The 144,179-nt window shown below is 41.0% G+C and overlaps 2 long non-coding RNA genes and 1 pseudogene across 5 annotated transcripts; all 3 read left to right on the top strand.

Moving 5' to 3' along the window:
• The first annotated feature begins 9,326 nt into the window (after positions 1-9,326).
• On the top strand, positions 9,327-23,847 carry LOC137860491 (ubiquitin carboxyl-terminal hydrolase 42-like; annotated as a pseudogene).
• Positions 23,848-78,738: 54,891 nt separating this feature from the next.
• Positions 78,739-93,818, top strand: LOC137860764 (uncharacterized). Its single transcript, XR_011099160.1, has 4 exons — positions 78,739-78,868; positions 80,858-80,938; positions 84,469-84,625; positions 93,277-93,818. It is a non-coding gene; the product is annotated as an uncharacterized lncRNA (long non-coding RNA).
• A 12,754-nt stretch (positions 93,819-106,572) lies between these two features.
• LOC137860394 (uncharacterized) lies at positions 106,573-132,959 on the top strand. Of its 4 annotated transcripts, none has more exons than XR_011098880.1 (7): positions 106,573-106,710; positions 106,798-106,957; positions 116,283-116,378; positions 119,943-120,077; positions 120,647-120,696; positions 129,025-129,183; positions 132,823-132,959. It is a non-coding gene; the product is annotated as an uncharacterized lncRNA (long non-coding RNA). The 4 variants fall into 4 exon arrangements; XR_011098879.1 differs by lacking the exon at positions 132,823-132,959 and adding an exon at positions 131,159-132,252; XR_011098882.1 differs by lacking the exon at positions 132,823-132,959 and adding an exon at positions 130,293-130,982.
• The last annotated feature ends 11,220 nt before the right edge of the window (positions 132,960-144,179 follow it).

Below are 144,179 nucleotides of genomic sequence, written 5' to 3'. Positions count from 1 at the left end.
TGGAGCCCGTGGTACGGACCCATATCTGGAGCAGCTCTGGAAGAGCTGCTGCCTGTGGGAAGCCCACACCGGATCAGTTCATCAAGGACTGCATCCCGTGGGTGGGACCCCACAGCACAGGGGACGAGAGTGACCGAGAAGGAGCGGCAGAGAAGAAGTGCTGTAGACTGACCATAACCCCCATTTCCCCGTTCCCCATTTTCTCCCCATTCCTCTTTGAGGAGGAGGAGTGACAGAGCGGCTGTGGTGGAGCTCAGCTGCCCACCTGAGCAAAACCACCACAGTCCTTTTGTGCTTTCTTAAATTCTTCACAACTAATACATTCCTAACAATCATCCTGCACATATTTTGCCCATTACTTCTATCAACTATCATCATTTCTTTTTTTATCATTTGTTTTTTTTTTTTTTTTTGGATCTGGGTTGATTTTGGGGTGGTTTTGAGGTGGGTTTTGTTGGGTTTCCGTTGGGTTTTATGGTGGTTGGTAGTGGACTGTACATTTAGGAGAACATCAGGTAGGTTTAAGGTTTTTTGGGGGGTTAAATCACGTTTTTTCTTCTGATCCGGTTCGCTTTTGGGGTGTTTTTGACGTGTTATGGGGTTTCCGTTGGGTTTTAGTTGGGTTCTTGTTGGTCATCATTGTGGAAAAGGGTAAATTGTGGGTTTTGGAGAACATCAGGTAGGTTTAGGGGGACTTTTGGGGTGGATCTATGGTTTTGGGGGTTTTCTTTCATTTTTGGGGGTGATCCTGTTCTTGTTTGGGGTGTTTTTTACGTGTTTTGGGGTCTCTGTTGGGTTTCGTTGGGTTCTTGTTGGTCATTATGGTGAATGGGAGTGAAATGTGGGATTTGGAGAAGATCAGGTGAGTTTAGGGTGGTTTATGGTGGAAATTCATAGTTTTGTTTTTTTTTTTTCTTCTGATCCAATTATTTCTTGGGGTGTTTTTGATGTGTTTTGGGGTCTCCGTTGGGTTTCGTTGGGTTTCCATTGGGTTTTATGGTGGTTGGACGTGGATTGTACATCTAGGAGAACATCAGGTAGGTTTAAGGTTTTTTGGGGGGTTAAATCACGTTTTTTCTTCTGATTCAGTTCACTTTTGGGGTGTTTTTGACGTGTTTTGGGGTTTCCGTTGGGTTTTAGTTGGGTTCTTGTTGGTCATCATGGTGAAAAAGTATATATTGTGGGTTTTGGAGAACATCAGGTAGGTTTCGGGGGTCTTTTGGGGTGGATCTATAGTTTTGGGGTTTTTCTTTCGTTTTTGGGGGTGATCCTGTCCTTTTTTGGGGTGTTTTTGACGTGTTTTGGGGTCTCTGTTGGGTTTCGTTGGGTTCTTGTTGGTCTTTAAGGTAAATGGGAGTGGATTGTGGGTACTGGAGAAGAGCAGGTGAGTTTCGGGTTGTTTTGGGGGGAAATTCATCGTTTTTGGTGTTTTTTCTTCTGATCCTGTTATTTTTTGGTGTTATTGACGTGTTTTGGGGTCTCCGTTGGGATTTAGTTGGGTTCTCGTTGTTCATCATGGTGAAAAGGGGTAAATTGTGGGTTTTGGAGAACATCAGGTAGGTGTAAGGGTTTTTTGGGGTGAAATCATGGCATTTTGTTTTTTTTTTTTTTTAGGATCTGGGTTGATTTGGGGATGTTTTTGAGGTGTTTTGGGGTCTTCATAGGGTATCGTTGGGTTCTCGTTTTTCATCATGGTGGAAAATGTTAAAATGTGGGTTTTGGAGAACATCAGGTGTGTTTAAGGTTTCTTGGGGGGTGAATCTATTGTTTTGGGGAATTTCTTCTGTTTTTGAGGGTTTTCTTCTGTTTTTGGGGTGGTCCCGTTCTTTTTTTGGGGTGTTTTTGAGGTGTTTTGGGGTCTCCGTTGGGTTTTGTTGGGTTCTTGTTGGTCATTAAGTTAAATAGGAGTCGATTTTCGGTTTTGGAGAACATCAGGTAGGTTTAAGGGTTTTGGGGGATGAAATCATGGTATTTGTTTTTTTTTTTTTAAGGATCTGGGTTGATTCTGGGGTGGTTTTGACGATTTTTGGGGTCTTCATTGGGTTCTTGTTGGTCACTATGGTGAATGGGAGTGAAATGTGGGATTTGGAGAAGATCAGGTGAGTTTAGGGTGGTTTTGGGGGGAAATTCATAGGTTTTTTTTGTTTTTTTTTTTCTTCACGTCTAGTTCTTTTTTGTTTTTTTTTGACGTGTTTTGGGGTCTCCGTTGGGTTTTGTTAAGTTTCCATTGGGTTTTATGGTGGTTGGGAGTAGACTTTGGGATTTGGAGAACATCAGGTAGGTTTAGGGTGGTTTTGGGGTGGATCTATGCTTTTGGGGTTTTTTCTTCCAGTTTTGGGGGTGATCCCGTTCTTCTTTGGGGTGTTTTTGGCATGTTTTGGGGTCTCCGCTGGGTTTTGTTGGGTTTTCCGTGGTCATTATGGTGGAAAAGGGTAAATTGTGGGTTTTGGAGAACTTCATGTAGGTTTAGGGGGACTTTTGGGGTGGATTCATGGTATTTGGTGTTTCCTTCTGTTTTTTGGGGTGATCCTGTTCTTGTTTGGGGTGTTTTTGACGTGTTTTGGGGTCTCTGTTGGGTTTCGTTGGGTTCTTGTTGGTCATTATAGTGAATGGGAGTGAAATGTGGGATTTGGAGAAGATCAGGTGAGTTTAGGGTGGTTTGGGGGGGAAATTCATAGATTTATTTTTTTTTTTCGTCTGATCCAGTTATTTCTTGGGGTGTTTTTGATGTGTTTTGGGGTCTCCGTTGGGTTTTGTTGGGTTTCCATTGGGTTTTATGGTGGTTGGGAGTGGATTGTACATTTAGGAGAACATCAGGTAGGTTTAAGGTTTTTTGGTGGGTTGAATCACTTTTCTTCTGATCCGGTTCGCTTTTGGGGTGTTTTTGAAGAGTTTTGTGGTTTCCGTTGCGTTTCGTTGAGTTCCTAATGTGTTTTATGGTGGTTGGGAGTGGACTTTGGGATTTGGAGAACATCAGGTAGGTTTAGGGTGGTTTTGGGGTCGATCTATGGTTTCAGGGGATTTTCTTCCAGTTTTGGGGGTGATCCCGTTCTTTTTTGGGGTGTTTTTGGCATGTTTTGGGGTCTCCGCTGGGTTTCGTTGGGTTTTCCATGGTCATTATGGTGGAAAAGGGTAAATTGTGGGTTTTGGAGAATTTCAGGTAGGTTTAGGAGGACTTTTGGGGCAGATTCATGGTTTTGGGGGTTTTATTTTTTTTATTTTTTTATTTTTTTTCTTCCAAGAACCATATATTTTACATGCAAAACATTGTACATAGAGATTAATATCAAAATGCCATAAAGATCAGGTGCAATTTAAGCTGGACTCTAGGATTTGGCAAACACACGAGGGTACATATTGCTTTGAAACCACCATTTTTTTTTTAATGTCATGCATACCACATAATATTCAGTCTTATGTTTTGTATTTTTCTGTTTTTATACAAAAATACCAGTGCTTATTATACTAGTTACTGGAAAAAAAAAATCAGATCTGGGTGCCCTCTTCAAATCAAACTTTTGTTGTGAGAGCACTGGATAAATATATATACACACACCAACAAGTGTCATAAACTTTGCCTTTGCTGAAGGAAGATAAATAGTACCAAGAAAATCTGTCTAGTTTGTTTTACAGGCTTGTCTTTCTCAGTATGGAACAAACTGACCTCCCTGGTCTAACTTTGCAGTTGGCTATTCTGCCTCTGTCCTGGAGAGAAGAGCAAGAAAGGAACAAATCTATTTTTGCACTCCAAAAACGCGTTAGAGGAGGATTATCACACCCGCCTAAGGGTACTTCCTTGTTTGTTTATAAAGCACCACGTATTTCTCTTGGACAGTCTCTGTTGCTGGCTTGTTTTGTGCCTTCCATTTATAATAAAGATGTTAAGATGCTCACCCCTTGTTTTTTTTTTGTTATTTTTTTTGTTTGTTTCTTTTTTTTTAAAGAACAGTGGAAGTGGAGAGTCAGATGACAAGCAAGAACAAACACCAGAAACTCCTTGTTTTGCCCCTGCTTTTTAATCACCCAGCATCACCCCGGCTGCAAAACAGCCTCTGCTGATTTACCTGCTTGTTAAAGCACCCCACAGGCTGCAAGTGCGGTGTGCTAGGTGTCAAGTTCTATTTCACGGTGCACAGGTAACCATTCGTCTTCCCACAGTCGAAGCACAGAACAGCCTCTTGCTAACAGAACTCATCCCTGCTGCTGCAAGAAACCTCATGGCCTGCAGGAAAACCTCAAGCTAGGAGTTCCAAAGCAAAAGCAGAAAACGCATGATTTGTACTCTTTATATTTGAGTGAATTCTAGCTGCTAAACGCTGCCTACATCTGAGGGCACGTTCTGAGGCTGGGGGGAAGGACACTCAACACCCACTGACAGCAGGAGTGCAAAGATGCCAGCCAAGAAGGCAAAGGTTAGAGCTGAACGCTGCCTCAGCTTCCTCCAGCAGCCCGCTGGGGGTCACCTTTCACCACGCTCTCTGAGACTCTGAGCCCTGAATTGGCAACATGACTATTTTTTTCCACTATTAAGCTTTTCATTAGTGCTTTTGGTTTGTTTGTGGGTATTTTTGTTTGCTTTTTTTGTCTTAGTTTCTAATTTTTATGGAGCAGTGACTTTAGCTGGAAAGAAGGGAGAAGCCAAGTATTTCTCGGTGAAGACGATAACAATTCTGTCTCTGTATTTGTAGAAAGAGACTGTTTGGCAGGTACAGGATACTTCACTGAGACTGTATTCTAGATAAACAGAAAACCTGACTGAAGAAATCTGTGTCCTTCCAGATTCCTGGGCATTTCAAGCGGTGACTCCTGAACGTTCTTGGGAAGAAGACCAGCAACAGATAAGTGATGAGAACACTGTACAAGTCCCTACGGAGACAGACTACATAGTTATTGTGGATCGCTATGAGCTCAAAGTATGTCTAATTTCACCTTTTTTTTAATGCTCAATCAGGACATATTCCTGCGTCATGTAAAATTGCAAATTAAGCCCATTGTTAACCAATGCCAATTAAAACAATTAATTGGAAGGACATATAGATAGTGAAATAATTCAGCTGAGAGAGATCCATATAGTTGATATCCTCCTCTCTATTTTGGATGTATAAGGATGCCTCTGAAGCTAGAAGGGGTAATAGGCCGTTGTGATGGTGGTAGCACACTGTTTGCTAAATATTACTAACCATGTATTACAAATTATTTATTTTTATAGTAATAGAAAGTGTTCTTAAGCTTTCATTTGTGCGTACTGCTATTTTAGTAATAGGTAGTAATCGTAATAGAAGGATGGTTGGACTAGATGATCCTGTGGGTCCTTTCCAACCTTGTGTTTCTATGATTCTTTCATGAGGAAGCTGTAGACCGCGATGAGGTCTCCCCTCAGCCTGCTCCTTTCCAGGCCGAACAGGCCCAGTGCCCTCAGCCGCTCCTCATATGTCTTCCCCTCAAGGCCCTTCACCATCTTCGTAGCTCTTCTCTGGACACTCTCCAACAGTTTAATGTTCTTTTTGTACTGTGGTGCCCAGAACTGCACACAGTGCTCGAGGTGAGGCCGCACAGCACGGAGCAGTGCAGGACAATCACCTCCCTCAACTGATTAGCAGTGCTGTGCTTGATGCACCCCAGGGTATGGTTGGCCCTCCTGGCTGCCAGGGCACACTGCTGGCTCATACTCAACTTGCTGTCAACCATGACCCCCCTAGATCCGTCTCTGCAGAGCTGCTCTCCAGCATCTCATCGCCCAGTCTGTACATATAACCAGGGTTGCCCCGTCCCCGGTGCAGGACCCGGCACTTGCTCTTGTAAAACTTCATGCGGTTGGTGATCGCCCAGCTCTCCAATCTGTCCAGATCTCTCTGCAAGGCCTTTCCACCCTCAACAGTCAACAACTTCAAGTTTAGTGTCATCAGCAAATTTGCTCAAAACACCTTCTAGTCCTACATCCAAATTGTTTATAAAAGCATTGAAAAGAACTGGCCCTAAAACGGAGCCCTGGGGGACCCCACTGGTGACCAGCCACCAGCCTGATGTAGCCCAATTTACCATAACCCTCTGAGCCCTACCCGTCAGACATTGTTCACCCATCGTATGATGTTTTTTATCTATGCTTGACATTTTTAATGGGATTGTGTATATGGTTTGCTTTTCTTGTTCTCTAAAATGACTTTTTGAGAAATCCTTTATATAATGAACATGAAGTTGAGGAATCACAGACGAGACAGGTGGCAAGAACTTCTGAGGTGCTCAAAAGAGTACACACCATAAAAATATCCATTTCTGCTTCCTAGCTTTTTTCCTAATCTGTTTTAAGTGCATTGTCATCTTTCTCCCGTGACTGCATTCTACAGGGCTGAGTTTTTGGGATGCTAGCTAGCACTCCTGAGCACATTACTTCAGGTTTCTAGGCCAGTCTAATAAGCGTCTTCCACCACTGAGGCACCAGTATGAATATGAACCAGTCCTTTTTGTTAGAATTGTAGGGGTTGGAAGGGACCTCCGGAGATCATCGGGTCCAACTCCCCTGCCAAAGCAGGTTCCTTAGAGCAGGTTGCCCAGGTAGGCATCCAGATGGGCCTTGAATATCTCCAGAGAAGGAGACTCCACAACCTCCCTGGGCTGCCTGTCCCAGTGCTCCGTCACCCTCACCGTGAAGAAGTTCTTTCACATGTTGGTGCGGAGCTTCCTGGGCTCCATTTTGTGGCCATTGCCCCTTGTCCTGTCCCCACAAACCACTGAAAAGAGGTTGGCCAAATCCCTCTGTCCACCACATCTCAGATAATTATACACATTGAGGAGATCCCCTCTCAGTCTTTTCTCCAGGCTGAACAGCCCCGGGTCTCTCAGCCTTTCCTCACAGGGAAGATGCTCCAGGCCCCATTATCGTCTTTGTTGCCCTCCGCTGGACTCTTTCCAGGAGACCCCTGTCTTTTTTGTACTGGGGAGCCCAGAACTGCTGGACACAGTACTCCAAGTCTAACTTTTCTCAATTGTTTCAGGATCTATCTATGCTATATAAACCATGGAGCTTTCTAGGCAAACACTGGCAAATCGTGAGCCAGGTGCAACTCAATGCCGACGTTTCCGTCAGTGTGTTAGGGGTGGCAGCTTTTTCCAAGACTGACCTACGCCTGGCACCTAATCTGCGTTTCAGTAGATGTACAGAAGGGAACAAAGAGCTGTGTTGTTAGCACTGTATTTAAAAAGCTACCGTGAAGAAGGTGCCTGTGTTGAGCGGACAACAGGAAGCTTTCATTGCATCTCCAGGCAAAGGAGAGGAAAAAAACATATCACTGAGGCAAAAATGTGTTTCTTCTTATCCACTTCAAGACGATGTTGAAAACCTGGTATCCTAAATGCATCTTTACCTATGGAACCACAGTCAGCTCATTGCATTGCAACTGGAAAATTTCATACTTAAAAGGGAATGACAGGCAACGAGGAAGCAGGAGCGTTCCTGGCATCAAAACTTTTGCTCTTCAAAGTTTTGGACAAACTTCTCCCCGTTATTAGTCCGGAGAGAAGAAGACCTTCACAGTTAAATATATATAAAGGTGTAAATCTCGGTTGGACATGAACAGCTGTCACAGCTAAGGGTTCCCAGAAGCCCCATTCTGTTTTTTCTGACTTGGGGAAAAGATCAACTTTTAGCGTCTGAGGTAAAAACATTGCTAAAAGCAGCGGTATTGAAGAGAAGTACGTAGTGGGAGTTAAAGCGAAGCGTAGACTAAGATATCTGGACACGTACTGAAGGAAGAGCTCCTCTTTATTCAACTTGGAGGTGGAAAAAAAGGGGTTTGGGGGTGGGTTTTTTGTTTGTTCGCTGTTTGTTTGTTTTTTCTCCAAAGGTTTTGGGGGTGTCCCAGCCAGCCCCGGAGGGCATTCCTCCCTCAGCACCGGGCACCTGAGGGGAACTCGGGGCTGGAGAAGAAGCCGAGGTCGGGGAGCCGGGCGCCCTCAGCGCCTTTATGCCCTGAGCCGAGGCGAGCCGAGCCGGGCCGGGCCGGCCGCCGCCTGCCGGGCGGAGCGGCTCCGCCCCGCTCCCTGCCGGGGGAGGCTGAGGCACCGCGGCCCGCCACTGCCCGGCCCTGCCCGGCTCTCAAACCCTCCCGGGGACGGGGGGGGAAGCTGCGAGGCGCCGGGAGGATGCGAGTGGGTGCCGCAGGCTGCGAGGCGAGGGCCCGGGCGGCCAGCGGAGCTGGGACTCGGCGACGGCTCAGCGCCCGCCCCGCCGGCAGCGGACGACTCCCGGAGACACAAAACGGCGGCGGCGGAGGAGGAGGCAGGCGGCGGGGCTGAGAGGAGAGGGGGGCGAGGCGGCTGCGGGAGGCGACCCCAAGCGGCCACGGGAGACCCCCGGGGAGAAGGCGAGGCGCTCCCCCGGCCGGCCCTGAGGAGAGGGGCGGCTGCGAGCACCCCTTCCCCGGCTCTGTGAGGGGGGAACGGGGCGCGGTTGGGCTGTGACAGAGCCGGGGGTATGGGGGGCACACGGGCAGGGCGAGCAACTTCGCTTTCCGTGCCTTGAAACGGGACGGAGCCAGCCGAGACCGGGCTCCCCCCCGTCTATATATACACACACGCGCTCGGTGTGGCGGTGGGAGGGGAGCGGGGCCATGTCCCCAGCCCTGCCGGGGGGTTTTGCGGTGCCGGGGGCCGCCCTGACGCCCGGCTGTCCCCCAGGTGCTGCGCGGCGCTGGAGATCGGCAGCCGGCGGGGCGAGGCGCCTAATGGAGGCGGCGGCGGGGCGCTGAGGGAGCGGAGAGGCTGCGGCTGTCAGCGCTGCCCGGTAGGTGCTGGGGCTCCCCGTCAGGCTTGACGGAGGAGTTTGGCTTCGTTGAAGGGTGAGTCAAGGCTGAGGTGGCGGTCCCAGCCGGGACAGGCGCCCCAGAGAGCGCCTTGGGGCTGTCAAAGTGCACGGCGATCCGTGCAAAGGGGGCTTTGTTGTGGAAGTCCTGAGGTGAACACGAGCAGCCCGCTGGAGGGGGAAAGGAGAGGGGAGTTTGGAAAGCTGCGCTGCTGGTGTTAAGCAGCAGCCTGTGCTGTGTTGGTGTTTGCTCAGAGGGGTTTCACGCACGAGTGAAAACCCTCGTGGGTGCTCTGAGGAACCTGGTCCAGCTGTGGAGAACAACCTGTATGAGGCAAACCCCAGGACCTAAATGCCATAGGCTGTAAGTCCAAACCTCCCCGAACAAGCAGACATTATGTAGAAAACCCATTTGTTACCATCTTGAAACATTGCCAGCAAGGCAGCCTCTTCCAGTTACGCTGTTAATTGGGTTCCCCGGAGCTCGTTAGAAGGAGGTGCCATTTTTTCTAAACGAGGTGACTGCTAGCTTCAGGCTGGCAGTCCTACTAGCTTTCCTCAGCCAAAAAGCCCTTTGCATTTCCGTAAAGCACCTGTGCACTGTGCTTGTTTAACAAAGACAAGTTTGAGACATAACACTTGGAGGTAGGGCACGCATTCTCTTTGTGAGGCTTTCCTACTCCTTGAATGCTTCTTGTGGCTCTCCTGGGCTCTCTCTTCTCTTGCCAAGCCCTCGATGACCTGTGCCTGCTTCAGCTGCATCCAGCGCTCCGTTTGCTAGCCGTAATTGTCGTCATTTATCTCTGCTGGTTATTACTAGGAAAACCGATGTTTATCGCTGCGTGTCCATGCGTCCCTGGAGCCTGTTAGAGCTGGCTTTTGAACGGTTCTGCCTTTTGTAAATTTCTCTACGCTGAAGAATTTCTGTTGAGTGATGGACTTTGTGCTGTTGTTAGGATTCCTTTTGTTCCTAATGTACCAAAAAGGCTGTTTCCTTGGGTCTTTTGCTTCCCTTAGCAGTTTGTGGTGTTTCACTTAGGCTTATTACTATCCTTGCGCTGTTTTTCCCCCAGTCACTTACAAAGCCTGAGGGACAGGATTAAATTTTTTTTAATCTAGTTACCATTAATATAAATGATCTTTGTGTTTGGATGTGACTTCTGAATTCATAACAGTCTTACTTCAAAGATCTACGACTGGTTTTGAAGTCTGATGCTTTCTTCAAGTTTGAGTTGAGAATTTCTTCCATCTTTATGGAACTAACTTCTAAAGCAGCAAGTCAGTGTAAACTGTTTTTCTAGTTCTGTTTGCACATAATAAATATAACGGAGGCATACTCTCTTGTGGCTGAGCTCTGGCCAATCTCTATTTCTATGGTCAGTTTCGCTTTGTCTCAAGGCTGAAGTCTAGCTGAGAATTCCCCTGTGCCAGATGCAGTATTTTTGTATATTATGAAATTAGCCTCTCTAATTTTGAGAAATGCTGAGCCTGTTGCAAAATTGACAGAACGAGCTCTTTGGGGTCTGTTTAATAGAAGTCCTACGTGATAAGTTTTGGGGTGATGAGGGGAGGGGACATTCTGACCACATTTGGCGGAGTGCAGGAGGGCCTGGACGCGCTGTTCCCTTCTGTGAACTCACGGTCGGTATTCCCTCTCCGTCCTGTGCCAGAGACGTGAGGTCACTGATCCATAAATGCCCAAGATGGTTTGCCTCGGAGTTGCCGGTGACTTGTAAACAAGTAATGCAATTTTCAGGATAGCACGGTTTCCCCTCCTCCCTTTGTTTCCTCGCTGTTTCCCAGTCAGGTACCAGTATCAGTGTTCAAGTCCGGCTGTCGGTTGTATCACCTTTGCCGAGTGTGTGCTCACAGGAATCCAGTTTTGTGGTGTTATTAATTAACTTTCTGACACTGTCACATCAGGCACTAAAGGTGCTTCCTCCTGCAGTCTACACAAGGGATGTGATGACTCAAGTTTTCAACATCTTTATTGTCATTGGTAGTATTAATTCTGATTTTCATCTTTTATTGCAGTCCATCATGTTAGTTTGGTTTGGTTTCGGTTTGGTTTGTGGTTTCGTTGTTGGTTTTTGGGGTAGCTCAGGGCCTCCTGAAATACTCCAACCATTCTGCTGCATGAATAGTTGTTTCTTTTTCTGTGGAGATGGGAGCCACCAAAAATGCCTCCTTTCCTTATCCTGTAGCAGCCAGATGGCATTTCGTAACGCTGCGCCGTGCCTCCCTTTGGCTGATGGTTCATTTCCAGTTCTCTTGCCTTTCTGAGAGCTGGAAGGAACCACACCAGGACCACTCACCTCTTTTCGTGTACCCTTCAGAGTGCAGTGAGCTGCAAGGTGTTGCATAAAGCAGCATCTCTGCTTCCAGGGGATCCTTTCTACCCAGCTCTGGAAGTCAGCCCAAAGGTAGCACAGGGCTGCTGACGTGGAAGAACGTGAAGGGAAAAACAGGCAAGAACTCTGACCACGTTGCTACTAGCTCTTAGAAGACCTTGGAGATAGATCATGGAGAGCTTAATGATGCAAACATGCTTTGAGAGTTTGACTTCTGCTTGCATCTAACAGGTCCAGAAGAGCTCACTTCCAAAAAAACCAACAGGCTTCCAGTTGTGTTTGGAGCCGTTCCAGAAAGCCACTTGGTGTTGCAGGTTCTTGTTGGATGTCTTGGCCTTCTTGACCCACAGCTTGAAGCCGCTGCTGGAGCCAGCCTTGGAGCCAGCAGGGAGCTCCTGAACTTTGTCATGGTTATGGCAAAGGCTGCAGGTGTTCAGCGCCCTGAATCTGGGGAGCATCTCTCAAGCCACATATAGTTTGTGAGACCAGAAAGAGCTGCCGGCTTATAATGAGTGCTGTGACTTAGGCGCACGGTTTGTAGAGGTTTTAAGGCGTAGTGCATGAGTGCCAGGCTCCTGTTTGGTCACTGGGACAAAACGAGATCTGGGAATGTTGGATGTCCTAAAAAGAGTACAGGGGAGACAACCGGGGAGGAGATGTGGCTCTTCTTGGCCTTGTTTAGCCCCCAGCCCCTCTACACCCCACAAACCTTAGTTACAGCTGTGGGCTTCTGCAGAACGTCACAATGCCTAGTAAATCTTTGGGATATACTTAAAAGCAGGAAAATACTGTGTTGGTTTCTTCTTTTTTTGTATACATAGGGCAGCTGCCAGCAGCAGCACCTGCTGGAGTCGAGGGTGCTGAGCAAGGCAGGGTCGTGTCCCAAGCAGCAGTCACAAGGGGAGCTGAGCGGAGCCCGCCTGAAAACTTGGGGGGTTTCTGCTTCTTAGCAAGCTGAAACACAGCTCCCCGTCCCCAGTACTCCTCGCTGTGAGGATGAGGACTGAGGAAGGCTCACCCTGCCTGCAGCTTCTTCAGTTCTTCGTGCGGGGAACTCGTGTAGGAGCCGGTGCCTCTGGAAAGAAAGCACCTGTTGGTACTGTGGGCATCTGAGCGTGATGCTAACCCACGCAACGCTGCCCCTTGCATCTGACAAATGTTTTACAACTTTGACTTCTTTGCAGGTTTTACTTAAATTTGGTGGAGGAGGCTGTGGCTGAGCAGAGAACTAATTTGTTATTTCACTAACTGGAATAATTTGCAATGGAAAGAAGCTTTTTTTAGTTAAAAGTTGTGTTTCTGATTACAGCTTCCGGTATTTTACCTCGCAGTCCACAAACACTCTTTTTAAACTTGATTCCTGACAAGTCGCTTTTCTCAATTCTCGCGTTCTTGGACTCCACCAGGGGAAAAGGAAGGCCCTGCTAATATTGCTTGGCTGTTTCCTTCCGGAGGAAGGAGGGGAGAGTTGAGAAAAAGAGGAATGAAGTAAAATGAATTTACTCTTTGCACACGTGCTGAAAGAATAGGCGGGTGTTCTTGGGAATATCTCATTTAAATCTCTGTGTATGTGTTTCGAGAGGATGCGTCCTCACTTAGAGGAGCCAACATCCCATTGCTGGACCTAATCCTGATGGGGCTGGCATCTGAGGGTTACGCGGGCTGCTCCCGGCAGAGCTCTTCCCACGTGGGGAGGCCGAGGGAGCCGGTCGAGCACTGCTCCGCTGCCTGGAAAGATTCAGTCATTTCCACCCAAAGCGAGGAAATAAAAAGCTCGGTCAGCCATTTCATCTGGAAATACCCCGCCCTCCTCCAACAAATACGAAAAAGGGAAAATGTAGGCTTGGGCCCTCACATATCCCAGCAGTTTGCACCCATTCGGGCGATGCGATTGGGGTCGGGGCAGGCAAAATAGAAGTTACCTTTATTTTTTTTTTTAATTTCGGCAGAGGAAGTTATAAGGTTGATGTTGCCCCTTTGATATTTGTTTTAACCCACTGACTGCCCGGGAAGGAAGGAGTCTGTTTAGTTTACCTTTGTCCTAGATTCAGTTTTAATATCTCATGTTTAAATGGGGGAGGGAGAGGAGGAATCTTTATTCTTAATGATTCATGCCGCCTCAAAGCACAGTGGTTTCTACTTGTGTGCTGCCTTTCCCACTGGGGGATGCAAACAAAAGAACAATCATTTCAGACTCCTCCTTCAGTTTCCAAGAGAACCTTATCTGCTCAGGGATAGCTCTGAATTTTAAAAGCATTTTTTTCTTCCAAATTATGTATTGATTGCACATAAAATAGAAGCACCGTAATATGCAATTTCAAACAAATGCATGGGGGTGCTTGGTTGCTTTTAATGCTCCTCCTTTATTTTTATTTTATTTTTTTTCCTCCAGCAGAAAACAAAAAGTAGATTCTGTTCCCATAAGCCGCTCTTGCAAAATCCGCACAAACATTTATTAGTCTAGACACAAAATATTCTCAGCCGGCCTCAGCCTGACGATGGCAAAAAGAAATAAAAATAATAATAATAATAAAAAAAAAGAAAAGGCAAGCTAATATTGTACTTGGCTGTGAAAAGGGAAGGGGGGAATCATGCCCCAGGCTAGTGAAGCTGTAACATTTTGCTGGGGCTGCCTACAACAACAGATGCATCTCGTTCCCCTGGGCTTCCAGTCCTGCCTATTCTCTTCTGCTGAACTTGGCCGCTCGCAAACATTCCCTGTGAGTACCACACCCTGGGCTTCTCCTGGACGCTTTTGATTTGATTGAATGATGGCACCAGGCATGCTCCTCTTCACCAGGCCTGCTCTTGTGCCCCAGAAATCATGTAGCGAATTCATTGATTGGAAAACGTGCAGAATAGGTGGGATCTGGGGTGACTGGTAGAAATCAAAAGGGTTTGAAATAGGCGATGTGACCGCAGCTTAAACCTGCAGGAAGGGAGCATCGACCCGAATGGTTTATCTGAATCTTCAGCTGCAACTTCTGTAAATACCAGCTCCTTCTCCTCATTTGCTACCATGGCAGTTTGCAGACTTTTGCTGAGTTAAAAGGACAAATCATAGTTGTGCGCATTTGTTTGATCAGGCCTTTACCTCAGCGCTCACGTTCTCAGACTGCTGGGGTTTTATATTTTTGTCATTTTCTTAGAAAATGGCGAATGATGCATATCCCGGCTTCCAGATGATTAGTTCCTGTTGCTCCCAATTTGTGTCAGGCTGCGTTTGGTTGGAAATGAAAATGTAATTGCAAATTCCCCTCAACAGCACAACATGTCTGTGGTATTAATTAAAGCACTGTAAATACGTAGAATATCTGAGAATGCATTCCTTCAAGCATGGCCGTGTTTTTTTAAACCTACAGAGGAGGCAAAATACGGTATTTAGGCTTAGTAGATGAAATGTATTGCTTCTGTGGTGGCAGATCCGTGTCTTGAGATTTTAAACCTGGTGTATCTCGTGCTCGAGCCTTCAAAGGAGATGTTACATAGACAATAAAACGTCCTGCTTTTCGGGGAGGGCTCTCCTTAGGTCACTCAGAAAACGCCTTCAGTCTTCACTCACTGCAGCATTCACAAAGTGAATGCCTTCCTGTAAGGTTAGTCACCGATGGCCACTCATTCCATGCTTTCACTAAGAAAAACCTTCGCAGCTTTGAATCTGAATTTCCTGCCCCGCGTTTAGGTGAGCCCGGAGCGGCGTCAGGCATTGCTGGGCTCCTCGTCCGGCGGCGATGGTGAAGTGAAAGATGCCAAATGTGAAGTTTGACAGTGAGCTCGGGGGCTTGTGCTGGCCCGGTGGCTCTCTAAGCCCCCGTGTCTGAGCAGCGGGAGCATCCGAGCAGCACAGGACGGAGCTCAGCAAGAGGCTGGGGTCAGGGCACTGCTGCAAATAGCAATGCTTTGCTGGCTGCAGAGGTTAACCAGGTACACAGCGCTGTTTTACTACATGGTGGAGACCTACGGAGAGTGTTTCTGCCCTCCTTTTTAGCTGAAACATCCCCAGATTCTAAGGGGAAAAGGAATAGAAGGGACTTGCGGAGTAATGTTCTAGTGAAACCCAGCCTTCCTAAAGAAGCCTGCCTGAATAATTCCTGTGAATAACAGACTCTGTTCAGCTCTTTCCTAACATAGAAACGGTGCTGACTGCTTCTTCAGAGTAACATAAGTTAGTGATGCTACTGAAATAGTTGTGGTTCAGACGTAGATCTGATATCTCCTAAGCACGCTGAATTCACAGCTGTTGATCCTCCAGCGGAGGCTTTGCAATTGAACACCTGGAGAATAGGTAAATTTCCCGCTGTTGTTCTCCTCTCCTCTTGTTTTGTTTTGTTTTGTTTTGTTTTGTTTTTCTTAGTAGCATAGGCTTAAGACTCTGAAGAAACAGGCTGCTTTTTTTCATTTCCAACACTGGCTGTTCCTTTTGAGCCCCGCCTTCTATTCTTGCAGTCACAGGATATGTGAATGTAAATTTGTGGGAGAGAGGTAGAAAACTCTGTTTCAACTGGTGTTTTTTTCGGCTATGTGGGGAGACCAAATAAGGTGGTTTTGAATCTTCTGGCTCTTATTCAGAGCAGCAGCATGTGGAGGGAGACAGATGCGTGTGCTTTTTTAGTGCAATGGCTTCAGAAGCAAGAGGGGAAAAAACACTTTCTCTGGGAGCTGGAGAAGGTGTCCTAATCGCAGGAGAGGTTTCTAAATGGCATATCTTTGCGAGTGTTCCTGTAGTCCGGAGGTTTTTATTTGTTTGTTTGCCTTTGGAAGGTTTTACTCTTAATCTTCACATCCTTCAGCAGAAGTGAGAAATGTGATTTTATTTTGTGCAGTGTCGCGGACCCTCCGAAATCTACTGGGAAGGATGAATACCTCGCACAGTACCAATGTGATGACGGTGGAGACAAGGAGAAACCAAGAAGATCAAAAGAACGTGACCTCATTTCTAATGAAAATGTTTTGTACGGCAAAGAGACTTCTGAGCCTGGTGAGAAATTGCGGCAAACTTCCTCTCTCAAGTGTGACACTGAATGTAACTCTAAAAAGCTTTCCTCCTCAGCTATTGCAGAGAGATGCCAAGGTAGAAAGGACAAGACTAAAAACACTGAGAAAGAGCATTACCAAAGCAAGAGGGAACATGCTCCTAGTGAAGAGAAGGAGAGTCAAAAAGCAGGTCCTTCCAGCAAGAGGAGGTGTTCTCAGAGCGTGGAAGTTGTTGAGCAAAAGCGTCACAAGCAGGAGCACTGGGAGGGAAGCAGGTGCAGATCTTTCCCTGGTGAAAGAAACAGCCCTGAGAATGGCAGAAGAGCAGTCAAATATTCAAGGTACAGATCTGGCAGCGGAGGAAGATCAGAACAAGGTAGCAATAGATATTACCGATCCAAAGGGGAAAGAAGTTGGAGCAGAGAAAGATACTATCGAGATGAAGCACGGAGATGGGAAAGATGTAGCTATTACAATGATTACTATTCACCTCATGCGACAGGAGACAGTAGAGAGAGAAAGTTCTCTCACGGCGCTGCAGCCTTTGACAAATGGACTGCAACTTACTACGGCAGGTCACATAAGCATTATCATTACAAAAGTGGATGGCCTCACGGTTCCCTCTTGAGAGATGAAGATGGACGTCGCTTTAGCACACCCCGAGCAGACTTGCATCGTTGCTCGGTATTTCAGCAACATTCTGGAAGACATTCTCCTGAAAGACACGCGCTTCCACCTGTGTCAGCTCATTTGGAGAACTGTCGCCAGAAAAATGAAACAGAAGGAAACAGAAAAAGAAAATACACCCGTGCAGAAGGTAGTGAAAGTGAAATAGAAAGGAAAGACAGAAAGATAGAAAAGGAGCTTTTAGGTGGTGAAAAAAATGCAAAAATATCACAAGTTCTAGAAGAAAAAGAAGTCTAAGGATAAACATGGAGAGAAGGATTCCAAGTAAGCAAGGATTCCAGCATACTCCGCATTTTTTATCCTAATTCTTTTCTGGGTGCTTCTCATGTATTCCTTCTTTTTTTTTTTTTTCTCCTTTTTTTTTCTTCTCTTTTTTTCTTCTTCTTTTTTTTTTTTTTTTTTTTTTTCTGGTAGTTTCTAAGTTACTTAGATAGCATCAGCTGGCTGGCGATCATGTTGTTAGGTTGATCAGTGAAGATAGGAAAGCTATTGCTGAATTGTGTCAGAGCACTAGCTTTGGACCACATAGTTGGAAACACATCCGTACACCATTCTGGATTAGGTTAAAAGTTTTTTTCTGCTTGCACGTATTCCAGAGCTAGCCATTGTTAATGATCTGTGTACAAACCAGGACCTATGGTCCTCCAATCTGAGGGCTTAAGTTTGCTACATCTAAAGTAAGTTGCGTGTGCACAAAGCACCACAAAATAGCTGACATGCTGCAAATCATCACCTGTGGTAAAATAAATAAAGTTTCATATAGGCAACAAGTGCCACATCTTTTTTTCTCTTTTAAACTTGCATGTTTCTTTCAGACTTCACGATTTGTGTTTCTGTGTGCTCCACTTTGACAATGCCAATCGCAAGCGTAAAACAAGAAGAAAAAGGAGAAGAAAAAGAAGAAAAAAGAGAAACAGCAGGAAAGTGAAAGGCTCCTTGGAACACTTAGATCCTCGTTTCCAGAAGGTAACGCGGGAGAAGAAGGAAGAATCCCATCCTCCAGATGGCTCTTCATGTGAGCAATGCAGAAGTGAGAGCAGTAAACAACCTTACAAGGAAGGGAAGCCTTCCAGTGCAGGCGAAAGCAAGAAATACAGCTCCGTCTCATCCAACGAGTGTATTAAAGGTAAGCGGCCGCAGTGTGTTTGAGGAATTCCTTTTCTATTAATGTAGAGATTATTTCCAACAGTCTTGGAAGTGCTTGGTGACTTAACAGTCTGCTGGATATTAAAAAAAAAAAGCTGATGGACTTTTTCTTTCCGTTTTTAAATGACCACTAGGAAAGAATGCCTGAAATAAAGAGGTGAAAGGCAAATAGTTTTCATTTGGTGTGATGATTAAGTGGCAAACAAGAGGAAGAGTTGCAAGATCCCTTCTTAAATTCAGTCCAGCCAAGTAGGAAAAGTAAACGTGGACAGCTGTATCTTGGCAAAGAAGATAGTAGGGAGCAAGGAGGTTTAGCAGTCAAGATGGAAGGTGATGCCATGAGGCTTACAGGCTAGTAGTGTTCTAGTGAAACCCAGCTTTCCTAAAGAAGCCTGCCTGAATAATTCCTGTGAATAACAGACTCTGTTCAGCTCTTTCCAAACATAGAAACGGTGCTGACTGCTTCTTCAGAGTAACATAAGTTAGTGATAAGTTAGGCTCAGGATGGCTGGCAACTGTGCCACCTGAGACCAGCCCCCCGGGCCCTGGGACAGCCAGTCCCCGCACCGCCCGAGGCCGGTCCCTTGGGGCTCGGGGCGGTTGGCCCCCACAACTCTGAATGCAGGTCCCCCCCGGACTTTGGGCACATTTTAGTGTGGCACTGCCCAGGTGCATTTCTCACGTAGAGCTAATGAGCAGCTGAGGTAAAGGAGCTGGGACCAAAGAGGTATTGCACAACAGTATGTTTCATCAGTAGTAGTCAGCGTTTCAGAGGGGGTGGGCATCAGAGCCGGCATGGTAGTGAATGTTGGTACTCTGTTTTTGCAGATGATGATGAGTCTGGCAATTGACTAAGATGTCTCTCAGTGCCTGTACATGTCTTGAGGCAGAGGGAATTTACCATCCAGAAATCTGAGATCTAAGTTGAGGGGCACCTGGTATTTGCATATCTGGGGTGGCTTATGGGAGCTGGGAGTCAGAGCACCGTGGAGCCACCGGGCTGAATATACTCAGTGCTACTGTGAGGGCGGTTCAGGCTGGGTCATGTTCAGGCTGCTTGTGGCTGGGTCACCAGGCTAATAGAAGAAGCAGGGGGTACCTTGTAGCGTGAGTGCGTGTGCCAGGCAGGACAGTTCCCTTCTGTTCATCTGTCTTGTAGTGTTGCTTCTGCAGCGTGTGTTCTGAGTTATGCTCTCCTTGGGTCTTGATATCCTTCTTGCTTTTTGCACTGGACTGACTAGACTAGGGACTTGGTAGCTGTGCCAAAGGTCCTAAATGCCTGTTTCATCATCATGGCTCTGATCTGAGCACTTCCTGTCTTGCAGACGCTGCAGAAGTGCAGATCTGTTTCAGGTCTTGTGCATCACATTTGGTTTTAGATCGCATCTGTTTCCATCCTCACTCTTGCAGAAATCACCTGGGTCACATCAGGAGCTCTTGCTTGAGAATTCATTTCCTAAGTGTCTTCTTACAGGGTTTTCACTGCACGTTCTGGTCTCTAGTCTTAAAGGCAGGCTTTTTATGCCTCCATCGTCCCAGTTCTGGCAGTTGCTTCCAGTCGCATGTCATGACACTTGAGTCTCTCCTTGGGTCTGCTGCAGAGCACCTGTTCAGACTTGCTGTTGCAGTAGGGCTTCCCTCTGGGGGTCATTTTTTCTTGCACCTTGTGTTCTGTGTTTTGTTTGTAATGTTTGTAGAGTGCCTGTATGTGTGTTTGGTCTGGAGCTGTCCTGCCTGGCAGTTAGTGATGATAGCTATGTGGCAGTGCATGGGTGTACTAATACACTGTCCGCACTGTTTTTTGCAAAGACATCCGGTCTACTTCTGGGCACATACTGAAGGGCAGCTGGCACGGTCATCTCAGTGGTGTTTGGCAGATGTGGAGGTGGGAGAGTTGAGCTGTTTGCGAGCAGCTGTTCGCATAGTGCTTGAATAGTGCTAGAGGAGAGATGTGTTGTTGAATTGTCAAAGCTTGCGGATGTGGATGACTTTTTTTTTCCTTTTTTTTTTAATTTTATTTTTTATTTTTTTTATTTTTTTGCCAGCCTTAGATAAACCTTAGGAGGAACCAGTCAAAGGAAAGAATACCTTCCGGAACTGTCAAGCTCTCGTTCAGCAGCTCAGTGACTGGCTTGGTCTACTTCTGAGGTGCTGATGCAAGGGGGCTGCTGTTTTGAAATGATGATACTGTAAATGGGGTCCTTTGTGTTGTTGAGGGATGGGTGCTAATGCTGGCAGCTGAATGATTATCTTGTGACTATTTTCATTTATTAAAGCTGAAACACAGTGTACAACACGGGACTTGATGACCAGAGCTGCTTTTGGCAAGGTAAGCAGTGAACAGATGTAGCACTTACTTTAAGGGTGTGGTTGTCACTACAGTTACCTAACTACTAACTACAGAAAATACAGTAAAAATCCTGTTTATATTTCAGAGGTGTTGTAGCTGGCCTAAGACAGCAGATGGAAGCATCTGCCTTCAGGGCAGGTGAGGGGGCAGAGGTAAGGAAGCAGATGAGAGTAACTGTCCTAGCTGTGCTGTGGCTTTGGTTGATGCCTCTGCCTATGCTTTTCTTTTTCTTTCACAGGCTTTTCTTTCTCTCGCACAGGCTCAGAGGGGCCAAGCTGTGCTCTGAAGAGCAGCACGAGAAGGGCGGGCTGGTTGCAAGCTGGATTGGAGCAGAATGGCCAAGTAGCACAAGGTGACTGCGAAGGGTATCCATCTTGCTTTGCAGGTGCCATGGCAGGCTCTCCACAGAACTGGCTGAGGATTTGAGAAGAGGTTACAGAGCATCAAGGAGCGGCCTGTGCAGGGATGGCTTCCAAATGGTATGGTCGCTTTCTCTTCTGTTTATCAGGTGCCATAGGCGAGGTGGGCTGTGACATTAGAATTTAGAATTGGAATAAAGCACAGGTCAACTTGAATGCCGCAGGGCATCTGAGAAGGGTGTTCTAGCAGAAAAAGCTTGTCTGGCATGGTGGTGCCTGATGACAGTGTGTTTCCTCAGGTGAAGAGGTGCCTGAAGCCCCATCCTATCTAGCCTGCACACCTATCTGAGAATTAAAGCTGCTTTCCAGTAATTCAGTAAAGTCAAGTTATGTCTTAGCCTTGAGCATCTGGGGCCTGTGCCTGGGCATTTGGACCTGTCTGTAACACTTGGCACTAACAGTAATACTTTTTTTTTTGGCATATGTTTAGGGTTTGGGGCCTGTGTCCGAGATTAGGGACCTGGTTCGGGGGGGGTGGGGTTGTAGGAGCTGCTTGAACACCTTTGGGTCCCGGGTCTTGGGGAGGATTGGGGCTTTTTGTACACCTTTGGGGCCTGTGGGGGTGGGTTCGGGGCCTGCATCTGGGGGCTGTTGGGAACTGCTTGTACACTTTTGTGACCTGCCTCTGGGGGAAGGTTGGGAAGCTGCTTGTACACTTTTGGGGCCTGGGTCTGGGAGGGGCCGGGGTGAGAGAGGGAGTTGGGAGAATCTTATCAAGTAGTGATAGAGCGCTGACAGCATTAAATTGGGATGCTACTTAGTGTCTTTGCTAATTATGGTTCATTGAGCAAATTAACTAAAGCAAGAAGCCTTGGGTCCCTTACCAAGGTCAGTCTCTTAATAAGAGTGTGAGCCTATCTTAAGAAACTGGTAGAAACTGGTCCTGTGGATGGACAAGAGCCAAGGAACAGCTGAGTCTGCGCAAAGACAAGAGGTCAACTAGTGGTAACGAGGAAGAGTCATCAATCTTGTCGTGGTTTAACTCGGCCGGCAGCTAAACACCACGCAGCCGTTCGCTCACCCTCCCCCCTCCCTCTCTGGGACGGGGGAGAGAAATGGAAAGTGAAGCCCGTGAGTTGAGATAAAGACAGTTTAATAAGACAGGAAAATAATAATAACAGTAATAATAATAATAATAATAATACAATGATGACAATAGTACTACCACTAATAATATGTACAAACAAGTGATGCACAATGCAATTGCTCACCACCCGCTGACCGATGCTCAGCCTAACCCCCGAGCAGTCCGGCCCCCTCCCCCGGCTAGCCACCCCTATATATTGTTTAGCATGACGTCAGATGGTATGGAATACCCCTTTGGCTAGTTTGGGTCACCTGTCCCGGGTCTGTCCCCTCCCAGCTTTTACTGCACCCCCAGCCTGCTCGTTGGCAGGACGGAGCAAGAAACTGAGATGTCCTTGGCTTAGTATAAGCGCTGCTCTGCAACAATTAAAACATTGGGGTGTTATCAGCACTCTTCTCATCCTAAGCCAAAACACAGCATTCCACCAGCTACTAGGAAGAAAATTAATTCTGTTCTAACTGAAACCAGGACAAATCTTCATCCCCACGACCCCCGATTTATGTAGGAATGTTAATAGTTCTGCCTCAACCAGAGGCTGAGATCTCAAAATCATGGGTGTGACACCTCTGGGGCAAAGGGACCATGATGGATCTGAGAGAGTTGTCATGGAAACAGAAAAGAAGTTAACAACCTGAGTTCATGTGTGAGCTCAGATTGCCAGTGGGACTGCTCAGGGAACTGTCAATGACTGCATTCCCCTGACCATCCCCCCACTGAGACCCTAATCACCTCAGAAATAATGAACCATTTGTTATGTAAGTACCAAAATCTGGTTAAATTGGGAATTGAGAACCTGTTCCAACAAGGTCCAAAAGAAACCCCTATGGAATTTTTGGACCAACTTTGAAATGCAATGGAAAAAAAAAATAATAAGAAGAACTTGGACCTGGCTTCAGAATGCAAATAGAGGCAATTGGCTAGCCTCTTTCTAGGGCAATTGGCCCCTAATATCAGAAAGAAATTGTCTTAGGCTGCAGGATAAATTTACAACAGTCAGGAATGACGGGTCCTGGGGCATCTACTCTAGCAGGTCCACTAATTGAAGAAAAACTAGGAAACGAAGAGAGAGGCTTGAATTTGTTGTTGGTTACGGGAGCTTCTTCCTCTGTGTCAATTAGTCTGTAAATGTAAGAGGAACAACTGGCCAACAGGAAAAGGCATTTTTTTTGCAATGCTTGAAATTTAAATTGGGAAAAATGATTGGAATTACAAACTGAGAAAAACAGTCAAGTTTGGTTCATGGCACTAGATTTACAGGATGCCTTTTTCTGCCTGCCCATGGTAACTGAAAGCCAGAAACTCTTTGCCTTTGAATGGGAAAATCCTAACAGAGGATGGAAAACTCAGCCTACTTGGACAGTGTTACCACAGGGGTTCAAGAATAGCCCCACCATATTCGGGAACTGTGATCTTGAAGCTTGAAAGACCCCTTCTGGAAAAGGGGACATTGTTGTAACACACAAGAGATATCTACTGAAGAAGAAAAGGAATGTGTATATTGGACTATTAGTTTCCTTTTTTTTTTTTTTTTTTTTTTTTTTTTTTTTTTTTTTTTTTCACTAATACCCTGAACACAGCCTTTTTCCTTAGTAACAGAGTTTACAGATTACCCATTCATGACTGCATCAAGACCACAGACACGGTATACTCCATTTGACCAGACTTAAAGGATACATCCCTAGAAGATGCAGAGGATTGGTATATAGATGGCAGCAGCTTCATCTGCCAGGGACTTTGCCTCACAGGATATCATCAATCTTCATCCTCACGACCCCCAACAACCACCACCAGAATACACTGCGCAAGTGCAGATGGGAGGAGTTTATGGAAATGACTCATTGGAACTAATTTTAATATGAAGCGGGGACAGGTTATGAATATGTATAGGCGTATTGTGAAACTTCATGCATATGTAACTCTTTACTGCATAAAACCAAGGCATGTTGCTGCATCAGGTGCGTATGACTTTGGCAGGGCTACCCCCCATGCTGCCCAGCGCTGAATAAACATACCTACTTTACAATCTTACTGATTGTGGAGTCTGTTTTCCACAAGTCACAGTCATGGTGAAAGTTTAATATAGCAAAGAAACAGTGTGTATTAGGTAAGGTGAAAAATAGTGTTACACCTCCCAGAAGTCCCAGTCTGTGGTCTTTAAGCTTTTTTTCTTGTTGGGGGAAGGGGGAGAGGGCCGAATATTATCCAGAAAGGTGACCAAATCCGTGCCTAAAAAGCTCAGCTGATAAAGCTATAAAAGGTTTAAAAAATGATCTTTGCACAGCAAGTTTCAGTTTTCATGAAGCCAAACTGAGATAAATCCAAAAATTTCTACGGGTTTAAAAGAATGGCTTGACATCAGGAGGGGGTTCTTCACAGAGAGGGTGGTTGCACACTGGAACAGGCTCCCCAGGGAAGTGGTCACTGCACCGAGCCTGTCTGAATTTAAGAAGAGATTGGACTGTGCACTTAGTCACATGGTCTGAACTTTTGGGTAGACCTGTGTGGTGTCAAGAGTTGGACTTGATGATCCTTAAGGGTCCCTTCCAACTCAGGATATTCTATGATTCTATGATTCTATGATAATGCTTACTAAAATATTCTTGTCATTCACGGTAGTAATGGAGTGAGTGAACTTGTTCCACACAGTGACCTTACTTTATTTAATTATTTTTTTGTATTCCAGCAAACTGTGTACTATTATGGATTGTAAGCATGGTCTTGTGTAGCATTGTCATTCTGCCCCACCGCTCTGATATCTAACAAAGTAATGCTTTCTGAATGTTGTATACGAATTCTTTCCTTGCTTATGTAAGAGGTCGATGCATGTGTTGCCTAGTTTGTCACAGAGTGTCTCTGAAGTACTGTTTTATTTGTATTTGTGAAGACAGAATCAAAGATAGCAGCTCGACGACTCCCACCGAGATGGTCATTAAGACAAAACAGTGACGTTTCCAGCATATATTAAAAAGCCTGGAGGAATTAGCATAGCTTGCAGGAAAGTGTGCTGGAAAGAGATGTTATTTGACAGCAAGCTTGAAAATGTCGTCTTTTTACCAAGAATGCTGAGAACTGATGCATCGGCCCTGTGTTTGGATAGGTAAGTGAGTTAAGAGGAGATGAGTGTAGAGTTTGTAGGGGAATTGGGATGAGAGATGAATGAGAATTTAACCTCTTTTCCGTGCAAGCGTGTTTTTATTTTGTTTTAAATCCCATACTTTTATTATCCAGAATTTTTGACATAACTCTCTATTTTAACTGGTTCGGGTTTTGGCTAGCAGCAAACTACAGAAAGAAATAAGATTCTGAAGTGTCCCTGGAGCTGCTAAGTCCACCTCTTTATATGTTCCCTAAGAAGATGCCCTGGATTTAAAGACGGTGTGTATTAAATGAAGTATGAGAAGAAACAGCTTCTTTGGACACCTGCACTCCTCTTCTTTAGCTCGTGCAGAAGGCTGACAGCCTGTCTCACTCTCGTCAGTGCTATTCCACGAGCTCCTTTAGGAGCTCAACACCACGTTTGGCCTATTGCGATCTTCCTGATCCCCTCATTTCTGTGCTGCAATGCCACCATCCATGAGAAGTCAGGTAGGATCTGAAGACCTTTGAGTGGTTGGCTGGGGGGGGTCCACAGCAGCGTGCGGGACCTGCCGGGGGCTTGCCAGTAGGGGGGAATTCTGCTGCCGCTCCTGGATATCCCTGCATGGCTCTTTGGTGCAGGTCTGCCGCTACACCTGGGGGACTGCAGCAATTTGCTGATGGGATTCCACCATGGCACCTGGTGGCGTGCCCAGGTGGTGGCTGGCCAGGGGGGGGTCCATCGTGGTGCTCGGGGTCTCACCGCAGATCGCAGTTGGGGGTACACTGCCGCGTCCCTGATCCTGCTGCTGCTCTCTGGTGGGGGTCCACCACTGCTTCCTGGGCCTTCCAGGGTGGCCGGCAGGGGTCATCCACTGTGCCCAGGGGATTGCAGCAGCTCTCTGGTGAGGGTGCGCTGCAGAGATTGGAGGCCCGCCAGGGCTTGCGGGGGGGAGGGGTCACAGGTGTGCAGGGGGGGTCTACTGGTGAGCCTGGTGCCCTGCCCGGACTCACAGGGCAGATTCATTGCTGCACCTGTGGGCCCTCTGGGGCTCGCAGGAGGCTTCACCAGTGTGCCTGGGGGTCACAGTGGGGGGTCTGCTGCTGCACTGGGGGTCCAACGAGGCTCACACAGGGGGGTCCAGCGGTGCGCACAGAAGACCCGCCTGGGCTTGCGGGGCATGGGTCCACCAGCAAGCCCGGTGCCCTGGTGGGCCTTGAAGTTGGGGGTTCACCGGTGCAAATGGGGCCCAACTGGGGCTCGCATGGGGGGGTCCACCAGCACACCTGGGTGCCCACAGGGGCTTGAAGGGGGATGTCCACCAGACCACCCGGAGCCCTGTAGGGGCTCGCAGGGGAGGTTCACCACCTTGCCTAGGTGCTTGCAGGAGGGGGGTCCACCACTGTTCCTGGTGGCCCACTGGGGCTTGCAGGTCAGGGTCCACTGCAGCAACAGGGGGCCCATTGGGGCTCGAAGGAGGGGGATCCACTGCCACGCCCAGGAGCTCACAGGGGGGGCTCACCACTGTGCCCCGGGGCCCAGTGCGACTCAAAGGGAAGTGTCCACAGCTGTGCCCTGGGTCCCGCTGGGGCTCACCGGTGGGGATCCATCACTGTGCCAGGGGCCTGCTGGGGTTTGAAGAGGGGGGACCGCTGCTGTGCCCTGGGGCCCGCAGAGGTTCACATGGAGGTTCAGCCGCTGCACCCCAGGCACCTGCCAGGGCTCACCGGTGGGGACCTGCGGCCATGCCCAGGGGCCTGCCTGGGCTCAAAAGGGGGGGGATCTACTGGTGTGCCCAGTGCCCTGCTGGGACTTACGTGGGGGGGGTCCACTGCAGCTACTGGGCACAAGCTGGGGCTTGTAGGGGGGTTAACCGGTGTGCACGGTGCCCTGCCGGGGCTTGCAGTGGGGATCCACCGGCGCGCCCAGTGACCGACTGGGGCTCACGGGGGGGGGGGTCCACTGCCGAGCCCTGGGGCCCGCGGCAGGTCTCCAACATGTGTCCACCACCACCCTGGAGCACGCCAGGGATTGAAGGGGGGGCCGTCCACTGGCGCACCCGGGGGCCCGCTGGGCTTGCATGGGAGGGGTGCACTGCAGCTACTGGGGGCCCAACAGGTCTCAAAGGGATGGAGTCCACCAGTGCGCCCAGTGCCCCACCGGGGCTTACGGGGGGGGGGGGGGGGGTGAACCAGTGCACAAGTGGCCCAGCCGGGGCTCACAGGGGGGTTCCATTGGCCGTGCCTGGGGACCCCGCCAGGGCTTGCAGTGGAGGTCCACTGGTGCGCCCAGTTACCCAGCAGAGCTCACAGGGGGGATTCATCAGCACACATGGGACCCTGCCAGTGCTCACAGAAGGGTGTACACCAGCACGACTGCGGTGGTTCACCAGCATGTTTCTGCTGCCACACCGTGAGCATGGTGGGGCTTGAAGGAGGGGTCCACTGCTGAGCACGGGGGCCTGCAACAGTTTGCTGGCATGGGTTCACCAGCCACATTGGGGGCCTGCCAGGGCTCACAGGGGGGAGTCCATCAGTGTGCCTGAGTGCCCTGCTGGGGCTGTCAGGGGGGTCCAACGCTGTGACTGGGGGCCCATCGGAGTGGGGGGGGCGGGTTGGTGGTTTTACTTCTTTAGGCGGCTGGCCTCCACCACAACCACTCTCTCACTTCCCCTCCTCAAAGAGGAATGGGGAGAAAACACAATGAAAAGGGCTCAAAGCTTGAGATAAGGATAAGGAGATCACCCAGTAATTATCGTGGCAGGCAAAACAGACTCAGTATAGGGAAAAAGTAGGATTTATTGCCTACAAGTTGGAGAAGTGAGAAACAAATGAAAGAAACCAGAATCACCTTCCCCCCACCCACCATCTTCCACCTCCTCACCCTGAGAGGCATGGGGGAATGGGGGTTATGGTCAGTCTATAGCACTTATCTGCTGCTCCTTCTTGGTCACTCTCATCCACTGTGCTATGGAGTCCCTCCCATGGGATGCAGTCCTTGCTGAACTGATCCAGCGTGGGCTTCCCATAGGCAGCAGTTCTTCAAGAACTGTTCCAGATATGGGTCTGTACCATGGGGTCCATCCCTCAAGAGCAAACTGCTCCAACCTGGGTCCCCCACAGGCAGCAGCTCCTGCTCCTGTGTGGTCTCCTCAGCAACCGGCTGGGGTGGTCAGCAGTGGCGTGTGGGACCTGCCATGGGGTTGCCGGTAGGGGGGGTTCCGCCACCACTGCCAGAGAGCCTGGTACAGCTCTTTGGTGCAGCTCTGCCACCATGCCTGAGAAACCGCTGCAGATCATCAGTAGGGGTCTGCTGCCACTCCCAGAGGCCCACTGTGGTCACCAGCGGGGTGGCTGCTGCGGCGCCCAGCAGCCTAGCAGGGATTGGTCTGCACTGGGGGCTCCGCCGGGGTGCATGGTGGCCCACTGGGGGTCACAGTTGGGGTCCGCTGCCTCATCCAGGAGCCTGCTGATTCTCGCTGGCGGGGGTCCGCCGCCACACCTGGGAACCCGCCGTGGCTCGCTGGCATGGGTCCTCCATGGCACCTGGGAACTTGCTGTGGCTCGCTGGCATGGGTCCTCCATGGCACCTGGCTGCCCTCTGGGGACTGGCTGGCTTGGGGGGTCCGCAGCAGTGCGTGGGACTTGCTGCGGGGTTGCCGGTATGGTGGGTTCTGCCGCTGCTCCTGGAGAGCCTGGCATGGCTCTTTGGTGCGGGTCTGCCACCAGGCCCGGGAAACCGCAGCTATTCACCGGTGAGGTGAACACCCAGAGGCCTGCCGTGGCTCCTCCACTACACCCGGAGGCCTGCCACAGATTGCTGACGAGGTTCCGCCGCCACACCCCAGAGCCCCCTGATTCTCACTGGCGGGGGTCTGCTGCTGCACCCAGAGGCCTGCCACGTCTTTCCTATGGGGGTCCACAGCAGCCCCACCCAGGAGATTGCAACAGCTCACTGGCAAGGGTGCTCTGCAGCGCCCTGAGGCCCACAGCGGCTTTCCAGCGGGGGTCTGCTGCCTCTCCTGGGAACTCGCAGCACTGGGAACTCCAGGGAGCAGCAGGCTTGGGGGGTCCGCAGTGGAGCATGGGACCCACGGCGGGGTTGCTGGTATGGTGAGTTCTGCCACTGGTCCTGGAGAGCCTGGTGTGGCTCTTTGGTGTGGGTCTGCTGCCAGGCCCAAGAAACCACTGCTGTTCGCCAGCAGGGGTTCGCCGTGGGGATCCGCCGCCACGCCCAGGGACCCGCAGTAGCTCGTCGGCGAGGGTCCACTGCAGTGCCTGGAGGCCCACCGTGGCTTTCTGACGGGGGTCCACAGTAGCTACACCAGGGGGTCCACTGCAGCTGTCTAGTGGGGGTCCGACACCGCACATGGGAGATCACAACAACTCACTGGTGAGGGTGCTCTGCAGCGCCCGGAGGCCCACCACGGCTTTCTGACGAGGGTCTGCAGCAGCCATACCAGGGGGTCCACCAGGGCTTGAAGAGGGGGGTCGGCGGCCGTGCCCTGGCTCCCGCCAGGGCTCATAGGGGGGGTGTCCACTGCCACACCGGGGGGCCCGTGGCAGGTTGCCATTGTAGGTCCACTGACGCACACGGGCCCACCAGGGCTCACAGGAGGGGGTCCACCATCATGCCCGGGATCCTTCTGAGGCTCACAGGGGTGGGTCCACCGCCACACCCAGGGGCCTGCGGTGGTTTGCCAGTGTGGGTCCGATGCCGCAGCGGGGGCCTGCTGGGGCTTGTGGGGGGGTCCACAGGCACGCCCGATGCCTGCCCGGGCTCGCAGGGGGGGGTCCAACATCACGCCTGGTGCCCTGCCGGGGTTTGCAGGGGCATCCACCATTGCTCCCCGTGCCCCGCCAGAGCTTGCATGGGGCTCCACTGGTGTGCCTGGGGCCCCATGGAAGCTCTCAGGGGAGGGTCCACCGGTGCACCTGGGGGCCTGCTGTGGCTCGCATGGTGTGGTCTACCAGCATGCCCATGGACACGCCAGGGCTTGCGGGGGGGGTCCACTGGGACACCTGGGGCCCCACTGGTTCTCTCAGGGGGAGTGTCCACCAGTGCGCCCAGGGCCCTGTGGAAGCTTGTGGGGGGGGTTCGCTGTGCCTGGAGGCCCGCTGCCGCTGACAGGGTTCTGCTGCTGAGCCACAGGGCCTGCTGATTCTTGCTGGCTGGGTGTCCTCCAAGGCACCCGGCGGCCCGCTGGGTGATGGCCGGCCAGGGGGTTCCACCACCACCCCCAAGACACCGCCGTGGATTGTCAGTGGGGGTGCACTGCTGTGCCTGGTGGCCCACGGAGAACTTTCAGGGTCGCCAGTGGAGTCTGACGCTGCTCTCGGGGGTCCACTATGGCTGGTCGTTGTGGGTCTGCTGTTGCATCCGGGAGACCGCAGCTGCTCGCCTGCAAGGGTCCACTGCAGCACCCAGAGGCCCACCATGGCTTTCCAACAGCTGAAAGCAGTGATCGGGGGCCATCTGGGGCTCATGGGGGGGTTCCGCCACTGTGCCCGGGGACCTGCCTTAGGTCGCCAGTGGCAGTCCGACTTTGCACCTGGGGGCCCACCTCACATCGCCAGCAGGGATCTGCCGCCGCACCCATGGGCCCAATGTGGGTCGACGGTGGGGGCCCACCTTCGTGCCTGAGGGCCTGCCAGGGGTCAACGGTGGGGGTCCGCTGCAGTGCCCAGGAGCTAACTGGGGGTTAGTGGCGGGGGTCCGCCCTAGAACCCGGGTTCCTGCTGGGGGTCGCTGGCGGGCTTCCACTGCCTTGCCTGCAGTCTCACCAGCGGTCGCCGGCTGGTCCACCGCCATGCCCAGGGCCCACTGTGGGTTGCCAGCAGGGGTCCACTGCATCTTACAGGGGCCCATCATGGATCTTCAGTGGGGGTCCGCCGCCATGCCTAGGGTCCCACCGGGGTCACCGGCAGGTATCTGCCACGGTGCCTAAGAGCTTACCGGGGGTCGCCAGCATGGGTCTGCCTTTGCACATGGGGGCCTGCTGGGGGTTGCCACCCGGGGTCCATTGCGGTGCCCCAGGGCCCGCAAGAAGTTGGGATCCAGGTCCGTCGACAGGCCTAGGGGCACGTTGGGAGTTGCTGTCATGGGTCTGCTGCAGGGCCCGGGGGCCTGACAGGAGTCGCTGCCCAAGCTCCGCTATGAGGCACGGGGGCCCAGAGGAGGTCTCCACCCATGGCTCATTAGTGGGCCTGGGGAGCCTGGCAAGAGTTGCTGTGTGGGGTTCACCATGGGGCCTAGAGGCCTGGTGGGAGTCTCCACCCCGGGTCCATGGCAGGGCACTGGAGCCTGGTGTGAGTCAGTGCCCAGAGTCCGCTGAGAGCTGGGGGCCTGGCAGGAGTCTTCACCTGGGGTCCACCACAGGGCATGGGGGCCCAGCGTGAGTCGGCGCCTGGGGTCTGCCATGGGGCCCAGGATCCCTGTGAGAGACGGCACCCGCCATCCACTGCATGGACCTGGGGCCCATCGGGAGTGGCCGCCTGGGGTACTCTGCGATGTCCAGGGGCATGGCGGGAGTGACCACCCAGGGTCCTCCATGGGGCCTGGGGGCCCGGCGGGAGTCACCGTCCGGGATCTGCTGTAAGGCCCAGCAGGAGTGGCTGCCCAGGGTCCGCCACAGGGCCTGAGGGCTCGGCAAGAGTCAGCGCCTGGGGTCCACCACGGGGTTTGGGGGCCCAGCGGGAGTCTCCGCCTGGGGTCTTCTGCATGGCAACAGGTCCCAGCAGGACTTGGCAACTGGGGTTCGCTGTGGGGCCCAGGGTCCCGGTGGGAGTCGGCACCTGGGGTCCGCCGCAGTGTCCGGGGCCTCACCATGATGCATTGTCTGGGGCCCACCATGGGGTCCGGCGGCTCAGCGGGAGTCAGCGCCCGGGTTCCTCCACAGAGTCCATAGTCTCACCAGGAGATGGTGCCTGGGGTCAGCTAGGGGGTCTGGCAGCTTGGCAGGAATCAGCGCCCAGAGTCCTCCACGGGGTCTGGGGACTCAGTGGGAGTTGGCACCTGGGGTTGGCCACAGGGTCCGGCGGCTCATTGGGAAATGGTGCCTGAGGTCCGCTGGGGTGTCCGGGGGCTCACCAGGAGACAGCATCTGGGGTCTGCCGCGGGTCCGGGGCCTGGGTGGGGGTCAGTGTCCAGGGTCCGCCGCAGTGTCCAGGGGCTTGGCGGGAGTCGGCAACACATTTGCCATGGGGTCTGGGGGCTTACTGGGAGATGGAGCTCAGGGTCCACCGGGGGATCTGGGGGTTCAGCAGGGGTCAGCCCAGGGTCCGCTGCAGGTCCGGGGCCTGGGCAGGATTCAGCACCTGGGTTCCACTGTGGGGTCTGGGGCTTCATTGGGAGTCGGCGTCCCGGGGTCCATCACAGAGTAGGAGGCTCACCAGGATTCAGCACCTGACTTACCCACTTACTTACTCCAAACTAAGTTGAGATTGCATTTGTTTGTTTCAGAATCTCAGAAATAAAGTCCACAGTTTTAGGCAGTTCTGGACGAAGGTGCCTGCTGGAATATACAGCTATATTTATTTACACATTCCTTTGAAGAGACTTTTCTAGTTACCTTTGCATTCACATGTTACTACCTCTACATTTTCAACTTGCTGATGGTTCACCAGTGTTAGTTTCAACAGCATCTGGCTTTCCTAGATATGTATCTGAAGATTCCTTTTTTCAATGGGAAAACTGCACTTGAAATGTAATGGTCGATGATTTAAACTCCAAATGATAACTGGTTATTAATAGTGTTTCTCTGGAGGTAAAGCTGACTTGGGGAAAGCAGTTGGATGAAGCTGGTGGACGTAGGCCGAATAATGGAGCCAATGTTAAGAGGCTTGATAGAGAATTTTGTGGTTGGTGAAGAGTGGCATCAGGTGATGTTAAGTGTTTGAGACGTATAAAAATATTTTTTGGGAATAAAAATGTGGTCCTAGATTACAGGCAAGATCTTTCTCTAATCCTGTTCTAAAGCATGAACTGTAGAGCTCTTTTTAGTGTCTTAAATGGACTTAGCAGATATGATATGGTACATCTGACTTGATGTACCAAAACTACTTGGAACATTTCAAGTGAGGATTTGCTTTGCATAAGATTTGCAAGGATTTGACCTGCACAACAATACTACCACTTTGATTTCTGTTGTAAACACCTTGCTGTGTTTTTAGTATTCTAAAGGACATGGGCTAATGGTGTGGTGTTTCATAGTCACCATGATGAAGAAATGCATACAACTCTTTCTGGAGCTAGAAATTGCATCTCTTTACTCTCTGGAATGTTGAAAAAAATTGTTTAGGGCTGAACTTTCAAGATAGTGAGTAGATGATGGTAGAAAAAAATATGGGTACCAATCCTTGCAATTTACATATGTTGGATAGACTGCCATGTGTCTTCCAGCCCAAACATACTAGACATCTTATATACATTTACATACATAGCAAACGTGACGCCCATCTACAAGAAGGGCCGGAGGGCAGACCTGGGAAACTACAGGCCTGTCAGTTTGACCTCAGTACCAGGGAAGCTCATAGAGCAGATCCTCTTGAGAGTCATCATGCAGCACTTGAAGGGCAAGCAGGCGATCAGGCCCAGTCAGCATGGGTTTATGAAAGGCAGATCCTGCTTGACAAACCTGATCTCCTTCTATGACAAAGTGATGCGCTGGGTGGATGAGGGAAAGGCTGTGGATGTGGTCTACCTTGACTTCAGCAAGGCTTTTGACACTGTCTCCCACAGCATTCTCCTCAAGAAACTGGTTGCTCTTGGCTTGGACTGGCGCACGCTTCGTTGGGTTAGAAACTGGCTGGATGGCCGGGCCCAAAGAGTCGTGGTAAATGGAGTCAAGTCCAGTTGGAGGCTGGTCACTAGTGGCGTCCCCCAGGGCTCAGTGCTGGGGCCGGTCCTCTTTAATATCTTCATCAATGATCTGGATGAGGGCATTGAGTGCACCCTCAGTAAGTTTGCAGATGACACCAAGCTAGGTGCGTGTGTCGATCTGCTCGAGGGTAGGAAGGCTCTGCAGGAGGATCTGGATAGGCTGCACCGATGGGCTGAGGTCAACTGCATGAAGTTCAACAAGGCCAAGTGCCGGGTCCTGCACCTGGGGCGCAATAACCCCAAGCAGAGCTACAGGCTGGGAGATGAGTGGTTGGAGAGCTGCCAGGCAAAGAAGGACCTGGGAGTGATGGTTGATAGTCAGCTGAATATGAGCCAGCAGTGTGCTCAGGTGGCCAAGAAGGCCAACGGCATCCTGGCTTGTATAAGAAACAGTGTGACCAGCAGGGTTAGGGAGGTGATTCTCTCCCTGTACTCAGCTCTGGTGAGGCCGCACCTCGAGTACTGTGTTCAGTTTTGGGCCCCTCGCTACAAGAAGGACATCGAGGTGCTTGAGCGGGTCCAGAGAAGGGCGATGAAGCTGGTGAGGGGCCTGGAGAACAAGTCCTACGAGAAGAGGCTGAGGGAGCTGGGCTTGTTCAGCCTGGAGAAAAGGAGGCTCAGGGGCGACCTTATTGCTCTTTACAGATACCTTAAAGGAGGCTGTAGAGAGGTGGGGGTTGGTCTTTTCTCCCATGTGCCTGGTGACAGGACGAGGGGGAATGGGCTTAAGTTGCACCAGGGGAGTTTTAGGTTGGATGTTAGGAAGAACTTCTTTACCGAAAGGGTTGTTAGACACTGGAACAGGCTGCCCAGGGAAGTGGTGGAGTCACCATCCCTGGAAGTCTTTAAAAGACGTTTAGATGTATAGCTTAGGGATATGGTTTAGTGGGGACTGTTAGCGTTAGGTCAGAGGTTGGACTCGATGATCTTGAGGTCTCTTCCAACCTAGAAATTCTGTGATTCTGTGATTTTTTTACAACACTGTACAGCTGTGGAACCATTGTCATCACACCCATGCACTTTGCTTCCATGCTACAGAAAAGACTAAAATCTTGAAATGTGTCTGTACATTCTCTTGCCTTTTTTTTTTTTTTTTTTTTTTTTCAAGTTTGGCAGAAAATTAAGGATAAATTAATCTTCAGCTTCCTGAGATACTAGCTATACATTTCCTTGCTATTTTCTGCCAACAGTCTTCTATTAAACAAACAAACAAACAAACAACTCTATCTTTTCTTTAAATGCCGAGGTAATCTTCCAATATTTTTCAGATGCTGGATTACCTTCTTTTTAAGCAGCACTAATTGGAAAGAGAACTTTTCTTCACCTGGTTTTCTTTCTGCTAAATGAAGGCCCCACCTATCCTACTCAGCTCTTAGGATTATAGGGAGAAACCTTAATGTATGTAATACCCTTAACTATCAGAGATCTCTTCTAGGTGCTTCCTCCCAACTTAAAGTAAAGAAAGGCTTGGTAAGTCCCACGTATTCTTAGGTCTAAAGCCTGTAGTGAAGTCCTTCAATTCTTAAGAGGAATTTGCTAGTGAACCTGATTGAAAATTTTCATTGACTATTTGTTATGAACTAAATACAAAAAATTAATAACATCTGTTTTATTTTTGTTAATTTTAGAAATTAACCTCACATATTTTACTTGCATTTAAAAGTAACTTTAACTATACTTAGCCCTGCAGCTCAAACTGGCTGTCTCTAAACAGATTTGACTGGTTTTAAATACACTTGGCCAATATATAAGCATTTCTATATAAATAAAAGTGTGTATAAACAGAAGTTCGGAATCTGAAACAAAAGAACTTCTGATCTTTTTCTACAAATCTAAGCTTTCCTCATCACGTGATTTGGTACTTCTAAGCTGATGCCCACAGGAAAAGGAATAAATATTGAACTGGAGCATCAGAATCTGCTGAAGCAAAAACATAAAAGTGAAGGCTTCTTAACAAGATCCTGAGACCGCATGCTATCCTGTGTTTCCTTATGATTTAAAACAAAGTACTGCCTGTATGCAGAAATGTGGCTTTTTATTATATTCACAGTTGGAGAATGCCAATGAGAATACAAGAAAGAAATAACCTGCTTGCATTTGTGGTCCATTGCAGGTTAAGCATTTGAGTCTTTGCACCAAATGTGCCTTTTCTGTTATGGAGATTTCCCATCTTCATTTTTTACCCTATACTGCTTGGACTCTGGAACGTGTTTATTCCAAAGTGTTGCTGTGTTTGTAGTGTTCTCTGTTTACCCAGAGCTATGAAGTTAAGTCAAGACTGGTGGGAACTTCTGTGCAGTTTCAGAGTGGATAATGTGGTAGCAAGAGGAGTGGTAAACACAACCTGCATATTTAAGTGAATATTTGTCAAAAGATTGGTACAGCTGTGCTGACTTAGGAAAAGAGACACAAGTGTTGATTTAAGCTCATTTAAGTGAGCTTAATATACTATACATGTACTTAAATAGCATATGTATAAATACTATTTATATGTATAAATACTATATTACACCTTAGAACTTTGACAGTCTCCAAGAGTATCACAGGGACTATCTGAGTCATTGGGATAGAGTAATCTTTGTGGCCTATCCTTCCCCTGAAAACATCTGTTGAGTGTCTAGAACATACAGGCATATCTACTTTTTTTTTTTTTCCTCCCCCCTCCTTGGGTTTTCTAAGAACTATGTATAGAAGGTCATGTCAGGCTGTAAGCCAATGTTGTTAGCAGTTACTAGTGAAATAACTGTGAAGGATCTCCAGAGTGTCCCAGTTTTAAATGTGACCGAATATGTTCTTGGTAAAACATGATTGCCTTGTGAATGCCTTGGTTATGCGTAAAGGATGCTAACCTCTATACTTGTGAACTGGGTCCTTAAATACTGTTACAAATATTTTTCAGTTTTCTGCCACTGAAATTCTTTACAACTTTTGACAACTTTTCCCTAATATTTAATGATATTAAATATTTTCATGATTTATTTTTTTTATGTACACCAATCATGATTTTAGAAATATACCCCATTCTGCCTACTGCATCTCTGGAAATAAATACTCTGTTCTGTTACAGTGTGCAGTAGTCCTAGTGCTGGAGTTCTCAACCCAACACATACCAAGGGGTTAATTTGTTTCCATCACTGGGGATTTGAATTGTTCATCAGTGCTGAGGTCATTGTCACTGTTAAATGACAGATGTCTTTCTGAAAATCCTTTGCATCTTTCCTTGTGATGTAAAGTTCAGTGACTGCAATAACAGGGTGTTGTTCTTTAATAACTGTTAAATTTATTCTTTAGAGAATTTACGAAGATGTCCTATTGCTCTGGGAGAGCTCCCTTGATGCCGAACTCAGCATTTTTTTTTTGCATAATGCCTACAGATTCAGAGCCACTGTACTCCCAGTTGTATAGCTTCTGTATCCCTGGTTCACTGCTGCTGAAATACTCGTAAATCTCCTTTCTTCTAGTGGCTTTGTGCGGCAGCTGGGGCATGACAATAAGGTCCCTGATCTATAATTCCAGACAGCCCCTGAGGGTGAGCAGATCGACCAATCCTCATCCCCAACGTAAGCCTGGGGTACTTGATGTCCCTGGGAGGTAGTTGTCTAATGCTTTCCATTTGTAATCTGTATGAAACTCTTCTTGATGCTGGACTGTTGCTCACTTAGAGAATTATCCAGTGCACAGTATATAAACACCCACTAGAAATTGAATGCATGTAAATAAAGCTTGCCTTAAGTCTAGCATAATGTAACTTTAAGTGAGAAGAAATAGACTAAATCTCAGCGCCCTGTAAGGCTGCATTCACTGCTCAGATCTGCATAGTGCAGTCACAATCTGCATTTCTATGTCAAATGGATAGAGGTGAAGAGGACAGCTGTATAGGCTTTCTAATTTCAGGGATTTCCTGGCTTTTATTCAATTTGATTAAAATGTAACACTGACTTTTAAAAATAACAGCTGTTTTCCAAACACTCTCAAGAAACAGTAACACTGATGTTAGAACAGAGAGAGACATAGTTAGAAAAATGTGATTGATTGACATTTATGCTACAGATGCCACATGAGAATGTGACTTTATACTCAGTGTTTTCACACCACCCAAAAGCCTGGCAGGCATTTCAGACTACAGACAGAAGATGATCCCTGACCTACAGACTTTGCAGTCTCTTTGTAATCTCTAGCTATATTTATTTCAGCTATATTATTTTTGTAACTTTGATATCTATGTAGGAGCATTGACATGTATTTTAACTGTAAATTATATAGAAAGGGTCTGCTTGAAAGCTAGTACTCGTGTTCTTATAAACCTCCGTCATCTGTTTTAAACTTTGAGATTAATGAAGTATAAAGGGCTATCTTTAAACGTGAGGTGTTATGCATATACTATCAGCCTTTGATTACACTTCGCTTATCCAAGCAGATTTAATGCTGACACAATTGTCAGACTAATTTTTTTCTGCAGCAGTTTTAAAGCAGATTAAACTGTTTATTCAGTGGTTTGCTCTTTGCTGGGGGAAAAACAAAACAAAACAAAAACAGTATTTTTACTGAAAAACTGCAGTCGTGTTTCATGGAAATGGAAAGCCCTGTGTGAAGTCCTCAATGCACTGAAGCCAATGGCAAAGCTCCCATTTATTGCAACACAGTCAGGGCAGTGCCCAGCATGTTTTATGTAAGATTGTATATTGGACACTTCATCAGCATTACTCTTACAAAGCAGATTGTTCTTCTCATATTATAGAAATATAATACTGTATGTGCTCTATGAAAAAATAATCCACAAAGAAATGAAGTTAAAATATTTTTTTCATTAAAATATTTCTTCTCACATACAATTTCCACATTAGATTCTTGCACATTTTTAAGAAGAGATTACCTTTCTGGAGGAGGAGGACAGAAGAGTAGGGGACACTGATCTGTCAGAACAAACGAGTAGCTTACTCCAGAAAACAAACCAATGGAAATACAAAGTCATATCTCATTGGTATTTCAGTCTTCTCTGTAAAGATAGCCCTGCTTATGGCCTTTATTCTGTCCTTCCTCGGATGAGGATTCAGGAAGGCAAAGAGTAAGACCTGTTTAAAACTTCAGTGACTGTGTTCATAGAGGCTCTACTTTTACTTTAAACAAAGGATTCAGTTGCCCAAATTGAATGTGGAAGAATATAGATCAATCTCTAATAAAGATCAATCTCTAATAAATTTGGATCTGGTCTAAAAAACTTGATCTGTACTTAAAGAGTTAAAGATCATTAAAATGCAGTAGACTGTTTGAATTAAGGGAGGTACCTGTAGGGGTTTTAGTGTTGTTTTGTTATGATATAAATGCAACACATTGCCTTTCAGAGTATGAAATATACCTTATCTCTCTAGTCTTGTTTAATTGCAGCAAAACTCGGTAGGCACAAAGTAAGAAAGTATACCTAAAATAATCTTCAGAGCACACAGTTTTGTGCCAAACCACGGTGGTTTGCTAATTACTTTTATGTAAGAGCCAAGCACAGTGCTTGGTGAGAAGATGGTCTGCCTGTAAGGGGTTTAAAATGCTAATGTAAATGTATGGTGTAGTTAATGTAGTCTTAACTAAAATGAATTTTTCCTCAACATTAATTTGTCTTTGTTTTATCCTCACTGTTCTCAAGAGGTTTCTTTTAGCTGGAGATTCATGACCACATGATTTTAGGATGCTAGAGATGTTCAAAATAAGGAAAGAGTTTCTGTAAATAGAACCAGGTTGCTTCTATTTCAGAGATTTTTTTTTTCAGAATCTTTTTTTTTTTTTTTTTCAACAATGCTCACAATGTTCACAAATGCTCATCAAACTAAAACAATTTTTCTTTGTACAGAATGCTTTTCAGTAAATAGTGGCAAGAATTTTGAAATGAGAAGATCTTTAAGATATAAAAGATAACAATTAACCCAACAAATTTTAAATGTAGCAGGATTTTATTTTATTTTATTTTGTAAAAGCTTTTTTTTTTCTTGCAAAGAGGCATTATTTCAACCAGAAATCAAAAGTTTCCTGCTTTACAGAAGTTTCATTTCATTTTGAAAGCCGCTACTGATAATTGTCTGTATGCTGTAGTCTTCAATTTTCATTCTCTTCCATATCATAAATATTTGATTGCTTTCCCTGGTAATAAGTGGAGGCAACATGGTGAAATCAGAGACAGCTGAATTCTACATCTTTGGGATATTTTCTTGTCTTTTGCTCTATTCAGAATCTCTTGTGCTATAATGGTACCCCTAATCTTTTCATCTTGTTCCCTCATAGGTTTCATTTACCTTATTCTGCACAGCTTTAGCACTTCACACCAATTTTAGAATTCAAGTCAAGCCCAGTTATATAAGTATAGCAGGGTCCAGATTTTATCTTGGGAATACCATCAAGAATGTGCAGAGTTGTGAACATTTTGGGGATTTGACTTTCTGGTAATCGTTCTTTCCACCTCTCAGCCATGTTAACCAAATGTTAATTTGTAGGTTGATGGCAGTTTTGTTAATTAAGGTCAACTTAGTTTCTCTTCTGTCCACCTCTTCCCATATCATATTTGTCTCGCCGCTCACAATCTTGGATTTCTCATCTAAGTGGTAAAGTTATGCTGAAGGCAGTGCTGATGGGCTCTTCCTTCTCCCCCCTCCTCCCCCAAGTTGTTAATTCACTATTTTGTCCAGCTTTCCAACCTTTGAATCAATAGTGTTACTGGAAACCTAAGTACAGACAGAGGCAAACATTAATCTTTGAAAGAATTCAAATAAATAGAATAAAGTATGTTAAAATAGAATAAAGTATGTTATCCTTCCATTCTTCAGCTCATGAACTCTTAAACTTTTTCCCTAATATATATATTTTTTTAACATAGAATCTATATTTAAATCAGATACAATATTGAACACTCGAGTCCAGATGGCTCCAATTTCAGTGTACCTTTCATATTGCAGAAATAAGTACCCGAGATTTTAAGTGACTAAAATAAGACACTTAAAATGGAAAACAAAAATGTGGGATTGCACAAGCACTTTGAGTTTATTTCAGACCTCCAATCACTTCCTATGAGACTAAATGCTGAGTTCCTGGGACCCATGTTATCTTTCCAAATGGAACTTGGCCATAATGCCACCCCCTACCCAGCTGCTTATTGTGGGGTTCTTTTTCCTAAAAAATATTCCTCATTAAAGAATAATCCTAATTACTGGGGGGTTGATTTTTACTTTTTCTGAAATTTCAGTCAATTCCCGTATTTTGTAAAAATTCTTTGGGGTTTTATTGGCAGACTAGTAGGTCAAGGGAGGTGATTGTCCCGCTCTACTCTGCGCTGGTGCGGCCTCACCTCGAGTACTGTGTGCAGTTCTGGGCACCACAGTATAAAAAGGACATGAAACTGTTGGAGAGTGTCCAGAGGAGGGCTACGAAGATGGTGAAAGGCCTGGAGGGGAAGACGTACGAGGAACGGCTGAGGGCACTGGGCCTGTTCAGCCTGGAGAAGAGGAGGCTGAGGGGAGACCTCATCACAGTCTACAACTTCCTCGTAAGGGGGTGTCAAGAGGCAGGAGACCTTTTCTCCATTAACACCAGTGACAGGACCCGCGGGAACAGGGTTATGCTGAGGCAGGGGAAATTTAGGCTTGACATCAGGAGGGGGTTCTTCACAGAGAGGGTGGTTGCACACTGGAACAGGCTCCCCAGGGAAGTGGTCACTGCACCGAGCCTGTCTGAATTTAAGAAGAGATTGGACTGTGCACTTAGTCACATGGTCTGAACTTTTGGGTAGACCTGTGCAGTGTCAAGAGTTGGACTTGATGATCCTTAAGGGTCCCTTCCAACTCAGGATATTCTATGATTCTATGATTCTATGACTATTATGAAAATGAGCCAATTGGCCTTTTTTAATGTTATTGTAAAAGTACACAAATGTGGAATGTTTGCAAAATGTTTCTGATAGCAATATGCCCTAGCAATACTACAGTTCTACTTCCAGTAATCTGCTCGGAACATATGGTGATAAGAAAGGGACGTGTTACTTTAAAAAGACAACTGAGTAGAGGTCAAGGGTTCTCTGTTCCTCTTTAGCTCTTCCAAAGGCTATGTTCTGCAGAAATTAGTAATGGCTAAGCTTCTCACTTGGGTAAGGGAATTGTAACAGTTTATGCAGCAGCTGAAAGTAGTCTGAGATTTAAGTCCCACTGCAGGATCACCTATTTCCTTGTTATTGTAACTGAATAACCCCAGAACTTCTGTTTAAATGGAATCCCTACTTTGTACCTGTGTTCCTTTGAAGAAGATACTTACATTTAACTTCTTTGGCTCCTGTCTTTGTGCAAAAGGGTGCTCATTTGGGTTTTAGTCTATGTGTTTCCGAAGTGGTGTTCCATAGTTTCCATTTAGAATTTTTGTGGCACATGAATTTCATCTGGTTTTCAGTTTGTCTTGAAAACCTTTTCTTTAAAAACAAGCTAGAGATGGAAAACCACCCACTGAAACAACAAACCAAAACACAAAGTTCAATTTGCTGAATTCATGTGGTTACCTGCCTTAAGGTTTTATAATGGAGCCTGCTGGTGTGTTTTCTGCGCAGCAGTGTGGGTAACAAAATGAGTTCCCAAGTGAACTTCCTGGAGTCTTTTTGTCCTCTGTGGTGGTAGCCAGTACAGCTTACTGTAATCCTGAGATGGTCAGTGTTGATTTGTTAGCTTCACCAGAGAGCAAGGCCTAGACCACAACCTAGAAAAGGTCCATCTCTCTCTCATGCTTTTCTTACATTTTTTTATAAGCTGTCCAGAGCAGGAACGCTCTCTCTTTCTGCCAAAACTTCTCAAAAGTTTTGCTATTAAACCCTAACAAAAGGTAAATTTTTCTATGTGCAAATTCCTTGCTTTTGGTAAAAATCTGATCTGAGGGGTTGTTGATGTTAGTGGCAGAACATAGCTTGTTAAAATAGCCATCATGGGGTCTCCTGTGCAGCTGGGCTTTTCACAGAGCATAAAAGCACGGACAGGTACACTACCTGTGATAATACTTCCTGTGTTCATTCACACTGGCTTTCAAAATCAGGGTGGAATTAACAAAGTTGATCTTGCTTATGTTTGTAATTTCTACACGTAAACATTTTGCTATGCAATAGCAATATAAATGTCGTGCTTTGATATTTCACCTGGTGTGCTGTAGTGTGCAGTACATGTAGCTTGAGGAATCCATCTTATTTTAGGACTTGACTAAAATGCAGCAAACCTCTCCTGTGTTCCATGAATGACTACTTTTGCCTGATAGCTTCAGTTACCAAAAGGTGAAGTGTGAGAGAATGGATGTTGTCTCCTTCACTTTTTTATTTTATGGGGGGGAGGGGGGAGAAGTGTCTATCCCACTTGTTTTTAACCACCATGATATTAAGGACACTCTCAGTTTCCCTATTTTGTACAACTGAGTGGGGACATGGGAAGTATTAATTGGGAGCTTTCACCACTCTTCAGTGAGATGGTAGGATGGATAGGCTACCAAGGACTCAAAAAGTTTTCTTTCCTCTCAAGTTTTAATTGAGATTTAAGAAAAAACAATGAACAAAAAAAGTTTAAAAAGGAAGGGTAGAACTCCATTGCCATTTAAATAAAAATTTCTGACTTCTGATTGTTTGTGCTACAATGATTGTGCTGCTCCTCCAGTCACGTTAGCCCAAATGAGTTGAATTCCTAATTGAAGAAAGAACGAAGAATGAGAGGTTTTCCTTATCTTGTTTCAGTGTTTGCAATTGCAGTATTCAGCACTTCTTAGTAGGTAAGAAAGAAAAACAGTTGAAGAAGGGGCACAGGCTGATTCCATCTTCTTTCCTTTGCAGGTCTTGCTTTTCATAATAGACTGAAACAAACCCAGGAAGCATGAAGAATACTGCCTGTAAAAGGAAAAGGACTATGTACTGCTATAAGAGAAAGCAGAGGAAGAAACATGCCAGTTGTCTTATCCAGCATAGACTAAACACAATACTTAACAGGAAAGAAACAAAGTGGCTTTGGCCTGAGGGAAGTTCATGCTCTTAGCCCCAGTTATGGATGATTAAATGAACGAGTGATTTTTGGGGCAGTTAGTCCCAGCTGAATATAATTGGAAGCCTTTCAAAATATTTCTTCCCATGATGGTTGTGCACTCTGTGTTTAATAACTAACAAAAGATCTGGTTTGCTATTTTTTTTTTTTCTCCAAAGAGTTTTGTAGCATTCCCTCAAAGTAAATAAATGGAGACAATAAATATGACTTTGATTTTCTGCTTGAGATCAAGACAAATTATGTAATTGTGCTCTTAGTATTCTGAGACAGTCTAAGGCTTTGGGCATACTTCTGATTTTTCTGTCCTCTCACACAGTTGACAAGTAGAGGGCAGCAAAGGCCTACTTTTAAGATCAAAATATTTTTATACGTGTTTTTTCTTAAACTAGATATTTTTTATGTCAGCTTGATTCATTGGCTGGTGCTCTTTCCTGTTGATGTGAAATAAATATAAAAACTTCAATTAAGAAAAAAAACTTTATTAAAATACAAATTAATTAAAAAACTTTTCCTGCAATATGTCTAACCTGGTTATGAAATAGCTGCAACACAGGAAATAAAAATTTACAATACCAATTAAAGGACAGCATTTCAATATCACTAGTGAGAAGCTTGTGCTGTTTTGTGCCAAAATCTATCTTTATGAACTGTGTGCTGACTTGTGGAAATTAAAACTAAATAAAATCATGCTCAGATATCTCCCACTTTATTTAAAGAAGAAAAAAGGAATGAGAAGCTTATCTGCAGCTCTAGATTGATTCTGGGGTAAATGTCCCATCTTTGCCTCATTCATATCACAATGTGACATTATTCAAATTGTCCAGTGGTGACACTCTGATTTCTTAAGTGCAGTTATGAAATAGTGATGCTGCAGCAGTAACTGATTTCAAACTGTAAATGTTTCACAAGAGGAACAGGAAAAGTGTTAAAGAAAAAATGCAAGTGGAAGTGAAAGTCGATGCTTATGCATTCATCCAAAAGGGAATACCGCATATTCTTAGCCACTAATAATGAATGTTGATCATTAGTGTAGAAAGTAGAGTTTACTTCATCGAATATATTGGAACATATATTTTTTTCTTTTAGTGATTACAATGCAGTGGTTAACTGCTGCTGATGCCTGTTACAAGCATTGCATTTTACTGCGCAGTGAGTATACCGTGAATTTAGGGGGTACTTTGGGCTCAAAGCCCTGTGTTGATAGTGAAGATCAGGGTCTGAAGTTGGCAACAGGTAGCTTTACCATGGGCTTCAGTTCTGAAAGAGGTCTGCTTAAAAAAAAAAAAAATCCTCTGGTCAAATGATCTGACCTATTTTGAGAGTAAGTTTTTGTACCATGTAGGTTCACAAGACAAGGAATTACATAGCTGTGTAAGAACTTGCATTGTATCATCAGATCAGATAATAAAATGTTCAGATTTTATACAGTCTGTCAGATTAGAGGTGGCTTCTCAGTCTTGTTGTGTTTGTCTTCTACATGTATATGTGTACTTGAAACCCCACTCTCAGTTGTGTGCAAGTTTAGGTTCCTCAGTTCCTCAGGTACTTATTAATTTGGTTTCTTTTGTTCATAGTGGTATAATAAAAAGTGGGACAAGAAGTTCACAAAATAAAAGTCAGGCACAAGTTTGAAGGTGGTAAACAAAAAGATGCATGCCATCTGTCCTCTGATTGCTTATTTCAGAGCTGTAAAATATTTTGTAGAGTTACGTTGAGACAATTCTAACACTCCTCTTTATTTACTTTTAATGGTATTTTTTTTGTATGTTTCTGTCAAAATGTTAATATAGTTTAAAGCATACTGCACTAATTATATATGTGCTGGGGCTTTCATTGCTGTCAACAGGTGCCTCCTTTGAATGCCATACCAAAGGGTAGTTTGGCTTCCATGTACTTAGTCTTATTTTGCTTTGGAGTTTGGATTGTGTTTTGTCTTCCCTCCATTTATTTTTTCATCATTGGTTTCCAAGGAACTGTATTCCATGCTTAGTTTTAAAATGCCTTTTTGAAGGATTAGACTTTCCTTATTCTTTTTTTTTTTTTTTGCATATCATCTATCCTTCATTGACAAAATCTTGAAATATTTGTTCTGTTTGCAACTGTGCCCCAAACTGCAGGCATTTTGAAATATCTCCTGCTTTATCAAAACCAAGTTTTCAGACATGTTACTTTGAACTCCATCTTATCTCAATAAATGAAACTGAAGTTTTGTATAGATAATTCTCTTAGGATTTAAAGTCCAATTGTTTATGAAAATTTCATGTTTTTAGCTCTATAAAAATGAACACACACACTTTTTAGATGATTTAAGTGTCAGAATAGTAAATATTTACATATAAGAATAGGAATAGCTAGTATTTAAGTATTAGAATATTTACTGCATGTTAATTCCTTGTTTAAGTGACAAATATTTGTATCTGCAAAAGAAATCATAAGATATGTAGTAATTTTATATGTAATGCTGTCATTAAAAAAACAACTACTCAGAAATCAGAAAAATAGCAGTACCTAGTGGGTAGTATTATAGTGTGAAGTTGTGGATATCCAGAACTTTATGTTGTAACAGCGTAAGGGAGCTCTAAGCCAAATTGGCTGTTTTAATTTCTGTATGACTAACATTTTGGAAATATGACTAATGAATTTTTAATTAATTTTTTAACAGGAGTGCGAGGAGGCTAAGGCATGACTGCTTTAGCAAAACATTGCAAAACATTTAGCAAAACATTGCTGCTTTGAACCCAAGGTAGGTCTGAGACATTTTTGTGATCAAATTGTATCACCTAAAAATAAGATAAACTGAAAGACTGAAACACCCTTTACTCTATAACTTAACTAAAGCATAGCTACTGTAATGTGCAAAATATTGTATTTTTCATTGGCAATCTAAGTCTGTAGTACTGCTGGTAAAAAAAAAAAAAAAAAAAAAAAAAAAAAAAAGATTGACATTTGGTCATTATTTCTTATCAAGGGTGTTTTACTTGTAATGCTATTTGACAGCTATATTCTAGGTCTGACAGCATTGAACCAGCTTAATTCCCACTGAACTGCTCTAAATACGTGGTATTGCAATCAGTTTAACAACCCCTGGAGGCAATAAAATCTCTCCTTTGAACACACACAAGGGGAAGAAATCTAAGATTTATAAAGGGCAGCAAGTATTCAAGATAGGGGCAAAGTTTATGTGTGAGCTTATAATTGATGTTTCCTTTGTTGGAAAAGAAAGCTTGAAGATGCTTTAAGAATTAATCTTTAACAAGCTCTAATCTTCACTAACAAGATCTGTTCAAGATGAGTGAGAGAGAGATATGATACCAAGCATTTTGTCAGATTCAGCAAGCAATGAAAATTCACAGGTACTGTGTAGTTCAGAAATACTTTTGAGCAAATAAGAAAACTTCACAATTAAATGTGAAATCTGCTAGAGCTCCCTGCCGCAGGTGGATGAGTTGTACCCTAGGCTGCTTGTTCTATACCATATAACCAAGTGAGCATTCCTATGGCTACAAGCACTTCCCATTATCTGCTGAACATATAGAATAGATAGGATGGTATTGAAAGTTTGTCTGCTGCTTTCATTCTTACATGTAATTTGGCAGACCAGGTACTGACAAACAAGGGCAGAGGCTGATGAGCTTACTTATTAAATAGCATCTTACCTTCCAAAGTATTCCCAGTGCTTTAAAAATGTATTAGATATCTCCCATCAATATATATATATACATATATATATACATATGTGTATATATATATATTTATAGCTGGCTCTAGGATGAAAGATACTATGTCTTTAAGAAGATACACTGATGCTCAGGATTTAGGAATAAGAATGTAAAACATTTAATTGCAATTGGCAATTAAATCCTTTTTATCTTCATGTTCTGACTTACGTCCAAAAGACATCATGAGAAATCTCATAAAGACAAGCTGCAGCACTGTTGCAGAGAGACGAATGCCTTCTCTGGATTAGCCAACACTTATTTTGCTATTGCCTGGTACACAGAGATCTCATGTGAGCACTGTGCTACTTGGATCTGAAGCCAGGTGTCATGGTGAAGGCCAGATTGCTCTTGTCACACAAAGGCAAGGAGGGATTGCCTCAGCAGAGGAGGTTGAGGGGGCAAGAATGTGGATTTCTGTACTTAACTCACACAGTCCATCCAATGAAATATGAATATTATGCAAAATTATAAACCCTGTCATGGCCATGTGAGGTATTACAAGTGCCATAGGAGCACTTTATTAAGATGTAAGAAGAATCTTCTTCTCTCATATACAGAGGCCATTACAAGAATAGGCTTTCAGAACCTTCCTAGGTTCCATTTGCAGAACTACACAGTGCAGGGTTAAAATATAACCAGATAAGAGAAGTCTTTGTGTTCCATGTTACATCTATAAAGGTAGATGATTTACTACCTGATCACTATGTGTGTGAGGAACTTACTTGTCTCCCAAGTGAGGTGGTGAAATAACCATGTTATTGGAAGAAAGGCAGGAAATCATGTTACCTTAACTTGCAAGAAGAGCACTAAGTACGGAGAAGTGCCTGTTTTCTGTGAGATACCATAGAAGGAGGATGCTTTTGTAACAGTAGGCTGTGGAATTGTATGTTACATCACTGCTGTGACAAGCAGTGGAAATGTGAATAGGTAGTTGACAGACTTTCCAGGCAAGGATTAAAGCACTATGCAGTTATGTGGTAGACAGTGTTCCAGCAGAAGCAGCTAGTATCTGAAGTTGATGTTTTCTTCCTCATTCAGCGCTGCAATAGACTGACACAGAAGATAAGACAAAGTTCTCTCTCTCGCTCTTTTTTTTTTTTTTTTTTTTTTTTTTTGAGAGAGAGAGAGAGAAAGAGAGACAGAGATTAAAAAAGTCTGCCTGGAGTAATTTTTCTGTCAAAAGTACTTCCTTCTAGCTCTGTTGTACTGATCATCTCATTTCAGTAATCATGTCCTGTTGTCTTTTTGTTGCAATAGTTAAGGCCTGTCAGTCTGCCTCAGTACTGATTCATTATCCTACAGAAAAGAAGGTTTCTTTCTTTTTAATAATTATATTAGCTGGCACTTGCATTCCTGTACAAACTCAATTAAGTATTTGTAATGGCAGTGTCAATAGTTGCAGGTTTTAAACTATGATTTTTTGCTTTTAATTTTTCTTAATTATAAATCCTATAGTCCAGAGAAAGTGGTGATACAGTATTACAGAAAGACTCCACTTCAGTATCTGAGTGATAAGCTTCTGCTTTAATGTGGAAAAGGGGAAAAAACAAAATCCCTCTTCTCTGTGGTGAATAGGCAGTTACAGTGCAACACGTCTCTACAATTAAATTGCTAACAACATACTAGTGGGATGCTATAAACAGCTGGGCATAGTCTTCTAGGAACATGAAAATGATTGTTGCTTCAACTAATGTCAATAGCACTCAGAATTTTCGTCAGATGAGAAACTGTCTGTTGTTGATATCTTTTCATGTTCAGCTGCATTTAACAGATATTGTCAATATATATATATATATTCAAAGGCTTGACTTCATTGTGGCATGCCCTTAGCCACTATAACGTTTGCATATGAAAAGCATCTATTCCTCTATTACCACTTCTGATTTTGCAGACCTTGTTGGTTAGTACGGGGGTGTTTTCATTTAGCTCAAATGCCTGTTGCTGTGTGCAGGGCTGTCATGTAAGCCCAAGTGTATAGAAGTCTTGATCAAATCATTAGCATGATTATCTCATTCTGTAGCACCCAGTTGATTTCAGTTGGCTAAACAGGTCTCTCTTCACCGTTCTGACTTCTTTTTTAGTGCTCATATTCTGTTTTCTGTGAACAACTTACATGTAGCTCTGTTCATAAGCCACTTCATTATTATAAAAATTGTTAGGTTCTTCTATTCTCTTCCTCTTAATGAAATATTACAGACAGCAAATAATTTAGACCTCAGTTAGTCTAACTTCAGTCAAGCACAGTGCCTTTGCTTTCTGCGTTGCTATTCTGGTCAAAAATGAAGATCTAAAATCAGTAGGTTTGGTGTTTATTGGCAATAGAGAGAAACTTAAGGTCCTGCCAATTCAGTCTAGCTCTAAAGAAAGAGACTTTGCTGCTGCTTCCTTTATTGTTACAGTGAAAGTTCAGTTACCCCTTCCATGCCTAGTAGTTTTCATTTATCCACACACATCCTACAGGAACAGACTGTCCCTTTCTGCTTGACAGTACACTGAATTAGCAAAGAGCAACTGTGGTACTGATAGAAAATTTACTGTAAGGTACCTATTTTTATAATGCAACACCTCTGTTATTGCAAGGTATTTTGTCATCTTTTACTTCTTGTACACTTGTATGCCCTAAAATGAAAAAAAAAAAAATCATTGATTTTGAACAAACTCTCTACTCATCAATGTGAATTAGTAAGGTTCTATCCTAAATCATTAAAAACAAATTAAGTAGAGACACTAAATCTGTGTCTCATATGAATGTTTCAGTAGGGAAAAATATATCTTGTTGGTCATAAAATGAATTATAAATGAACCGGTGAATCTAGTGGATCATTTCAAATGACTAATCTTAGTCAACCAGGTAAGCAAAGATGGCTATAAATTGGGTTAATTACTGTAGCTTTAATTTTAGCTCAACTGCTCTTAATTTCAGCTTTCAAAGGCAACACAAACCAATTTTGTACTCTTAGATTATAATGAGCAGTCTTTATTCTTTAATCAGTTCATCCAGTATCTGGCTGTCTACTGTAACATTCCTTTGAAGTCTAGAAAGATCTAACATAATTGAAGAAATGTCGAACTACTTGACTCTCTCTTTTTTAATATAAAGGAATTAAACATTAATCAGACTTGTGCATCTCAATTAAGCCAATTAAAATTATCACAGAATGTACTGCACAGAGCAATAGGTAGCTTTAATGTTTGAATACATTATCAACTTTTACCTAATGTTCCTTATTTAAGATGTTTGTTACTCAAGCACGCAACCCATTAAAGAAAGATACCATTGTTTTAAAAGTTTGACTAACTTCATTCAAGTAGTGTAATTGCCTACTTTTATGCACAAGATATGTTAAAATTTGTTACATTTAGTTAGTAGTAACACCATGGATTACTGTAGGTCTTCCTGTACCAATCTCATTTCCATATTTTTTGTGCTGATTGTTTTTTAGTGAGAGAAATATTACACATTATTTCCAAATTAATTTCTATCTAGAAGTATGGCTCAGTCTTTACTGGCTGAAGTATATACGCAAAGTCCATATAATTACTAATAATTTGTAACAAGTGTTAATTGATAAACAACTCCCTCTGGTAGCTTAATTAAAGCTGTAGGATAGCAAGGCGATTTACAACTGGGATTGATCTCAATTAGTCAACAAAATCTGTGTAGTCTGTTCAAAGAAGAAGAAGGAAATCTAGCCTAGCGAGGCTTTGGGGATTTTGTCCCTTGTCGGTTTTTTTGTTTTGTTTTGTTTTTTAAACAAGAGAAATAAAATCATGAAGTATACTAATGTTTTCTGTAGTGATCTACCTACTGTATACTAAGCTTATCTTTTATGCTACCCAGCATTTTTTCTTTCATTTGTTTGTTCATTGTGAGGTTACAGAACAATATTCAAAGATTTCTTTTCATTATACACAATGCAATAAAAAAGTCATTTCATACAGAGATGTACATTTTAGAATAACACCCCCAAGAGACCACAAACTAGAGAATGAAAAACATTTAAAATATGTCAGTTTTTGATCTTACTTAGATTTGTTTATAAACCGGCATTATGCAGCCTTAATTAAAAGATAACACAGGAAAGATGGCATTAGGGAATAACTGAATATGTGGAAGCACACTGATCTTATAAAGTCAACTATGCTGTTTCAGGATTCACTACTCTTTTATCATTTGGACTAATAGTAAGAATATAATCTATGATTACTCGAAATTGCCCATGTGGAAGTAAAAAAAAAAAAAAAAGTGTCATCTCTATTTAAACTAGATCACAGACTGGCTACAAAGAGCTGCTGAAACATTAATTAATTTGTTTGCAAATAAATCATGGATATGTACTAGCTGAAAATACTGATATAAACTAGCATGAATGTTGTGCTTCTTAGATTACCTGTGGATCCCTGGTTTGCCTTAATTTTTTAAGATAACTTATGTGGGCCAGCAAAACCAACACAGTGACCAAATAATCTGGAAGAGCCGAGACTTTCATTAAAGTTGTCCTATAGTTATACTGATGTGCTGAAATGTAAACAAGTTTCAGTGCTTACAAAAAAAAAAAAAAACAGCAACAACAACAACAACAAAAAAAACCACGTTCTATATTTGTGTAGGACTGAACCTCATTTAAGATAGATTTGCTAATCAAAGATAGATTTGCAAATCATAATTAAATATTTTTGTGGAGGCAAGTGAATGTGGGTTTAACAAGTTTTCAGCTAAAAATATGGCTTGATTACTTCAGCTGTACAATTTATGTTCCTCTGTGTCTTGAATGCTTTTTTGGTAACTGTGTAGCATTCCTGTATAAATTCTGCATTACTTGATGTGAAATATTATATACCTGATTTTCATATACTACACAGGATATGTTTAATGTCTATGGGCTGTTTGAAGAAACGCTAAATGCTAGATTTGTAGCTTCACTGACCTAGAGCCTAGGCAGATGTGCCCAAACCTGTACTCGTGACAGCATGCACATCCCTGGGGCTGGCCTTATAGCTGTTATGGTGCTTTTCATTGTAAGGGCAAATCCTTGACTCTGTCCAGTGCTGTGCTGGGCACTGCATGTGGTAAGCAAAGAGGAGGAAGATGGCACCACAGGCTTTGTACTGTTGACATAACTTTATTTTCAAGAATGGAAAAAATAAATATTAGATTCTGCCAAGGGATGAGTCTTGCATATGTAATATGAACACTATGGGGAGGCCTTTGGATACCAATAACTAACTTCCAAGTGGCAGACTGCTCTGTTACAAAACAGCCGCTTTTGTGGAGGTTACCAGATGTAGCCAGGCAGGACTTTGTGGCCTATATTCTGCATTATCCCAATGTCATCTGCATCGCAGAGATACTGGGACTGGCTGTCTTACTTATGTAGCTTTTCCTCTACATATGAAAAAAAAAAGGTTTTGTTTTAAATCTTGTCTATTGTGGTGGGTGTCCTTTCTAGTCTTTGCAAAGATACATTGCTAACAAGAGAACTCTGATTCTAACATGGAAAAAAAAAAAAAAAAAAGAATAAATTTTCTTCAATAGAGAAGCTAATGCTGTGACTAGGTGATATGAGACTGATTTTCCTGCCCCTTCTAGGGTATATATTTTGTGTACCTTTGCTGAATTATCATAGGAAAAATTCTATTCCAAGGCAGATCCCACTATCCAGATTTTCTTGTCAGTGGGGGGATAGGTTTTCTGAAGTTTGGCCGATAATTATTTGAACAGTATTGATCTTAGGGTAATGACAGTACATCATGTCTTAACAACATCTCTAGGTAAGGTAAACTGTAGGGCTGGTGCTTTGACTTCAGGTAGAGTGTTCTTGTGTACTGCTAGAACCCAGGTAGGCATTCATACCTACTTCCATCCTAATAGGGAAACCCTTAGATCACTCAGTCTTTGTACTTGAGTTGTACAGTTTAGACCTCTGTACTCTGAAAGCACTGGCTAGAGAACAAATTCTTGCAGAATTTGGAGTCTGATAGGGCTTTTTCAGTATTTAATGTGACCACTACAGAAAGCATCACTTTTACCACCATCGCTTGTTTACCACCCCTGCCGCACGGTTCACCCACCAGCTGCTCCAAGTGAAGCTATTCAGCTTCCTGTGGCATAGCATATCCACTAGCCTGACTTTATATTTGTCTGGGTGCTTGGCTTCTGTTTAGGGAAAGGAGGAAAATCTTTTACTTTATTTCCATTCATAACACCAGCTTAACACCCCCCAACACACACACACACCATCCACCTTATGGAGTGAGGGAGGAAGCTTTTGTCCAAATCTGCAGGCAGTAACTGCATTACCTGTAGTTACCTGAGGACAGCTGTATGGTCTTAGAAGTTCGTTTTTTTATATATTTGAACTCTCTGAGTTGTCAGTCCACTTAGGTGATGTGGTCAAACTACTCAATTTCCCATTTTACCTTGTGCTAATTTATAGCTTACAGGAAGAAAGCTCTGGTTTTACTGTCCAGTTGTTTCTGGGTTTTGATTATATTAAATCCTAAAACCTGTGATATTCTGGGGAGAGGTGATAGCAGAATGTAACCAAGCGAAATCCCTGCTCTGTAGAATGCCTATATCCATTTTGTTCTTGTGGTGCTGAAGTCCCTGGTGCCAGTGCCACCAGGTTATTTAAACTTTAACCTTTATCCCACTTTCTGGCTCCTTCTGAATGTATGTACTGGGCTACTGCATCATCTCATACTCTGCAAAGTCCTCCTTTAAGGTAGAGTTTGGCACATCTTGGGCTTAGATTGTGTTGTCTTCTCAGAATTGATTCCTCCACAAGTCTCTCAGGGCTGCTTTATTGTGCATTATTGATTGGGGTTTGTTTCCTTATTTATTTTTTTTATTTTTTTTCCCTTCCAGTTTGAAGTGCTATGTGTATAAATTGACTTAAAGAGACTTCAGGCAAAGCTAAAACAGGAGCTGGGGGAAGGGAAAACACAGGGGTTCAGCTTTTCAAGTTACTCTTTGCTGCTAGTTTCTTTGAGAGCTTAGTCACCTCTGTGATCAGCTTTAAACTGCTTTATTTATTTGTATACTTGTTTCCAGCCTGTGTCCCCAGCTCCACTCTCTTCTAGGAGCACAGGAGTCCCTCTGTCAGCACTACTGTGAGCTGTCTGGAGGGTGTTACTTAAGGGGAGGTGACAAGGCGGGGGGTCTGGAATATGCTGCCATGGTGTTGTTGCCAGACCATGAGGAACTGTACTTATGGCCTGAATGCAGGCCTCCCTCTGGGTTTGGCTGCTCTTGCAGCTAATTATAATTGTAAATTTGCCCTTAAAATCAAATTCTGTTTAAAGAGCAACTTTTGCCTTGGGGCAGCTTGTAAGCGGAAAATACTTATCCAAAAAGCAGTTTACTTGGCTTATGATTTCCTGTAATCCCTATATTGTTCTCTAAGACATTTGTATGAGAGTGAAGAGCTGCTTTCTGCAACCCAGCCTCTCCCCTGTTCTTTGTGCCTGATCTTGTACAGAAATCATCGCCTTTTGTTTTATGATATCACAGCCAGTTCCCATAGAAATGGCTGTGATACTCCCAAATGTTATGTCTCCCAGTGGGATCTGGCTTTCAAGCTATCACTTCCTCAGAGGAGTGGCTGGGGCATGTCTCATCAGGAATTTAGGCTCTTGGTTCTTTCTCTCGGCATAGGGCAATTTTCATAGAATCACTTTACCCCATTACTACAGCTTACTCTACGCTAAAACATAACATTTATTTTGTCTTGTGGCAATGCTACCCAACAACCTGGAATCAAGAAGCAAAGAATAGCGTCGTGCTTAACTGAAGCACTCCCTAATCAGTTGACTGTCTGAAGTTTGGTTCTTCACCTGAAATTGGAACTGGATTTTTTGCCCAGTGATGTAAAGTCCTGTGTGTCTTTGGAAAATTTAAAGAAATCCAAATGCATGAAGCTATTTGTGCAAAATAGACCATGGAACAATTGAGCATGGCTGGTGCACCAGTCCTTCTGCAGGTGTGGAAGATGGGGCTCCAAGTTGCACAGGTTCTTACTTGGGAATGAGCCACGCAGATATTGGTACTTGTTTGGAGGAAATAGAAGGAGCAAGTAAGCTTAGTTAAAACCTCCTCATTTTCCCAGCTCTTCCTGATTCATAAAGGATGAGTTTCTGAGCATTTTGGGCCCATTTTATGTCTTTGTATCTTGATTAGCAAGTTAAAGATCAACTAATGCTTTCTGGGTCAGTCAGGAAAAGAAAACTGCTCGGATTCAACCACAGGCAATTTGGTATCTGTTTAATATAGTGCATTAAAACTTACATAAGATGAAATAAGATGAAATGAGAATCACTTTTAAATCAGTGTGAAAGTGTACACAAATATCATTTTTGTGCAAAATTTGGGTGGAAACAAACCGAGAATAAGTAAAAACAGAACATAAATTAAAAATAAAAAGACACCCTTTATGTTCCAAAAGACACCTTTATGTTCCAAAATGCCATATGGTCAATTGCTTAGCATCATCCTCCCAAGTATGCTAGCAATACTCTACAGGTTGCTTAACATCAGTGTCCAGACAGGAGGCAAGAGCTGAAATAGTGTGCTGTGAAAAAGGGATTAGCCTGAATGCTTCCATCCATGTGTCAGCAACCAGGCAGCACTGGATTTTCATTGCCTCAGAATGTGATGGCTATGTTGGATTTTGCTTCAGAAGGAATTATTTGGATGTAAGTGGTAGAATGATGTTATAATGCTGGCTGTTTGAGTCTAGGTGGCAGATAATTGTAAGAAAAATCTGTTAGTTTCTTTTTCTTCTGTCTTACTATTTATTTGCACCTCATGGGGGACCAAAGCATATATCAAGCTGTTTTAAGGATGAGGAGTAAACAAGATCCATGAGTTACAACATATACTCAGAATAATGTAGGGAAGCAATGAGAGGTATTATTGCAGCAAAACTAATTTATATTCTTTTATAACATTCTGAACAGAACAGTGAAGGACATCACAAATCCATTCATTTCAAAATTTGCAAAACAAATCCCTTCTTGCACGTAGTATTTGTACAACATGAAATTATTATTCAATAAGTTGACATTTTAAACCTATTACCGCCTAAACCCATCTATTACTGAGCTATTCAGAGCACTAAGTTAACATTTACTGGAACATTCATCCTCACATCATGGGGAGATCAAGCTCAAATCCTTTATTTCATATTCAGATCTTGTTGGGTCAGGATTGAAAACTGCTACCTTTCTGATACTTTACTGAAAAGCCACTCTGAAATCCACAAAAGAATTATTATCAAGTTACTGCAGTTATTCAGCTAGATGTTGACTTTGATATGTCAACTCTCTGATCTTTAATAGAAAATTGATGGTCTTGCCCCGAGGGTCAGTCATATGCATGGCCAAGATAGGCCAGGGTTTGCATTAAATTACACCCAGCCTTGCATTCTCATTCTCTTGCAGGCAAAGTCAAACAAAGCCAAATGGATCCCTTGTTAGTTTTGTTTTCTTCATTGTTTTGTGTTGGCATATGGATTTAATTCTATAATGGGTGACTGCTGGGCACAATCTGCTTTATTGATTTTCTGGGGAGAGTTTTTTGTGAGAGGACCCGGAAGTATAATAACATAAAAGCAACTGGTGCAATTTTGTTCTTGCTGCAGCATGTGTTTATTATAGCACTTATGCCACAAGTGACTGTGTCACAAGAAGTCAGGTTAAATTTCTTTTTTCAGCCATTTGCTCTCCAGAACTTGCTTCCTCCAGTCATGGGCTGAAGTTGTCAATTCCACTGTGGCTTATCTGGCTCCTGTAGATTTTGTACCTGTGGCGATGGCAATGAATCATGCAAACTTTGGGCCTTTTTCACTCTTGTTGGTTGTCACTTCTTACAAAACTGCATTTTAAACTTATCTGAGGAAGGAGTGCTGTATGGGGAAAAACTAGGACACCTGCGGTCTGGGACTGGTTTTCTGATCCCAGCTTCCAAAGTGCTAGCTGAAGCCACAGGGGGTTGGGTGAGCTATTGCTCCATGCATAATTTCTTTGATGGCTGCAGATGAACATGTTGTGTGGCAGCAACTAAAGGACATGAAAGAGAGGGGATGCATTTTCTGTTAAGCAACAACAACTGTTCCTCAACTTGCTTTTCCTGCAACTGCTATTATGTAAACACCACATCAAATATTCCTACAGAGATTTGGATGGCATAGCAGCACGTTTTGGTTTTATCTGTAGCTTCCTACAAGGTACTTTTCAGTTTACTGTTCAATTCACACTGTTCAAAGTAATGACAGATCATGAACACAGCTTATTCCTTTCTCACAACAAATTAAAATTTTGTTACCAAATCACTGTAGAAGATGACAGAAAAGTTTGGACGTGCCTCTCTGGATAACAGTGGTAAAGGAAACACTGAAACACAATAGGGTCTAATGTTCAGAAAACCTAAGTGATTTAGGAAGACAGGTCTCATTGCCTTTCAGAAGGATTTATATTCCTAAGGCTTTAAATATTTCTGAAAAAGCCAACCTTGGATTTGAAAGTCAACCTTGGATTCCAAACACACATGCTAAGTGCCTTTTCAGAAGCAGACTGTTCATGGTACGCACTGCAGGACCTAGATGCTTCATACCAGATGTGTATAAGGCACTTAGCTCCAGAAAGAGGGTGTCAGACTTCAGATTTGAAAGAGAATGCACAGCATAATAGTATTAATACAGCTCTTAATGCCAAGTTAAGAGCATCAGAGAATATATAGGTATGATTTTTTTTTTAAGAATAGGTCTTGTAACTGCTTTGATGTGAATCTCCTTCATCAAACTCAGAATTAACTTTGCACCCTTGTAAGTGAATGCAGCCCTCTAACTACATATGCTATTACAGAGCAAAACATACAGATTATAAATAACATCACAGGGAGACTGGGTCCACTTCATCTCTGCAGTAATTCTTCTGATACGCTTTGAGTTGCATCAGGATAAATATGGCCCACTGAGATTAGTATAAAAAAACAAAAGGTAGGGAGCCTTTCTTAGGTAGAAAGGTGCATATAAATCCCTGTAACTCCAACTTTGATCAGCTTAACACTCGGCTTTCTATGTGAATCCTTTACTTTCTCTCTTATTTCAGAGCAGCTAATGCTGGCAAATGCCTGTTGGACCCCCAAAATTACAGTGCTGTAGAGTAGAGGTGCTGTGAAACTCCCAGAGCATAAAAGTGATGCTCAGATCAAACTGTCTTTCTCCTCCTCTGTGTGTGCGTGTGTGTGTGGGGAGAAATGCTGCAGACAACTCCTTCAAATCTCTCTCTCATTTTAGAGCCTGATCCTGTCACCCACTGATTCATCTCATCTCCCTTTAAAGCTAATTAGATTCAAAAGTGCTTATTGCCATTCATGGTGCAGGATTAGGCCCTTAATTATCCTTGGAAATAGTCATTCTGTTCTGGGCAATGAAAATGTGGTGTATCAGCCTTACCTGGTGACGGTAATAACTCCTCATGTTTATCTAAGACTCTTAGCTATAGATCCCAAAGCGCTTTAAGATGAGGAAAATTTCTGTCCCCCTCCCCCCCCCAGTGTCATACACATTATACACCAAAGTATGGCACCAGCTTATGGTTTTGGTTCGTCCCCTAGGAAAGAAAGATTGTATCCAGTCTTTAAAATAGCTCATCATTTATTACTTTTCTGTATAATTAGGAAATGATGTTCATCTGACAAAGTACATTCATTAAATAATTTCAAAATAAGCTGGAGGCATTGTCTAAACCTAGTGTCAACATAAACTGTAAATGTGCAGAGTAGTTAAATCTTAGCCAAAAGTGTATGTTAATGGAGCAAGAACACTAAGTGTTTTTTCTGCTTTTTAAGGCATCGAACTATATTTTAGTGCAAGTTCTGCCTCACAGCCAGATCTGGCCCCTTCTTCACCCTAGCCCTTTTATCTCCCTTTGTTCCATGTCTATGCTGAGACTGAGATTTTCCCACCTCTCTCAGTCTTAGTGTAGCTCTGAAAGATGATTGCCTTCCGGTGAAGCCCTTTCCCCTTCTTCTGTACCCAAGCTCCGTGTTCAATGAACATCAAAAAGCCTTATCATACCCTGATGGTTTAAATCTTTAAACAGAGAGTAACAGCCTGAGTACATCCAGACCCCTCACATCCTATAGTCTTGTCACTATGTGTTCCTGCAACAATTACCAGGAGAGGGAGGCTGCAGAGTGAATCAAGTAGCATGTGTTGTCTCCCTGGACTCCATGCTGATGCTCTGATCAGGACTTCAGCAAAATTCTGTTTGAAATGAGAATAGACTAATTTTCATCAGACTCTTCTCAGAGGAATCCCATGTGGGCTAGCATGCCAAGGGTCATCATTAGAAAACTGCCTTCAAAAGAGCTGAGGTTTCTTGTGGCAAAGCTTTCTCCCTTTTCTAAATTTATAAACATTTGTGTAAAAATGTATACATTAATTGTTCAGCTTCCTTGTTTTTGGTCATTACTTTGCAGGCATGCATACTTGAAGAAATATGCTTGTAAAAATAGCTCAAGAAAAGACAAAAATGTCCTCATTTTGACTGAAAATTCAGAATAACGTGATCAAAGGATGCTCTAACTCCCAGCTGTTCAAAGGGACTTATATTTAAAAAAATAAAAAATTAAAAAAAAAACAGACGTGACCAAGAATAGAAAATAACTCATTAAGAGCTTAACTAGATGATGACAGGTGAAGCCATCAGTTGCTTAAACAGTGTAATATTTTTCTAAGCTCTTTGTGTGTTGTTTTTTGTTTTGTTTTTTAATACCCTGGAATCAATTTATACTTTCTAGAAATCATTTTGAAATCAAGTAAAATTTGTCTGCAATGGAAATTAAATGCTCAAGCCACTGGGCTGTAGAGTAATGAAGACATAACTTTACTACAGTTACATTTTTGTAAGCATTGAGGAGGAATTATTGAATTTATTTTACACTTCTGATTTATCAATTTATTCTGAAGTAGTTGCAGTTCTTAAAAGGCAAAATGGTAATGGGAACTCCATAGGAAACAGAATGAACTCTGGAAGTTTAACTGTAAGTCTTCAGACATAAAGAAAAGTCTTTTCTCTGTCTTTTGAGACTTAAAAGCAGTGAATAGTAGGTGGATATAATTCTCTCCTCATTTTTATAGCTATTGTTTAGCTACTACAGTGTTTAAAATACATTTAAAAAAATCTTTATAATTCTCTTAAGCAGCTTAAATCCCTTTTCACTTTCCCCAGGCAAAACCTGATTCACTTGCATGTTTTTGGGCTCTGACCTTCACAATGCTGATCTCCCAACAGTAGTAGCCAGTTTCTTATTCTTTAAGTGCTAGAGGAATCATGAAAAATTCAGACACTGGGTTTCCCTGAGACCAATCTGGTGGCTTTGTCTTTGTGCTAACTGCTGCTTTCTATGCATCATTCAGAAGGTACATACTGTTGTCAGCCCCTGAACTGCTACTTGGTGTTAAACATGAATATTTGTAGCTTAGCAAGGGACTAAATTTAAAAAAATTAATATTTGACAACCTTTGAGAAGGCATTACTAGCATGAAACTGTATGTATGAAAGACTATTAAAAAAAAAAAAAGAAAACTTTTTTCACTAGGGCAATTCTAAACACTACAAGGTTTGTTTTGAAATACCTCTGATTGCTGGACTTTCTTCTGGATGCATGTATTATGATTGTACCAAAGAAAATACTGTAGTAGAGTTTTTTTGTTTTGTTTTGTTTTGTTTTGTTTTGTTTTGTTTTGTTTTTTCCTGTATTCTGCAGGGGAAAATTCATTCTGTGTATGTGCTGCTAATCCTATCTGACCAGAAGGCAGATGAAAGATGGTATATGGCATATTCTGGCTACACATCAGAGATACATCCAATGGTAAAATTGCCTTTTTCCGCATTTCTTAATTGGAAATAGAATCAACTTCAACTAATAGAATCTCTTATTAGTAACAAAAAGAATTGCTAGCTCTCCAGTTCAAGTGGCATATCTGCATAACTTATAGCCTTAAGAGCTTATAGAGTCACTCACACTCCTGGCAGAATGCCTTTTACTCTCCCATATTAATGAGTTGTTCTAAATTTAGTCTACTGTGACAAACTAATATTAATACAGTATTTTATGGCCCAGAGCATTGTTAATGCATAAGAATGAAACACTGAATCAAAGGAAAAGGAAAGGAGGCAAGATTACTTAGTATGATTGTCAAGATATAGGATAATCCAACTATGTAGATATTAAGACTTAAATATAGCACTCTGCTTATAGATTTATATTATGTGAAATATTTTCTATTATTTTAAATCCTTGCAGTATTAGTTTCCTATTTTCCAGGGTTTATAACTCAGCCATAAAAATTCGCTTTGGGCTGAAATTTGGCATATAAAGTCTTGACCTAGGAATATTTTTTAAGTAAATTTTCAAACAAACCTGTGTTTTCCTTTGGTAAATGTGGGACAACAGTCAACATGAGGCTACTGGCCTAAAAAAAACTATTTTCATTTTAGGTTTTGGAAAACAATAGGAAGTGATAAGCTCTTTTCATATTATTTTACTTTAAATTTTTAATTGAAAAATATTAACAGGGCAGTGTATTTGACAGGCAGCAACTTTTTATGTCAGAGTTTCTTCCACTGAAATCAAGGGGAAGTTTTGTCACTCTTTCAAGTGGACGTAGGATTGGTTACTTGGCTTGGTAGCTATTTTACACTGATGATTTTGCAATTTCAGTATTATCTAAAGAGTCTAATGATTATGTATTTGAATATCCCTTATCAGTTTATGTAGCATTCTATATGACTTTATATGTTACAAATATGTATATGCGTACATGTTTACAAGTACATTTCTTCTGTGAAACCTAAAGCCAAATTTGAAATGAACCAATCCATATAAATGTGTAAATTAAGATGAAAAAAAAGCATAAGACTCAAACTGATGGGAGGAGCTCTACTCTAAACTGTGCAGAGTATGTATGATGTCTGCCAGAGAGTCGAGAGTTGTGAGGTGTGTCATAGATTTTCATTGTAAATAGCAGTTAACAGACGGCAGCTGAGCAGAAGTGGAAGAGTAAGATCAGCAATGAATTGTACACAGTGCCTGCATACGTGTGCTGTTACTAAAAGTCCACTGTATATGAGGAGGAACGATCAAGACTGGCTAATGGCAAAATGGATATTTTGGGGAAAAAAAGAAAAAAAAAAGCTTGGAAATGCTATATAAAAGTAAATTTTTTTTTGGATGTACTTTAGATCTCTGATATAAAGTCCTCTGATTTGACTTCTTTTTTTCCCCCCTCTTTCTTTCCAGATTCACTTGGATTAGGAAGCTTTATGTCCAGTGTTTATATGAATAAAGAGATTAGTTAGGGAGTCCAGAGCAGACATGGAACTTGAGAAGTCTGGATTGTGTAATTCAAGTGCACAGTGAAGGAAACAGTTCTCTTCTCTGAACCTCGTCTGGGTCGTGCTGCAGAATGCTCAGGGTGGAAGTTGTGCAGATGGGGGAATGTTCCACTTGACATTCTGCTCAAGGAATGTTTAGAAAAATGATTTTACTTTATGGCTGCTGGTGTGAATTTAACCCAAGTTAGTTAACCTGCATCCATTTCTATTGTGATATGCTGCTTCTAAACAAGCAAAGTACCTGAATGCTTCCTTGTGGGATAGGAAGGCTAAAAGAACTTTCTCTGGAATATATTTAGTGTTTTTGTGACTAATTGCAATTGGTGTCATTGAAGAAGGAAAAATATCTCCAGTTGGAGAAAAAGTCCAGTTGGAGGCCAGTCACTAGTGGCGTCCCCCAGGGCTCGGTGCTGGGGCCGGTCCTCTTTAATATCTTCATCAATGATCTGGATGAGGGCATTGAGTGCACCCTCAGTAAGTTTGCAGATGACACCAAGCTAGGCGCATGTGTCGATCTGCTCGAGGGTAGGAAGGCTCTGCAGGAGGATCTGGATAGGCTGCACTGATGGGCTGAGGTCAACTGCATGAACTTCAACAAGGCCAAGTGCCGGGTCCTGCACCTGGGGCGCAATAACCCCAAGCAGAGCTACAGGCTGGGGGATGAGTGGTTGGAGAGCTGCCAGACAGAGAAGGACCTGGGAGTGATGGTGGACAGTCGCCTGAATATGAGCCAGCAGTGTGCTCAGGTGGCCAAGAAGGCCAACAGCATCCTGGCTTGTATCAGAAACGGTGTGGCCAGCAGGTCTAGGGAGGTGATCGTCCCCCTGGACTCGGCTCTGGTGAGGCCGCACCTCGAGTACTGTGTTCAGTTTTGGGCCCCTCGCTACAAGAAGGACATCGAGGTGCTTGAGCGGGTCCAGTGAAGGGCGACAAAGCTGGTGAGGGGCCTGGAGAACAAGTCCTATGAGGAGCGGCTGAAGGAGCTGGGCTTTTTCAGCCTGGAGAAAAGGAGGCTCAGGGGCGACCTTATTGCTCTTTACAGATACCTTAAAGGAGGCTGTAGAGAGGTGGGGGTTGGCCTGTTCTCCCACGTGCCTGGTGACAGGACGAGGGGGAATGGGCTTAAGTTGCGCCAGGGGAGTTTTAGGTTGGATGTTAGGAAGAACTTCTTTACCGAAAGGGTTGTGAGGCATTGGAACGGGCTGCCCAGGGAAGTGGTGGAGTCACCATCCCTGGAAGTCTTTAAAAGACGTTTAGATGTATAGCTTAGGGATATGGTTTAGTGGGGACTGTTAGCGTTAGGTCAGAGGTTGGACTCGATGATCTTGAGGTCTCTTCCAACCTAGAAATTCTGTGATTCTGTGATTCTGTGATCTCCAACTCCAGCAAGCTTTCTGTGGATGGGAAGGTTATGGAGTCAGTACGTGTCTGGATTTTAGGTCTAAATAGAACAGATACTGAGCACTAAGTGTTTTGGTGTGTTTTTTTTTGTTTTGTTTTGTTTTCTGATTTTTTTTTTTTCCTTTTCACTTTTGTGCTAGTCAAATAGGAAACAGAATGCAGAAAAGAACAGAAAAATGAAGAGTTCTTGCTCTTCAGCTCTTTCAGCAGCTCTCCATGCTCTAGGAGTAGGGTAGATATCAGAGTTGGGTGCATGGTTCTGCCCAGGGGCTGGCTGTCAAACTAATGACAATAAGTTTCATGGGCGGTGGCAGATCCATGCCTGACTGGGCAGAGGGAACGGCAGAAGTTAAGTGTAAGTCACACAGCTTGGGTAACAGAGAGAACAGTAGTAGGGGGCTGTGGCTCGCTGGAGGCAGATTTTAACAAGCCACTTCACAAACTGGGCAGAATCATTTCCAGCACAGCCCTTGTTTTGGCACTGACTCAGTCTCCTACATGTCGAGAGGAAACTCCTACACGTTGACAGAGAACCACAGGCTAGAATATATCTAAAACTATTGTGTTTTGGAATAAAACCACAAGAACTGGCATCACTGATTAGTTGCCTTGCACATTTTGTTGCTTAAGCCACTAAGGTGGGTAAGATGCAGCCAGGGCTGGTTGCATCCCATTCTGTAGCATTAATAAGACTGTATCTGCAAGAGCAAAGCCCTGTTCATTCAAATATGTTTCAGTTTCATTGTGTAGAATACCAGTGTTTTCCACATTACACAAATTATGGAGGTCATTAATCTTCATATGCCATAATTAAGTCTAAGTCTACGGTACAGTCTGTGGAATCCTTTTATTGAGTGTGTGGGGAGCAATGGATTGGTGTTTTCCTTGCTCTCCCTGCCAGTACTAGGTCTTTACCAAGCAGAGCTAATGATCCAAACAACCAACTTTGTCCCTTGAATCCTGGCCATATACTTGTTCACTGGAGAGTGAGCAAGCTGTCTTGTTGCTTAGAAGGCAGGATGGAAGGAAGGTAAGTGCAATCTTTTGTAAAAACTGAAAATGATTCCTGCGCTTGTTTTGTACTCCTACAGAACTGCAAAATAGATCATTAAAACTTCCTGTATTTTGATAGTATTTTTGTCTGCCTTATCTTCTGCTGGCTTTAATTCTAGAAATGCAGCTGTGTTTCTGCACACTATATAGAAAATCCACTCAATGGAGTCATGTATATCTGAGCTGTGTGGCCCATATGTTATGAATAGCAGTTGCTGTCAACGCAGCGTTTCAGCACAGCACCATCAAGAGCTATGTGCATGACATTAAGCCCAGGTTTTGACACACCTAGAAGGTTACTTTACATGGTAGGGATTTGCATTCTACACAAAATGTTTTGAGACAAAACTTAAATTCTCCATTTAAAAAAAAATAAAATAAAATTTCTTCTTCTCCCTCTTCCTCACAGATTTTTTGTACCACTTCTGGCTTTTGAGATGTAGGTATAAAGATAAAACCAAGAGGAGTTAGATCAGCAGTTTCAAAATGTACTCTGACACCATGCATCTCAGTTGTATAGTGTTTCATTTGAGAAACCTGAAAGAAGACTGTTTCTAAGAGATGCTAAGCATCTTACAAAATTAAGGCCTCTCAAAGATGTGGGGAGGTAGCCACCCAGAACTGGTTGCCCTTAGATTTGCTTGCCCTCCTGAAGTATTGCCATTCTTTGGTGTTGTTTTGCTTCTCAGTAAAAATCTTCTGTATTGTAGTATGGAAGAAAAAAAAAAATCCCAGCAGCTGTCAAGACAGACGATTTCCCACACATGGAATGTTGAAACCTCCCATCTTATGAATTGATATATAGCGACATATATGTATGGGTTGAAGGAGTAGGATCCAAACTAATTCAAGTGACTGCCTACCCACTATAATGGGCAAAATACCTATTAGGTAGCAGTGACTGTGAATGTCCTGTTTAATATTAGGTGCTTTCTTTCATATACCTTTAATTAAATGCAAGTGTTCTGTTTTTCAAGAAAATAAGAAGGAACACAGACTTAAAGAAATGTTTCCTTATGTCCTTCCTGTGCACACTCTTTTGGACTATGGTAATGAGTGGTAGGTTATTTTTTTATTGCTGAAAGGGCTTGTTTAGCATATGCAATGTATTCAAAATTACAAAAGGGGGAAAGCTGCATGTTAGCGCATATTATCAGTGTGCACTTACAGGAAAATTAGCCTATGAAAAGCCCCTCTACTTAAATGCTACTCATAAACTACAAGGCAACTGATTCTACCTTAATGGGTGAAATTGCAACTTGATGGAGAAATAAAACCAATACTATTAAAGTATTGAGCCTGTGTAAATGTTAACAAATTGGAATGTATTAAGTGTATGCTTTTCTGGGAGCTGGAGAGGCTTAGTTTGTGTTGGTCTGTTTAATTATACCTGTGTTTTATGAGAATTTCCATTATTTTTTTTCTGAGGCTGTATTTGTCAGCATTTATTTTCATTGATGGATAAAAAACATGAGCTTAAATTTTGAGTAAATAAATGAAGCATGAGAGATATCCCTTTCTTGGTAAAATTAGAAATAATAATATGAATCAAATATTGTGGCAGACATTTTTCACTGCTCTTTTCTTTGCTAACATACATGTACTTCCAGTTAACTATCCAATGCATTGAATTATGTGAACTGCAGCCTAATTTGATAAACAGGATTTAACTCTGAACAAGCTACCTGTGGTGGTGGAGAATCTTGAGAATGTTTAGGCATATTATGAGAATTTTGGCATATGATTACAAATGTCTGATGAAGGCTTACAATACAGAAACATGAGAGATGTGGATACAAGAATGTATTGTAATGGCTAAACACATTGATTTCAGCCTTTTCATAAAACAGCAGGGATAAACCATCACCATCAATAATATAAAAATGTAGGAATTTCTATTAATGATCCAGATATCTCATTTGACTCCTTTGTCTTAATTTGATATGTACTTTGGTTATTTCAGTTAAGTTTTCTGTTTAGCCTGTGTTACTCATGTAACCTGTGAGGGTTCCTCGCAAAGCCAGCTGCTCACTAGGGGGCAGCATTTGATAAAATGTATGAAATGTATAAAATGAGGCTTTTTCCGGAGAAGTGAAGGAAATACAAGCTGATCACTTTACTAACACTTTTAAAAGCGTTCTCTGACATGAGTTTCCATTTCTGTATGTTAGCCTGGAACACTGTTCGGCTTGATGAGACTTTTGCAATGAATTTTAAAGATTTATTCCACTAATAAGTATGAATTGTTTTTAGGGGGAGATATGATTTCAGGTTTGTGGAAGTCACATTTGCCCTGAAGCCTCTATCTTCTGTCCTTAGCCTTTTAAATGTACATGAGTTAATATTTTAAATTCTAATACTATTTTAAAAGAATAAAACATGATTATGTTCACTTGTCTAATAGCCCTTCTATTTTTTTAACCTTTCTTTCCCCCCTGTTAGTACTACTTTTCAGGCAGTCCTGTCAGCATTACTACTTTATTCAGCAAAAACCTTGGTTGCTACAGGACCTCAGTAGGCCTGTATAGCCTGGCATCTGTGGAGTCCAGTCTTGGTACTGGAGTCAAGAGCTTCTCTTGCGCTGGTGTTGGTTCCTTGATGGTGACTGGTTTGCAAGTCTCTTCCTGGGCTACCAGCCATCCTGAGCAGGCCGTTAACAGCTCTACACAGTCTCCTGAGTGCCAGGAATGCAACTGCCCAGGAGACAGGCTAACTGAACTGACCAACTAGAGAGGAACCCTTAAAGAAAAGTGTGATTTGGCACGTAGGTTTTGATAAGCAGGTATTTTCTGATTCATCGCTAGCCAAGAAAAGCCATTTTGCTTCTCTGAATTAGGTGCTAGTGAAGTAGGTGAAAAGTGACTCCTGCCACCAAGCATTAAGGATCTATCTGAGGAAACTAGATCCCCCTTGGCTTTCTCTCTAGTTGTGGTTGAGGGAGAGATTTTTAAAAGGGGCATTTTAACTGACCTAAGACTTTGAAATGCCTTCTGGAGGTGCATGTCCTCTTCTCTGTCTAGAGGAAGCATTTGAGTGATGAGACATCCAATTCATTTGTGTCTAAAACCGTGGCACAACCTGGACTCTGCAGTCACATATGTCACTTCTAACAGTGATTCCTGTGCATTTCCTTGGTGAACAAGAAGCAAATATGACCAGTGTTTGTACTGTACATGTGCTGGGCTCTGCTCTGGTTGTTTAACAGACTTCACTTTCTTTCCAGGTTAATCACTGTTGTTTTAAGTGAACTCTTTGTAAATGACATCTTTGCTGTGATTGCTAGCTGTGTGGGCAAGATGAAAGCTGGATTCTGAAGATATGTGTACTCAGGCTGCAACAAACATGCCCATAACACACCTAGCTCAGAAGCTGGACAGTGGTTAATCATGTTGTGCCTCTCTCAGTTCAGGCTCTGGCTGCCAAGTGGGTTTTTATTGTTTCCTGTTTTAAGCTGTTTGTCTCTAGTATTGACTGCTGCTTTATGGTTAAGGATATTCCTGTGTAGTTAGCAAAACATAAGGATTCATTTGGGTGACAGGAACATCATTATTGTTCCAATCATTAACATTATGTTCCAATAAGTGGAACATCATTATTGTTATCTTTAGAACTGCATCTTTCACATGCCAGGTAAATCCGGGAGGCACTTAAACATTTTTCTCCTATGACATTATCACAAAAGTCATATGGTGCTTCAAGACTATTTAAGAAAAATAAATCCAGCAGCCAGGTTCAAGAGTAATGTTTGTATCATCATATATGCATTATTTCTTGGAGTAGATTGTCACAAGCTAGACTTTATTTAGGCCTTTGAGACTAACCAACCAATGCGTCATTTTTAATTCTTGTTAAATACATCTCTTAATGTGTCTTTGTTTTGTTTTGAAGCTTTACAGGCACATGGGCTGACAACCAGTTTGGAGATGTTTGGGGAACATTCCTGATTTATATTTGGTGTAAGATGCCTGCTTCTTCTGTCCTACTTGCATGTTTCTACCTAGTGAAGTGGTGTCTCCCCTCAGAATGTGCTGCTATAAAGGAAGAGGAAGGAACCATCTGTAACAACCATGGTAACCACAACTTCTTGGGATCAACCAAGACTTTTCAATTCTAATCTATATCACCACAGTGATGTATCATGCCACAGTATGGTCAGCCAAGAAATTATATCTCATCAACAAAGCAAAGAGAAAAGTCCTGGTCTCTTCATCAAGGTGCGATAATTGAAAGGAGGTTAGTGCAAATGTTCTGCTCCAGCTATATCTACATGATGCCTATTCACCATATGCAAATGCTGGTGATCCCTGTATGGTTGCTTCTGTAGCTTGAAGATAGGAGGCTCTAGCATCCCCTCAGCTTAATTCCTCTGTTGCATCTTGTTCCACTCCTTTGCTTTCTCCTGGACCTCAGGTAAATGAGAGACTTACTAGGAATGCAGATCCCATTGCCTTCCAATGAGGAAAACAGGAGGTGTGGCAGCAGTTCCCCAAAGGGTAGAGCCCCTAGTGCTTTTGATCCCAAGTGCTTGGGTGGGAGCCAGCCAACCTCCCTCCTCTCCAGCCACACACACTGCACTGCTGAGACTGTTCTGGCAAGGACTGGCATCTCCTGGAGGTACTATCCATTGCATGACTCATGGCAAATTGCTTGATGAGAACTGTGAGCTCAGGCTCTGGTAGGGATTGCAATGTTAGTTATAAGTGGTGAACATGCTCTAGTTTGTTTTTATCATGGTGGAAGCTAGAAATAATTTTAAAATTGAAATTGTAATTATATGCCTTTAGAAGGGAACGTTTTCTTTCTGTACTGGCCCATGCTATCCATGCCTGAATACATCCATATTGTTCAGCTTAAAACAAACAAGAAAAAAAAAATCCCTGAAAGTTACAAGAGCAAAGGAGTCCTGAAAACATCATGTTTGGCCCTCTGTTTTTGGCTTTTACTTTGGGCTGAGGTATTTAATTCAGTCTTTTACTTAGAGTACAAACTCATCTGTATCAAGAATATACAGCAGTTCTCTCCTCCTTTTGCTTGTCACTCTTGTTTTCTGCCATCATGTTAATCTTGTTGCTGACAGGACAACAATAGGCACGATAAACCATCAAACACATTAAAAAAATTATTTAAATTGATATTATAAATCTGTAATTGTTTCAAGGCTTTATACAGGGCTTCATGGACCATTTGGAAGAGGTATACACAAAGGTAACATTGACAGACTTTGGCCTGTTGGTGCGAAATTCTTGGTGAGTAAATCTGTGATTATGCTGGTAGATTGAGGTCTGTACACCTCGTCTTCTCAGGCAGCCTTTTCAGGACTGAAGCAGATTAACAAAAGAGGCAGATGCAAGTGACAAAGTGCCAATATTTGTTAACAGATGTGATCCTTGTAATGTAGCATGTGTTCTTAATTTGGCATTGCTTGACACCAGGAGGATCTCTGTAAATAAGGTGTCATTAGCTACATCCAATAGGCTTTCCTCCTAAACTCTTCTTTGGTTTGTATCCTTGCTCTGGTTGAAACTGGCATCCTACCTTGTCAGTGGGCACCATGCCACTCTAACAGATGGGTATGACAGTAGACCAGGCAGGGAAACATTAAACTTGTCCAATTTGAGTGGTAAGGGCCAAGCAGTCTATCCACAAATACAACATGAGCAGATTTGTCTTGTTGTAGTTGATAAAGTGGATATGCTGTCGGTACCTGAACTAATGGATGACTGAACTTTCGCATTCTCAGACTGCTTTGGTGAATTCCAGATTTTGACTCAAGAAGAATGAAGACTACTGCTAAAATAATAATAATAATAATAATAATAATAATAATAATAATAATAATAATAATAATAATAATAATAATAATAATAATAATAATAATAATAATAATAAAAAGTCTAGGAAAGACTTTTCATTTTGAAAGAAAATATCAAGTGAGCTAGTCATATTTCCTGTTAAGTGTGTTGATGCCAGTCGTCCTTTTATGTTGACTTCTGATTAAGTATTTAGGTGAAAATGTTTCACACAGTTATCTCCTTTCTCCAGTTTAAAACTTAAAAAATGTTGAATATGATATTTTTTTCTTACTGACACTCTGAAGCAAAAATGTGGTCTGTTGCATCAGGGAGAAGTCAGCTAAGTTACGTGAGGAATTACCTGCTCAGCTGTTTTTAAGAGGTGAAAACATACATGCTAAAGTAACTTAGGTTTAAAGATTTAAAATTCTGAAAAGGTAGTTATCATAAGAAAGTAGAGGTTTTCTCTGTAAAAACATGCTATCAATGGCTGCTTATATTACTCCATTTAACTACTTAAAAAAAAAAAACAACCAACATTGCAGAACTCCTTTTTAAGTTGGAGTTTTTTGCAGAAATTTCAGTGCTTTGAGGTCTTCAGTAGAAATTGTAGCAGGGATAACTGGAATGTTGAAGGTCTTTCTGCAGACAAACTGAATTTCTTGTCATTTTTGGCAATGCATTATATGGAGAAAACTTCAAATGAGAAAGAGAAAACCCTGCTCTCTAACATGACTGGTACAATTCTTGTATTTTTGTAAGACTGCAGGGTGTTTTTAGTGCAGTTTTGTAATGTCCGCATAGCAGCAGAAGTTGATCAGACAGTTAGATCTGTTTAAATTAACAAAACAAAACAACAACAAAAAATAGCTGAAAAATATCTCAGCCTCAGTGGAAAATACAGGTGCTTATGCTTTTTCTCCTGTGAGAGATGAGGGCCGCAGCAGCAGTAGTCAGTGAACCCCTGGAGGGCTACCCTTGCTAGACAGCAGAGGTTATAGGGATAACACACATGCAGACTGCTTTTGTCACCCAAAGTCTGCAGTATGGGCACATCTTCCTACCACAGGAGAATTCATGAGCTTCTGTAGCCTTTGATACAAATGTATACGGTAACTTGTTGCCAATTTTATGCAATTAGGGCATACAAAGTGTTTTCCCTGTTAGGAATGTTGCATGTGCTATGACACTAATTAGGGGTTTCTCTTCTTTACATGCATGCCTGTCTGCCATTAATATTAATGGCAATTTTGTCCAAGCACAAGGGAAGATAAGACCCTTGTAACTGTGACTTAAACTTCTGTATTGGAAATTCCCTGTATAGGTGTTCCTGGAACCTGCTGGCATGCAATTTACTAAATCTGCCTGGTGAAAATAGTAGTATGTAGATGATAGTTACCTTTTAAGGAGGTATTTTTATTAACCCGTCCACAGTTTTTTTGTTTGTTTGTTTGTTTGTTTGTTTGTTTTTTCCTTCAGAGTTTGTGGTTTGGCTCTGTGGTTAAATTACATTAAAAAAGCCACATTTTATGTGTGGTTTGTCATTTTTTTTCCCTATAATAAAGCTTCTCCTTATTTATAAGAGAACTGTTTATTCCCTGTTTATACACTTGTATAGATGTGGGATCATTTACTCTGTGTTCTGTAAGGAGGTGTATCATGCTATGTCCTAATTGGCAAAATGAGGCAAACAAATCAGCATTTTCAGAGGAGAGATGCAGGCTTTGGATTTTTTAAAGTCACTTAGACAGTGGTCACTACTGCTCAAAACTATGGTGATTAAGATGGTGATTAATAGGACAAGTGCTGTAGATGGGGCAAGGTCAGTATATGTCTTAGCAAATGTCAGCAACAAAGACATTACATGTATGTAAATCACAGCATATGAAAATGATTTACAGGTTGTGCTTTCTTCTCATGAACCTGAAATAAAGGAAAATTATTTTCTCAACAATCCATGCTTCTAGCTGCACGTACATTGCAATGGTTTTTAGGTGTATTCATGCTGAACTCATTGGTTGAAAATAACTTTGGGGGTACTTGTGCAAATATTTTGGTGATCTAAATGGGTGAGGCTGTGAGTTATTCCAGCTTAAGAGTCCTTTTACCACACAGTTGAACTGAAATGGTGTCTTGAAGACACTTGAACTGAAATTGTGTCTTGAAGACACAGAAGGAGATTGAGAGTTCAGTGGTTGGAATAGCTTTAAGAAGGGAAATACAGCTGAACTTAGTTTGCAAAGTGGAAACTGGTATGTAAGTGTGTGTATATATATACATCTACATACATATGTATATGTATGTATGTGTCTACATATGTAACTTAGATTTTTAAAGATATTGTGGTGAGATGCCTTCCTATGGTTCATCAGGTAGAGCAGCGAAGGGCTCACCAATACCTAATAAATTACGACATTAATTTTGGAACCAACCAGACCGTAGCTAGACCACCTCCATTGTAAGGTGCTGCCTTCTTTGCAGTTACAAATATTACGGCACCTCCTTTTTTTTTTTTTATCCAGATGAGCCATGCCAAACAATATGGCTGGTTGTTTAAAAGAGTCAAAATCTAATCAGTTGTTGTATGGGGTGTGAATAGGTCTGAAGGGAAACCTGGAACTTGAAACTCAATCACCAGCAAAATCAAATAGGACCTATTGTGATTAGATCGATGTAAACAAATGAATATTAATAGTATAAAAAGGGAAGCAGAACACCAACATGATGAAATAAACAACCTACCCGCTACAGCATGGCACTGATGGGCAGTTTCAGAAGTCAATTTCTTAGCATTCTGGCTCTTTAATTAAAACTACTGTTTGAATTAATAATCTTACATACCCCAAAAAGCTTTACTGCTGCCATACAGATCTGATTTAAGGTGATTCTTTTTTCCCACTCCAACTCTTTGTTGTTCTTCAGTCTGGAACAAGTGGAGCCAGAAGTGGGTGATATGTTGCTCTGGTTATGGCCAGGGCAGTGCAAATGCCAGCAGTGACCGGGTCCCTGCAAAATGAAATTGTCCTGAAGAAGCACCACACTTGCCCCCACCTGCAGCATGGCAACATAGTCTTTACTACTTCATGCATTGTTTTAAACTTTTAAAAACTATCACTAGCTGGCAAATGGTTATTTTCCTAAGCATCACCATGCATCAGTGTCTAATTGTAGTCACAGCCCATCAGTACTCTTCCTTCTGAAATTGTCATACTAGCTGCAGTACAGGTCCTGCAGATCTCCATAGAAAACTGACATGAGTGTTATGATATCCTTGTTCAGGGAGAAGTGGTTGTGTCTTTTATATATTGTTATCTATCTGAGTTGCTTTCCTGACAGAGCAGATGATGGGCTGAAACTACCTGGAGGGGTACACTTTTTTCTGTTATATCACCAAAACATTTCAAATTCTGAATCAGGAATCCCCCCAGATTTCTGATTAGCATAAATTCTAGCATAACTATGCTAGAATATCTGGTTCCACCTGGACAGCAAAATCTACTGCAACAAAACAACAGTAGAAATTATTGCCCTTTCTTCTCAGAGGAAGGGTTTAAAATTATTAACATCAAGATATTCTCTGAAATTTCTCAGTGCTTCATTAATTCTTGAGGCTGTGAAGGCTGAAAAAGGAAAGAACATCAGCATTAAATGAGAGTTTGTATAAATTACCCTCTAAAATGCACCTTAAAATGTAGTTGGAGGCATAGATCCCATGGCCGCTTTGCTTTCCTCCTAATTTCTCTTCAATTATCTTGTCTCAGACTTGTACAAAATTTAATTGGACAGTAAATGTCTCATCGATATAGATGGAGGGGAAAAAGAAAGAGAAGAAAAAGGTGTGTGTGGATACATGTATATGAGAGGGGAAGAGGGGGGAAAGCAGAGGGAGGGAGAGGAATATGTATGTTGTGGAATCCAAAAAATAAAAATAAAAATAAAAAAAAAAAAACAGAAGACAAACTAGTGGTGTTGTCCCACAAGTGCCATCAGAAAGAGGCATGGATATGAGATTCTGAAGCTGGAGGTTCTTGAGATCAAGTGGCTTGAGCAGCTTCTCATTGTCAATCTCATTACCACCAATCTCAATCTGAACTGTGGATTGATTCATTATTGTTGCTTTGTTCTTCTAAATGATGCATGGCAGTTAGTTATTTGTGGTCTTACACCTTTGGCACAAAGAGCGTGGTCTACTTGTGTCAAGGAAGAGATCAAAGCATTTATGTTTGCTCATTTTCCCTCCTAAAATGGTAGTTTTCAAAAGTATATGAGTCTTTCCTACAGAGATGTTTCTCATAAGGCTGTTGCTGGATTTTGTATGATAACCTCTTGCAGAGCAAAGTTTAATGAGATGACTGAAGCTACAAGAAAGTTGAGTGTCTTGACTCAGCCATCCCCAGAGAGCTTCATAGACAAGAATCTATTTCCTAGCCCCACACACATGGTAGCACCACGCTAATATAATAAGGCAGGAGACATCCTTGCCCTGTTCTAAACAGTAGTGAATGTCCATTGTCTGCTTCAAGCTGCAGCATTCACTTGAGAAACTACAAGCTTAGTTCTGCATTCCTTGCTCTTTGCATTTATGTTGATGTGAAGAGGGCTACAACACTTCAGGAAAATATTTATCCTCATTTTTTACTGTACTGACTCAGGAGAATCAGGGCAGTACCAAACCAGGGATGTTGTATGTCTTCCAAATATAAAAGTTGCCCTTTGTACATTTTTTTTCCCTTCTACCATACTGAGTTTGTCTAAATTCAGAGTTCATCCCTCAGTTGATGCAGGGATGATGGCAGTGCAGTGAGTGGTTAGTGTGGTTAACAACTGTCATGAAGATCAGGTGCCACTGCATTTTAGCAAGAAGCAGAAAAGCCCATGGGGACACTGGATTGCTCTTGGTTCATTCAAATCCACGTTGAATCTTGTGCTACAATTACACAGTAGAGTCTTTTTCAGCTGTGGACAAGTCTCAGTCTTGTTTTAGGAGTGCTAATGATTGCTCTTTTTTCAGACGAGGAACAGAGCAGTCAGCAGGAAGAGAAGACCCACAGCTGGGACAAGAAGGAAGCAAGTGACTAAATCGTGGTGTAAGTTTCTGAATAAACAGTAGAGAGAAGGTAAATTGGGCTCAACAAAACGTTAAACTTATTAGTAAGTAAAAAAACAACAGCTGCAGTCTAATGAAAAATACTGGAGATCTGCAAAGCTTTGCCATTAAAATGTATAGACACTGACCCTCTTTAAATTCATAGAGAATGCTCTTTACTTAGCTATAAAGGTTTAATGTAACTTAGCAGATCTGAGTTACTTGAGGAGAGCTTTAATGCTTGGCAGGTCTCTACATTTTATTTATGATATCAAAGCTGCAACTCAGATTTTTACTCAGTGAAAGACATAAAAGAGATTCAGAAGTCATCCAAATCATCTTGTAATTAATGTTACCATGCACGCCCAAGACATTAAAATGTTAACAGTGTTAGAATCGTGTGCTTTAGAATACAGAGTGAGGGCTTTATTAGAGAGAAATACACTGCAGATGTCATCCACCCTAATTGAGGACATTGGGTTGCCTGCTGCTTGTTCTTATCAGTGGTTCAGTGTTTTTTTTTTTTTTTTTTTAATTTATTCATTTTCCTTACTGCTAGAATCTGCTCTCGTTATTAGTCTATCTTGTCACTCATTTGCATTTCAAGTGCTGGGACTGTGGGGTACCAGCTAGCTGCCTTAGAAGAACACTTCAAGGGGTTACTCTATCAAATAGCAGCACAGTATCACAGCGAATTTGACATCTGGGTTATCTTATTCCCAGATGCTCTGTGGTGTCATTAGCAGGATTAATCTTAGCTTTAATTTCATAATGATTCTTATTCTAATATATGTGAATGAACACAAAGTCTCTTGACTCATTATCACCAATTTACCCAAGATATGTAAGCAGGCTCTTACATTCACCAACATTTATTTTTGCTAATACATCTAAAATTGTAGATTAAGCAAATACAGTTAGTTCCAGCTGAGTGAACGCCTAGTGAGATAGGAATATAGTATTTATGTTTTAATTAAAGTGTATTAATGGTAGTGTCTTTTAAATACATACTGACCAAAATCTTTCTGCTGAGAACAACACATTTATCATTCAAGTGACATCAACTTGTAATTTTAGTCACAGCACCTTTCGCTGATTATTTATTATTTGCAGCCAGTTAGAAATGACTCGAAATCTCATTTTATAGTATAATTTTAACCTTTAAAGATCAGGACAGAGCATATTATTCTTAAGAAAAATCCATTGACTTTCCAAGCAAACAGAATTTAATTTTTAAATTAAATTAAAAATTAAACCCAAGTATATTTTATACTGAAAGTTCTGATGTTCTGATTTTAATTCCTGCTCTAGGTTCAACTGAATGCAGTTTATTTTTATTGTGAAGCAAACACACAAGATTCACCTCCATATCATACAGAGTTTCAAACTCTATTGCATTTTTAAATTGGAAGAAAAAAGTAAAATGTGAAATTCCTTTGCACTTTTTTTTTTTTTTTACAGTGTTGGACTAAGTTTTTCATTTACCAGCTGTTGTAGCACAGCAGTAAGTAGTGGTTCATTATTGATGGATAAAATGTTCAAACATTTAAAGAAATGAAAGTCAGCCTTGAATTTTTAATTAATTAATTAAAAGTACTGCAAATGCCAGCTTGTTAATTGCTTTGCACCTGCAAGCCAACACAGGTTTTATGCACTCTTTCTTTGAATATTAATTTTTTTTTGCATGTCTTCATAATGCTTGGAAAGTCTCCCCTGCAAACATATTAGTAAAGAGTAAATATTGAATCTAAGACAAAACTCACGGCTTCATCTTTCACTGTACACAGAATAGGATTTAAAGGAGGATTTAGGTTTCCAAGGCTTCTAATTAAGTAGTGATAATCAGGCTTTCTGCTGAGGGTCACTTCCTGGGAGTAATTTGAGTTATTAAAATGCATGTTTTTATTTGTTCTGCCTTGCGAGCTAAAACTGATCCCTTTTAATATAGCAGCAAATATGCAAATTGGTGTTTCATTATATTATGCAATTTATGGCAATCTTCTCTAATTTACTGAAAGGGCAAGAGCCTGACCTTGTCATTCAACTTTTTTTTTCCTGGTAAACTAAACTAATTATGTGGATCTTTTTATAAAACTCTGAAAGTATGCAGCATGGTTCAAAAAAAAAAAAAAAAGTGACAAAATAACCTTGATTATTCATCAAGATGGCCTTCGAATTTACTTGAATCCTCCTGCAGGGTGATGGATAATTTAAATTTACATATGGGAGCCAATTTGTTTCAAGATTTGAAAATGGCTTCCCTTTTTTCACAGAAATCCTGGAAAGGGCATCTGGAATCATTGAAATAATGTATGTCAGGATTTGACTAAAAAAAAGTTCCTTAAAAATACTTGCATGATGTATTATGAATTGTTATCACAATTTTTCTTTGTTTCATTCTTCAATACAACTTTTCAATCACATTTTTATTAGTGATATGTTCTGCATTTTCAATTTTCCTTTAATATTTTTTTTTCCTTTCAGCCTTATCATACAGCTCCTTTTTGCCTTCTCCACCAAGAAATGTAAAGAAATTCTCCTCTGTCAAAGTCAAGAAAGGCTTGTTTAGTCTTCAGAGACTCTTGAGGAGATCCTACAAATGCTTTTTTTCTCAGTAAGTACACCTTCCTTGCCATCCCTGCAGGCTGATCAACCTTCTCATTCCCAACAATATTTTTTTTCACTCATTCGCTTGCTCCATAAAAATGTATTTATGGGATCTGTAGTCAAGGATTGTTTTTGCCAATGTGACCAATTAGAATGATGTGGCTGGAACGTGAGAACACGGGAACAGCATCATAAATATTGAAACTGTGAAAGTAACTGAGTTGGGAAGGTCTTGAGCTGGTCACAGTTGGTCAGTAACCCTGAGGTGGGGATGTGAATGCTTGGCTTGTGCCCAGCAGATGTTTATCCTATTTGTTCTTAAAAATCTTTAGTGAAGGAGATTCACATCTCCATAGCAAGCTTTTATTCCTTAAATTTAGTTTGATATTTTTCTTTATTTTTTTTGTATAACTTTCTGCATTGCAAACAACAACAAAAAAGACAAATTTCCTTACACTGGAAGAAAATACTTAAAGCACAGAATTAAAATGTTCTCCAACAGGACTTAATCCATGTAGTTGAACACAATTTTCTCTTGACCACAATGACAGTAAAATTGCAGTTGTTGCTTCCACTATTGTAACCTCTCCTGCTTGTGTTTAAACACAACGTGTGTTTGTAATGCAAATAAGTCCTTAATACTGTGTATCAACTAGAATACACAGGTCTTAAATCTGTGTTTGAACACTAATCTCTTGCAGATTGGACTGTAAATTGAAGTAGTAATGTTCATTGCCATTAATGCTTAAAATTGTTTCTTTAAAGCAATGATCTAGCTTCTGTTGGCAAAATGTTCTAGGTTATGCTGTGTTTGCCCAATGGGGAGTCGATGAAATTAGTCATCAGGTTAAAAACTGAGTAATCCTTTACTTTGCAGGATGAGGGCCATAAGTGTATCCACATCCTGCTTTAATTACAACTTTGGCATTTCTAGCTCTTGTGACTATATGTCCCCCTTTATTTAGGGGTACTCTGGAAAGTAAAATGTGTTTTTGAATTGGAGGACAATGCTCAGATTGTGACAGTTTTGAAAGCAACCTTGTGCTATGAAGCAATGTTTTTGTGGATTTCTTTGTCTTTTGGGAATGAAGACCAACAGTTGGCAACTTCTGATGAGGTGGTGAATTTTGATGATGTCAAATCTGACTAGAGAGATGGAAATCCTTTATATAGAACAATAAATTAATCTGTTAATTACTTAATTCCCAGGCACATGAAAGATTCCTGGAAGGGTTGGCAGAGCAACTGAAGCCCAGGTTCAGGCTTTTTAGTACCGTTATCTTATAATTGCTGATTGGCAAGGGGTTCTACTCATTGTTTCCGGGGGGGGGGAGGGTCAGCAGTACATGTGTCTGAGTGGCGATGATTCCTAGGCGGCGATTTATGCAGTGGTTTTGACAGACAGAAGAAGGCAGTAAGAGTTTATTAGCAGAGTATCATTGTTAGGGGAGGCTGGAGCATATGAATTCCCTTGCTGATGAATGAAAAAAATAAACCTGAAATAAGAAGAGTAGCAATTCTGAGGCAATTCTTTACTGTAGAAAGAATGTGGAAATATTTGCTTGTGTTTGTCAGGTTTCTCATTTTGCTCTTTCCTTGCTAAGGACTGTGTCAGTAGAAAGGATGAATATCACTAATTAGAGAAGAAAATCAGCCGTGTGTTTAAATGTTTAATTTGTAATGCTCCTTCCTAAGTAAACCTCCATTTAATGTTTAAAGGACTAAAAATGCTAAGTACATATCAATAAAACAACATAGTTTTAACTTCTAATTAAGTTTTAACTTAGAGTATTCACAGATGTCAAAGCAACTACTCTAATTAGTGTCTTTTTTTTTTTTGTATTTAGCAATTAGGTGACTTATTTGTAATGAAGAATAAAGAGACTGGAAAAGAAATACAACATATTCCCAGTACAAGTCTTGCTTTCCCTCTGTAATGCTTTTTTTTTTTTTTCCCTAAAAAAATATTTCTTTTAGTTTAATCTTGTTTCCCCAGGTGGTCATGAGGGTGCTCCACAGGGTTACAGAGTATAATATCCTGAATGCTCAGTACTTCCACACAGCCATGTTAAATCAGGTTAGTATATAACTGGTTGTCTCTCCTGCTCTGAGGAACCTGTATTTAGAACAATAGAGTTTATATTTAAATTGAACTTTCTATTGACATGGAGCTTTATAATTCTGAAACTGTGCTTTTTCATGTTTTTGTTGCTCTTTCTCCACCTGAACTTATTCATTTTAATAATATTTTGGAAGCTGCAAAAGTATTGGCAGAATTCATATTACTATGTTATTAAAAAAAACACAACAGACTTCTAATTGCAGGCAGTTAACACAAAATCTGTTGGCATGTCTTGAACAGAATGACAGCATTTAACCATTTTTGTCATTATAGTGGTGGTATTTGCAAAGTTATTGCTAGGGAGTTGTCATGTATTTTTCGTTATAAATACTTAATTTAAGAGTTTATAACTTAACCGTAAAGATATGCTCCAGGCTGAAACATGACACACAAATGATGAATATGGGACTGACTGTTGTTTCTAGTTTTAAAACAAGCATACACATAAAAAAAAAAAAAAAAAAAAAAAAAAAAAAAAAGTGACCATTTAATAGGTATGAACTGAAATTCCAGCCAGAAAGTGACTTTTTCTGCAAAGGATCTTTTTTTTATTTTCCTTGCTTAACAGTCCCGCCCCAAAATGTACACTAAAGATCAAAGGAAAAAAGATTTAAATTAACGTTAAGCTTTTTGAGAGTTTTGCCTCTAAAACAAAATATTCTGGACTAAAACTTTGTGAAGAAAACTTTATGAGGTTGAAGGGTGTGGATTGTTGCAAAGAAAGCCTTTTCTTTTCTCTAAGCATGGCTTTACAAATCAAGGATTCTCCATACTATTAAAAAATTTAGTGTAGACCCCTAAGAGGCGGGGCTCTTTTACAGAACTCTTAGTGGCATGGGAAAGTGGAACAGTATTTCTTGCCTATAAATGTAGTAGACTCTGAGGAAAAATGAAAATCCCATGGATCCTATTAAATCTATCAGACTGATCTGGTACAACAGAGAAAAAAAGTTGGACACAGAAAGAAAGAAATCATGACCTTACAGCCAAGAGCCGTGTATTCATCAGAGACCTTAGCACTCTGGTTCACAGGGCAAAGTGGCTTCTTAATGAAACAACACATCTCTGTGCGGAACCTTTTAACACGCCAGTCAGTAAGGAGCAGAGTACTGATGTATCTTGCAGGTAACTTGTGCTAACCAATCTTTACCAGTTAGCTGTGGAGAAAACACATTACATGCACAACACTCCACAAGCATGACCCGTGTTACACTGATGTGTGCTGTGGGTGCCCGCTGTGCAGCCATGCAATGCAGAATGCTGTATGTCTGTTTGCAATGGTTTGTTCATTTATTCTCCATTTGTGAGCCAGCAGACAGGGGAATGGAAGTTGTCTACTTGCATGACTTTAGAAGGTGCAGGTGAATTGCAAAGAATGACTTTTTACAATTTGTTTCACCAAACTGCTGAACATGCTGGAAACCAAACTGAAAGTATCTGTTTGTTGCTGAGGGGCAGTGGCATTGAGGCAGTGTGGACTGAAGTCTGATAGCTTTCCCTGTTCCTACGCATATATGAGCTTGGGCACTTCTTCCATGTTGACACCGGTTAGTAAGAAAGGTACAGGAACATGCTGGAATCAGGAGAAGAACAAAACAAAGCCCACTATCCTCATTTGCTCATCCCCCACAGACCAAACAGTGCTCTGCTCCTCTGAACACACACATAGCTTTCTCTGAGAACCATGGAACTTCCCCTTGTGGGAATGAACAGGGTGCCCACAGTGCTCTCCATGCTTCATAAGCTGTCAGCCAGAGACACTTGCCTGGGGGCTGCACTGTAATTCTGTCACCTTCAGAAATGGCATCAAGAGCTGGTCTCATCCACCAGGATCCTTTCCATTCTGCAGGGTGTTGCTGAGGCTCATCAGCAATGATTTCAGTCTGGATTTCCAGCTGCATGAATGTGATGGTGGCACACAGTAACAGCACTGCCATACTCTTGCCTGGAATTTTGCACAGACAAATAAATTGCCAAGGCTTCTAGAAGGTGAGGAGTTTAATGAATGTGCTCTGCCATGGTGTGATGGATTGAATCTAGTCCTCTTGGGAAGTATTTCACCTCCATGCTCTGGAAACCCTGAACAAGTTTATAAATTCCTTGACTTTCACTGAGGGAAAGCTTCTGTGTCAAAGACATCCCTAGGGAAACAGAGGTAGGGGTACTTTCTTCACATTTCTCCTAAAAATGCTCTGTTGCAGAGGCTTTCCACTTCCAATTCTAGAGCTGTTCCTCTTCTCTTTCCTCCAAGTATCTTTGACGGTCTATCTTTTTTCCAGGTTGCCAAATGCAGTGAAAGGTATCATATTTTTCTTCTGAGCTGAGTGCTCATTGTAATTCCAGGGTCCAACATTTCAATTCTTGATTACATGTTTTTATTTAGGTAATGAAAAAAATAAGGTTGGTATCTGTTGTGAAGCAATGAAGGATCTAAGACCCAGTGTACCTCAAATTTAAATATATTCTTAAACAACAAAAGACCAACAAAATCAAGAAGGAAAAATGTAAGAAAAGACACATCCTAATCAAACATAAGGTTCATACTCTGATTTTTCCAACATTATGCCTTGCTCTTTTTTCATGGGAGGTTTGTAAGCTAGCATGCAGAGAGACAGTCCTGTTGCAAAGCAATTCAGTGCTGGAAAGTTTGCAGACAGATTTCAATAGCACAAAGGTTTTCAGAAACTATTTTTCTTTCCTTTTTTCCTTTTATATATATATATATATATATATATATATATATATATAGCAATGATTCCAAGCCATTCATCATAAAGCACTAAAAATCAAAGAGCAATATTCACGAGCCTCCTAGTACAGTATGTTAAACCCTGATAACTGTCAGGAAGAGGCTGTCTGAAAGGGAAGAGTCAGGTAGCAGCACTGAAAACAAAAAAACATGTTGGGAGAAAAAGTACTGAAGAATAAAAGAGAAAAAATCTGCTAAGCAAAGGGGGCCAAGCTGTACTCCTGCATTATATTTGCCATGTTGCCATTATTTTAACAAGAGAAATAGTTTACACTGATGTAAAATTTCTGGAGTTCTATCTGTTTACGCAGAAACCTGGAATGACCATGTATGCTGGTGGCAGATACTGCTCCTGTAAATTGCTCTACTGGATCCAGAAATATGTTAGTTAAAATTTATTCAACTAATGTTTTATGCGAAAATATTTCAGCCTAAGGCTTGCCTGTGAACAGTTTGCTGTGAAGGTTTGATATTCAAAATATGAGTTGTTTTGAGTAGATGCATAGGAAGTTCAGAATATGTCTCTGTTCTCTGTCTGGAATATTGTAAGTCTTGCCATCAGATTTTGATGCACACTCAGCTGCAAAATCAAAACTCCTGTTCAGTGAGTGCTCTTTTATTCTTTTAACAGTAACATCTGGTGAGAAGCTGTCATAGTACAGATCTAGACTATTTCTCAATAGGAAGCATGTTAAAAAAATATATTATTTTTTTTTTTCCCTTTTCTCTTTTTAAGTGAATACTCGGAAGTTATCTCCTGTAGAATACTCTTGACTCCAGCCATCTATAGACTCAACATTGTATAGACATGCTAAAGAGTTTCCTCATAGACCTCCCAGAAGAGAGCATCTCTGATCTGCTTGGTGGGCTTTACATGTTGTCTCCATGTAGAGGTAAGCTTCCCTTGCCTTTACTTTTCTCTCCTCGATCTACTTTGGAGCTATTTCCAGTCATTTTCTCTACTGCAAGAAAATATTACAAATAAAATGCATGCATGTATGAAAGACACAGCTATCTTGACAAGTGCAAAATCAAAAATGACCCTACCATAGTGCTATGATAGTGAACAGATTTCTGGAATAAAAATGGATCCCCCATCATTATAGATAGTAAATTCCACTGGGATTTTTTGGACATCCCATAGTCACCAAAAATAGAAAGCAAAGAAACATTTAGCCTCCAGATACACTTTCAGCTTTCTCTCTAATTTAGAGTGTTAGGATATCCTCTGCTTACCAGTATCAATTGTGCAAATTGCTGTAAAGAGTTTTAGCCATTCCAGAAGTCTTATTTGCCCCTTCCTAGATGATAATTAGAGAACTGTGGTGGTTTTACCATGCTAGGCAGCTAAACACCACAACTGCTCTCTCACGCCCCCTCCTTAGATGTGGAGGGGAAGAAGTAAAGCAAAGAACAACTCACGGGCTGAGATAAGGATAATTTAATTAAAGGAAAAAAATAATTATTAAGGAAAGATTATTATTAACCAAACAATTTAACTAAAGGGGAGAAAAAAAAAAAGGTGAAAGGGAGGGGGAAAAGGGGAAATAAATAAATAAATAAATAAATAAAGGCTATGTGAAAGTGCAGAGGAAAGAAATTACTCTCTACTTCCCACAAATGAGTGATGCTTAACCACATCCGTGAAGCAGGGCCTCAATGCACATAGCGGGTGTTCGGGAGAAGGACCGACGTTTTCATGAGAGCCCATCCCTCCCCTCTTCTTCCTTGTTCCACCTTTTATTGCTGATTGTGACATCATATGGTATGGAATGTCCCTTTGGTTGGTTTAGGTTAGCTGCCCTGGTGATGTTTCTTTTCTCACTTTTTTGCCCACCCCCTAGGAGGGTTACAGAGCATCCTGGTGCTGTGCCAGCAGCTCAGCACTTGCTCAGCAGCAGACACAACGCTGGTGTGATCCCACTGCTGTTCTAGCTACAAGTGCAGAGCACAGCATTGTATGGGCTGCTGCAGGGAAAGTTAACGTCCCAGCCAGACCCAGTACAAGAATATGCAAGAATAAGTCAGTTTTGATACCTTGTTTTCAATCTAGAACAGTTGCTTAGTGTTGATTTTTTTGATTGACTACCTGTTTTGATGCACAGCTTCTCCCTTGTCTCTCTAGTCATCACACATCAGTGTCTAGCTGGTTAAGAGAACATAGGAGAAGTTTCTCTCCAATTCAGGATCATTTGATTTCTTAAAAGAGCTAGTAGGAATTATCCTCTCCTTTTCTGGGAGATAATATGTCTTTTAAAACAAACTCTTCATCCACTAATCCATTTTCAAACCCTGTTAGGCAATGTGGGTTAAGTAGAGTATAACAGAGTTATCCTGCTGGATTGATTGTGTAGAGCTAGATCTTTTACATGTGGGTAGTCCAAGACCCCAGGGTCTAATAATAATATTGTCGTCTCCATGAATAATTTATTGAATCTGTAAGGGCTGTGTTCTTTTATGAAATGTAGAATGGAGGGAGGGTACTGTATTTTTTTTTAAGGTTCTGCAAAACTTTCACAACCAAACCCAAAACATAACCAAAAAGATGTTGGGAATGAAACTTAAATGGTTTGTCTAAATCTGTAACAGACTAGGTATAGTTTTTCCAGTTTTAGCTTTTTAGCTTTTTACTGTTCTCTCACAGCTTCATGCATGTCTTCACATAACGACCATTTATTCAGAAGCAATCTTTTCTTTTGCAAAGTTATCCAATGCTTGTTTAAATTTTGCTGCTGTGAATCATGTATTTGATTCCCAGTTCTGAGTTGGTGTCATACCACAAACTCAAACCTTGCCTAATCATTGATCAACCATCGATCAAAAGGCCTTTACTTTTAATTGTATATGATTATTGTTGCTCTTTAGTGTTATTTCAAAAATAGATAAATTTAGTTCATGCTAGGTACTGCAGATATTTGGAAAAAAAAAAAGATCAAACCTATAAAAATTCAAATTTAAAAGATTCCAATACTTCTCTATTTGTTATGAATACAAGAAAAAGAGCAACAAAATAGGATCATAAAATGGTTTGGATTGGAAGAGACCTTAAAGATCATCTAGTTCCACCCACCCCCCCCCTCTCCTCCATGGGCAGGGACACCTCCCACTAGATCACACAGAATCACAGAATTTCTAGGTTGGAAGAGACCTCAAGATCATCGAGTCCAACCTCTGACCTAACACTAACAAGTCCTCCACTAAACCATATCGTGAAACTCTACATCTAAACGTCTTTTAAAGACTACCAGGGATGGTGACTCCACCACTTCCCTGGGCAGCCTGTTCCAATGCCTAACAACCCTTTCAGTAAAGAAGTTCTTCCTAACATCCAACCTAAAACTCCCCTGGCGCAACTTAAGCCCATTCCTCCTCGTCCTGTCACCAGGCACGTAGGAGAACAGGCCAACCCCCACCTCGCTACAGCCTCCTTTAAGGTAACTGTAGAGAGCAATAAGGTCACCCCGAGCCTCCTTTTCTCCAGGCTGAACAATTCCAGCTCCCTCAGCTGCTCCTCGTAGGACTTGTTCTCCAGGCCCCTCACCGGCTTCATCGCCCTTCTCTGGACTCTCTCGAGCACCTCCATGTCCTTCTTGTAGCAAGGGGCCCAGAACTGAACACACTACCCAAGTTGCAGCCTCACCAGAGCTGAATACAGGGGGAAAAATCACTTCCCTAGCCCTGCTGGCCACTCTGCTTCTTATACAAGCCAGCATGCCGTTAGCCTTCTTGGCCACCTGAGCACACTGCTGGCTCATATTCAGCCGACTATCAACCATCACTCCCAGGTCCTTCTCTGTCTGGCAGCTCTCCAACCACTCATCCCCCAGCCTGTAGCTCTGCTTGGGGTTATTGCACCCCAGGTGCAGGACCCGGCACTTGGCCTTGTTGAACTTCATACAGTTGACCTCAGCCCATCGGCCCAGTCTATCCAGATCCTCCTGCAGAGCCTTCCTACCCTCGAGCAGATCGACACGTGCACCTAACTTGGTGTCATCTGTGAACTTACTGAGGGTGCACTCAATGCCCTCATCCAGATCATCAATGAATATATTAAAGAGGACCAGCCCCAGTACCGAGCCCTGGGGAACACCACTAGTGACCAGCCTCCAACTGGATTTGACTCCATCAGCATCCACAGCTGCCCTGGGCAATCTCTTCCAGTGCCTCACCACCCTCACAGCAATGAATTTTGTACTGAAAGGATAATTACCGAATGGTTGGTTTAGGTTGGAAGGGACCTCTGGAGGTCATGTGGTTTAAGCCCCCTGATCAAGCAGGACTATATAGATCAGGTGACTTAGGGCTACAAGGATGATCAGAGAACTGGAGTGCCTCTTCAACGAAGAGAAGCTGAGAAGCTGAAGAGTTGGGGCTGTTTAGTGTAGAGAAGACACCAGAAAGACTGGATAGCAGCCTTCCAATACCTAAAGGGGGCCTACAAGAAGACTGGAGAGGGACTCTGTCAGGGAGTATAGTAACAAGACAAGGGGTAATGGCTTTAAATTTAAAGAGGGTAAATTTAGAATAGGCATTAGGAAGAAATTCTTTCCTGTGAGGGGTGGTGAGGCACTAGAACAGGTTGGATGCATCTTTGAGCAACCTGATGCAGTGAAAGGTGTCCCTGCCCACACCAGAGGGGTGGAACTATGGGATCTCTAAGGTCCCTTTCAACCCAAACCATTCTATGACTCCCTTTCCCTTGAAGGGGGGAGAATCTACAACCTCCCCGGGCATCCTGTTCCAGTGCTCTGTCATCTTTGCAGTAAAAAAATGTCTTTCCTTACATTCAAAGGGAAGCTCCTCTATTTCAGTTTGTGCCCATTACCTTTTGTCCTATCACTGGGAACCACTGAAAGAGCCTGGCTCTGTCCTCTTTGTACCCTCCCTTCAAGTATTTATAGACATTGCTAAGATCCCTTCACCTTGATAAGAAGCCTTCTCTTCTCTAGGCTGAACAGTCCCAGCTCTGTCAGCATTTCCTCACGGGGGAGATGCTGCAGTCTTTTCATTGTCTTTATAGCCCAAAATTGGACTCTCTCCAGGAGCTCCATGCCTCTCCTATACAGGAGAGCCCAGATCTGGATGCAGCACTCCAGGTGTTACCTCACCAATGCTGAGTATCACAGAATCACAGAATTTCTAGGTTGGAAGAGACCTCAAGATCATCGAGTCCAACCTCTGACCTAACACTAACAGTCCTCCACTAAACCCTATCACTAAGCTCTACATCTAAACGTCTTTTAAAGACCTCCAGGGATGGTGACTCCACCACTTCCCTGGGCAGCCTGTTCCAATGCCTAACAACCCTTTCAGTAAAGAAGTTCTTCCTAACATCCAACCTAAAACTCCCCTGGCGCAACTTTAGCCCATTCCCCCTCGTCCTGTCATCAGGCACGTGGGAGAACAGACCACCCCCCACCTCGCTAAAACCCCCACCTCGCTTTCTGAGTAGAAAGGAAGGATCACCTCCCTCAAGCTGCTGCTGATGTTTGTCCTAACACAACCCAGGATAGCATCGGCAAATGGTGTAATAAATGGATAAATGTTATGTATAAATACAAAAGACATGTATTATCACTCTAGCATTTGGAAAATCAATATACACAAACTTCAAGCAAGCTTCTCTGCTCTTTGGAGAATCCAAAGTCGTTCTACTCATAGTAATTAGGACTGAAACATAATGTAATGCACAGTGATCAGGAAAAGCAAGGGGCATATTTCAGTACTGAAGGATTGAATTTTCTTGGCTTACATTGATAATCATGCCAGTAATAATGAATACTCATATTTTTCTTGTGGTTCCTCTCTATCAAGAACAGGTGCAACTGGAATGAATCAAAGAAAGTATGTGTTCAAATCAAATCCTATATTCATAGTGTTTTAAACAGCACAGAAAATATGCCTGCAACAACTAGGTTGTTATTCTTTATGCTGTTTCATTTGTTGTCCCCTGTTTTTAGGGGGCTGAAAATTGTAAGATGAATGCAAAAATCATCTTCTTTGTCTCCTACCATAATCCCTGTCTGCAGTCCTTTCTTTCCCTCCAAGGCACCTTTGTTAGTGGTGTTTCTACAATGTCTATTCTCACAGATTCTTCCCAGTAGTGTGGAGAGCTAGATGACAAATTCATTTCCTATTCAGCCTTCAGATGTCCCAAAACCTTAAAAACATGAAACATGAAGAGGTTAAAAAAAAAAAAAAAAAAAAAAAAAAAAAAAAACAACCACAAACTATTCTATCAGGTCAAGGCTAGGGGCTCTTCCATGTCTCATGTTAGTGTGTTAATCTTCATTCAGTCTGTTAGTTCTTCTGGAATGGGTCTTCCTGCCAGTCTTTCTTAACGGATCTATTTTATATAAATAACTAAATCTGGATGAAAATGTGTGTATAGGAGCTTCAGCTCTGTTCCTATGACTCCCTAGCAATTTGGAAAGAAGGGAATTCTGAGACAGTGTTTCTGTCTTTACTTATCCAGAAATTCCCTTGTTGCCTCTGATCCTGATTAGATTATTTCTGCAAGATTCCACTATGACCGGTATATACATTTTAAGCAGGTGCAGACATACTCCTAAGTGTCAGATACATGACCTCTTTAATTTTCTAACTCCCGGTGGTGTATCCTAACCAGGTCACAAAGAAACATTGACTTTCTCTCTTATTAAATTTAGTCTCCGTTTCTGCAGTCTGAATAAGAGTACTGCTCATTGTGAGTCTGGATATGTAAAAAGAAACAAGGTTTGTTCTTCAAAAATGCTTTTATTTATATAACTTTTTAAAATATCCAAAAATATTTTTGTAACAACATGAGCAGCATTGGTCAGCATACGAAACAACCCTGCCTCTGTCTAAGACAGAAATTGTAATACTTCCTGAAGGAAAAGAGAATTCCAAGATAACAGTAGTTATATTCTCAGATGTCTACATCTTTCTCCTTGACCACTTACTCCATTTTAACAATTTATTTTAAAGTTTAGTTGCAGGAATTATAAGTCATAATTTATACAAAGATTCTATCCACGAGTAATGTTACAGCTGCAGTTTTAGCTGTAGCTTACCTCCCTTTACACTTAGTTTTCTGTTTTTTCCTGGTAGTATTTTCTATTCCTCTTATCCCTCCTCATTTTTATTCTCAGAAGATGCAAGCGTTTTTTACTCAGGCATTGCAATATGCATTAAATAATAAACATGCAGTATTACTTCTAGGACTGAGTGGACAAAAAAGTGTGATTTGAGGGTTTTGTTTGTTTGTTTGTTTGTTTGTTTTCCTTGAACAAGTAGAGGGATTACTTCTTAAACTTCCCAAAGAAAAAAAAAAAAAAAAAAAAAAAAAAAGAGGAAATAAAAATGCTTGCACAGGGATGTAAAAACAGAGCTCTCATGCTAGAAAGATTGCTAATGAAATCTCAGTAAAGTGAGATTTCATTTCATCTGAGTCCACCTATTGTGGACTCAGATGAATGCTTCATAAATACACACAGCACATACTGAAATGCAGATAGATGGGTGGGTATGAAAGGCAGTGACTTGCTTCTGCCCATAAATATATCCTAGAAATTAAGCCTAAAGGTAGGTTTTTGTGGGGTTTGCTTTAATAGGCTCAGACCCACAGCTTTTGCTTCCTAAGACAGGACTTAAGCTGAATTTTAGCTGCTTTCAGGTGCATGTGCTATCCTTTCCACCTCTTTAAGCTGACGTTTCTATAAAGTATGGCTTTCTTGGGCCAGAGAGAGAACAGGATGCTATGCTACTTAAATAAGATAGCCTTGGCTTCTGGTCCCTGCTTTGGGGCTTATCCATGTTTCTTATGCAACAGATTGTTTAATAGTAGGACAGTGTGGAGAGTGAGAGAAAAAGTTAAAAAGCAGAATTCTGGACAGAAAAAAAAAATACAAAACTCACAAAGTGCCTGAAAGAGTTGGCCATGTCCCTGGATCTCCCTGGAGAGGATGTGGTTGGTGGGTTAGCCCTGGCCAGCAGCCACGCTCCCACCCAGCCATTTGGTCACTCCCCTTCGGCAGGATGCAGGGAGAAATAGGAAGGGCAGTGTGTGGGTGGTGGTGAAGACAAGGAGATTGTTTTGCCCACAATAATAATTGATTAGCAGACTCAACTTGGAGAAAATTAGTTTATTGACAAAAAAAATAAATATTTAATTACTAATTTGGGTAGTGGGAAACAGAAGGACAGACATTAAAATGCCTTTCTTCACCCTTCTCCTGGGCTCAGTTTCACTCCACTCCACACCTCTGTGCCCACCCCGAGCGGTGCAGTAGGGATGTGGGGTTGTGCTCAGTCTGTTACAGCTCCTCACTGTTCCCCTGCCTCCTCACACCTTTCTTCCACTCCAGAGTGGTCTCTCCTTGGGCTTCTGTCCTTCAGGGGTAGCCATCAGCTCCAGCATGGGGCCTTGCCCAGGCTGCAATGTGGGTATCTGCTCTGCCATCAAGGAGCATCTCCTCTTACTCCTCCGACCTCAGTGTTTCTTTTGTTTCTCACTCCTTCTGTTTCTCCTCTTCTTTCCACACAGTATTTTCTACTTTTTCTTAAACACACCTTCCCAGAGGCACCTTACACATAGTTGGGGGGGCACAGCCCTACCCTGTGGTGGGCCTGTTGGAGCCGGCTGGAACTGGCTGTGTCCAGCGGGGGTTGGATATACATGTATAACTTTCCAGGATACATATTTCAGGATATAGAACTTCATTTTCAGATCTTAATTGAAGTGCAGTAAACACCACATGGTTCACAATTTCTTCAGACCAGTTATACACTAAGGAAATGTAATATAGCAGTGACTGTCTCGCCTAAGATGAATATTTTCTACCCTTTCTTAAATACGTCTTCCCAACGGCACCCTACAAGTGGCTGAGGGGCTCAGCCCTGCCCTGCAATGGGGCCATTGGAGCCTCCTGGAACTGGCTGTGTCTGGCAGGCGCAGCCCTGGCCTCTCCTCACAGAGGCCAACCCCATAGCCACTGCTGCCCACACCTTGCTGCCAATATGTAGGCCCAGGCTGGTTATATATATATATATATATTTTCCTATTTGTTTGTGAATAGCAAGCTTCAATTTCTTCAATAGAGCCCCCAGCAAGCCAAATGTGAAGTCCTGATAATAGTTTTTATTTTCCAAAGGAGGACCGAGTTTCCTGCAGTAAGAACTGTTTCAGCAGACACAGGTAACTCATGTTAAATTTAACTGTAATCCGCTAAATATATGCTAATGCTTTACTTTTGAGTATTCATGCCTTTTACCCATTGGTGCTAATTATCTAACATTACCATACAGTTGGAATCGTATGAGGTAAGTTTCTGCTTCCTAAACTTTATTTCAGACAACTTTGCAGCTTATTTATCAGTAGGTAATTTTATAGCTTCCGGACACAGCTCTCACAGAGTAGTGCAGCTCCTTCAGTTTTCTCTGCAAAAATGACGAGACGCAGGCCAGCCAGTCTCCCACTACTCGCTCTGGTGAAATGATATTCCCATCACAGCTCCTGCTGTAATCACTTCTACTAATCTCGCTCTCTTTCCTTCCCACATAGATTCTCCAGATCATTACACAGGTTAGCTCTCCCCCTGCTTGCCCACCAGTCACAGGATTCAAACAATGAGCTTCAAATTATGCTGAGAATAAATGGAGATAAACAGCAAGCCCAAGGAGACAAATAAGACGAACACCTTGAAGAAGAACCAGTAAGTGAAATAGGATGTGACAGGCTCAGGAAGATGAGAGGGAATGATTTCCTGGAATGCAGCAGCAATTTCGTGCCAGTAGCGATGTGCCGGCTGTACTTGACCTTCAGTAACCTTTATCCCCATCTCCTACTGCTGCTCCTACAGCTTTTCAGCCTGGTTCTCTCCTTTGCTGCTGTTCTTGCAGTTTCCCTGGCCAGACACATTATCTAACCGGTACAGATGCTGCATTTTCTGAAATCAGGCTCTTCCTGTGAAGGTGCTGCAATTTGTGTGTTTCCCCCCAACTTCCTGGAGCAGAGTGCAGCCTGGGGCATCTGTGGTGGTGTGAGGAGAGAAGTCCTAGCCTTATCTTCTCATTTTGGCTGGGTCCTCTGCCCCCTTACAGCTTTGACTTGATATTGCCACCTAAGAAAATTAATGTGCACTGTTAACAGAATGATCCCTCAGGGAAAACCACTTGGAACATTTTCCTGAGACCTTCAAGAGGAACGCTATTTGTTAGGTTTGGCTGGGAATTCTCTGGCAAACTGAATTTTTTGCTGGAAGGTATCAGTTCCTCAAAATTAGAGTTAATAGGAATGAATAAATAACTTCTTGGAAGATGTTCCCTGGTATTTAAGCATTCTGTTTGGATATGTTCTAAGTGAGACAGAAATTACTTGTCCAGTTTGAAATATCTGATAAATAGAATCACAAAACACATATTTTAAAAACTGAAGTGAAAATGAAATATTTTGAAACTATTGAAGTGGAGGGGTTTTTTTTGTTTGTTTGTTTGTTTTCCCATTTTTACCTCTTTATTTCAGGTCAGAATGGGGAAAAAGATTCTGAAAATATTGGCAGCATATGGCTTTGGGTAAGTACCTGCACTCTGGTCTGGTTCTTCCTCATTTGAAGGGAAATATTTAAAGTGAAGGATTTGCCGTATTATATGAAGCTATTGTTAAACAAAATTTGTTAGCAGAGACCACCAGCAACTTCAGAAGAAAGTGATTTTCCCCAGTCCAGTGATGTACAAAATATTTTTAGAAAGTTGATTTTGTTTTCAAGCTATGCATCAGGATATCGGTTCCTCTTGGCAATGTATAGAGACCAATGGCAAGAACATGCAATATCTGTGTAAGTACTTCATTTCATATTTGATTCAGCGTACTACATCTCCTAATTCAGTTCCTGAAATATGACTGTAATGATGTCATTCAGTTTCATTAATCTCTTGTATACCCTCATGCAATGTAATATCAAAATGCTTTCTGTTACTAAGAGAAGTGTGTGTGAATACAACTTTGTGTATGAAGCACTTTCTTCTGTCACTTAGCCTGTTAAGAAACAAGTTTGATTATTTTATAGAATTTTGCTATATTTGAAGAAATTACTGAGAGACGGAAACCTCATCTTTCAGCTAGAAAGATAAGGTTTGCTGTAAAGATTGTAAGTGAATTTATTTTTCTCTCCTCGGGGAGGAAGGTCCGTAGACCACATCCAGCTCCTCCAAAAGTTGTCTCCTTCTCTCAGGAGCATCTTGCCTGTTTGCAGGCAGATTCATTGTTTGGAGGAACACGGCTGTCATGGAAGGTCGTGGTCAGAGAACAGGAAGGAGGTCTCACAGGTGGGCAGGGCCAATCCTGCAGTGCACTTTGAATTTCAGGGTAGTGACCTTGAACTCATCTCTTCTCCATGGGGAGTCAGCATAGTAGACCAGAGCAGTGGGGTGAGTGTTTGCTGTGACCTGCCTTGCTGATCAGATGAACTGTTATGTATAGCAATGCTTCATATTTTTTTCAAGATATATAACTTTACTCCAAGATCTGAGTTGAAGTGATCTAAACACGACACCGTTCACAATTTCTTCAGACCAGTTCATTCACCAAAGGTGTTTTGTGACTTTTTTTCTTAATCTTTTTTTTTTTTTTTCAGTTGGTACAATAAATTTTTGTATGTTCTGTAATGGATGAATTTTATCACAGCTGGTGGAAAATAGAATGTTTATACAGAATAAATCCTAAACTATATTTTAATTGTCTTAGAGTAATATAGTCCAGAGAACCTATACGCTAAGGAGACATGTATTGGGAATATACCAATGACTCTCTCTCTTAATTTGAAATTACTTTTGAAATGTGTGCAACTGTTTTACAGACTGCTTGTCAAGCTCCAGTTCACATTCTCTATCTGTAAAATATTGTTTTAGTTCAATTGAGGCTGTGCTTCAATGATATTATTAGCTTCATGGCTCCTGCAAAAGTCCCCCACAAACTTGCAGCCCTATGAGGCAGAGTGCTGATCTGACACAAGCTTATTCTGCTCATTCCACTTTTTGTTTCCACACTTTCATTGATTGCCAAATAGTATAAGACATTTTCACAGGGAGTGAGCAACAGCAACTAGTTATTTTACATTCACGTATGTTGCTGTAGAATACGGACAGAGTTAAATAAAACTTTTAAAATTAAATATTAAAAAATAAGTATTGCAGAGAGCTCATCAACAGTAGAGAAGTTATTTGCCATATTTTTTGCCTTGAATATATGTATATTATCTTCACCTACTGTGGCGTATCTTCTGCCATGCTTGTTATGTGGCTCTAGACTCCCATTAACTGAATCCCTGGTGGAAAGCCGTTTCCCTACATTATATTGTAATGCTCTTGTTAATGATAAATTGATGAAGAGCTGCTTTTTTAGATTAGGTGAGTAGTTCTTTGATAATGGGGTTGGAATCAGGCCAGAGGTTTTATACTACTTTGCCTGGAGGGTGAGAACCAACTAAAATATTCCTTTCGTGTGTTCTGCTAGAAAATGAGACAGTCGAAGAATTTCACCTTTTAATTTTAACAGGGCAGTTGAACACTAGTTTACATGGTGGATATTTTTAGACTTTGTCTTTATGTTGCCCCATATTTCTAATAAATTATTAAAGGAAGGTACTTATGTAATTAGACTGTCAAGCACCTTTTAAATAAGATTAACTTCTTTACATTTGAATTGACTGGTTTCATTTTACATGGCAAAAGATCATAAGCAAAATACTTTTCCATGTTTCAAAGTTAAGATCAATTGTTGTCCTTTTCCACTTCCAAATGCACTAGACTAGGGCTTTTACTGTAATAAAAAAACTGTTAGGATATTTATGGTTTTTAATTTTTTTACATAAAAATAGACGTTTCCTGTTATTTCTTAAGCAAGGAATGTGTAGCAACTCATGCTCATATCCATGGAGATTTTTTTTAGTTATTGTCATTAATTGAAATGAAGTCAAATAAAGTTACAAAATCACATACATCCTCACAAAAACCTTAACTTAAAAAAAAAAAAAGTTGTAGCTTATTTTAGAATTAAGAGTTTGACACCCATACACTTACCCAGAGAATTTCTTCAGGTTTTTTGATGATAGCTGACTTAATCTCAACATAGGAGATATTCACAGATCCCTTATTTGCCTTCTGCTTTCCAAGAACTATTTGTTGTGGTCATCAAAAGGAAAATTGTGTTCTAGGTTGAAATTTCTTTCCCTCAGCTAAGTCTTCATTCTGCATTAAGTTCATACCCTTGCTAACCCACTGAGATTTAGTGTCAAACTTTCTGTTCAGACTTTTGTTTCCAGATCAGAGGGAACTGCCTGGGATCCCAGCACCACCTTGTGAATTGCTCAGTATATTGAGGTCATTGTGCTGAGGTGCCTCCATGCAAAGACTGAGTGTATCAGGCTTCAACCCTAACCAAGAGACAGTGAGTGACAGTAAAATGCAAAGCAGCTTTGTGGAGGATAGGAAAAAAAGGTGAAGGTTTTGGGGTTGTTCTACTACTTTTCCAAGGATTCAGAAAATTCTCCATGATCACCAGTCTGGAAGGCTACTTCATGAGGTCGTGGTACCCCATGGCAAACAGGAGGTGTGTTGGTAGAAGAAGAGTCTGTGTTGCAGTTGCACCATCTTTGTTTAGTTGGTCTCTTTTAGGTAGATTTTGGATACAGCTTTCATCAAACAATTTAGTCAATGACATGATCTCTGTGTTGTGACTGGGAAGGTAAGAGGCAAAAGATATCTTCTGTGTTAAAAATAAATAAATAATATATATATATAAAAGACTTTCTTTACCTGAGAGTTTGCCTTACAGGACAAACATCCTCAGTCTCAGTGCCCCTGCCCCTGCAGGGAAAAGGGTGCAAAAATTTAAATATGTTTAAAGTGATCCTGGTTGTAAAGAGCTAGAGCCAAAATACCTAAAAGACAGGTTTCGTTAAGTTGATATTTGTTTCAACCTGTGAAAGAATAGTGGCTGAGTGCTTGTTAAAGGTATATTTTCTTTTAAGTTATATGGAGAGAGATGTCAACTATTTACCATAAATATATTTATACATTTGAATATATAAATGATACTGTTACTTACCTTTAGTAGGTTTCCCACTGACAGGTATGCTCAGAAAACATCTTTCACTAAACCTGAAATGTTGATATAAATATCTGAAGAAAAATACTAATCACAGAATACATTGAACAGACTTACTGATCTTGTATACCTGGAAAAAGATTTTCAAACAGACTTTGTCAGCTCAGCCTTGGCATTCCTTGTCAAACAAAAGCATGCCTAAAGACATGTTTCAAAAGCAGACAATGCAGCACTTGCTAACCTGCAGAAAATCGAAAGGGATCAGGGAGGCAGAGAACAAACAGAATAGGTAAGCAATAAGAAATGGAACACAGTTCTAAAGAGCTGTTTCAGAGAGCCAAATATGTTTAAAGAAGCCTACATCAATAATTAAACATCAGTAAGTAAAATTCCAGTATACTTTTTTCCCAGTATTGTTTTAAGGTTTGTAATATAGAAATGAAATTATTGATTCTGAATCAGTAAGAAAACATAGCTAGTGTTAGGGGAGGGAGAAACGGGTCGGGGGAAGAAAATGAGACAGTAGTATTTTTAGCACAGAGATGCTAGTCTGTAATGTTAACTTTTCATAATAGGAAGTCCATACTTCAGTATTCGTCCACTTCAGTCAGTTGAAAATTTGGGTCAGGCAGTTGTTATCTGAATTGACAGCAGCTATCTGATTAAAAGTAAAAAGCTCTTTAAAAAAAAAAGGGGGGGGGGGGGGAAGAAGAAAAAAGGCTGTGCTGTGTCACATTCACGCCACTCATGTTGCTTACGTTGTGTCACACTGTACAGTGATTTGATGCTACATAACACAACATGACATGAGTCACAGTTCACTGCTATCCACATTACACTCAGGTAGTTTGGCATAGCTTTAACTTCTGCTTTACTCTCATTTTCTATTCAGTGCACTCCACTTAGACTGGTTGGTTAATGCAGACAATTGCTGTACACTCAAAACTAGAGTTCCCTACCCAAATACATTTTTCATTGGATATTAAAGTGGAAACTACAGTGGATATCTTTTGCACATCCATATGCAGCTCCTTTGCTCAATATAGGAGGTTCATTAATGACATCTTAACCTGAAAGGAAGGAGTTAAGGGAAATTTCCCACAGGAAATACAGCTGGTGTCTGTGGCAATGACTTTCTGAGTTGGAGAAGTTGGCCAGCCTGATCCAGTGGGTGGCATCCCTGCCCATGTTAGGGGGGAGTGGAAATTGATTATCTTAAAGGTCCCTTCCAACCCAAGTCATTCTATAAGTACTCTCTAAATGGAAAATAATTTGACTTTTTTCTGCCACGAGAGATGTTCCCAAAACAAAACCTCATATTAACCTTGCAGCCTCCCCCTTCAACTTCAATTTGAATTGAATATCTTTCTGTTTCAGAGGGATGTGAACAGATTCAGATTCCAGATCTGAATTTATAAGTAGTCTGTAGCAGGCTGAACCAAAATTCAACATCTCCAAATGCTTAGGCTATGAAGAATTCAATGTTTTTTCAGAGCTTTGCACTTTGGGTCTAGCTGTCTTAATTGGATGTTTCCCAATAATAATAATAATAATAATAATAATAATAATAATAATAATAATAATAATAATAATAAATACCTCTTGCTTGCCTATCATAACATCTTACCTTTGTTCTAAACAATAGTAGAGAGAAGCACAAATTACTAGGCAGATTTGATGAGTTTCTTTAATTTTTATTGACAGCATCCTTAAGTTCTAGATCCACTTAGCACCTTCAATGAAGTGATAAGTGATTTAGCTTTTTGGGGACAACTTGATTTTATTAACTCCAAGTGCCAAATTTACCAAAAATAACTCATTAGCTGTGCATTGTGATTCACTAGGGTGCTGTGCTCTTGGCTAGATCCCAAAAACCACAATTGTGTACAAATGTTCCTATTATGGGGTGTGAGACTTACTAATGGTGTACCATATGCACCAGTGCATTTTTCTTTTTCTCTTTATAACAAAGCAGTTTTCCTACCACAGATGACAAGTGACCAGCTTTTGAAGGGTTAAAGCTATTCAAATGTGATAAAACCTGAGAGTCCACAGCAATCAAGCTATCATTCATCCTCAGCTACTCCCTTTCCCCTTTCCTGTGGCTACAACTTCAACCTAATATTCCTTCCTCTGCAATTAAGAAGTAAATAAGGCAGACAGCAAAAAAATTTATTTGTGGACTTGATTTCTGCTACTAAGTTTACATTTGCTGGAGAGCGAAACAGTTTACTCCCTCTGTTCCTTTTGAAAAATCTGTAATTCACAAACTGCTCCTGCCCCACAACTTGATAGATAAGATTTTTCCTCACTGTGGAAAAGCAATGTCTGATACTGTGGTAAATGTGACTTAGTTTCCTGTGTATTTAAAATAGTTACACAGAAATCCAGAAGAAAAGCAATGGGTGATGTGAAAAAGGCAGGAGTTTTTTCTCATCTTATTTCTTGGTGATAAAGACAGGCCATGATTTTCTTTTACGTTGTTGCTCTGAATACTGTTGGTACCTTTGACCTAGAGAGCAGAGACAGAGCAACCACTAAGAAGAAGCAAGCCCAGTTACAAAAGGTTCTTATGCTAACAGCACCGATCAGTCAGGGAAGGTACGTCTGCAAGCCAAGATGAAATGTTCTTTCCATAATCCAAGGAACATGCAGGCAAACCCTCTTTCTGATCTATCTAGGGAGGAAGTGAGAGTGATCACAGGGCCAATGGGGTAGCTGGGACACTGATGGTCCTGTCCCTGCGCCACTCCAGGCTTCCTGTGAGGCTTCCTGAGACAGCTGGATTTATTGTTGCTTATCATTCACTGACCACCCTCTACAAACGTTCTTTTTGTTGTTGACTGGGAGGAAAACTCTTCCTTTTTCTTCTTCAATATTTCTAATGTTCTGTGTCAAAAGATGTCTGCTTCTGCTTCTTAACTCAGTTACTGGAGTTTTACCTCTATGCTGTCTTCCCCTACCTCTAAGCGCTTTGGCTATTAATTGAGTTTTTCTAGTGTAGTAACCTGAAGTTTTTCACCACATAAATGATTCATCTAAATAAAGTGAAGTTATTGTGCAAAAGTTAAATTGGGCTTTAATTTGCCTCAGGTCTCTTTTGAGCCATTTCCTTGGTTGCTCCTTATTGTGGAAATGTTCCCTTTATTGTACATGATATTCTTTAAAACACAAGCTGAAGGAAAAAGAAAGGGACCAAATTTTGTTGTTTGGGCATCCTGAGAGCTGATGCCAGGTCCAGGAGATAGTTGCTCCAGGAATTTCCCTTCTGTCTTCATTCAGGTCTGGTGGCTGAAGGGAAGTATGAGAAGAAACTGGGTGAATGGCTGTGGCAAAATCCTGGTTCTTTCACTTCCTCCAGTACCCCCCTTTCAAATGCATGGCCAAAGGGATGGATGGTGTCTCATCAGGTTCACAGATGATTGTACTTTTAATGCTGTTGTCACTGGTTTTCTGAAAGGGCAAGTGCTCCTTGGTCTGTCCTCTAGATAGGTGAACCTGTAAGTGAGGACCTCTGGGTGCAAGTAAAACAAGATGTGCTATCAAGAGGAACATAGTTACAGGTACAGGGATCAGCTGAAGTCTAATTCTGACAGGCTTGTGTGAGCAGAGGCTGTCTCAGTGTTGTGAGGTAGCTACTTCTCATGGTGTTGCTTGTCTTTGCAGAGATTTACACACAGACTGATGCTTCAATATGCTGTAACCTCTGCTTGAAAAATAAGGTCATGTCATATACTTGATATATAGTACATTCATTACTTATTATTTTATGCAATTAAAATATTTAGCTAAGTAACAGTGTGTTGGTGTGGGTGTGTTTGTGTATGTGTGGGTATAACTAAGTATAAATAAACAAGTATTAGTGGTGCAATAGCACTGAATAATTTATCCAGACCAAATGAATTATTTTCACCCTTTTACTGTTAAACATTTCAAATCGAATTCCACAAGTTCATTTGCAATGTTCTTTTTTAATAGGCATATAGCAGTAATAGTAGTTGTGGTGTTTCAGAGTATCATAGCTAAATTTAAGGATATGATGGCTGAAGAGCTTGCCCATCTTCCTTAGATCAGCTGTCAAACAAAAGATCTTACTTCTGTCTGCAAAACATGCTTCTTTTCTAATCAATTAATATAGTTGCATAGGTCCTCATTTGTGATGGAAGTGGTACAAATATTTAAAAGCAAATTAATATAGAGCCTGGAGAGTCAGTGAATAGTAATAAACCCCTGAAGACTCAAAGCAAGACCAAGTAGAAAAGAGAGGATGGACTGATCAGAGATAAGCTGACATGAATAGCAATAATAATAACAATATAAAATAACTTAGAATGTCACTGCACAACAACATATCGCAGTAGCAGCAGAGCACAGATAAGAGTGTGTAGTGTATGCAGTTTCTCTATACAGTGTCACTGTAATCAGAGATTCCCATCAGGGTATAGTAACCCTTTGATTTTGATTCACCCCTTTGCTTCAGTGCTTGCCTTGGGCCACACCAGATCCATCTGGCTACCTGTCTTGATTTTGCCACCCCTGTTGTAAGGACTCCTGCCAACTGCTTATCTCTCAACATGGTGCATTTACTACCCCTGAAAGCTGTGCCTTCTGCTATTCAGAGAAGGAAAACACTGAGGAGCAGTGAACTGGCAGGTTGACAAATAAGCTGAGACTGACCCAGGGCTGGCACCCTCCAGAACTCGCTTATATTTTTGTGTTGGGCATGATCGTCGCTAAGTGTGGCCCTGATTACAGCTGTCATTTTAGGTCAGATGCAAAATATCAGTTTACAGAACTAGAGTAGTTAAAGGACCCTCATCCATCATAGCCAGATGGAGAAAAACAACAAACAAACAACATAGATATCAGCAGTGCTTGGGACATATTTTGGTTCTTCTTCAGAACGGGTAGCTGGGCAGCAATACCGATAAAGATGTTAACCTCCACCATAACAGTCCCCTGTGAAACTGCTGTGTGCTGGGAGAAAGAAATCAATGCCTTATCAGAACAAAGAAAAGTTATCTTCACAGATACAATTTGTGATATTGTTTGCAAGATAAATAATAGAACCCAAACTAACTGCACTGTCCTGGTGTCGGTTAGGACAGAGTTAATTTTCTTCCTAGTAGCTGGTAGGGTGCTATGTTTTGGCTTAGGATGAGAAGAGTGCTGATAACATGCTGATGTTTTAATTGTTACAGAGCAGTGCTTACACCAAGACAAGGATGTTTCAGCTTGTCACTCTGTCCTGCCAACGGGCAGGCTGGGGGTGCAGCAAGAGCTGGGAGGGGACGGACCCAGAACAGCTGACCCAAACTAGCCAAAGGGGCATTCCATACCATCTGACATCATGCTAAACAATATATGGGGGTGGCTAGCCAGGGTGGGAGGGCCAGACTGCTTGGGGTTAGGCTGGGCATCGGTGAGCGGGTGGTGAGCAATTGCATTGTGCATAATTTGTTTTGTACACATTATTAGTACTATTATCATCATTATTGTTATTATTGTTATTGCTATTATTATTTTTTCTGTCTTAATAAACGGTCTTTATCTCAACTCACATGCTCACAGGCTTCACTTTCCCGTTTCTCTCCCCCGTCCCAGAGAGGGAGGGGGGAGGGTGAGCAAACGGCCGTGTGGTGTTTAGCTGGTGGCCAGGTTAAGGCACAACATGCACCAAAAGGCAAAACATCCCACTGAACAAACATTCCACTCGGGCTGTTCAAAAACCTCTTTATCAATGAGAAGCACTGATCTTGTAAATTAGCTGTCTTTTCTGTGAGAAGACTGTTGCTGGACAAAGCAAGAATGAAATCATTTATTTGTTGTTGACATCTCCTTAAAAGAGGTTGAAATTAGTCTCTTTACAACAGAAGCAGATATTTTTCTTTTTCTTCCTCTGTGTGTCTTTCATCCAGTTTCTGTTTTATTGGAACGGCCCCAGAGTAATAGACTTACACTGGACAGGTCTGTGCTGCTCTGGGAAATGGATGGTACAGCTTTTCTGCTTGGACCAGTCCCTCTTTTCCTCCCCATCTTTTTTGGCTGTTGCTGGCCATCTACTGCTGGATTGCTTTTCAAACGCTTTCTGCCCCACTCATCTGGTAAATGCTGCACTTGTATTCCTAAGATACTCTGAGATAGCTTCTGCTGGACCTTTCTTGGAGAATATTTGAACGGGAGAATATAGGGAGGTAAAATAACTCACTTCACCTCTTCAGTGCAATGTGGATTCTCATGAGGAAGTCAGACAGATGTTTTGGTGAGTGGCAATGCAATTGCTTTGCACTGGCTCGTGTCTTCTGCATTCAGTTGTGTGTCTAGGGGTCTCAGGCTAAAAATAAGTGGTGGTTACATATCTCATTTTTTAGGACTGTACTACATGTCATATTTTGTCAATTGTGAATAGTTAAATTCTGAGAAAATAAGACAATTTTGAAGGCCAGTAATTACATATTTGTTCTAAGGCTCATAAGGATTGGTTCCTGCCCTTGGGTTTCACACAAGAGGATTTAGACCATTCTCCTGCTGTCTTTACTCTTTTCCCCAGAAAGCTATTTCAATGCCTGCAGCTCTGCTACAGTCAGGTAGTGATTAGAATATATTGTCAAATCTTTTAGCTTTTTATTATTATTATTGTTTTGTCACACAGCTCACCTGCCAACTTGTTTCTTGTTAATTCAACTCTTCTCATCTTCTGTTTCTACGCTTACTTGTGGGGAGGTGAGGTGACTGGGATTGAATAGGAGATAGCAGCGGTAGTTGAAGCAAGATGAAAATGAATGATATTTTCAAATCCTAAGCAGGGCTGCAGAGGCTAATAATTACATTAAAAAGGCCCTCTGCAGGTAGGTGCAAATAGGCTAGTCTAAACAAGTGCCACTATTTTAATATGGGCTGTTCAAGACGATGTCATTACCTGACTAGACTGCCACCTTTCACCTCCAGCCATTGTGCTCTGTTAGATCTCACTAACAGGGAGAGTGAGGAACTTGTTTGCAGGGGATTTGTTGTCTCACGCTCAGAGGCAGCTGAGAGACTTGCCAAATGACAGGAAGACGCTTACATTCACAAGGTGTGATTGCCTAAGTGTTTGACTGTGTCTAATTAGTTTGCCTTTGCTGGTTGGTAGCTCCACAGTCAGAAGCAGATTGACTCTGCAGGCTTTAAGCAAAGAGGTCTGATTGGTGTTATTATCATTTGTTTATTTAACCCTCCTACTAGCCATGAAATATTCCCTATGGTGTGGCCTTTTCCTCTGTCTTTAAAAAAAATAAAAAAATAAAAAAGCATTTTTACAGCACATTAGGATGGATATTTTCTTCCATCATCTCCCCACAACTTCTAGGTATACTGTATTTAATTTCTTTTAAACATCTAAACATGTTCAAAACAGACATTAATACTAACTTTATGGGCTTTGAAATATGAACAACATCAAATTGCTTTCAGAAGCAGAGAATGTTAGCTTATTTTTATCATAACCGTGTGTGCTGTACCTGTTTGGCCAGGCTTCTCCAAGGATAAAGAATCAAAATCCTAATCTTTTTCTTGGCCCAGTCTAGGAAGTGATTCCTATAATGAGAAGAGGCCAAAAAATTAAAAATAGGCTTGGAAAATCCTTATGAAAATAATAGGTAGACCACATTTAAAATCAAGAAAGATTCTCTGAGAAATATCAATGTTATTTTGCTTGGCTGTACCTCAGGGATGCAGTTCTACAGTGCAGTTTTTAGGGAATTCCCCGGTGGCTTTCAGATTTATGGGGCATGAGACCCAAGGCTCAGGGAAAAAAAGGGGGGGGGGGGGGAAGGTGCCAAAAGGTGATTCCAAGTTCGAGAAATGATTTTTTTCTTCAGGGAAGTTCCTTTACGTTCTTCCTAGAGCATACTTGTAGGCAACTTTTTGCCTGTGCCCAAAAAAAAAAATTAGGGTTTTGAAATATCTGGTGTTCTTGTCAGATGTTTCTCCCAAAGATAACACATCCTGATCAGAAAAGGAAAGAAAAGGTCAATTTCCAGAGTCTCTGGGATTGCTTTGGTGGGCTTTAGCTAACATCTGTTCTGTTTCAATTCTTTGGATGTTACCACTTTGGAAGTGCAAAACTTGAAGATACCAACAGATGTCTCCTTGTTTGAAGGGCCACTTCTATCTTGCTATTCTGCTTGTTCCTTTTTGATTTCTGTTCAAGCCCCATAGTGAGGATTTCCACATTGCCTAGGACTTGCTTTATTTTTGAGTATAATGTTTTTCCTTCTATCTGTCCAAAGACTGGCTGCTTTGGCATTTCTTAAAGTCAACTTAAATTCTCCTCAGGACATTGTCAAATTATACAAGTAATGCAAAGTATATAACTGAAAGAATAGCTTATTATCCTATAAGTAAAGACATAATCAGATTAAATATGCCTATTTATTTTTCTCCACTATTCTTAAACATTCCAAGCTATAAAACCCCATCTTAACATTTCATTATATGATGCAAATTTTATAAACAACTGTCATTACTATACCCACAGTCATTATTCTGAATCAAATACAACACAAAGAAAAAAAGAATAAGAATTCTCAGATCCGTAGACTGCATTTCAGGGCAGCCCCTCTTTGGCTTACACAGCCCTTTTCCCTCACGGAGTGCGAGATATGAAAGGAAGCTGCATCTCCGGGGACGCTGGGGGGAGTTGTGATTCAGCTGAGAGAGATTTATCATCTCATCTCTAGCCAGATGCACTCTATTGCTTGATGATCTCAGCAGGTCCAAATGAACAATGTGTTGTATCAAAGGTCAGGTAACTTGTTTAATGTTGGCGATAAATGTTTTACAAAATCTAAGAACAGTCTTGAGCCTTCATTTTAATCAGGAAGTTAAATATTTTATTTCCCTGTAAATTGGGTGAGTACTCTCTTAGCCATACCTTTCCTTAGACCTCTTCTAGACTACTGCCTGCTCCAGCCATTCTTGAAATCTTCTGAGTTTCAGGACTACTCTGCAACAATAGCGGACTGGTTTTAATTTCTGACTCTGGAACACTGCTGAGTTTGTATGATCTGGAGCAGGAAGATGGAGAAAAGAAGCCGATCGCTGTCCTCAACCCGGAGTTTTGTTGTTGCTGTGGAATGGCTTTCAGCTTGCACATTTGGTGAGACAGAAATCATGAAGTTGTCCCTTGAATTCCCGTGTGCCAGCACAGCACGTTGCTACATACCACTGGGCCAGACTTGACTAAACATGTGTAATTGTGGTACTGTGTAGCTTATCCGAAATCTTGAAAGATTTCTTAACAGCAGAGAGATCAAGATCTTTAGGCCATTATTATGATACAATAGCAGAAGAAAATATAACCTATCAAATTATCAGATTAAAATTTAAAAGTTTTTTTTCTTTTTTTTCCTAGAGCTTTTGCTAATTGTCACTTCTCTGCAATGTTACATAACTCCCATGTGCAAATGGACTTACTGGCAAGTTTCTGTGTACATACCAGCGCCCTGGCTCTACTAAACCCCCTTATCTTAGCTTCACTAATTTGCCATGTCAAATTAGTGTGATGAAACAAATTCTAATTACACTGAAAGATCACTTAGAGCATTAGCACTGCTGCTGTGGTCTGTTCTTGTGTGTCTTATTTGCATACTAATCCAGTGTGCCTAGGTAGATGACAAAATGAAATGTCTACTAACACGTTTACAAGGATTTTCTGAGAAGTTGCTGACTCAGCCTTGACAGATGCTCCCATAGACAGAGAGCTGGAAGAAGGAAATATGAACCACATTGCTCAGGCTTAGGGAGAATGTTATTTTTCTACTTCAACTTCCCTGCTAGTTTGTTTGATTCTTTGGGGAATCATGATTACTTTTTTTTTGTTCCATTTTAAGAATAAGCTGGATAATGTCAGGAATCAAAAATATCATTATGACTCATATTTGGTATTTAAGTATATAGGATCCATACACCAAAAGTATAAAAGGGAGCACAATTTAACAGGTTGGATTAAAAAGTTCTTTAAATATCTTCTGCAAAAGAACAATCAAACAGAATTCCTAGTGGTAGGAGTTAGGGAATAAGAGCATGGATTAACAAATATGTAAGCCTTTCCATCTCAGTGTGTTGAGTGGGATGAATATCTTTATAAATTAATAAGTAATAAGTTGTTTTCTTCCTGACTGAAAATATTGATTTGTAAGTATGTGTGGCTGCAGACTTAAACAGTACCTAGCTGCCCTAAATGTGCATTTACTCACTGAGCAAGGAAAAAAAGGCTATTGCAAAATTTAGGCTCAGAATATGAAACATGACTGAATTTGATTTCCTGCTGGCGTTACAACTTCAATTCCATTGGAATCATAAAGCCCATGTTAATAGGTTTTGCTTCACATTTTAAAGCTGTGGGATTGAGATACAGAATCCTGAAAAGAAAGGGAAGGTGATGCCTTACCATTTGTGTGTGGGTCTGCTAAGTTCATTTTCCCACTTGTCTTCACATGTGAATGATTTCTGGCCCTTTTTGATCACACCACCATGCACAGGCCTTGCCTGAAGATATTCATGGGAATTAGCAGGGCTATTCCTTGCTCTCTTCCTAATTGTAATGAGCAAATTCATAGAAAAAGCTTGGCTTAGGTGAGATCTTCAGCTTCTTCTAAGAAAAGAAATGAGCTGCAAGCCTTGTTCTGCTGAGGTTCACACTGGCACTCTGGATGATTCAAATGCAGCCAGGTTTTGTGTGGAGTATTCCTGAAACAGGTGGAGATCTCTGTGCATCCTGATCATCCTGAAAAGCACTGGGAATGAAAAGGAGATAAATGACTAGGAGGTGAAATTGCTTGATGTCCTGAATAGGTGTATATTTACTTAGTGTACTGTACCTAGTCTGCAATGTGTATGCTCAATAACCTAGACTTACAGCTTTTTCCATATGAATGTTTATTGCAATAGAACAGGCAAGAGTTACTTATATTTGTACCTGCAGAGAAAACTTTATTTATTTCTGTGTAAGCATGTCACAGAACATACACAGAAAAGAAAACACAGTAGAAAAGTCATGGTATTTATTACAATTAAAAAAAAACAATCCCAGAAATTTTCAGTTAACCAGAAAATTAACCTCTAGCCACAGTACAAGAGGGTACTTTTCCTATCATCATGTTACAGAGGACGTAGGTCGGGGGTGGGTAATGGAGTCTGCAGATAAATGAAAGATTTTTTGATGTGACTTTGTAACAGACATGCAGGTGATGACCTGTGAGTTGTATCATATGTACAATGCACTGGCAAACTGGGACACACAAAATAGAAACTGTATTATAATTTCATTCTAGGTTTTCATTTTTTTTCATAAAATGCTAATTTTTGCTATAGATCCATTATGTATGAAACTCTAAAGACTTTTTTCTCCTTCAGTGCCAGAGGGATTTTACATGTGTAAGCCCAGTTTAGTGTTAATGGCAAATATCAGTATACAAGCGCCATTCACTGTGATGAAAACAGTCTAGTGGACCTAATTAACTAATACTAGCATAGGTAACATTTCCTGTATGCAGGGTTTCAGCATTCCAGTTAAAAGCATGGTCCAGCAAACAGTATTCAAGTTTGTATATCTAGCTGAAATATTTTGTAGGTGAATTGACTTAATCTTGTTCTTTAAACATAGATTTTTGATTTCCTTTCTTCAAGAACTTGTATGGTTCAAAAGCTTAGACCTGTGTTTTTTACATCTTCACAGTGAATTAGCATCTCAAATATGGCACACTATTGCTCTATAGGCAAAGTCCAGGGTTTTCAGCAAGCAGAAAGGAACAGCTACTTCATGTATCAGTGTCACAATCTCTCCCTTGTCCTCACTTATCACGGGAAATGTCCGTATTTCCCAGTTACTGTTATGGAGAAGACAGTTAAAATCCACTTGTTTTAATGAAAAGCGTGGCTATTATTGCCATCAAGCTTCTAGATTAGCAACATGGTTTACCACTAAAGACAAGTTAGATGCCTATGGCAATATTTTATATTAAATCCTGTAAGATTTTCTCTCAGGGATTAAGGCACAGCCTTGCTTTCTGTAAAAGCACCTTGATATCATCACATCTATTTTTAACTCTTCCTGAGGACTAGGCCCCATCTTGGTCAAAGCCAGGATAGATGAATGGCAGTCACTGTAGGTACAGCACTGTAAGTCAGCCAGGGAAAGAGCTGGTTTCAAGCAAGGTAGCAGAAGATAGTTCAGTTGTGGAACCAGGGCAATGTTCAATTTCCCTTTTTCCAGACTGTATTCATTGTGGAACACTGCAACCAGGGAACACTTACTTTCCTTATGAGGGATAAGTAACAGGGAAATTTTGCAATAGCTACTAAGGTATGCAAGTGGTTAGATGAGGAGTTCATTTTCACCCGTAAAGTGGAGGAGGAGGACAAAAAAAAAAAGTGCAAGCTGTTTGTTACACTAAAAAGACAATGTTCCAAGGCATCAGGTGTCCCAAGATACTAAATGTGAGCTTGTATAAGAAGAGTAAATTGAAATCTTCTGGAACTTTTCTTGAAGTTTGGGCTACTATGAAACTTCTTGGCTCAGTCTTATCTCTCAGCAGATTCATAATAGCAGAGTTAGGCTGTAATTGGTACCACACTGACACATAATGTAAAGTGTTACCTACGTTTAAAACTTGAAAATAGTATTTGAATTCCATATTCACAGGTAATAAGAGTTCATCATCATGGTTGGGAAAACGAGTTTCAGAATGACAGCTCCTAATCTGGACTTTCACTTTCCAGTTCAGTTCATATAATTTTCTTAGTATGGTCATTATTCTGCAGTCCTTATTCAGGCAAAACCTCCCTGAAGCTGTGAATATCAACACAATGATAGCCACTGAAAAGGGCTTATCACTATAAATATATGTTTGTTGTTTAGTCTCCACATTTTTAGTGTAAGCTTTATGAAGAGTGTTACAATAGTCTACACTAATACCATCATCATTATACGTCAGCAGTTCCATGTAAAATATATTTTTTTTAAATAACAATAATTGGCATTTAGACCTCTTAATTCCCAAGGATTTCAGAGCACTTCCCAAAAGCTGGTGTATTAATTCTCACAACAGTAAATATCTATAAAAAACAAGTATATCTGGGCAAGTTCCAAGGCCCTCCTGGAGAACTCTCTCATAGTACCACTGTGCTTTTGCCTGAGAAAAAAAAAAAAACAAAAACACTGCAATTTCAGATTTTTTGGTGAATTTGCAACAAGAAGTTCCACATTCCTCTGAAAAACAGACTTCTTTTCAATCAGTTCTTCTCTTTACCCTTAGGTCATGTTATCGCTGAGCAACACAGTAAATCACAGGAATTTGCTTTTGTAGTACCTTGATTTGACATTTAAATTATTCTACTGATTCAGATATTCTGACAATCTGACAATAAAATTGGCAGTCATGTTCAAATTTTCTTATTCCGTGCCATTTGTGACAATCCTTGTGTGAGTACTGCTTTTTTATAAAAACAAACAAACAAAAAAAAAACAGCAAAACATCAACCAAAACAAAAAACAACCTAAACAAAACAACAACAAAAATGGATATCCTTATGATCCTACCCCGGCAGAGCTGTGGTAAGGATCTGTTTAAAGCTGGAGAAAACTCCCAGAGGAGGAGTGGGCAATCTTACCACATTGCCTGCAGTGATACCTGGAAAGATAACCACGTCTATTCCCTCATGCTTTATTCTTTTGTAGAAACAAACATCTAAAGATGATGGACCACAATCTGATGTCTGAGGACAGAGAGCAAAGGGGGGAGATATAGCTCTGATCATCTTTGTGCTAGAGAAGTGGGAAAGCATCAGCTTAGTCTGCTTAGTTTGCTTCTTCACAGTTTAGATGGCTTTGGAAGATGTGAAAAGGTTGCTGTTGGGGAAGGGCAAAGATGAGCTTCTTTTCCCCTCTTTTCCCTTGAGGATTACCATTCTGGGCAGCTGGCAAGCAGCTGAGCTGTGCCCCTTCACAATTAGCTCATCAGGCATAGTAAGTAGCAATCTCACCTTCTTTGTTGCATGAGTGAGTGATTAATGAATGAGTATGTTGTTTTTTTTTCTTTTCTTTTCTTTTTTTTTTTTTTCTTCCAGAGTAATTCAAAGCTGCAGTATGATCAATTCAATCAGATTAAGATCCAGTTTGACACTTTAATAAGAATAAAACAAGTATTTGCTTGCTAGGGCATGATCAGAAAATACTGGGTTCTAGATAAATCAATATGTAATATAAGTTGCTCTGTAACTTTTGAAGATGTTACTTGTATTTTAAATAGCACAGGCTTTGCATTTGGGAGCTATCTTTGGCAGTTATATTGTAAGGTTCTCTATCCCTTTCCCTTGGTTTAAGAAAGGCAAGAGAAGATCAAAAGCCATGCACAGAAAATTCCCAGAAATTCTCTCAGAAGAACCCCTATGAAAGCCGCTGGCTGTGGATATTATTGCTGTGGTTATGAGTGTGTGAGGGGGTTTATTCTTGGTGAGAGAAATGCATTGAGTGAGGTTCTATCTTCCTGCTCAGTCATTTCATAATACACATTCATTTCCTCTTAACAAGAGCATAGAACATTGTTTTTGTGGAAACGCAGATTGAGCATTTTGTTGCAAAAGGCTATGCTGACCAAAACCACAGCACGGCCAGCTGACCATTGAACTGAAGTTTCTGACAATTCCTAAAAGAACTAAGTTTATCTTTTTTTTTTTTTTTTCTGTGCATATACAAGGAAATGTATGTCCTTTTTATTTCTATAACAAGTCTATGTATTTTCTTAATGAATTATGTGAAAATACATTATACTATGATCAGATGTGGGATAAGCCTGAATGCCAAATTAACAGGAAGGAACTGTAACAACAAAATTCATGGCAAATATCTATGATATCAACTTTCTTTTTAGAATATATTATATCTCCCTTTGAAATGCAATATTTGGTACTTTTGCAAAGATTCACAATTTTAAAATTTGCAGAATAATCATGCAGTGAAAAACACACTTTGGTTTTTAAAGCATTGCTGTATGTTTATCAATGCTACATCAAATACCGCTTTAAAAAGCCATGTGGAAAATATTTGCATAGATTGTCCCACCGCCTGAAATGACACTTACATGTGTGGAAACAGAAGAGAGTAAAGACAAATAATAATTTGATCTAAACAGGGACACAGCTGTATTTCTAATAGGATTCAGGCCTTCCAATGGCCAACGTCTTTCAGTTTGCCTTAAAGGAGCTGTGAACTTATCACTCGGTCATGTGCACATAAATATAGCAGCTGCCATTGCTGATGGCTTTGAAGTATTTTGCAGTCAACTGCTGGAGCTGGTGGCTCCATGCCAATTCATGATGTGCTTCTGATCCTGAGAGATTTTCATGAAAGACTGGGGACAGAGGTCATGGATCAAATGTAATGGGCTGACGTGTATTAAGAAAGATTAATGAGTATGGGCACAAATTGATTGTGTTCTTATCAGATAATCAGCAGTTCTCACCAACACTTACTTTCAGTGTTATAAAAGAAGAATATGTGATGGGGTCTCTTGTGGTCAGCTATAAGGAAACAGAGTTTTTATCATTATTTAAATGAGACAAAATGTCAGTATTGTCTGTTATGAAGTCTTGTCAAAGCCTTATTCCAGCTCAGATCCAGGCTATTTTTCCATGTTACACATTAACAGGGAAAGGAGCTGCAACAGAATCACAGAATTGAAGGGGTTGGAAGGGACCTCGAAAGATCATCGGGTCCAACCCCCCTGATGAAGCAGATTCCTTAGAGCAGGTTGCCCAGGTAGGCGTCCAGATGGGCCTTGAATATCTCCAGAGATATTTACAGAGATAATGAACATTTCAGTTCTATAGAACTATATATGTGTATGTATATATATATATATATATATATATATATATATAAAACTGCGTATATAGAACTGTTCTATATACAGGGATATAGAACAGCTGTCTGGAATTATTATAGTGTCAGGAAGAAAACGAGGATAAAGCACAAATAAGTAGAAGGTTATTCTGTACAACCATACTGTAAGAAGAGTGAAGCAGTAGTACAGGTAGTGATGGGATACAAAAGGTTGTGCCAAGAAAATCATGTTATGACCCCCTAGCCATGAAACATTATATATTCTCTTTCATTTAAATGCTTTTGAAATGTGAATCTGAAGAGGGATTCTGTTCTGTGGGATAATTTCTTTTTAACAATCAGAACTTCTTGGATGCTCACCTCTTTCCCAAAAACCAAGAGTCAGGAGTCCTAAGGCAGGAGGAGGTTGCATGTTACAGGACAGCTTCCCTAAAAAAATCTGCATTTTGGTGGTAGATTGTTCACTTCGCTAAGTGTTTGCCCATTGTATGAGATATTTGCAAAAAAATCAGCTCCAACAGTTTCTTGCAAATGTTTTCACTGGCCTGAAAAATCTGAATTTGTAGAGGGACTCAGGAAATATATATGCATTTGTCACACCCGTTTCTCTATTGCTCATCTTGTGTGTTTTTTTCTTCTGCTTTTTTTTTTTTTATTTGTTTGCTTTTGTAATGAGTTATGTACCAGAGCATTCAGGTTGTTGATCTAGACAGTTACAATTCAGGAGATAATAGAAACAGCAGGTTATTTTGTTTAAAATTTGTATCAAAAAGTCTGCAAGTACTCTAATGACTAATTTTATGTGTAGAATGTTAATGAGGGCATTTTCTCTCTGCAAAGCTTTTAGTATGGAAACAATCCATAGCCCGATATGAGTGGCTCAAATTGTTGTGTTTGCCTAAGTCTGGGAGAATTTCAGGCTTGAATTTGAGGCTACTTTGGGTCTATTGAATCAAATCTGAACATTTTGGCAGTAACAGGTATTTTTTCAGATTTTTATGTAGCCATTTCTGGGAAGTGTTTCATGAGCTATTCCAAATTCAAGCTGTTTACAAACCAAACCTCTCACAAACTAAATCTGAACATTTGAAATATGAGAATGACAGTGGCAACAAGCAAAGATATCTGAAGATAGACTTGGATAATGTCAAACTTTAAGAACACCTCCAAAAGAAGCGTATGAACAGTGTTCACCAAAAAAAAATCAGGAAGGAACTGAACATTGTTGTCCTTATTTTACACCTGAATTTGTAACTTGTCAAACTTGTCAAAGAACAAACTTTTTTTTTTTTTTTTTTTTCCCTCAGGGGAATGCTTTATGTAGAGAGAAAAGACTTAGAAAGGCTTCATCCTTAGAAAGAAATCCCACATATGTGAGCTTGAGCATCAAGGAGGAGGTTCTGGTTGATGGCAAGTGAAATACGAGTCAGCAGTGTGCCCTGGCAGCCAAAAGGGCCAGTCATACCCTGGAACACCTCAAGCATAGCACTGCTAGCCAGTTGAGGGGTGGGATTGTCCTGCTCTGCTCTGCACTGGTGTGGCCTCACCTTGAACACTATGTGCAATTTGGGGTGCTACAATATAAGAAGGATATAAAACTATTAGAGTGTATCCAAAGAAGGGCAACAAAGATGGTGAAGGGTCTAGAGAAAGACATATGAGGAGCAGCTGAGGTCCCTTGGTTTGTCCAGCCCCGAGCAGAGCAGGCTGAGGAGAGGCCTCATGGCAGCCTGCAGATCCCTCATGGGGGGAGTGGAGGGGCAGGAGATAAGCTCTTCTCTCTGGAGACAGCAACAGGACCCAAGGGAATGGCATGGAGCTGGGACAAGGGAGGGTCAGGCTGGGTGTTAGGGAAAGGTTCTTTACCCAGAGGGTGGTCAGACACTGGAACAGCTCCCAAGAGAAGTGGTCATGGCATCAAGACTGTCAGAGTTCAAGAAGCATTTGGACAACATTCTCAGATACACAGTCTGATTTTTGGGTGGTCCTGTGTGGAGATGGGAGTTGGACTTGATGATCCTTGTGGGTCCTTTCCAACTCAGGACATTCTATTATTCTATCACTTAGCCGAAGTGAAGCTGCATATCTGTAACTGACACAGCAAAAACATTAGGCTACTCAGTGTTCAATAACAGTTTGGTACTTCTGTGTAAAAAAGCAGCAAGCTAAATTGTGAAAATTTTCAAGTACCGTTTAACTAAGTGCTCCTTAAATGAAATTGAATTCCTTTTCTCCCCCTCTTTTAAGCCTGAGAAGTAATTTATACCTCTCAAGTTTCTTTCTCCAGTGAGTGGGATTTAGAGGGACCAGTCACATGTCTGGATGGTGTTGTTCAGGACCATACTTCTACAGTCTTAGCTGAAAGTTGGCAAGTCCTAGTGTGATTCCTTGCCTCCCAGAGCCTGGTATAACGAGCAACTCATACAGTGTCTGGCAAGCATGAATTCATGGAAAAACCTAGGAAATTAAAAAAAAAATGTATATAACAGAAACAGTACATTAAGTATTACGTGACCAGTGAAACGTCTCCGATAGACTCTGATTTGTAATTTTCCTGATTATTCATCTCTTCTACCTGCAGAAATCCACTAACTAGATTGAAAACACAAAGCCTCTATGGCAAATATAAATTGACACAATCCACTGAAGCCAGTAGAGTATGGTTATTTTACACTGGGTGAGTATCTGTCTCATTTTGTTTCAGTTTTCATTGTATACAGAAGTGAACCATGATTTAAATATAAAGGGAATTTCTACAGTTGTAATAAGCCTTTGCTTTTCCAAGCCTTGTCTTCCCTTCAAGCAGTATGATACCATATGGGTTTGATACAGTCAATAAGTTTATTTTTTGTTTTGTAGCATTACCCACTTTGGGATTTCATCACATTTACAGCAATGTTTTGAAGTTTTATTCATAAGCATGTGCAAGACCTTAGCTTTCCACTGCAGCTTGTTAGTGTACATTTTGGACAATGTTAACATCATCTCAGATATTCAGGACAAGTGAAGAACTGGGTTTAAGTCCTTAGGAGAAGCTAAAAAGACCATTAACAAGCCGAGTCCATAAAAAACATCTGTTCCAGTCATGCTGCTGATTTTTTATTAGTCCTTCAAATCCATAGCAAAGATCTCTAGAGCAAGAAAAATGCTCTAGTGTGGAGTGCAATTTCCAGTTTCTTAGCTAACCTGATTTTGTTGATTCATACATATGCACGATTCAGTTCTGTTCCTGAATACAAACAAACAAAAAAAAAAAGCCCCTTTTGGGTTGTACTTTATTTATTTTCCTTCAAATGCCCTTGAAAATTCATTTGCTCAGTGAAACCAAACAAATAATTGCATACTAAAAGGAAAATGAAGAGTAGCAAGCTAAATAATTTGTAACATCAAATATTCCTCTGCTGTGGTTAACATTCTCAGTGAGGGGAAACAGTTGGCAATAAACAGCCCAATGTATCTTAAATGCAATAATTAATATCAATGTCAAATGCATGAATTGAAAATACCTTAGGATATGCTTTCACAGTTCTGCTATATCACTGCTAAATGGAATATGCTATATAACTATAATAGCAGTTATACTTGTCATATTTCTCCTGATCTCTAAGGAAAAATTCTCATGTAGCCTTTATGAGGCTTACATCTTTTTCTATTCAAAGTTGTATTTTTATGGGTGTCTTTATGGTGGTTTTTAAAAGTTTACACTGTGAAAGCAAATGTCAAAATTTGTATATCATACAGACTACACAAAGTCACATTCCTGATAATTAGGGATATGCCACTACTCTGTTGTGCACATCATTGCTAGCTACCTGTGTAGTAAATAACAAAAGATTACTTATGATCTGGGCTGTGTAAAGCTCATCTGTGTGAGAAGAAAAAAAAAAATAAAGAGACTTCATATGGAGATGAGCACTTTTCACCATGCTCCATGTGTGAAATCTTGCCAAATGTGTAGTTCGTAAATCAAAATTGGCATTTTTGAGATGGGAGTTGTCAGTGAACATCCTGCTAAGAAAACAGTATTTTATCATTCCAGCACTTGTGTGGAAGCTCCTTGCCAAAGATTATACTAGTAGTAAGTTGCATCTGGCCAGAAATGTCTTATTTTAGGAAGAGAAGCCTGAGCCTTTGGGTTCTGTAGCTATAGGCTGTGCAGTGCCATGCTCTCATCCTGCCAAATATGTTCCCACCACAAGACGACAGGGTGTCAAATCTCGTCACAGCCTGGCCTTCTCTTGGCCTCTGTTTTGGTCTCAGCACTTCTGAGCAGCGTTTTTCACCCTTGCATACTCTGTAGTGTCAATATGTGCTCTGTTACAAGTGGAAGAACTGCCTTGGTGGAGAATATATTGTAGTGGAGTTCTGTAGGGAGGAGAAGTCCTGATTAGGTAGCAAACACCTTGAATTTATTGTTTTTCTTCCACCTTTCAAAAAAGCTGTACCAGACATGGGTCAGAATGTGACTCCCATATTTTCAGTGATGAAAATCGTTCTCCCTATGTTTGCTACCCTCATTTATGGCATTAACAATTTTATTTCCTTATAGAAAGTCTCCTCTGGTACTCTTGAAAGGCTGATTCTGTGCAGAGAAGTAGAGGTAAACGCTTGTAAGTAGGTGATCTCTGACTGCTACAGAGAGGACCAGGAATTACAGAGTAGCTGTACACACAAGTGGAGGTAGCATGTTTACTTTTCCCCTTAAATTTGTTCAGAAATTCTCATCTATTAAGTAGTGCACTGCACAATTCAGTTAATAAGAAGAATTTTATCTAGAAAAGTGTCCTAAACAACAAGCATAAGCAAGTTAGGAACAGAAGACATGGGAAAGGCAGAGAGCAATGATCTGTATCTGTAGGTGTCTGAGAAGTGCATGAGGGACTGATTCAGTTAGTGGAATATTCCAAATAATGGTGGAGGATAAACTGACATTTATGTGTCACTAGACATGAAGGTTAGAGAAATAAACTTCCAGAAGAAAATGCTGCATGTTCTGCCTCTTGTGAATCACCAAAGGATGCTCTCATGAATATTCCTATTAGCTGCTTCTGTTGTGGGTATGGTCTGTAATAAGGAGCCCAGTCCTTCAAAGAACTACTGCTAGGCTACCGATAGAGTCTCCCTTTGACTTGGTTTTACACAGTGAAGTTCTTTAGCTTACTCGGCACTATTCAGAAGATTCAATGACTCTCATAAATCCAAGCAATGAAATAACATTGTCCCAGATGAATTTCAGAAAAAAAAAAAAAAAAAAAAAAGAAAAAAAAAATTTGCAATAGAAAAAATCGTATAAGCTATTCATTCATGTGTCTGGATTTCAAATCAGTTGTAAATTATTTAGAGGAAATATTTCACTGCTGCTGGTTTTTTTTGTTTGTTTGTTTGTTTGTTTGTTTTTTTTAAACAAGACCATATTTCCAGTACTGGAGCTCATTTATACTGAGCACACTGACATGCTTGTAGCAGGTTTGAAACAACATTAAACTTCCTCTTATGCTGAAAAGGAAAGTTAAAGGGGTAAGTAGAGTGGGATATATGCATCTCTTCTTTTTCTCCTGTCTTTGAGAGACTACCTGTAATTTGTTGGGAAAAAGGTGGTTGAGACTGGATGTCACCAATGACTAAGACAGAAGTTAATTAGGCTAATGCAGTATTGGAGAGAGAACTAAGATATGTAGTTAGCTTTCTTTGGCTGCCAAGCACTTCTAAATCTGCTTCTAAATCTGCAAGTTCAATAAAACTTGCTTGTTACATTAGGCTAAAATGCATGTGGTAGACCTGACTATTTCTCCTGATGGAGTTCTGTGTACTGCCATCCTAGTGGTGGTGTCAGTCCATGGAGTCCTTACACAGAGCATGGAAGCATCTGGACAAATCATATTTTCATAATGTAGCAGCACTAAGTCATCATTTGTCCCACTTATATCAGATCCACTCTGCAAATCTGATAGGAAGATTTATCCCAAGGGATCTCATCTTGCTTCCTTTATTTGGTCACTGAAAACCATGAGAAACACACAAGTGGGGTGAGCACTGTTTGACCCTTGGTAATTAAGATCACTTAATATGCTTACTAGTTTGAACAGAAGAACCAAGCACAATGAGTTAGGACATTTACAGGGTTGGTTTACTTCACGCATGAAATATTGGAAGACAATATGAATGACTTTTTAACAATGATTCTGCTCTTGAGTCTATCCCATTTCTTTTTTAACAAATGACTGTTTTCCTTTTCTCTAAGGTGTTCTTTCAGAAGCAGACACAGCAGACAGGGAGAGATGAATTTCTAAATTAATATCAGCTTTGGAAAACTTCCAAAAGAGACCGTGATACACTGCCAGCATCATTATGTTTGGGTCCTACCTAAAGAGAAAAAGTAAGTTGTATCTGAAGTAGTAACCAATCTTCAATTCCTGAAAATAAATACAAAGTTCAGGAAAAGCTAATATATACATCAATCTGAACTTTCAATTCTTGTGAAAAAACTTGGCCTCAGAGCTTCAGAAAATAAACATTTTTGCCACGCGGCAATGGTTGTGAAGTAAATATGTCCCGCTGCTCTGATCTTACATCCTGTCACATTAATGTTTCAGAGCACTCAATATAAATATTAAAACTAATAGCTTCACTCTTCAGCTATTACTCCATCATTCCCTGAAATCATCATAAAACATTCAAAGCCTTTTAGAACATTTACACACTTGAATCTGATGATGGGGAAAGGAGACTAACAGAGCACAGCACACAAGCTTAAATAATAGTGGAAAGCTGTTTATGGAGTATGCTTTATTTATTCATCATTTCAACTAAAGTTTCAATTTTGATGGAGGGGAAATAATCAAAGTATAGCTGTCAAGGGAGAAGACTAAAGTATTGCTTTTCTATACAGTGGACTTGTGTAAAAAAAATAAGAAATAATTTATTTTTTTTTATTTCTATAAAAAGCAGAGTCCATGAGAATCTCGGTCCAAGGTCAATCAATCTTAGGACTGTGGGTACGTAAATAGCTAATGGATTGTAAAGACACATACCAGTGTTATGAATTTTTAACAAGCAACTCTTCAGCACAGACCCCTATAAATCAATGATGACTTATTGGCTGGATCAATTATGCAAACTTTAAAACATTTAATGACAGGTAATGAACAAGTCTCTGGAGTCCACCAGTCAACAGTGTTTTGCAGTTGTACTTACAACTGCTTAAGTGAAATGTCTGCAGGAAGCCTTTCCTCAGAAATGATTTAGAGCTAAACTCTAAGGTTGTGCTACAGTGAGACAGCATGGTTGCATTTCTCTTTGTGTATAAACTTAAACATGTTGGCAAGTGGGCACTGTTGTTAATGTACCTGTAGGCGTGTATATCATTTATTTTCACTAACAGTATATATATTTAACCTTGGAAACCTGCTCTCTCAAACTTTATACTTCAGGTTTCCTGCAAGGTGCTGTAGACACAAATAGGTTAATTTTCAAAGGAAAAGAAAGAAAAAAAAAAAAAAAAAAAAAAAAAAAAAGGTTGTGCTTATGTTAGTTCTTCCTCATAAGTCTTTATTTTGAAAATTAAGTTCAATGTCAAAAAATGAATTAGATATGGGGAATGACAGACTGTATTACAGTTAACCAGCACAAAAGGAGTGAAAGATAAGTTTAGGCTGAATAATACAAGCAAAGTCTTATGGAATAACAGGTGGCATTATGGTGGTTTAACTGCTAATTAAAATGATTATCCAATGAAAGATGAAGGATTTTTTTCTTTTTTGTGGGTTTTTGAATTTAATAGTTATTTCAAATTCTAAACATTAACCTTTCTAATGGACAACCTTAGGTAATTCTATAGATTACAAGGAAGTTGTATGTTAAACGTACCATTCAAGAACAGTAGTATAAGCCACTGATCCAAATGCCACATTTCTCTGTTAACTTAGTTGAGGCTTTACTCAGATTGACTGAGGCCTCTTGGCTGAACTGGTAAATTGAATCAGTGTTCTTTTTATTGCCATTTGCTTTACTTTTCTAAAGACAACAAATATAAACGAAAGCTTGCCAGAGAGTATAATCTTTGGTCTGAAGAATCAAAGTTCAAGTGTTTTGTAAAAGTGGTAGAATTATTTTATTTGACAAAAGTTGTTATCCTCAGCTGTATTCTTCATGAAGAAACTGTGATCATAGAGCCTCCCAATATCCTATGAGAACATATCTGAATCCTAATCATTAAATCACACCAGTAGGGTCCTACATAGGGTCCTCCAGCAGTGATTCCTGAGAGCTTCTGTCTTACCACCTTGCTCTGAAAGTTGCTCTGGCAATTGCAAGTGAGACTTGATGTGAATAGGTAGGTGCTAGACCCAACAATAAGAGCATTTGTTCATGTCACAATCAAAGTTTGGGGTGTGAGATGTACAAGGACAGTACAGTCACGAAAGTTTATAAACAAACTCGTGACGAGTCCAGGGATCTGTAGTAGTTAAAAAAAAAAAAAAAGCTATTTTTTATTTGCGCGTCTGAATAAAAATGAACATTCTTTGCTCAGTATTTATTACTGTTTCACTTGTGCTGGTAGATGAGGCACTGCAAGGACTGTCCTTATGTGTTGTCATAGAATCATAGAATATCCTGAGTTGGAAGGGACCCTTAAGGATCATCAAGTCCAACTCTTGACACCCACAGGTCTACCCAAAAGTTCAGACCATGTGACTAAGTGCACAGTCCAATCTCTTCTTAAATTCAGTCAGGCTCGGTGCAGTGACCACTTCCCTGGGGAGCCTGTTCCAGTGTGCAACCACCCTCTCTGTGAAGAACCCCCTCCTGATGTCAAGCCTAAATTTCCCCTGCCTCAGCTTAACCCCGTTCCCGCGGGTCCTGTCACTGGTGTTAATGGAGAAAAGGTCTCCTGCCTCTCGACACCCCCTTACGAGGAAGTTGTAGACTGTGATGAGGTCTCCCCTTAGCCTCCTCTTCTCCAGGCTGAACAGGCCCAGTGCCCTCAGCCGTTCCTCGTACGTCTTCCCCTCCAGGCCTTTCACCATCTTCGTAGCCCTCCTCTGGACACTCTCCAACAGTTTCATGTCCTTTTTATACTGTGGTGCCCAGAACTGCACACAGTACTCGTCAGTCATATAAAAATGCTTTTGCTTTTTGGAACAATATAGTCAGTACATGATGACAAACAGTTTTCTACTTTCTCCAACCCAAGAGAAAATGCACAACAATGCAGTTTAACTAAAATGTTTTATACACTGATAAGGATGAAGCTGGCTTTTTAAGCAGGGGATCTGTTTAGGTGGTGGCAGGAAATATTAATAAAAGTGATTTAAATAACTTTGGAGACTTCTGTTGAAATGAGGAGTGGCCCGAATGTTGGATATTCCTTCCTCTCGTAGAGAAACACACTTGAAATAAAAGGATGGTATGTTACGTATGGATGCATACCAAGAGGGAGTCCTTACAGCTTGGGCTTCTTAAACTCTCCCTACACTATTAGGTGAATTCCTTCCTTGTTCATCTATGGGTGTGAGTCTGCTAACTGTAACTGACTTTTTCAAGTGGCAAATGGAGAAATTGTTCCTGGTGGTATAGGAGCTCGATAGAACTACTGAGAAATATGTTTGTTGTGGTCAACATCTTATTCTGTTATCTGGCATGCTAGCAAAATAAGACTTCTAAACAATAGCAGAATGTCTTGGAATTCCTACTCTTCTTTAGACTTTTTAGCTTCTTACTGAGACTGACATTGCACTTGTCATTATTCTAAGTGTCACAAGTTATATTAATATCTCCAGCAGCTTCAGCATCTCCTGTGTGGAAGTTCTTCTATTTTATCTGTCAAAACTGTTAATCATTCTCTGTTTTCCATATTTATGGTCTCTAGTTGGCTGTAAGCATAATTTGTACCTGCACTGCAAGAATGATGTCAGCTGGCACTAGGAGGAAAAGATTTAAAATGTTACTACCAATGAAATTGAAGGGAGATCATTCTTATTTCAAGGATGAACTTAGAGCAGAGTGATGATACGTATTTTAAACATAAATATCTTGGTTGAATGGCTTTGTTAGGAGCATGCTTAATGGAGAAAACTAGGAGTTAGGTGCATGAGCAAGTTGCTTGCTATTGAAAGGGTTAAATATCTGTTCCCACTTCCTCCTTACTACATATAAGGGAAGGAAGTTATTTTTCTGGTGCTATTTTACTTAGTTGGTTTCTACATTTGAAGAAGCAATGGACAAAACTGGACTTGTTGATTTCTGAAAATGAGCTAAGAGTAAACAATATTTTTTTTTCACTCACCAGGTTAGAACAATCAGGTTAGAGGAAGAGCTGCAGCAGGGGATTGAAGAAAGAAATGGTAACTTGATGTGTTGATCCTTCTGGTTGCTTTCATTTGATTTCACATGATAGAACTTTTGAGTCTTTATTAGGTCTTCTTATAGTGTTTTCTTACTGATTGACACTCTCAAGTTATTCTAAACCATGGATCAGCTCAGGTAGCTAAGATGTAGTAAGAAGCTTCTTTCATGTTGCAAATTCATTGTCAGATTTGCTACATAAAACATCCCCTCGTTTCACAGAAGAAATAACACCATCTCTTTCAACATCTTGTTTTAGGCTTCTTAGTGTATTTCCTAAAAGACTGATGGACAAGATAATTTGACTGACACCAACCCAGTTTTTCCTGACATGCTATGCACATGCAAAATCTGACAGCTGCCTTCTAAACATCTGTATGCTTCTAAAGTGCCAGTAAGTGCTTCTTGTGTGCCCATCTATACTGTTTGTTGCACAAGTGGCAGCCGAAATCCACAGATCTGGTACACCCCATCTGAAACTCTGAGTTTTATCTTGCATAATATAGCAGTGACTAAGTTATTGGAAGTGAGCTGCATAGAAAAATCTGTGGGTCATACACCTGTGTCATATGTCTGTCTGTTCCTTGAAGAGATGTTTCCTGTTGGACAATGTGTAAAATAACTAGAATACCTTACTTTTGTGTTTCTATAGTATTTGGGGAGATTCGCCATCAATATAGCACACAAATGACTTCACAAAAAAGTCAGTATTATTATGAGGACAAAACTGAGCTCAATGACAAAAGAGCGAGTTGTGGTTACTTCTTAGCTGCTTAAGCAGTACTGAGTTTGTGGGTGTCAGTGTTTGTGTGATTAATTCATTTTGTTTGGTCTTACGGAGTAAGCTAGTCATGGAAAGTTTTCATGTTATGCCAAGTAACATGCCACATAAACTTTGTGTTTATGTTCAAAATATAAACCAAATCCAATTACTGGTTGGATTAATCAGGATCTAGTTCTGAAGTTAAGAGATGTTAATGGTTTTTATTCATTTATGCTATTTTTTAAATATCCACACCTTGTGGTTTCAACTGAGATGGGAAAGAGAAAGTACAAAAAAAAAGGGGGGTGAGGGAAGGGGGCAGGAGGAGAGGAGGAGATGGAGAAACCCTGTCTATCAAGATTTTTTGTTCAGCTCAATCAAAGAAAAATTGAAAAACATAAGAAAAAAAGATGGAAGGCAAACATTTTTGCAGCTTGATTTTCAAAGCTGCGAGCTATGGATAAGACTATTTTGCTTGCAGTCAAATGTTTATCTGAACTACAATCCTATGGCAATATAAAGATGTTTCTTTGCATATACTTTTGGTGTTTGTGGTGCCTTTTTTTCCCCCTTAGTTTTCTTTGGGAGTTCATTTCAGAAGTTATTGACTTCCTGGTAAATCACATTCTTTCCTTGTAGTAAGCTCAGTAGCAATCAAGTCTCAAGTGCTCAATTTGGCATTGTGTTTATTTTGCCTTTTTGAAAGCACATTTTTGTACTTTTTTATATACTTCAAAAGTAGGTGCATTAAAGAAAGGGTCAGGAGATGAGGTCTGTACTTCACTAAAGAAACAGTCTTGGAGTTTCAAGAATTTATTGAGGTCGATGATGACAAGAAATTGATAGAGTACGTTGAACGGTCTACTGATTTTTTTTTCCAGTGTTCTAATGAAATTACTGTCATAGTTTGCTGAATGTTATATGTGTTCTCTACCTTTCCTTTCGTCAGGACACTGTTTGTCTTTCCTTTTCCCTCATCTAGCAGTCTTCAAATGCACATAACTAGGCAATTCATCTTTTTATCTTTTTTTTTTTTTTGCCTTTGACTCAACCTTTAGCTGATATGCATGTGTATCTCCTGATTTCACTGGATATTTCCAAACTAAAATATAGGAGGAACCAAGATGAGAGAGAGAGAAAACTGTAGCAGCAAAAGTTCTTTTTCCTACCATTTTCCCTAAGCTTGAATGTGTTTTGGACACAAATTTTATATTTAAATTAATTTAAGATAGAAAACACCTAGTACCCAAGGCATAAATACCTGCTAGAAAACCCAGGTGTTTCAGTATCATCTTACTGAGAGGTGCACCTTCTTTCACTTGCAGCAGCCTTAGCAGGGCAGCTCATAATCACTTGTCGTATTCTATACACAACTCCTGTCCCACTCCCTTCACAATGTCAAGGGTTACAAGTGTCATTATTACATACTATGAAGTTTCTGCACTTCTTCTCCAGCCCTTATCAGGGCTCTCATGTCTCCTCTGTGCTGGAATCAGCTCTAGTGTGTATGTGAGCTAAATACTTGCATGCAGCCTTACACTGCTTTTCTCTCAAAGCCCCAGTGCAGCTTTACCACTTGGGGGAACTGATGTTTTAGATCTAGCATTTCTCCAGCCAGTGCAGGGGCATGTATGAAGCAGAGCTTGTCTGTGAACTCCCTAGAGCATTGCAAATTTCATAGACTTTCAGTCCCATTGTCAGGCAGCAATCTGCAATGCTTCTTTGACATTAGCTGAATATGCACAGGCATATGTTGGCCATTGCAAGAGATGATGCTGACTTTCAACTTCTACTTTCAGAGCACTATCAGTTATAAGGAAGATTTTTATATGTCCATGTTTTAACAATGGACAAAGCACTTGCCCCTGCATGTTACTAGAATTTCACTCTCTCATCCAGCTGGGACTGTGTTTGCGTTTTTTCGTTTTGTTTTTTTTTTTTTTCTTGCTGGGTTTTATGTCTAGCAAGTTCCTGGATGTCTGTGTACAAAAAACTTGCAGTTCTTAACTTGAGTCTTGGAGCTGGAGTTAAATAGTTCTGGTGAGGTTGTGTCATGGGGGTGTCCTGGAGTACAAGGTGTTTGATATATTAGTGCTGTTTATGCTCTCCTTCAAGCCACCAACATTCTATACAACGTAAATTATAGGAGTTTAGCCTCTTGTACATATACATATGAGTGGACCATCCATGGCATTCTAGTTCTCTGGCATGTGTTGTGTGTCACCACATCCCCTACAGCTCTTTGGGAGTTGTCTATGTTGTATAAGTTTTATGAGATTTAAAACGTTATGTTTATTGTCACTCAGAGTAGTAGTGCTAAAACCATTAGCTCTTCTGATGTGGAGCATGGTAGATATGTAGCTGCTAGTGCTAGATGATTTTGGTATTCATTAGCTGCATAAACATGGGTGTCCTACATCATTCCTGACTGACAGAAATACAGCCTGGTGCTTGCTTGGGACAGAAGAATAATAATGTAATGGAAAGGGCAACACTAGAAAAAGTATGAGTAAGAGCACATTTGTCATAAGGTCAAACATAATCTTCTTCAGATGAAACTTCAATCCTTTTATCATTCAAGATGGGATTTTGGCTGTCTTTCTTGGATTCTCTAATTTATTATGTCTCATTAAATAATTTGAATGAGGAAAACTAATTCCCAAATAACTTAGTGTTTGAGTAACTGCAAACACTGATTTATTTTCAAACACCTCTGTGAGGTTAAAGGTAGTGTAACGCTCATCTTGTACTGAGACCTTTTGCTCACAAGCATCTACAAGTTTTCTTGGTGCCTAGCAGTGCCATGACTCCCCGTGCCCGAGGGACTGCCTTACCATAAGACAGAACTGTGATGTCCAGCCAGTCTGGTCACAAAGGATAACAACAAGATCTGGCTATTCCCGAGCAATACAGCCTTTACAGTTAATCTGTGCACAGATCAGTTACAGTCTGAATTGGCAGTGGACACAGAAGACCTGGTTTCCCATGCATAGCACAAGTGTATAAATAAAGAAAACAAACTCTTAATTGGATATGTTGTCCTAATTCTGCTGGGCTATCCCTCTGTTGGCACAGATTTTGAAAAAGGTTCCAGTTTTGACAAGACAAAACAAAACAAAGGCTCAGTGACAAAGACATCTAAACACACCATGGTAAGCTAATACTTCGCTATTTAAAATATGCATCTTCTTTCAAACCACAATTTACCTAGCTTTTTCTAGATGTTAGATTTTGTTACATCTTCCCTCACCAAGTTAAAGAGCTGTATTTCAAATATTTTTTTTTTTTTTCTGGATTATAACTAGCACCTGGTGTATTTATTAAGTATCACAGCATAAATACAGGATGATCTAAAAGTATGTAAATGTAAACTACATTTTCCTTCTTCAACCTGCCTAGCCTTCCAAAATCTGTCTTGAAAAGTAGACACCAGAAATAGGCTGTGCATATGACCAGCGACTTCATTAAAACCATAGCCACTTTTGAGCATACATGTAATAAAATAATTCCTTATTCCTTAAGACTTTTACAGTCAGGAACTGTAATGGAAACACGCCATTAAAACATGGCAGGCAAACGGACTTCATGGAGAAATGGGTTGAAGCATTTTAATGACCTGACTTACATATACTTTATATAGAGAGCCTGCAGCAGGTGATTAGCTAGTCACCTTTTTCCTGAAAAGCAGGTCTCTTGAGAAGGTATCTCTGGGAAAGGAGTAAAGGTGGTGTTCACTTCTAATAGCAGTCAAGGGAGGTGGCAGTGTCCAGCCTTCTTGAAGATGAGCATTCAGTGTTGCATGAGACATGGAATCAGAAGGAAAGTAAGCAAAGAAGTGTAACTATCTCAGAAGTCAGGCTATTTAGTGTGAGGGACTGAAAACAGAACTTTTTTTTTTTTTTTTTATATCCAATAACTGCTCAGTATAAGGAATCTGCATTGAAACTCTGTATTAAATTCTACTATTTTCAAAATGTCCCTGAAGTTGCGACTAAAATTTCCCATCCTGTAACAAAGGATAAAATGGAACAGGTCATCATATACCACACTTGTGTAGTTCAAGCATTGCAAGGCAATCTTATTGCTGCCATTCCTGCAAGGCAGAAGTGAGGAAAACAATGTTCATTTAGGCTTTTTGGGTTATGACTTTTAGTTTCAAAGCATTGAATAAAAGAGTATTTGCTAATGCGGAAACTTCATTCTTCTTAATGTATAGAACCATTGGGATGTGATGTGTCTTGGAAAGAATGCAGAGTCTACTCTGAGGAGCTTGCAGTACTGAGAGCTACTCCTGCACTAGGCCATGTTTATTCATCAAATGGAGAAACACTCCCTGTCTCAGAGATATTATCTGCATTAATCATCAGTACATACGGTAAGTGTTTGCATAGCCAGGCCATCAGCAGAGGATCTCAGCTAGAGATTTGGGGGAGAGCTACTTTCTTTACATTGGCTCTGTGAGATGAGTGTTAATTTCACCTGAATTCAAATTTAACATTAATGATAATCTGATCTCTAATAATATGTTGACCTCAGTCTCATTTTGTTTCATGTTTTATTTTTTTCTTCTGTACATCATCTCACTGATTTCAATACATCTCTCTATCTCATTCTGTTGTCTAATATTTATCACAACTCATAGACTCATTCTTACCATGCTAGCAGTTACCAAGAGGTCTATCTACTGTCTAAGATCAGGCAGATTTGGGGCACTTCAAAATTAACATGTGTGGTTGTTTTACTGTGCTAGGCAGCTAAACACCACAACTGCTCTCTCACTCCCTCTCCCTAAATGAGGAGGGGAAGACATAAAGAACAACTCACGGGTTGAGATAAAGATAATTTAATTAAAGGAAAAAAAGTATTAATGAAAGATTATTACTAACTAAATAATTTAACTAAAGGGAAAAAAAAAAAAAAAAAAAGGAAAGGGGAAAAGGGAGGGGGAAAAAATAAAGGCTATGTGGAAGTGCAGAGGAAAGAAATTACTCTCTACTTCCCACAAATGAGTGATGCTTAACCATGTCCTTGAAGCAGGGCCTCAACGCACATAGCTGGTGTTTGGGAGGACCGACGTTTTCACAACGAGAACCCACCCCTCCCCTCTTCTTCCTGTTTCCACCTTTTGTTGCTGAGTGTGACATCATATGGTATAGAATATCCCTTTGGTTGGTTTAGGTTAGCTGCCCTGGTGATGTTTCTTTTCTCACTTTTTTGCCCACCCCCTAGGAGGGTTACAGAGCGTCCTGGTGCTGTGCCAGCACTGCTCAGCAGCAGACACAACACTGGTGTGATCCCACTGCTGTTCTAGCTACAAGTGCAGAGCACAGCACTGTATGGGCTGCTGCAGGGGAAGTTAACATCCCAGCCAGACGCAGTACAACATGGGTGAAGATTTTGCTGGAAATTAGTTTATGAAAAAAGAAATGGAGCAGAGCAAAATATAGATTTTGAGTATGTTAAGCATGTGATGCTCTTTTGCAGGAGCTGGAAAGTAGAAGAACACAAAGGATTACTGGTAATTTCTGCCCTAAAGGTTTGCACAGCAAGAGGTTCTTCTGCACAGAGAACCACCAGCAGCTTTGCATGACTCCTGCCAGTCCAGTGTCTCTGAGTGGCTCTTGCTCTGCCTTACCTGTAAAAGCTGCCCCTCTTCATCAGCAGATAGACCTACCCTGCACCCAGGACCCTTACTGGGTCAGTGCTTTTTCAGTATCACTGTACAGCCTGTACTGTGCTGAGTAGACATACTCCTGGTGATCCAGATGTCAGTACTGATGCTGATTTAGGAACAAGGGATCAACTCTTGCATATTAAGCCCAGAGGCTCACTTCTACCTTTGTGGTTATGAGTGACTTGCATGAACCTGACTTGAAGTTACTCATGCTCTGCCTGAAGAAACTGATCTGATCCTATCTAGGTAAAAATGTTCTTTCTTCTTTATAACTTTATATTGTTTGCCATATTTCCAGGCTTGGTCACTCTTGCAGCAGGTAATTTTTGCAGTTCAGAGCAATTTATTTTTTATCTTTGTTGGATCAGAATTCTCTAAAATCCCCTTCACTTGAAATAGAATGAAATTTTGTTTGACAATAGAAAATACTTCTCAAATTTTTTTTTTTCTAGGATTTGAAAATTTTTTTTCCTTTTAATGTAATTGAACTGTATTCTATAATGGTATAATTTGTTTCTAGAGCTATTTCTTTTTGTAGCTTTTTCCCCAATAAAAGTAATTTGCTGAAATAAGATTATTTTTTCTGCATTGCTATAACTTTGTTATACCAAAATGTAAGTCACTTTCATCACATGCTTTTTTTTTTTTTTTTTTTTTTTTTTTTATGACAAACAAGGGCCATACTACAGCTGAAGAATATAATGAGCCTGAATTCACTGATGGCTGTAGTGTGTTTAATGTGTGGTATTCCCAACAATGTTCTCAATTTCATGGATCGGCAGGGGAATATTCAGAGTTAACTCAGGACACTAAAGAAGAGCATAATTTTGTGTTGACAACAAAGGCTAAGTGCATGGCACTCTCTGCTGATGTGTTAATTTTACAGATTCTTCTTTGGAGACCCTTCTAGTTCCACATTTCTGAAGGATGACTGCGATTTTAGCTGGCTGACTTCTATTTGACTTTAATGGGAGATCTGCATTTTAAAATGCTGCACAATATTTTGAGAACTTCCTCATAATGTCCAGCCTAGTATTATATTATATCTGACCTTGACAATGTCAAATGATGTTATTAACATTCAATTGTTGCAAGATGGATTCAAACATGGGGGGATGTTCTTTGGCTTGGCTCTTTATAGTTAAGAAAGTAATAAACCTTCCTTGTCTGATTTTACATGTATAATGGACAATAACCAATAGCTGATCAACAGAAGAAATGTCAGGTGTGGAATCAATGCTGATAGAAAAATATTTCATCTGTTTACATATATGAAGGATCACTGATAAAATCTTTGATCCCATTAAGGATATAAACTCTTCACATACAGTCAATGACAAGTCTGATGAGCTAGCAGAGTTCCACCAGCCTCGCTGTGCTTAGTGAATGTTCAGCTAAAAAGGGATCAAATTGACTCATGAATTTCAAGGTTTCTAGGAATTACCATTGTGAGGTGACCCAGTTTTTTGATTAGTGTCATGAAAAGACAGGTCTCACTGAGAAATAAATGTAATAATGTCAACCATGTGCTTAAATTCTTCTCTCCATTATACACATTCGCTTTCAAATTGTTTTGTCATTTTAGCATAAACTGTATCACTTGCTTTCATCTGAGAAACACAAGCTTAGCATAGTTCTGTGCAGAAATCAAAGATGAGCATGGAAAAAAGACCCCTCTTTGCCTATTGAATCATTGATCAGACAAGCACAGCAGATATTTGCATGGATCCTTAGTAGCTGCCTTAGATAACTGTTGAAAGGGAAAGAAGAAAAGAGCAGAGAACAGGTATTTCATCCATTCATTTTGCTAGTAATTGCAGGCCTTCTTATAGGTTGCCCTCTCTAGTTTAACCCAAGAACAAGACATCATGAAATGAACTGCCTTCCTGTGGTAACAAATGATCATGTTGAAGGGAAATTGACTGGCTGGGCCAGGAAGAGGTTGAGGAAGAGAGTGAGAAGCAAATAAAAGTTTCAGATGTGATGGCAAAGTTGGATTGAAGAGACTTATTTCACACTATCATTAGAAAGTCATTTGACTGAGTCAGAAAATACATGTGCAAATACTATGAAGTGTGAAAGCTTTATTAAGTCTTCACAATGATGAGCCTATGGTCTGTCAGCTATGAGTTGGTGCCATGGTGTTCCTTCCCTCCCTCCCTTCTGTGGCACAGAAACGCATCAGACCCATTAGATTCTTGGGATGCAACCATCCCTACCTCAATTTCTTACCATGTGTCTACTGAATTTCTTTTTTTTTTTTTTTGTTATCCTTTCTTCCAATATTTTCAGCTCTTCCAACTCTTTTTCCTCTGTTCCTTTTTCCCCATACATTTGCAGAGACCTACCTGTGCTGCAGACGGGCCTGCAGCACAACCAATGGATGTGGGGAAAACTGCCTCTGCCAGAGAACATCAACTCTTTTTCCTCCTCACTGAACATCCTGTGTTCATGACAGCTCAGTGGAGAAGAGTAGGTGAGTGTAGCCAGATAAAGCAGAAGAAGTTTGCTTTAGTAATCTCTATGTGGGAGAGTTGTCCTTGGCTCATGGTCTTACAATAATCACAAGTAGTTGTGCCATAAAAATGGAAGCAATATAACTTATATTTTTCTCTTAAAAAGACTGAAAAAGATCAGTGGAAAAAAGAGGGAAAAAGTCTCTCTAGGTTCAGTGAATGAAAACAGAAGGAGGTAATATAATATTGTACAACCATAGCCCTTCCTCAATGTGGCAGCAGCATCTGTTAAAAATGCAGGACTCTTAAAACAGGCAAGGAGCTTTAAAAGCCTGGCTGAGCCACAAAAAAGGTACATATCATAGAGACGCTGGCTTCAGTTTGTTGGAATAAGGTTTCCCATTAACTGCTGTGGATTCCCATCCACTGTCTGTGGATTCTGTTTTTTTTCCTCTTCTACTTTTCCTCTGCTTTTTCTCCAGTGACTTCCAGTTGTGTTAAAAACTAGTGTTCAGTCCTCTGAAGTATCCATTGGCTTTGACTGGTGTTATAAGCCACCTTGTGATGGGCTGTAGTAGGAAAAGTAGTTGCCACTGGAGGTGAACACAAGGTGAGATAAAAACTGAACAAAAATATGGCATTGTTCTTTTTAAACTGCAAATTCAAGTCCAAGGTGTGAACAGCAAAACCTTCAAATAATAAATGTGCAGACAAATCTCTCGGATGCACTGTAAGAGCTATTTTGGAAGACATAATCACAACCCATGTGAGTTAGATGTGGCAGTTGCGTATGTGTAGGCTACCATGGCTACAAGTCTTTTCAAAACCAAAGCAGAATATTTCATGAAGAGCACTCTTCACTGCCTAAGTTAATTTTGCTTTCTGAGGCTGTCCCAGTGTCCTGGTTCACAGGAGAATATGTTGAGAAAAATTCTCAGTTTTTCCCATGGCACTTGCTTTTAGTGGGGATTTTCTCTTTTTCACTCACGTTAAGAAGATAATTTCTGTATGCTGTAATTTGAGTGGCAGAGGTTGAGGTGGGAGGAAAGAAACTCCAAAGGAAATAACACCCTCTTCGTAATAACCATAAGCCAAACAGGTTCAGCTACCACAGGTACAAAGAACCTCAGCCAGTTCAACTGCCTGCATTTCTCTCTTAAGTAAACAGTAGAATAGCCAAGTACAAATCATTCCCCAGATGTTGCAAGTGCTCTGAAATCTGTTTGAAACTATCTAAATACTTTACACTTCTCATAAATTCATATCTTGATCCCAGAAGAGGAACCAGTGTGCTCACCACAGACTAATAAACATTTATAAATGTTTAATTACTTAGAGATATTTAAGTATCATACAAATACGTGTAAAGTGTAAAAACACTCCCCATCAGAAAGCCCAACCTGCAAAGGCCTTTTTCTATTTAATTGCTTTTTGCTTCTCCCGTTTAATAAGGAGGATTATGTTTTAACCTTTCCAGTTCCAGATAGAACTTCAGATTCTATGATAGCAGAGTGGAGGAAGAGATTGGGGCATTTAATCACCTGCAGAGTGAAAGTGATGGAAAAAAGAAAATGGGTTTACTGCCTTCTAGATTAGTTTGTAGGCAATTTGTGTTTGAATTCCTCTTAAATCATTTTCTGCATAATATTAGTGGTCTGAAATTATATGAAATGGCATCAGAAACCATCCTTCTTTTGCAGCACTGAGAAGTCCTCTCCCAGAGTCCTTGTTATTCTTTAAGTCATCTATTTTCCCTTCATTTATTCTTTCATGTTGTGCTCTGCCTTCTGATGGGCAATACATGAACAGGAAGTGGCTTTGCAGCAAGCTTTGTCTCTTTGCTGCCAGTGTGCTTCATACATTTGTGAAGAAGCAGACCCACATCATAAAACCAACTGAAAGCCACAGAGGTACCTCTCTAAAAAATGTAATGGACTGTACTGAAAGCCTAACTTTGACTGATGTGAGGTTTGGGACTTTATCCAGGTAAGAATTCATGCAGCAATGAGCACAGATAAGGCAGATGACCCAGAGTAGGGCCAAACTGTTTATCAGCAGATGTGTTTTTGAAAATCTTCCTTAACTGGTCATGGCAGCGGAAAATACCCTGCTGTTAAACGCATCTGCAATCCACTGTGCTCCCAATCCACCTACAAAAATTCTGACCTTTAAAGAAATGATGGAGAAGCTGGTGATTTTTTCCATGGCATTGAAGCTCAGTCTATTTTAGGCTCCAAGGCAATTGCAGCCCTTTTTGCTCCCTGTTTCACATCACTTTTAAGTCTTGTTCTGGCCACTATGAACCCTTCAGCACTTCTCCCTGTGCAATCACTCGAGTCAAGATCTGTGATTTGTGATTTGCAGATGACATGTACATTTCTTGGCTGATGGCTGTTAAAACAGTTTTCAAACCTAAGGCAATAAACTGCAGGGATGCAGTTAGAGCTCTCTCTTGCCACACTAAATTGCCATTCTCATGCAAATGAATAACAAGTTTCTCATTAGTATAATCAAAAAGAAACTGTAGTACATTTCCAATGTTGTGAATTTCTGCATTAATATTTTAACGAAAATTAAAATGTCAATTTCCATTACATACCATCTCTAGATGTGAATATCATAATTAATTAGTATGTATCAAAAATGATGATGCAACTTACTGTATAGGAAAAAGGAAAAAATAGTTTCTGTATTTGCCAATTGTAAGTCCTTTAATCCTTTCAGCATGGAAATATACTACTGAGTTGTAGAACACGGATACACTTCCTAAAGCATTAACACAATTGTTTATACATTTCTGATCATCTTTCATTTAAATATTTATAAAATACATACTGGGAAGTATGTACCTTTTAGAAAACTGAGTCTGTGTCATTTTCTTCAAATATTCACTTCTGTTCTTCTTAAAAGATACCTAAAAAGAAAACCTGCTGGATTTTAAGTGACACCATAAATGTACAAACACAATATAATTTAAACAGAAAATAATGTGATTACCATCAGAAAGATTACTGCAGTTCAATGTTCAGAGAGCAGGAAACAAAATTATTGTTTCAAATACTGTCTTTGCTTGCAAAAAAAACAACAACAACAACAACAACAACAAATGTATTGAAGTGCTTCAGCCTTAACGTGCAGCCTAAAGTCTACATATTCCTAATCCTGTCAAAATGCAGGTCTGAAGATTAACAGAATGTATAATAAATGTGTCTATGTCATTGCAAATAAAAATAGTATTGCTAAATCAAGTATAGTCCTTTATAAATGTAAAAAAGCCCAACTTAAGCAGATTTGCACTTTATAATTCTATAGCTCTGAGGAGAAAAAAAGCAAATTGACTAAAACAGATTCTCTGTTTCTGTGATATAAATCAGTTCATCTGCACACACACAAAAACCCATTTGGCATAGATGTCTCTAGCAAATAATATTTATTGAGATTTCTTGTACATTTAATTATTAATACCAGCAGTGTTACAGTACTTCTATGAGGTTGCTATTACTGACCCTGTACCTGTTGTGTTTTTTTTCCCCTCATATTATTTCCTCTACAACCATGAAAGCATAGCATGTCCCAGTTATCTTGTGTGACAGAGTCAAAAAGACTTTTGGTTTTGTTGTCTGTTGCTAGTTCTCTTATTGTCAGCATTTCAGGGCTTGACTGACTACTATCCTACAAAATATTGTTTAGTTTAACCATTTTATAATTAGTGCATTTGGTGCATTAACAATACTTTTATACAGAATTACCATTTTTGATGTATTAAAATGAGTCTTTCCGAAATGTTCAATGAAGCTAAAAGAAAATATAAAGAATGTATACAGTTCTTTGTTTAGTAGTAATCTTAACCTAGACACAGTGGTGCTACCTTTATAAGGTGTAGTGAATTGTACTGTTAAGGTAGAATATTACAAGTACCTTCCAATACAGAGACTTTCTTATTGTGTTAATACTTTTCCTTCAATGACACAGAATACTTAGAATAATAGAGAAAGGTTGAATTAGAATGTGCTCTGCTGTGTTGTGTGTATATAAATATGAAGAATTATATATGAACTCATACCTTTTACTGAGTCATGACACTTTTGCACACTCTAGAATAGAAGATATGTCAATAATCATCCTTTTGGTGGAAAAATTATTTTCAGGCAGCCTTTTTCCTTCCACATCTTTTAAATAAGCCAGCCAACCAGTGAACTCAGAATGAGTGAAGTCAGTAGAAAGCTGCAAGATGTAGCACTATTGAACTCAGTAGTAAGACTCTCACTGACTTCAATAGAGGCAAATTTCTCCCAAACATTTTCAAAGGTGCCTGGAGGGTGTGCGTCACCAACCTAAGGAATTTTAAGGAGGTATTTCACACTGCTTGAAAATCGTATATTTCAGACACATCCAGAAACTGGCATGTAAAAGTAGCTGGTATAATAAGCACTAAAATAGGGCAGCTCCTATTCCTTAGTGATGAAAACAGAACTGGTCTGGCTTTTGTGATCAGCTGGCATGTTGTACTAGATTTGCATGTTCTTAAGTGTACTGATCCAGATCCCGAAGGTTTTGCATGCACAGCAACCCTCTGGTCATTGAGGACAGTGGGAGCTCTGCTGGAGTCAAGCCCTCAGGACTAGGCATAGAATTTCCTCTTAAGCTTATTTCCTCTTAAGCTTTCACTTGAAGAACTAAAAATGACCGAAAGGACTAACTATATAATTTATAGCAGGAAATATGATGTCTTGATTATCTAAATCTACAAATAAATCAGAAGCATCTCTTGCATTGAGTTTCTTGGGCAGGGACTATTAACATTTATTGGACAGGAGTGTGTCTGGCTCTGAAACATACAGGCACTGTGAGAGGAAGCAGTGGAGACTGAGTTTAAAAGCACAGCACTGTAATCTCTGTCATTATTTTCTCATTATAAATTCACTTGGAGTCTCTCAAGATTCAGGTCCCTCCCTTTGTGCATGCCAAGGATCTTCTTCCTGATGCTAGTCATTTGGGGAAGGAACACATCTGCCTCTCATCTGCTGTCTGGGAACAGAGGCACTACCCAACGCAATGTTCTCCCTCATGTACACCTCTGCAAAGGTCCATAGACCCTCCCTGCAGAGAGCAGTGCTGCTCCAACAATTCAGTGAAGGGAAGGAGGGGGATCCCTAACTTGGAGATGTGCCATCCATTTTCAGTCCTTCTTCCACCCTGCTGCTAGAACAGAGAGGCAGTTGGTTTCATAGCACTCTGGTTACAGGAGGGGGTGTAGATTGTCTCGTACAGCAGAGACTGTAGGAAGCAAAGACTAGATTGTAGAACGTGTGGCAGGCAGCAAAATAATGCTCCATAATTTACTCTCCCAGGTATTACTTGTATTCCAAGTTGCAATATGGCCAAGAGAACTGCATGTTGTTCAGGAACAGGTGTTCAGCAGTTAAGGAAAGCCATGGGCTTATCAGCCTATACTCCAGGTCAGCTTCAGGCAGTTCTTTCCCTCTGTGCCTCCAGTGAATGAGCAATCAAAGCACTTACATGGCCTTATGAAAGTGATACAGATTTTAAGGCAAATATACCACCCATGCTGTTAGGGGAACAGGTAGGAGAATCCCCAACCCCTGCAATTTCTGTTCCTTTAAGGAACACAGCCTCTTTGGAAAAGGGTTTGATGTTATGCTGAGATTTGTGCTGAATCATGGAAGACAGTTTTTTGTTCATATGTTTGCTCTGGTAAATGGCAGAAAAATTAAAATCTTCTACAGAAAAGGAAGAATGTGGGTGAGTTTTCAACTTGGGTAAAGGAAATATTTTTTGAAGAGTGTTCTGATATCCTCAAAACTAAGAATTTCAGTGTTCAAGAACTCTTTTTTTTCTTTTCTTTCTTTCTTTCTTTGCAGGATTTTTAATATGAAATTAAAAGAAATGAAAACAAAAGAAAGTACTAGAATCATCTCCAGAAGAACTGTTCTGGTTAATTGCAACAGAAATTTTGTTGTTCTGGATTAATCTTCCTGTCCATCACTTCAGTATTTTGAGTTTTTCCAAGACTTAAACTAAATGATCTCTAGCTAGCTCTGTCTGTTCAAAACAAGTACACGATAGGTAGGGCTAATGACAGTGAACCAATACCAGCAAAGGATTCTGGGGTAAAGAAACACAAATACAAATTCATTAAAACATACAAATACATGTATATAGTAAGAAAACAGTTAAGTCATTAAAAGGTGTCTAACATTTTGGACTTTCTGCAGTTTAAATGTCTTCATTAATGACGACTGAAGCCAACAAAAATCCTCCCTCCTTATGTAACTTTTGGTTATAACTCTGAATTTTTTTCTTATAAGAAATGCTGCCAAGTCACTAGTACCTCTGATGAGCAGAGTATAATAAGCAACAGGTTCACTGAGAAAATACTTCCTATCTGTTAGAAAAAGTTGACAGTTTTCAAATGGATGATGCATGATTTAGGTGTGTTGGTGAGTAATATACAGTAGGTTTCACACTGAATGTATCACAGAATATATACTTATCATGGTAACAAGAGAGCTTATTTAATAGAGCTGCTAACATTCTCTCTCAGGGTATATAGCGGTAAATACACATTTTTATAATCTAGAGTGCATCTCTTAAGTGTTGTATTAATTTCCTTATTTGGTGAATATTGTAATGAATAGCAATTGGAGAAAGCATGATGGATGAAGAAGAAAACTGTAGCACTGAAAACTGATCTGGGGAATAGCTCTGATACAGTGATTGTTTTCTTCCAGCCTGCTTTTTAGTGTTGTCTTTTACCCTAGTAAAGCTTTCAGATCACAGCTGCTTCTGTATTGATGAGTATGGGGTACACAAAAAATTCTAGCTGTGAATGTTCAATCAATCTTATATAGGCAAAATTGCCACTCTCCAGCTGATTTATGTAATGATTTTAGTTTGTATCAGAAAAGCCACGACAGAAATCCACTCCCATGTGTGTGCAATTAATTGTTTAAATCAAACATGTATCTTTCCTACACAAGATGCTTATACCTAAATTTTGTAGCAGACAAAACTATACTTCTTGAATAGATGATACAGAAATTGGTTGAAGTTTACTTTCTGTTAGCCAAGGGCTGCTTCTTGCCTTCTTCAAATGTAGTCTATTTAATCTCCTGTAGTGTGGGAAATTATGTTCAAAATCTCTGTGATCCTCTGTCTCTAGTAAGTTATGCAAGTAGTGACAAGTATACACCGTAAGGTCTTGAGATTGTATCTGTAATGTGTGGCTACAGACTGTTGATCAGGAGAGCCTGGAAGAAAAACATTATTTTCAGGTGTGAAAAACCATCACCTTTATCAAATAATTTCTCTTACATCTCTCCCAAGGCATTGTAGCCTATTTAAACTTGGGAGGTTAAGTTTGTAGCATTCATTATGACTGAAAATTTAGTTCACACAATCATGATGTTCTCTTTATTAAGTGTTACTGTTAAGCAATATTAAAATAAACACAATATAGTTGGCCTTTTTGAAAGATTCATGGAGTATTTATTCTTTGCCTGGTCTCTTAATTTTATCTGCTTTTTTAAGATTCTGACATGCAAGCTAGCATTGCTGCTATACGCATTATTTGCCACATATTATCTGATTTACCTATGTATATCTTACAATTTACAGTTCTGTCTGGAGCATATAATTGAAATGCTTAAGGGTAACATAAATGTCTTTTGACAGAACTATGGCTTGAATCTGGTTGGTAGCTCTTTTCTTGAACCTCAAAACAAATGAAAAATACATTCTGGCAGGTAGCCTGTCGATTTTACTGTACCTAGCAAAAATATGTTTTGTAAGACTCTTCACCCATGTCATTATATGAATTATTAGATAGAATAGCAAGTTTCAGGAACTCTACCAAGAAATATTCTTATATAAATATACCTGTACTGAAAATGGCCGCCTTAGCCCTCCTTTCCCAATCTAATCCCATTTAGTACCTTCAGCCCCACTTCATCTCTACCCCTTGACAAATACTTAGTCTCCAACCTTTAGGATAACTGTTCTTTTGTTAATCTTTTGCCATATCTACTGTCATGTGTAAGATGTTGGGCAGGACTTTAACCCAGTCATGCTGATTGCTAGCAGTGGGTTAGGAGTTCTAAAGAGAATCTTCAGTTAAACTTGAGAAGACTCCTCAGGTAACCCTAAGTACAGGACTTCCTATGAACATGGTATGTGTGCGCAAATCGGAAAGGATTTTTTTCTATCCGGAGACACTGAGTGAGCAGCACTTGAGGAACTTCAGAAGGTGCCAGGATTTTCGGTGGAGGAAGGCAGGTTCCTGCTGCATCCATACAATGTTGCTGACCAGCAGACTGGTAGATACATGATGAAAACTCCTGCATCCCTCCAAAATGGGTAATGCTGAATGTGTGTTCAGAAATGTTTCCTCGTTGTCTTGCTAGGGGGAAGAATTGGCTCCATATTGCCTTTCAGTGTGGGCTGCACCTACTGGCCCAGTGCAGTCCTGAGTTACCATCAAACAATCATTACTGGGGCAAGATCATTTACTTGGACTGAAAAATCTTCAGAAAGGACCATGTTCGCTCACTGTGCAAATTGCATTCTTCTCTCCAACCAGCCAAGAAATAAGCTGGCCAGAAGCTGTGCAGCAGTTCACATAGGTGCTGTGACTCCACTTTTGGGTGATAGTTCCTATGTTTAGAAAGTCGTTTGTTAATCATTAGTCCCTACCTGTCTGGATGCAGGTCCTTTTCAAAGCACTGAGGAATTGGCTTTTCAGAGGTCCTGATTTCAGCAAGAGCTGCACTTCTGAAGATCAAGCCACAAACTCTCTACAACAGACTAGTCCGAGGGGAGGAAAAACCCACTAGATGTGGAAGACAGATCTTTCTAAAGAAAAATGAAGAGGACTGTGACACCTGCTCCTCCATTCCATTGATCACAAAGCCCTTTCTTGATAGGGAGATGGAGATATTACTGACTTTTCTCTTTAATAGAAGTGGGAGATGGATTGGAAACGTAAGCATTGAAAGGCTTTTTTTGAAGAATGTCAAGTGCTAACAGGAGAATCAAAGAGTTTGCAACACCAAACTTGATGTGATTCTCCTGAAAGGCAGCCTGATGCATTGGAAATGCCACATTTCCACTCCTGGGTCCCAGTGAAATTATCTGGAGAAAAGGGAATAATTTCTAAACTATTGACTTGTAGAGCTAGCTCAATGTGGCCTAATGTTTTTCAGTAAAATCCTCCTAATAATCTTTTTTTTTTTTAAATGGTAGGTTGTAGAATTTTTTGTTGCTGCTTCCAACCCAGAAGGGCATGGGACATCTGCCACGATGGAAGAAAAGGTGGTGGATGACGTGAGAGTGAGTGGGAATAGACTCTGCTTTACTTGCAGGACTTCTCTGCTGAGGTATGACAGCTGTGGTAAACCATTTCCTGCCATCAAGAGGCAGCTATAAGAAAAGATTATGAAATATCCTATCCTTATCTGGGAAACATACAGTGTTTCCCAATGACCAATTTATTATTTTCACCCTGTCCAGCAATACGAAAGGATGCATCAGGGATCTTTCTCTGCTCTGAATAACTCAAATTGGGCTGCAACATGTGAAATAATTGAGCTGACCAGAATTTACAGCCCTAGGTGGAGTTTCTTCTTTCTGTTGGGTTTGTGAGTCATGACAATAAGAGTTACCACATGAGCACGATGCAAAACTTACATGCTCATTTCTCATTTTTATATTGTTTTATGCTCTGTTCAGCACCAACATGGTCCAGCTCTCTTAGAAAATAGTCTCTACAATGATTATGTGTTTTTAAAAATCAGAGCAACAGACAGATCATGCTAGCCATACTCTCTCATTTTTTACTCAGATCTTCATGTAGTAAGTCCCGCATGGCTTTCAGAGAGGCCTGTCTTGTTTAATGTGGACTTTGTTGGTCTGTAATTTATTTTACTTAATTATTTATGGCTACATTATGTATATTAGCTGCACTTGTCTAAATAACTAGGGTTGCAATGGAAGACTGTTCAGTTGATGAATTCCTGTTACTTTCTGCATTTCTTAAGGTGATTTTGTGATGAGATTAGTTTGCTGTTTATTGTTCCTGTGCTTGTGTTTAGCAGCAACACTGGCACAACAATAAGATGAGGCACAGGCAGAACTTAAACAGATGAACACATAACAATGGTTCCATTTTGCACTTGGGAATGCTTTGGGATAGGGAGATTATCTAGAACTGAATGAATGAAAGAATACTCCAAGCTAACTTTTTATTAAAAAGCATATTTAAACCAAGAGCTCTTTTTATTCCTTACTGTGACAAATTTGAGACCATTACCATAGTTTATTTTTCATTCATTAAAATGAGACAATTGATAACATAGTAAGTGGAAACGTACCTGGAAAAGAGAAATAGACTGGAGGATTTTTCCTGTTTCTTACTGCTTGCTAACAACTCTCAACCACAGTAGGCAGCTAGCAGACCAAGTACAGGTTACCCATTTTAATATTTATTGATTGGGAAAATATCCTGAGCACAATTTTAGTATGGTTTCCTTGGACATAAGGGCATAAATGGTTCTATAAAATGTAAATACATTCTTAATTACCTCAAGTGCCCCTTCTGCCCAAGTGGCTCTTTTACATGAAACACATCTTGCTAGTAATGAGCACAAATATTGCTAATGGACTGTGAAGGGTATATTGTTTCTCCTCTCCTTCCCTTCCCTTCCCTTCCCCTCCCCTCCCCTCCCCTCCCCTCCCCTCCCCTCCCCTCCCCTCCCGTACCACATTGGCAATGTGCAGAGTTCACTCATCCTTTAGGAAAGTTCTCAGAGCTTTTTCCCTGTAAGGGAGTTCGTCCAAAATGAGGATCATCATAATCTTATTCCTGACTGTTCCTGTATTTCTTGCAGTCTGCCTTGAGTCCCTAACATAAGTAAAAGGAGACAAAGGCACTTCCAAATGTGTTACAGCTTTCATTTTTTTCCCAAAGGAAATATTCATCCAGAAGTTCCTTTCTTTTTTTCCACTCCCAATTTTTGTCTCAGGAGCAAGCTTCATTCCTGCTCCTCAGTCTCTGTCAGGAATACCATTTCATGCTTCTGCATGAAGACCTAAGCTTGTTCGTTCCGTTCTTATCCTTTAAGGTGGATGTTGCATCTTGCAGATCTCTAGCAGAAGAAGCCCAAATTCTGAGATGCTAGAGAGGTAATTGCTGGATTTGGAATAGGGACCAAATAAGGACCCTGG

Source organism: Anas acuta, chromosome 8 (genome assembly GCF_963932015.1).
Source record: "Anas acuta chromosome 8, bAnaAcu1.1, whole genome shotgun sequence".
NCBI classification, from domain to species: Eukaryota; Metazoa; Chordata; class Aves; order Anseriformes; family Anatidae; genus Anas; species Anas acuta.
The sequence above is the reverse complement of the archived record's forward strand: the minus strand, read 5'-3'. Positions and strand labels throughout refer to the sequence as shown.